Below are 144,179 nucleotides of genomic sequence, written 5' to 3'. Positions count from 1 at the left end.
AAGAGGTCTTTTTACTGGCCCATTATTTCCCTTTAACCTCCATTAGATGAATGTGTCTGGCTTCTAAGGCCACCTTGCAAATGGAAGTAAAGAGCTACAGCAGGAGCTACTTGGCCATGAAAAACTTAATGAGACGTTCCTCGGTAATGAGTTTACAAACCTGTACCAGGCTAGCCAGAAACCACATTACCAGCTACACGCCGTCGTAGCCTTGGATCCACTGAGGCCCCGTTTACACGACAATAGTGCCTGCCGAAAACGGCACATTGCTGCGTTTGGGCCTTTCGTTTACAGGACACGTTTTGGAAGGCTAAAAACTTTTGAAAATGGGTTCCAGAGGAATTATTTGAAAACACCGTCCTTACCGTTTCTGTGTAAATTGGTAAAACGCAATTCTTGTGAAAATGGTGGGAGGAGTGAGGGGAGGAGGTGGGTGATGACATGAAACTGTGACAACAGTCAATGTTCTCTTGCAATTTTGCGCTTTTGTAATTGTGGGTCACTCTTAACAATAACTCCTCCTCGTCCGTCCACACAAAGTTTTTTGCCCGTGTTTTGTTGTTTTGGTTTGTGCATGGCGTGTGGTGTTATTCTGTGGTGTTGAGTTGCAAAGCTACACCGCCACCCATTAGCGTGGCATGCATACTACAGAGTTTCAAATATATATGAATGCAGATTTTTTTGGAAACGCAAGGGAAACTTTTCAGTTTTTGAGAAACCGTCTCTGAACACATAACGAATCAAACCTGTAAGTGGATAGGCTACAGCAGCAGAAGACCAATCATTCAAAACAATAAGACTAATTAAGTGCCCACTGAGTGTTTATGCATGTATGTACATGTGCATGTGCAAGTGTGTATACACATCATTGCTTGACTATTTTATGTGTCTTTGTAATGTGTATTGGCAGAATCATAATAATAATAATAATTAGGAGCTGACACAGCAGTATTATTATGGGCTATCTGATATTTATTAATCTGGTGTAGTCAAACTTCCTCTACCTTTTTAAGACACAGCTGAGAGACATGGCTGTTTATCGGCAAAAAGTAATGGATGCCTGCCAGTGACATACACTCCCGCCCCCCTGCCCTCAACAGCACAGACGCTCACACTGAAAATTGGCCTGGGTGCTGATGTTTCTACTTCTAATCATTCACAGCTTAATGTCACCCCATCTTCCCTTCATATATAATCTGACAGCTGCATACTAATTATATTAGAATTAGCTCTATTTAGCTGAAGTTTCAACTTGAAGGTCTAGACTGTGAGACAATGTTTTTTTGTTTTTCACATTTCTGGCATTGCTGTCATTGGTGTCCTGTCTTTGAAAATCAATTGTTATTGATTTATTCAATCCTCAGGGGGGAAACAATAATTTATTTGTGATTATCCACTGAGCTGTACTTTAAAGAAAGTTTGTCCTTTTTATCCTCAGGGAAGCTTGCGATTCAAGTAGTGACAATAAAATCCTCACATTTTCCAAATGGTAAAATGAAATAGACATGTATACCTTGTTTGGAAATGTTACTGTACATTAATAATAATAAATGTGCTACATGAAGTATTGCTGGGTATGCATTTGGCTTGTAGGAGCAGCCTAATTATATTAAACAATTTATTTAGCCAACCATGATCTTCCAACCACCAAAATTAAATATTTTATTTCAAAGCACCACCCAGGTATTTAGTTATAAAATATTGAAATGCTGCTTGAATTTGTCTGTTGGCAGGGGCTCATAATATTTGTACATTGTAAGATTATAATGCAGTTAATCATGCGCTACATGGGTATGGTATGTGTTTAGCTAGTAGGAGCAGCTTAAATATATTAAACAATTTAGCCAACCATCATCTTCCAGCTACTAAAATGTATTGCATATTAATAAAGAGTGTTGGCAAACATATCAAAACATCAGATAAGATTTGATTCCTACTATTACCATGCATAGCTGGTCACTTAGGAAACCTGAGCTTGAGCAATAATATCACTTCATCTAACTTCAGCTGATTTATACGCTGAGTAGGAGGATGTACAGAATTGATATTAGCTTTACATTTAATTTTGGAGGGCAGTGATATCATGTATGTTATCAGTGGAAAATTGTTGTGGAAATATTATTTTTCACATATAATGTACATATGAGGCGGCACGGATGGTGCAGTGGTTAGCACTGCCGCCTCACAGCAAGGAGGTCCTGGGTTCGAATCCCCGTCGGCCGGGGCCTCTCTGTGCGGAGTTTGCATGTTCTCCCCGTGTCTGCGTGGGTTTCCTCCGGGTACTCCGGTTTCCTCCCACAGTCCAAAGACATGCAGGTTAGGCTGATTGGAGAGTCTAAATTGGCCATAGGTATGCGTGTGTGAGTGAATGGTGTGTGTGCCCTGCGAAGGACTGGCGACCTGTCCAGGGTGTATTCCTGCCTTTCGCCCAATGTATGCTGGGATAGGCTCCAGCCCCCTTGCGACCCTGTTCAGGATAAGCGGGTTAAGATAATGGATGGATGGATGTACATATGGATGGCCTACTGCCAATTACATTTATTCCAGTTTTTACCATTATCTAATATGGCATGCAGCTGTTTAGCTGGTTTCGTATTATTAACGTGTGACTTCATTGACAAAAACATATTTATTGAGTGTTCTGAAACAATCGTGAAAACAGAATACATCAGCACAAAATATTGCATACCAAGTACATTCAGTACTGCTTGTACGGAAAAAAATATCCATTTAACATAATCATTATTGCAATCAAATACAACTGTACTACTGTGCAAGCTAGGCTTTTGTCCTCATGCATTTTTAAATTGGATAAATCTGCACAACAGAACTGGCGTGTCAGATATTTTATTTAAGCTGCTAACTTTAACATCTTCATGCTGCCCACTGTAGTCCTACAAGATATGAACCAAACATGAACAACACCTAGTGTAGCGGTTCAAATTATGCATTCCAAATGGCATATCTTTTTTACTTAACCCCTTAAGTATCATCCCTTTTCTTAACACAAGCTTAAAAATCACACACCTAAAATAAAATGGTTACTATTCTCAAACCCTTTTGACTACAGGCATAGGTGTTGTCTTCTGAAAGGTAACCATTACTAAAACAAAGAAGCTTGTTTGGATGGAGCCACAGCCAAAACACTGGACAAATCCCTTTTCAATTTGATAAAATATCATTAAAAAATTGTATTCTGCTATGTCTAGGCAGTTTTCCAAAAAGGACATTTGGTAACTCCAAACTGACACAAGGAAACTACATTATAGTATGGGTTTTATGATATGGAAAATACTGTATTTTTCTTACTCAAGTATATGACAGTTTTTATCCTGAAAAATCTTGTAGACCCTCCCCCTGCCTCTCCCTCTCCTTATGCTCTCCTCAAGGAAAATATTGTGAGATTGTAAAATATAAAAATAACAATAATCATAATCATAATAATAATAATCACAATAATAACACTGTTATATACTAATATATTCATTGAGGTCCAAAATAAAGTTTTTGTCAAATACCCAACCCCCATCAACAAGTCAAACACAATCCACAATTTCACATGCTATTTATTATTCAAAAGCAGGCTTGCTCCTTATTTATAAGCCTACTGAATAATAATAAAATATTTTGAGAATGTATTTAGATGCTCACTGATATAAAATGGGGTCACGTCAAAGAAAATGCCCTCTATTGTGGAGCCAACGGTGTTTTCACTGTCTTCCTCAGAAATATTCACTTGAGAATACTTGGCTAGAGAGACAAAATATTCCTTGGAAGTTCTCCAAAGGAAGTCTTCTATTTAGACGTAAGCATTGCAAAATACATTTTACTGTTTTAGACACTTAACTTCTGTAAACTGTTTTGAGCACTGTTTTGTAATTGTATGAAATTCACAATTCCAGTAATCTGGTTGAAATATAATTATATAGTTGAATATTACATTACATTAATGGCATTTGGCTGACACTCTTATCCAGAGCGACGTACAGTTGATTAAACTAAGCAGGAGATAATCCTCCCCTGGAGCAATGCAGGGCCTTGCTCAAGAGCCCGGTGGCTGTCCGGATCTTATTGTGGCTACACCGGGATTAGAACCACCGACCTTGCGGGGTCCCAGTCATGTACCTTAACCACTACGCTACAGGCCACCCATGAATACTTATTAGCCAATTGCAGTGTTTTAGCTGCTTTTTGTATAATTCATTCACTTTCATTATGTTTGTAATAAACTGATCTACATTTACAGTACATTACATTTCATTCTGGTTTCATCATTGCATTTTTTGTATTCCGTACATACTGTACTATAGATTCAGCTCATGGACCATAGTGGCTGGTTTTTGCACAGAAAATTAATGTGTGCTGTGGTTCTGAGAACTGCAATATTTTCAATGTGTAAGAACCTAATTTTTACTTCCTTATTATTATTATTATTATTATTATTATTATTATTATTTCTTTTTTTCTGTGAGAGGTCTGACACAAAGGGCTGTACCTTTGTGTCAAGGACACTCGGAGGTGGTAATTACGATGAGGAAGTCATTACACCATCGATGCAGAAGCAGAAAATTTATCTCATTAATAAGCTCTGCTTTGTAGATGTGTAATTATCCATTAATGCCTTGTCCACCTCACTATTCCTGTGAGGAAGTTGAGGGAGTGACCTATTACATCATCGACAAGCCTATCCCCCGATCGATAATTTATTCCCAAACACTTTCGGCTAAAGCCATTACTATATTTTACGTTGTGAAGGAGAACCGCAACTGTGCATTCTTTCTTGGCCTGTCAGCTTTGTCTGTCACTAGGACCTTAAGGGTCTGTTAAAAATTTAATGAACATCGCTTACACTGTAAATAACTGCAGGGAATCCACTGTGGGTTGTTTGGAATGTAAAACCTACTGTCATTATTTGATTATCTATGTATCTGCCTTAAGCACTGATCGTGGGGCTGTGCAAACTGGGAGCTCTCTTATTAAGTATCTCCTAAGGCACCGCATTGGGCAGGTCCCATGTGAGACTGAGGAGTTACTGTATTTCCATGCGAGTCAGTGGCATGTTATGAAATTTTTATGTAGTAATTACTTGGCTGATATACACTGCAGATACTACAGATTGTCCACTGTTGATGTCTTGAGGCCTACCCTCAAATTAGTTTTAGGTTGAGAAGGGTCCTACCAAAATCACAAGGCAAAACCTACCTCAATATTTCCTACAGAGCAAACTTAATACAGTTTCCATGTCCTGCTGGATGCTAAAAAGAACCCAGATCAGAGGCTGCAGGGTTGCCCTTTCCGCTAACACACTGGGTTTCTGCTTTGTGACACACTTCATGATTTGCTATCAAAAACCTGACTGTGCCACTGCGGACTATACCTCAGCAGTGCAGTAATGATGCCTCACCACCTGGGGTGTCATATGGTCAGGTTTTTTCCCCCATTGTCCAAGAGGAGATGCTTTGAAATTTTGAGTGGTGTACATTCCGAGTCGTGCACTAATTGTGCATGAGGTTTACTGGTCCAACTTAGTTCAATCCGTTATATGGATATTTACCCAGTCATGCACTTTGATACACCCAGGACAGGGGATCGAACCGGCAACCCTCCCACTGCCAGAAAACCACTCTTACTACCTGAGCTAATGGCACCCCCCGGCAATTGGCCAGTGATATGCTTGGCTGACTACACAGGGTTTTCATCATAAAAAGTATATGGCTGTGTCAAAAGCAGTGATCCCCTCAGTATTAATTTCTGGAGGTGACATGTTATTTTTCCTCACTGTAAAGCAACGCTATGCTCCCTGGAACCCTTTTGTGGAGCTCAGAAGCTAAACAAAATGGCACTGCCATTGTCATATCAATCACTGAGTCATTCTCAATTAGCCATGCTCTGTATACAGTATATCCTCAAACATGCTCAACCTCATGTCTTTGTAATTGTGTATCTTGGTGCGGATATCAGGCCCCAGTTCTTTATTTCTGTGGTGAATAATTGATTCTGGTAAATTAGGATGTGCTGCCCTGTTCTGTCTCTTCCAGGTCTTACTTCCCAGTGGCTGCTATTCTATTTTTGCTCCATATCAATTTTTCATCCAAATCCATTTGTCCTTTGGGGATGTTGTCTTTCGAAGGCTGGGTCACAAGCCCTCACTTCGAGTCCTCGTGTCCCCAACCCTTCCAGCCCCCTCATGTCTCTCTCTCTTTTCCCCCCACCTGAGATTACCTTTTGCCGGATGCCAGTAGAACCTTGCTCCCCTCTGAATCTCTCCCATAGAATTAATTCCTTTTGGTTCTTATCCTCTCTCTGTCCCTGGATGAAGCTAAAGTCGAGGCATCTGCTCATTTATATTGGCACATATTTCTTTTCACTGCATTGTGGCTAGTCATGGGTCAGGGGAGATTTTATCAGGCACATATTCATGAATGTTGTGTTTACCTCTTCTCCGGTGTGAATAAAATGTCACATTTTATTTCTTCTCTTTCACTGGGATAGAGAGACTGTGGCGCAGACTGTATAAACGCTGGTGAACAGAGGGTCATGATTGCTATGCTGTGGTTGTAGGATACAACTTAAGATGAACAAAGTGAAGGATGAATTGCCTTCCAGAATTCCTTATGCTAAATGCGTAAAGGGATACACTACTGCAGCCTATTATTAGTAAGACAACATATTTAGCAATATTAGTAATGTCCTTATTTTGCACCCTTCCACCCCAACCTTTTTTATAATGAGTACAAAGTTTGCAATGATATGTATAGTTTATTATTTCAATACTATTCCACCTACGTCTGGCCTTGGAAATGATGATTAAAGTCCAGAAATTACAAGGACCGAGCTGTTGAGTGATCAGTTAAACCGCACCGAGCATATGACACAATGTTTGCAGCAAAGGGAAAATTGCTGTATATAACAAACATGCTTAATTTCTAGAACATGTTTCTACACATACAGCGGGAAATAATTGCTTGTATCTTCTTTTTATCTCTGTTCCTCTGGGAAATAGTTTTCATTCGCTTGGAAACAGGAGGTTCCATCCTGTATTCACAATTAGATCAGAGACGTTTTCATGTTGATATGAAACTGTACCACTTCACTGTTGGGACCATTTGGGCCTTGTATTTGTTCAACATTGAGCCATCGCCAATGAAAATTAAATATTGAGTTATTTTTACATACAAGAGCAGGTCTGATTTTTTTTTTCATTTCAGTATTCAATCTTGAGATTTATGGCTTTTGAAGACATATTTATGCACATTCACAAGCAAGATTGCTTTCCTCTATTAAATATTCAGTGTCCTTACATATACGGTGCATTTTAGAGCCTCTATCCAACAATAGCAAGAGAAAATGCTTAGTTAGTGTCAGCAGCATGTGCAATTTATTTAAAAGTTTGTCTGCTAACAGTTTTCTTTCTGGTGGTGTGGTGCAAGTCCGGACGTTAAATTTTCTCTCACGCTGAGACTGCAGCTTGATTTTTTTTCCAGTTATCCTTTTTGAAATGTCCTCAAGAGATTGGTGGGGTTGTCATGACTGCACTTTACGAGCAATTAATTAGCTTTGGAGATTTAATAAAATGTCGGAGAATCATAGAGGGTTGAGGGTTATGAAAAAAACCCCCAAAAAACATGGCAGATAATTCCAAATTCTCAGGGGTGGAGTGAGGTGGGATGTTGAGGAATGAAGAATGAGGGGAACGTACCTGATGTCAGCCCCTGTCAAAGGCCTGATTTTTCTGGAGAAGATGCACATTAGCGGCGGGAGCAGGTTTCTGGTTGCGTGCCCATGACTCATTGTGCGGATCAGTCTGGGGTGCCGGCGTTAATGAGCTCTTGGCTCCACTCCTCTGTCATGTTGGGATTTCTGGCTGTGCGCATCCTTCTTAATCCTCCCACGTTTCATCACAGGATCAAACAAGGGGAAGTGAGCGGCGAGGCCCCCGGAGCGCGAGGCCCGGTCTCCGGCATGCGCTCAGCGCAGCCGTCGACACGGTAACCCGATCGAGCCTTCGGGATACGAATCAAACACGGCGATCAAAACACGAGGGGGGACAGGGGTGAGGCTCATTTACAACATTTCATCTCATTGTGCTGGAATGCTTAGTGAAGGCATGTGGAAGAGTGTTTACAATTAAACGCACCCATCGCAATGTGAGCATGATGCTATCTTCTTCTCTTCTCCCGGAGTCGAATATTTCCTCTAACTGTACACTCCTCGCGTAGACCTAATTATATCAATTTCGCTCAACTTTTTAGCCCTTCATTTTCTTCATTCCTTTTTTTTAACCTAATACATTCCAGTGTGTGCTGGTATCATATAGAATCATTTTATGCTAATGCCGCTGTTTAACGATGTCCTCATGAATATTTCATGAGCGCCATTTTTTGTGAATGTGGAATGTAGCATGTGGAAATAGTACAAGGTGGTTCAAATGAAAGAATGTTTTTCACGTTTTACATTGCAAAGGAGGGAGTTTTCTTCTCGTTCTCGTTCTCTTTCTCCGGCTGTCTCGGGGCATAACCAAAACCCCCAGCTCATCTGTGGTCAGGCCAGGATCACTGCAGCTCATTAACTATACACCTTTAAGCCAACTCTATCACCTTTAATTACTTCCAGCCAAATCTCCTTTTCAGGCTCCATTAGCTGCACTAGCATATAAAAAGGCCCTAATGGAGCTGAAAGTGCAGTTGCATGCTGAAAAGTGTTATTTTCTCCCTCAGCTCAGTATAGCTATAATGGAGCTTGCACTTAGCATAGCGCCCTCCCCTTCAGCGATCTTTCTGCTGGCACCCAACAGAGAGCTACTTTTTAAAATCCTGCACTTCATGAAATTGATGGATCATTTTCTACTTCCATTTATTTATTTGTTTAAAAAAATCATTAAAAATGAAATGGATTGTCCCCTAAGTTTGCGTGTCTATTTGTCACTTAAAGCCATTCCTGTCGTTGTGGCCACGTCTGTAAATTTGGGAGGTTGCACATGCAGCCAACCAACACTTTCTTTCACTCGGCAATCTATCAGCTGAAGACCGCAGTCACCGAGATGTACTCTGCAGTATATCTCAAGATCCTTTCCTTGCTGGATTACAGGAGGGCGTGAGGAATTTGATATCTTAATTATACATCCACCAATAATAACATCTCATTTGGCTGACGCTTTTATCCAAAGCGACTTAGTCAGAGGACAAACCCCCTAGGAGTAAAGTGGGGTTAAGGGCCTTTCTCAAGGGCAACAACTGTGCATATTTTGTCATGGCGAACACCGGGGCTCGAACCATGTACCTTCCGGGCCTCAGTCACGTGCCTTAGCCATGAGGCTACCCAGAATTTGGAGTGTGGTCTTAAGTTAGAGTATGTGGTTCCTGGAAGGCCTCTGCGACTGAGAGGTGAAATCCACTGCACAGATCAGCAGGATAACAATACCCCTGGAACCGGTGACAGATTGGTGCTGTGCCAGTTTTCAGCACATGACCACAGCGGTTCCACTCTACACGCTTGAGCCATTTCAAACACACTAAGATTTTTAGCCTAAACGAGACCACCGCAATCTAATGCGAGTGGATCTTTTAGTACACCGCAAATATCTCCTGTCTCTCAAAGTCAATAAGGTGGATAAGGTTCTGTGTTTGTGGACAAAGGACTGAATCGAGCCATTCTGCAGCAGGTGGAAATGTCAGCGAGAGGCGGAGACAAATGAACGGGGAGGGTGGGAGAAACAAGGTTACACGGTCTTTACCAGGTCAGGAGGGAAAACCTAGGGTCAAGCTCCGCAGTTTAATTCCACTCAAAAGAATCTTGTCTCCCTAAAGAGGGAATTAAAAAAAAGGGGGGGTGGAGGGGAGTCAAGCCAGAAAAGCCGGAGTAGCCTCAACAGTTGTATCTTTCAATAGCCCCCTTTGTGGAAAATATATACTGCTCCTGCAAATTAAGATGGATGCTTCAAATTGCGGCATTATTTCTGATTTATGCGTACGCGTGTCTGCGGGACGGTGTCAGTTTCGCAGGTAAATTGAGTTCCAGGTGGCGACATGGCGGACAGGAAGGCGTGGGTGTGGAGCTGTAAGTGCAGGAGCAGCTTGTGTGAACACCGTCCGCATGGTCTTTATCTGCCTGGAACCTGCTCCCGCAGTCCCCCCGTGACGCAATTTATCGGGGCACCTCATAAATTCCACCACCAGTCCGAGATGTCACTTATTAGAGTCGGGTCAGGCTCTGATTGAAAGGTCTGGGTATAAAAAGCATCTTGCTGATTTGTCTCTCTCCTCTGTGGTGTGAGATTGTAAAATCCCCATTAATCATCATTCTCAGCCACAGGGAACAGAGCTTCTATGCACACGCTCTCTTCCAGGTTCTTTTTTCTCTTGGTCGGTGTGCATGTGAAATGCTGCCAGGTCTGTGGCGAGTTATTCCAATCCAGGCATTACAAGCCACCCCAGACTGTAAATACTATCACTGAAATAAAAGCCAAGTCTTATTTCAAATCACACTTAAAATAAAGGGTCAATTATATACGGCATATATACAGCACATGTATTTAACACATAGAAGGCTTTGAAGTGCCTTCGAGTGCATTTAAAAAAGTGAAATGTGAGCATAACGGATTTCATTATTATTTCAATATAATATAATAATATTTCATTATTATATTCAAATTATTTGGCAATGCATTTGCACAAATAATGTGGGATTTATCAAAGTTTCCAGATGTCAGTTTTTTTGTAGGATCCAAACGGACTTCATGAGTGGTCTCAGCTGTTCGTATTGTGTGCGGAAATGAAAACGCACAGTTGTGTTTTTATTATTCCATTCATCCATATTTTATTTAGCAAAATTATTTGAATAAGCAAATTGAAACTTATAATGATTCACATCATATAAAAATGTATATCTTACACAGTTGCTATGGCTGACCTCTCTTTACATTACATTTATATGTATTGCTTTATTACATGATTTGGTGCATGGCATAGCCTCACGAGTCATTCCGACCATAGACTGTATAAAAATGGTTTGTGAACACACTGGAGCCGGACCTCCTAAAATCTCCATGCTGTTCCTGTCCAGTTCTGTGCTTTCTGTCCTAAGCTTCTTGGGGACTGGGACAGGACAGTGAAAACATATTTCTGTCACGCTCCTGGATAATTCCAAACAGCAGTGTTTCTCCTATACACTCACTGAGCACTTTATTAGGAATATGCAATTATCTAATCAACCAATTGCAGCAGTACAATGCATAAAATCATGTAGATACGGGTCAGGAGCTTCAGCTAATTTTCACATCAACCATCAGAATGGGGGAAAAAATGAGATCTCAGTGATTTCAATTGTAGCATGATTGGTTTGGGCTGGTTTGAGTATTTCTGTAACTGCTGATCTCCTGAGATTTTCACGCACAGCAATCTCTAGAGTTTTCTCAGAGTAACATCCAGTGCGTGGCATTTCTGCAGATAGAAACACCTTGTTGATGAGAGATGTCAACGGAGAATGGCCAAACTGACTACTTATTTTTGAAGAGAATATATAATTTCATAAGATCCATGGATCCAGTTCAAATATTCTCTCATTGATCAACCAATATCAGTTAAATAAAAGTATTGGCATATTATGCCCATTTACCACAACTTTCATTTAAATTCATATTTACATTTTGGAGCTGCATTTGGGACTGTTCTGACTTTGGGGGAAAAAACATTTGTTAAGCGGCTTGCTTTTCCTCAGGGCTCTCAGCTGTCAGGTTCCTATGGCTGATTAAGGTCACCCTGTGGCACAGACCAACCGCGAGATCGGTAGGCAAGGTTCCGCAGGGTGGGCTCCACCAGGTGCAGCGAGTTCTGAACCTCCGTTCAGATGTGACAAGGCTCCACGGCGTGATGGCGGGAGACAGAAAGGTCATTTTTGTCCGGCAAACGAGCCGGTGATTGTCCTCTCTGAGAGGCAAAACAATAATTAGCCAACTGTCAGCTCTTCTCTCCCAGTGTGACAGTGGGGACTAAGGCAGGCAGGACCCGGAGGGGTGTCTGACAGCAATGCCTGTTCCCAAGAGAACACTTTGAACACAATGGCCTAATGTCTAATAAGTGATTGTCTGTACACTATCAGATATTCATGAATCCAGTAAAGCTAAACGATTAAGTAGCAATCATTCATTAAGAGAACAGGGGGATATGACTTACTGGATGAAAATTATACCGGATTAGTCACATCTCAATGAATACCCAATCAATGCAGTTGTTGTATAGTAAATTAAAAATAAGATGATGTTTAATTGTGACAGGAATAGTAATTAAATATTAAATAACATTTTTATATCTGTCACCTAAAAATGTGACTGCAGCGATAGCACAGTTAATGCTATTTTAGTTTTGGGATCAGTGCCAGTCTATTTATTTTGAATGCCAGCTTGACTTACTATTGTCACATATTTTTGTTAACCTGTGTTCTGATTTTGAAATGGCGACATACAATGTAAACCCGATGCCACACCCTTGTCAACCATATTTCTTCAATCACATTGCACAGCAAAAATAGCTCATTCTCTGGTTGGCTAATGCCATGTTTTCAAAATTAAGAATCAATTAATTTATCGGGGTGAGCTTTAAGCTGCTTGGCAGTGGCACTGAATGTAACATATGGAGTTCCCAAAACCATGTTATTTTGCAATAACCCATTCTCATTAAAACCTAATGTGTGGTGAGAGTAAAGGATGGAACAAATCAGAAACTCTCACTGAAAATTTAACAAAGTGACAATTGCTTATTTGATGTATTGCTTTTTTGAAGACAGAAGACAATATTGTCAGACTGAATGTTCTATACAGAAACAAACACAACTTCTGCCACTCCTCCAAAATGACATAAGTTCAAAGTGCCATCCTCCCTATTTTTTGATTATGGTGACATCCTGTACAGATATCCAAACATTACATCATCTCTCACTCCAATCAGATTTGTCTTAGGAGTTCCATTACACATACACGCACAGACACACACGTACACGCACACACACCATTGCAAACTTTATGCTAGGTCAGGTCTGCACTCCTTTCATAATAGACAACATGCTAGGACACATTAATTTACAAAACCAAACTAGGTCTCACCCCACCCTACTTGACAGATCTACACTAATCAGCCCCCCAGTATTATCTCAGATCCCCCACCACCCTCAGATTAATACCCAACAAAGCACTCACAAAGGCTTTTCTTCATTCAAATACAGTACACCTACAGACTGGGCTAGATTACAAGATCAGTTACATTTGGATGATCTCCATATCTACCTTTGAAGAGTCTGTAAAGTCCATTTTAACAGAAGTCTGCAAATGATAACAATCAGTATGTTACCCTGCACTTTATCTGCTAAATAATCCTGTACCAAATGTCTCATACACTGTATTTCGTCACCAAAATATACATATAAATCATTTGATGTGATCATTGTAAATAAGAAATTGTTATCAACCTGCCATTGTGGTTAAATAATGGTCGAATATGTAAAGTACATTGTTTCATTCTAGATGGGTTTATGATTTGAGTTATAACTTAAATAGTGCCAGGTGGGAATACCATTTTTTTTTAAAAAAGGTTTTTAATAATACAAATGTAGAGAATAATTTTTAACCTCTACACCATTGTAACACAAAAAATGAAAACATTCTATTACTGGGGAAGCAGAGGCTAGACCAGAAACAGGCAGAAGAAGGAACAAAGTCAGACAAACTAGCAAAGAAGAGAGCAAACAGACAGGTATAAATATACTGACAAATGAACTAAAGGATGAACAGGTGTGAGTGTTAGGATAATGAGACACAGGTGAGGCGAATGACATGAAGGAGTGGAAGGCAGAGACACGTAATAGGGAGAGAGGGAAAACAAGGACCAGAGTGAGAACACAGAAAAAAAAACACAGCACAGCACACAGCGAACAAGGAAAAAAGGGCACGGACCTGCCATGCTCAGGAGCCAAATAAAAGGGAAATAAAATTAAATAGCACTTTTTTTTGTTTGTTTTTCTCAAAATGTCACTTTCAATATCGGTAGACATTAATCTGCCTTTTGATTGTGTTGCGTGACAGGGGAATCTTTGTTTCACATTTGCCTACTGTATGTCCTATTACACTGAGCCTCACCCCCACCCAACATTATACCTGTATTTGAGTTTCATCTCCCAAACAAATTAAATTATTTGACGCCTATTTCTTGTGCATTCAACATGTAAAGTGGAAGGAGATGCATTCTTTGAAGCAGCTTGCTTCAATATTTCAAATCAATTTGCCCCTTGTTTCACCACAGAAGCCTTCCATTGGGAGAGCCAGAAGAATGTGCTCTAATCAAAATGGTCAAATAGAAACAAAATATGAGCAGTTATACAATACAAAACTGTGTATATCGGGGGAACATTCAACTTTATGGTGACAACATGTGTAAATGCTCAGAAACCTCTTGATTTCACAAGTGCTTTAATTCAATATTTTTCAGAATTAGTCCACTCTGTGTTATGAGGATATACTGTATATACAGGAGTCCTGTTGCTCATTCATACATGTAATGTTCTTAGTCTTCTAAATATATGCGTGTTTACAGAAATAGAACATGAGTGACACCCAAAATTCAAGTGTGAACGGGGCCTGATACTCTGATATTCATATCAAGTGTCCTTTCATAACCACAGCAACAATTACACTAACTACATAATGAGTAGAATATAAACACATTAAGAAATATACTAAAATTAACAACAATTGGGAGCAAGCTGCCTACAAATAGTGCAGACCATATAATAATGATGAAATAGCTAAGGTTAAATATGCAGATTGTTTTTAACCTGATACCTGTCGCTACATGTCCTATTACCTGAAATAGCATCACAAGTCATCACAGGGCTCAATATTTTCCATTCATTGCATTTTAATTTTCATTGCCCATTCTCTATGGAATGTTTTTTTCCAAAAAACGTTTTTGAAATTTATACAAGCACACTGCTCTGAGCAAAGCTGAATTTTACAAGAAAGGCATGTCTTCCTTAAAAGCTGTAGGAACAGAAGCGTGCAGAAGTAGTTAAGTAGAAAGAACATAAGAATAAAGTTTGCAAGAGAACAGATAGTGGGTTGCTGAAGCAGCCACACTAATTAATTGGTCCAAGCTATTTGTATGCAGTACATAGTGAACAGCAAGTTCACTTGTGTAGCAAGGAAATTGTAAGCGCGCACATTGAAAATATGTTTTGAAGGCATACAGACATGCAATTTTACAGATGGTAATGGAAGAATAAAAGATGGGCAATGTCTCATTCTGAATGTCAGTATTAGAAAATATATTCTTGGTTTTGAATATCCATCCTTAGTGAAGTACAGAAGACTTGGGCTTTGAAGCGCAATGTTGTGCCTTGCTTTAGTGTTTTCAATTACACTCCGTTAAAGCAAACATGAATATGCAGATGACAAATTACGCGTCATTTGTCTTTCATCTCTCATTTTTCATTCACAGTCAATTAGCTGGGTTGACTGTTACTGAGTCTTTCATAATTAAACCATCTTAACTCAAAAAGGAGGTCACAAGGAAAAGTCACTTACTCATCTTGGAATCCTTCATGTTCTAAAGATGTAAGCTTCCAAATCTCACTTAAGTTCAAGCTTATTGAGAGTAAACCTTGCCAGTAGTTTTGGAAACAAGGAAAGACTTTTAAGTAAACACCATACATGCCTGTCGACTCCTGTATCTCAGGACAGGAGAGACCTGCTCCTTCAAGCCAATCTCCAGTCATCGCATACTTTTTATTTTATTGCTGTTATCAGAATTCTTGAAGGTGTATAGCTCTTGAAACCATTCACCTGTTCGTTATGATGCTTCCCATTGCATTCAGTTTTTTTCCCCCTGTGTAAACGTGCTCTGACAATTCTATCCCCTTAAAATGTCAAATGTGTTATGTTTATCAATATGATTTTAAGCTAACGATATGTCTCCATTAAACCTATAGACTAAGTGATTTAATAAGTGATTCAAAATAGCATTTTGGGGCCGGGTGGGACCTGCCTCTCGGTCCGGCGTTGTCTGGAACGGTTGTCCAAACGAATGCCGGCACGGACGAGTGGGTCGAACTGAGTGATGGGTTCGAGACTTGTCAACTCATCCTGGCGTGCCTCACTCAGGCTGGCCAGGAACAGTTTTCCTGCCTTGGTGAAGGGCGATCAGGCCCTGGGATGGCTCTTGGTCGCTGGATGCGTGCTGGAAAACTTTACGGATCTCTTCGGCGAAGGTCGGGTACCGGGGAGGGAATGAACCCCCGGACCACACAGCTGTAGCCCAGTCCAAAGCTTTCCCCTTGAGTAGCCTCATCACGTAGCCGATCCGGCGGTCGTCGCTGTTGTAGGTCTGTGGTTGCACACTGGAGCAGGAACGCCTTGCATCTCTCTGGTTCTCCACTGAACCTGCTCCAGTGGGTGTGGCTGAACCGCGATGGCGAGTCTCCTCATCTCATCTCGGCACACAACTCTCGAATCTCCTGACAAAGTTCAGAGAGTTCCTTGAGAGTGTTGCTGCACAATGGCACCTTGTTCCTGGAGGGCGTAGAACATGGCCGTTGAGTCAGCAGGGTCCATCGTGGCAAAATTGTTCCGAGATGGGTGCGTTGGGGGTTGGACCCAAAATGCACGTCTCAGAAACAGGGGTGTAATAAAGTCCCATCAGGGCTTTATTCAGGGAATGTCCAGTGAACGTAGTCAAAAAACTACCGTTACATGTTCAAACACGCAAAATCCAGCCAAAACCAAAGTACAGTACCGAGGGAGAAGGCAGTCTCGTAATCGGTACACCATGCAAAAAAAGTCCAGTAGCCAGGAAAGCTGTCAGCGGGGCAGAAGTACAGGCGGACGGTAGGCAGGCTCAGGGTCGATGGCGGCCCAAGTGTCAAGACCGAAGTCTGCTCCACGGGGCAAGAGCACAAAGACAGCAAGCAAAGTCATGGTACAGGCAGGCAATGGTCAACAAAACAGAAGTCAATAATCTTTGGACAATAAACAGGCTTGATCGTAACAGGTAGACAATGGCTTGACAAAACACTCAAAAGTGCACTGACAAACAGGGGGGCAACAATTTTGCAAAGACATGACGTGAAACTGAGCTTTATATGCAGATGTAGACAGGTGTAGACAATTAGCTTGAGAGCAGCATGAGAATGGAAATCAGGTGTGGAGGATTGACAAGTTAACGAGGTAATTAGTAGTCGTTAGTAATAAACCTATCCTCCCCTAGTGTTAGTAAATTAGGTAACATGAACACATGGTTAGAATGTTAGTATTACCCAATCCTGATCTAAAGTTAGTAGATTAGTAAGAAGACAGGGGAAATTGAAACAATTAGGGTGTGAGTGACAGAAAGGGAGAGAGAGAAAGCGGGAATGCAAGGTTTGCAGAAAGACACAAAAAAGTGTATGCGAAACAATGAACAGAACCACATAACATAAAACAAACATAAATCATGACATAACAAGTTTGCAACTGTGCATTAATAAACTACATAATGTGACATGACAAGACTAACAATAAAAGTGTAACAACAACTAAACATGAAACATAACATGACATGAAAATTAAATGTAACAAGAAATAAAGCATAACAACATGGCGAGACTAGACTAACATAATACGTGACATGACAATAACGTAACTAAGACAATGACTAAACATGAAACATGACGTGACAAACATAAAGTGACAATAGTAAGATTTAGCTCTTTAAATGTTTGGTCTGTCAAAATATGTTTTATGTTCATCAATATGATTTAAGCTAATGATAAGTCTTCACTTAATCTATAGACTGACTTTAGAATCCAATTTAAGGGACAATGCAGCTGGTAATAACCAAACATGAACAATAGAGATGCATCCTGATGTAGAATGATACATCGGCATCAGATATTGTTTTATTTAACTGCTCATAACATTTAAATTTCTTAAAATTGGTCTCGGTCAATGTGAACAACAGTCATCATCCCCCACAATAATGAATATTCTGAAAACAAACAGATTTGACTGTTCTGTATTGTCCTTCTGTTTTTGCTAAATACAATTTAGGACTACTACTTCAATTACATATTTTGTATTTGCTTAATTTTGCAACCTCTTAAAATATCCAGGTTGTGAAAATGTGTTTATCACATCTAACCAGCTTTAACAGCTTCCACAATCACCAGCTGTGATCTGCTTTTAGTTTTTTTCCTCAAATACCAGCCTAAATATGCTCAGGTCCTGGCCCCCACAGCTTGTGTTCTTTCTGAATGAAACTATGGAGCAGTTCTATTTCAAGCATTTCAAAATTGGTGGCATGGTGCAGAGACTTTTTTTTTTACTCATTGAGGTGATCTTTTCATGTATTTGTCTCACTCAGAAAAGTAATATTTTGTCTGTCTCTGTTGGCCTTGTTCAGTGCAGCTGCCTGTCTTTGTGAGTGACTCATATTATGTGTGAGAGAGAGGACCACAGCTTACTCCGCAGTCAGCAGACTGATCCCTCTGACACCACAAGGTGCAAATAATCTTCAGCAATGCGATGTAAGAGGCTTTCGCAGATTTCTGCATTGGGCCAGTGGTGGCCCAAGAGAAGACAGGTTCTGAACAACACAGGTGCTTTCACTTTTTTTTTTGTAGTTGGGGGAATTATTATTTTCTTGCTTTTCTTTTACATCAGTGCTCTAGGCGTGGTTTACTTCATGGAATTTCATGGAAGCATTTTGTAGTACACCAAAACAATTCACATGAGTTACATAGATATCTTTAGATATCTTAGAAGATCCAAATAATAAATGCCTAAATTAATCAATAAATAAAGCCAGTTCAGTTAAAGCCCCCTTGATGTGTGACCTTGATCTGTGAGAAAGCAATCTATTGTAAATGGGGGTTAATCGGTGGTGACATGGCAAAGAATTCTCAAGAGAGCTATCCAGGCTGGCAACAAGCAACAAAGGTTATTAGCTACCTAACTGGTAGTTGTCCTGCATGAGTTAATATTATTGTGGATCTAAAATTGTTCCTGGAAGAATGGGTAGTGCTGATCATGGCATACAGTTCAGGAACAATTTTGGGAAGAAAACAAAAACGTACAAGAAAACAAATTATTGCAGTCTTCAGTTAAAGGTTAAAACTCAAAAGGCCTCAGTGAAAACATGGACAAATACTGGGTGATGGCAGGATAAAGAACATCTTCCAATATTACAGCTGCCAGTATTGTTTTATTTACAGTTTTCACTGTTGCAGCCTTTCAAGAACACAAGCTTCGTAGTCACACTCAAACATATAGCGAACATGGACATGTCTTATACAAATAAAACATGGTGAGGCTGGATTTTCTTAGTGTGAAACCAAACCATCAAAGGGGGGGATCCAAACTAATCAGAATGGCCACAAAACACACTAGTAATGAAAATGGATAGGAAATGGGCTGATTCCATAAAAGTGTTTTGCGACTGTATATTGCCTACATTTCTGTGATCTGCAATAACTGAATTGCATGCAGTGATAATGCAGTGATGGTTATGATGACTGTGGATGAGCTGAAAGCTATGATAAACACTCTGGTGGTCTTCTAGGCTATGAGAGCCCCATCATCATGATGGTTGGTGTCAAGGCATCACTATCAGCTCCCTTTCTGTTGCCTGTGGTTATGAATATGCATTTCCTACTGTGCCACTAGTTGTGCTGAACAGTTCTTCGACTCTTACAAGTGAAACTGCTTGCACATGTCTTGACCTGAAACATATCTCAACAAAAAGCAATTACATCTTGACTAAACTAAATTATGCTTGTGTGTCAATGATGAAGATTTTTATTGCCATATGAATCTCGTGCAGCGGGATGCTTGCTCCCTACTTACACTCATTTATGAACATAAATAAATAAATACAAATTGCATACAGTATATATATATATATATATATATATATATATATATATATATATATATATATATATATATATAAATAATACACTCACCAAGTACTTTATTAGGAACATTTTTACTTTATTACACCTACTTATTCATGCGATTATCTAAGCCAATTGTGAAGCAGTGCAATGCATACAATCATGTAGATATGGGTCAGGAGCTTCAGGTAATGTTCACATTAACCATCTGAATGGGAAACAATTTGATCTAAGTGACTTTGACTGTGGAATTATTGTTGTTGGTGGTTTGAGTATCTCAGAGACTGCTGATCTCCTGGGATTTTCATGCACAATACTCTCTCGAGTTTGCAAAGAATGGTGCAAAAAAACATAGAAAAATCCAGTGAGCAGCAGTTCTGCAGACAGAAACGCCTTGTTGATGAGAGACATCAGAGGAGAATGGCCAGTCTGGTCAAAGCTGACAGGAAGGTGACAGTAATGCAAATAACCACGCATTGCAACAAGCAGTAATAGAGGAAATCAGGAAGGCAAATACTTTTTCAAGGCACTGTACAAAAACAAATAAAAAAGTAGTTTTAAGTATGGTAAATAAATCAAAGTACAGGTGACCAGTATTATGAAGTGTAAGTGAAAGTGCAGTGTGCAATGTACTGTACAAGTAAGTTATAAATTATATATAAGTTATGAGTTCAGTTTGAGGTGCAGGAGTCCTGTGCACGCACAGTCCAGTGATAAAAAGTGTTGTTTTGCGCTCACTGCCCATGTGCTATTACAGTTCCTGGATAAGGTGGAGAATATGACTGGTATGAGAGGGCAGTGCAGTTAACCATTCAGCAGGCACATTGCCTATGGGTGGAAACTATTCTTGAACCTGCTTTAGGTTGGGGGCAGGGGAGTCAGGGGGAGATGTGAGGGGTGAATAGGTCATCGCCAGGGTGACTAGGGTCTGGATGATGGAGTGGGCCTTGTTCCAACACCTGCTCTGGAAGGTCTTCTCAATGGACAAAAGTGCATCATCTCTGCCATTTTGACTGCAGTGCTGTTGCCTTATGACACAGTGCCACCACTCATCGTGATGCTCTCTGTGGTGCTGCGGTAAAAGGTCACAACCCACTGTGTGCTTCTGTCACATTTCCCCAGGCACTGTAGAGGGTACAGGCACTGCTGTGCCTTCTTCAGCATAGCCTCAGTGAAGTGGTTCCAAGCTAGATCACTGGAGATCTGCAGTGCCAAGAATCGGCAGCTGAGGAGATGACTTCCACCAGTGTCCCTTTGATGTTCATGGGCTTATGGTCCCCCCAGTGGCTTCTGAAGTCCATGATGAGCCCCTCGGTCTTGCTGATGTTCAGCGCAAGGTTGTTAGTCCAGCACACAAAATGGTGCAATGATATCTCATCTCTGTATTCCAGCTTGTCTTTGTTGTTTATCAGGGTGATAACCGTGGTATCGTCAGAGAATGTGTCACCTGGGGCTACATAGCTCAGGGAGTAAGAGCAGTCGTCTGGCAGTTGGAGGGTTGCCGGTTCAATCCCCCGCCCGGGCTGTGTCAAAGTGTGCCTGAGCAAGACACCTAACCCCCAAATGCTCCTGACAAGCTGGTCGGTGCCTTGCATGGCAGCCAATCGCCGTCGGTGTGTGAGTGTGTGTATGAATGGGTGAATGAGAAGCATCAATTGTATAGTGCTTTGGATAAAGCCACAATATAAATGCCAACCATTTACCTGTATACTGCTGTGTTTGGCTCCTAGCCCAACAGAGAGTGCTGCTAAGGCAGCATCTTTGTAGTGCTCTGGTGTTGAGGGCCAAAGTGGATTAGGTGTGGTTTCTCATTTTCACCACTTGAAGCTTGCCTGGCAGGACACCCAGAAGGCAATTACACATGGGGGCGCCCAGGCCTAGGTCCCTGTTTCAAGACCAGCTGGGAGGGAAGAATAGCATTGAATGCAGAGCTGAAGTGAATGAACAACAGTCTGACGTGGGTGTCCCATCTGTCTAGATGTTTGGGAACAGTCTGCAGAGTTAACAAGATGGCACTTTCCACATACCAGCTGAACCATTTTGACTGCTGTATGTGTGCTCTATTCGTAAATAAGAAGTGGGAGCATGGAGGCATAGTCTGACAGCCTGACCGGGCAACGGTGTTAAGATCTAAGGTTTTTCTGTTTCTCATCAGACAGGAGATATGTTGAAAGTATTTAGCCTTATTTTCTTTAAGTTTCACTGGTTGAAGTCACCCGCGATGATGGGAACTGTCTCAGGATAATGGTTCAGCAGTTTGCTAAACTCACTGTAAAGTTCATATAGTGCAGTGTCAGCTCTTGGCTGGATGTAAACTGCTGCCATGGGAATAGCATGGATTTCCCAAACACAGTGAAATAAAGTAAAACGATGTAATTGACTACACAACAACATTCATGCAAGAGAGACTAAGATTCACTACAAATTGCACTAGGTTGCAGAGCATTCTTTAGCATTTGAACCTCAAAAGGCTAAAATACCATAGTGCTGGTCCAGCCCCTGCCACACTGCTGGATTTCTTGTGTTCTTTTGTTGGTGGAAAGATGGACAGTTGAAGAGGAAAGGAACTGCCAAGAAGTAAGTTGATTTTAATTTCCTCCTTTTGTTCATTAATGAAAGGCCAGCAGTTATGTCATCAAACAATGCTTATTTCCCTTGATTCTCAAAGACCACATGAATAATTTTAATTTTCCGTGATTAAGGAGCGCAGTCATATGGATCAACTGTGTATCCTTCTTTAATGACTTTTCCTCAGCTCGCCGTGTCTCTTTAAGCCAAGTTTTATTTAGGTGACAAAGCGCTGGGGAGATCTATTTTATTTGGAGTATGAACACTGTAAAATGCTGCATGTACTGTGGCACTGTTCCACGCACTAGAAAATGTCATGTGTTAGTCTGTTATCTTCACACTTTTCTGTTTAATCACCAAGGTTTGACCATTTCTTTCTTCCTAATCAGTCTTACCAAATCTGCATATTTGTAAAGATATGGCAATATTATTTTAAAAAATGTTCAACATCTCCGCACAAAACACTGTTTTGCATAAGTCTGTTAGGGATGCAAGAATAGCAATGAATAGCAGAACCACAAGTTATTGGGTGTATTGAAGTCTCTGACTAAATACTTTGTGTACAATATGATTATTAGCACATTTCCTATAGGTCAAAGAAAAAGCATTCAAAAGTTGTGCATGGCTCGAGGGTGGCCACTCATACCATCATGCACCCAGCTCCTGCCAGCTGGCCAAAGCTAAGCAGGGTTGGGCATGGTTAGCCCTTAGATGGGGGACCTCCTTGGAAAACAACATTTCTGCCAGATGAGGTGTTGGTGGGCCAGTGGGAGGTGGCTCTCCCTATAAGGACAGACCCAGCATGGGTAGCCAAATAAAGTGTCTTGAACAATCTGTCCTCGTCTAAGTTGTTCAGTATCAGGAAGTTCATTGTGTAACACTTCATGTCCCTCTGGATTCTGTGGTAATTACATGTAATGAATATCTTAATTATGTAAACGCTTCTGATAATTTCACATTTGTCCTCGGTGTAGTTTATATTCCTGCATCTCAAGAGCAGTCTCTACAGATATTGAAACCAAGACCTACCCTTGCCACATCCTTTCTATTTTGGTCACTGGATCTCACAGGGGAGCCTTGGCTGTTGATATATACACAGCGGGCACAAGTGAAATCTTCGAGAGGACATCTCTACTTGTATGCATCTGGAATTACTGTTCATTAGTTTACTTGTTTCTTTTTTTAATTGCATCGTAGTGGTAAGGGCTTTAGTTAAATTCACCACCACTTGATGTCTGGGGTGTTTGTCTCTAGAGGGACAAAGATAACTTTGAGGGCTTTCCTTGCTACCTGGGAAGACAGCAACTCAAAGATCCACAGTAACCACTGTCTGCTTTATCATCACTCATCAATTTCTTCCGGTACATTAGAAAAGGTCAAAATCACTCCATAAATCCCACCTGAAGTTTTCTAAAGTCTAAAGAAAATGACCTATAATTATACTTGCCTGAATATAGATTAGTACATGTGTGTTCGTGTGTATGTCCTTATGTGAGTGCCTGCATGCTTGAGTGAGTGTGTGCTTGCCTGACATGCGTGTGTGTTTGCGTCAAGTGCAAGATTAAATTTCAGTGCTTGTGTGTCTTGAAAGACAAAAGGTTACCTGTGTTTGTTGAAAAGAGGTTTTGGGTACTTGTCGGTGAGAGATGAGCTGTGTTTGCTGATGAGTTTTGAATATGTTTGTAAAGAGAAAGAGGGGGGGTTCAAATTATATATAAATTATATATAAATTATTAAAAATGGACAGTTCGCACAAAACTGTGTGAAAAATTATAAACACATTTTCTAGATTTCGTGACTTTTTGAATGCAGTTCACCTTGATGGAATGGACCTCTATGGACCACTCCTTTTCTGGTAATCTTGGACAATTTACATTAAAAAAACTCAACAGCAATGTTTCATTCCAAATATAATGCCACAGTTACTCAAAAATCCACATTTTAATCAATAACTATTTATTTTATTGCCAGGCCTCACCATCTGTGTCGACGCAAGCAGAAGTTTCCGCTGAAGCACACCAGTACAACTGCTAGCTAAAGGAGCTCTATTGATGTCTGTGAGTAATTGTGGCATTATATTTGGAAAGAGATGGAGTGGTCCATAGAGGTTCATTATATCATGGTGAACTACATTTAAAAGAATGTGAAACACATCTCAATGAAACTAACTGGATGAGTTGTACACTGGGTAGTACATTGGGTACACTGGGTAGGTTGAATCATACAATACTCTAATATTGTTGGGTGAATGGCCCCTTTAAATAGTGTCAGTGAATAATTCCATTAATGTATTTGTTTCAATTATGTGCATACAGTATGTCATTTTTAGCATGCATAGTAAAAAATACAATAACAAGTAAAGCAGGTCTGCAAACATAATGTTGTGTTGATATTGCATTGCATAGTGTACAAGTTGCTTTTACTGTTGTCATGACAGGGCATGGTATATGGAGAATACCATTGGACTGTACCAAGGTTAACTTGTGGCCCCGCTATTCTCTCTTTGACACAAATGGACAGGAACCCTTGGATGTAGGATGTAAAATAATATGAATCACATTTATTTGCTGACATCAGCTGCATTATGTACCAGTCTATCATATAGAAGTTCACATACTACCTGCTAATACCATGCCACCATCCTCTCTTTTCAAACTCAAAGTCTTTTTGTGCATAAGCACAGGCCCCAAAAGGTCAATCTGACAAAAGTGGGCTTTTCAAGTGAATATAGTATGCTGTACCTTATTTTGTCAAATCCAGTAATGATAGAACAGGTGCTGTGTACTGCTTGAAATTGCACTTTCAACTGCTTCCAAGAAACCTATTTGTAGACAGAAAAAAGGTACTGTCTCCCTTTTCATGTTTCTCTATTCCCCTACTTCAATAAACACATTTCACCAATATACAAAACAGCAGCTTTGCTTCTATGTTAATGAAACCTGAATAATATTAGATTTGTTTTTATCAGATGACTGCTTACAAATCACAAAATCTGATACAAATTGCGGTGCATTACCTTGCTCTTCAGACTTCCTTTAACAAGCTTCTAATTGACATCTATAAAGTTGTTGTTCCTGGAATCCTGAAGGTAAAGTTTTTTTTTTTCTCAAGCCTGAAAATATTCTAACAATTTAACAAGAAGAAAATGAAAGAAATTCCTTGGGCTTGTTATCGTTGTGGTTGTCAAGCCTGTTTTTACCAGTCATTTGCTTTGTTCCTTGCCAGAACATATTGCATTGAAACACAGCCATGCTCACAGAACAGGTGCTCTCTATTTGTTCATGTATTATTTATTTTCTTTTTTTGGGGGCACATTCAGAACAAGATAACTGGATCAGTACACATTCATGACTCCACACCTGCTGATGGCAATACAGACTTTTTAGTGGGACTAAACTGCATATGAGCACCATTTGCAGAATAATAGATGAGTGTTGTTACAAATATGTATCTTAGTAGGACTGATTACATGATTACAAATATATATATATATATATATATATATTATTATATATATATATATATCTATATATATATATATATATATATATATATATATATATATATATATATACATATACATATATATATGGCCAATATTTGCCACTGATTTGGCTTCATGATTTCCTTTCATTAAAATCAAGATGGCATTCCAGGTTGGGGGTATTAAGATACAAACCTGAACTGTTATATTTGAGCACTTGATAAGAAATGGATAATGTTAGCTCAGTACTTTTATTTCATTTCATCATGTTTGCTGATGAAACAGCAGCCATAGCACTTTGTACCTTCCTGCTGAATGGTTTAAGCTGCGCAGGTCTGGGCTTTGATAGTACTTCGATGGGAGGCCTCTTGGGAAAACAATTGGTGGCGACAAGAATGGTGTTGGTGGGCCAGTAGGGGGTGATCTTCCCGGGTTAAATCCCTAGTGCAGTCTTGGGGACATTGTGCTGTAGGAGATGATGTCCTTCAGATGAGACTTTAAAGTTAGGTCCTGACTCACTGTGGTCATTAAAGATCCCCTGACACTCATGGCATAGAGTAAAGGGTTCCCCTGTGTCTTGGCTAAATTCCCTACCTAGCTCTTTCATCCTGCCATCTACTGTATTCATCCCCTGATTTAATTGGCAAAAAAAATTCCCTTTCCACCTCAGCTGACATATGGTGAGCGTTAAGTCGCAAACATGGCTGCATATCACCCAGTGAGTGCTACACATTGGTGGCAGTTGAGGTGAGTTCACACCACATCACTGCAAGGTCCTTTGAGTCACTGGTTGGAAAGAAAAGCACTATATAAATGCAAGGAATTATTATTATGCACATTTCAAACAAGCCTAATGGATGAATTTACTGGAAAAACGATGTAAGTGGTCCCTTATTACTGAAATGTACAAAACGTCCTTAATGATCACCCAAAGGCATTTCAGGGAGAGCAGACGGTGACCTTAGCATACTTGCTCGTCAAAGGAATGAAAGCAGATATTGTTAAATCCTCTATACTCCTGACCTGTTAAATCATGTCACACATTGTGGCTTTCTCAATATTCTGTACATATTACATTTTTTGACTGAGTCAAAAAGAAACCGAGTCCTTTGTTTCCACATGCAATAATTAAACTGCCTTTGAATAGGAATTATTCCAGCTGACAGATTTGCATCACTAGTTGCAGGTTATTCTTATCCTTCAATATGATTCAACTCAACAGAGAGGGTTTTTCTTTTTACTTTCATCAACCAAGCCTGAATTGATTGACTTTCTTGTGCGAGAGAACTATTTTATTCCTCAGACAGAATAAACAGATTTTCACCTCTAGTTTGAGGGTATTTACATTCCTATATTGATCCATATAGGAATAACATTATTCCCCCCCCACCCCCCAGTCAGGAGTTATTGTTGTTTGTCAATATGAGGCCCAGAGTTGTGCCAATGAAAGTCAAGGAAGCCATTATGAGGCTGAGAAATAAAAAATAAAAAAACAGACATCCCGTAGGCCAAATGATAGGCTTACCAAAACTTGTGTGGAACATTATTAAGAGGAAAGAGAGCACTGGTGTATGTTTGGGACCATTGCCTTGCTGTGGGATGAAGCACAGTTCAATGACTTCAATGAGGGATTTCATTGAATTTGAGCAGATAAGTTGCTTCTGTACACAACAGAATTCATACTCCTGCTGCCATCATCAAGTGAGCCTGCACCTGTGGCAGCCATACATGCCCAAACTATGACACCCCGACATACAGCTTTGGTTTGGTCCTTTTAGCCTCCACACTTTGCTCTTGGCATCACTCTGAAGTCAATCTTGGTCTCATCTGTCTTCAAGACCTTTTTTCCAGAACTCTGCAGGCTCATTTAGACACTACTTAGCAAACTGTACTTAGCAAACCTGGCCATGCTGTTTCTGCAGCTAACTAGTGGTTTGCATCTTGCGGTGTAGCCTCTTTAGATCAGTTTTTGAAGTCTGTAGAGAGTAGTCACTTATATATCCATGCCTGAGAATTCTTCAGTCATCAACTGTACCGGTTCTTGCTTGGCTTACCAGCCATAGTCATAGTTACTGATACACTCTCATCTCTGTCTGTGGATTTTAGAAGGTGATTTTAAGGCTCTTGTATTGGCCCATAATGGATCAGAACGTGTGTGCATATTGTAACAGACATGTGTATTAACTAGTCTGAGTGCAATCTTTGGTCAGTCAGTGCTAGCTTGTGTTGCGTTCCATTGGAACACATGACACATGAATATGAAGCTAGCATGTAAACAAACAAAAGAGTATGACTGGTTTTTATTTTTGTTCTTAATCCGTTTTTCTGTTTACTTCAATGTATCTGGTCTTATTTTAGTATTTTACAAATTACACTTGAATGGTCTGCATCTTTAAATGGCAGTGAATTCAGTCAGTACAATACATCATGTTTCTGTAAGAAAGCAGATATAAAACTCATATAGTAGATTTTTAGATTGGTACTTTAGAAATAAATGTTCTTCTATTAGCCTGCAATTGCATAATTGTTGATGCAGGATATTTGAGGTCATTAGGAGCTGAACTATAATGGCAGGTTTGAAAGGGGAATCCTGCCTAGTGTGCTATATTATGCAAAATAAAAATAAAACTGCAAAAATAAATAAGGAGTCATAAAATTATCATGGTATGAAAATACAGCTTAATAACAACATTATGCCAAATATTTTTTGTTAATCTTTGTTTCTTCCGAGTTAAGACTTTCTTAAATATCTTAGACTTTCTTAAAAAATACATTGCGTAACTCAACAGAGCTTACTCCTGAGACATAGCATGCATGGAAGTGCAGAGAAAAACAAGGTATTGAGCTTGTACGTTATATTGCTTGCTTTAAAATTAGTCTAAATTATTAACTTGAAAAAGAACTGGAAACTGACATGGTGTTGCACTTAGTCCACAAAAATTGTGCTTCGTCCACAAGAATTACTGGACTATAAAGAACAATGATAATGTTGGGATTTTTTTTACACATTATCGCCGTATGGCAAGACATCTGTTTAAATTGCTGGCACGTTATAAAGATCCCAGCATGTGCGCCTCATTAATGGCACTACTGGGATCGTATTCGCATCAAACATGCAAAAAAAAAGGCATAGCTCGCTTTAATGCTCACGACGTTCCAATAATTTTATGTGACGCTGGATCACATAATGCATGCAATTTATGTGACGCATCTCTGACCTTTAGTTGTTGTTTTTTTTTACAGATTCAGCCAAAATACAAATCTATTTCTGTCGCTTTTCACTTTTAATAAAGATTTCATGTGGGACGGGGGAGGGGTCTACAGCATTGCTTCCCCTCAACCAACAGCTAGACGTGCGCGCAGAACAAACCTTTCCGTTCGGACAGCAAGCTGCCTACGATTCTGCTATTGGAGCAACGCACCTGCTACGGATCTCTGTCTGCAAGCACCTCGCAACCAAAGTGCGTCTCCCCTGTTTTATGGAACTGACATTTGTCCACTAATTTAAGGTAAGGTTCTGCGGGATCCATTTATAATTCGTCTATCTTATAGCTGCCGTTAGTACCATACCTCGTGAGTTTAAGTAAAAATAATAATTCCTCTATCACTCATGCTGTTGCACCACCTTTGTCAGCTTTGCATGAGTGAATAGGTCCATATGTGAGAATTCTTTATTTTAAAATAAAATCAGAGACAATACTGTCCAAAAATATTTGAGATGCATTGAGAATTCGCTGTAGCAAGTGGGTACATCCTTTATGTAGGCTATTTTAACGGAATATCAGCGTGTGCGTACTGTAGGTTGCAATGCCGCGCCGAGATTCCTTAAAATTAAGAATGTTAACGAATGTTTGCGTGCCATTGTACCTTGTTGAATTAGGTCTCATAAAACACCATCGCATGTTCGAAGTAAATTAGTATGTGTTGTACTTTAAGGTTAATGGTTGAGTTTGCTTTACTTTGGTATCATGTAGCAGACTTTAACATTTTTGCCTGCTGACGAAGGCAAAGTGTGGGAGCTGAGAGAGTGATAATCCGTTCTCACACCTGGTTTGATCCTTCGTGTAAGAGATTCCGTCTTTTTATTGCAAACGGGTCCTTCATAAAATATTAAGAACACTGAGATTATCTGTGAATACTATACATTATACAGATGCATTATTGGACCTATTATTATTATTATTATTATTATTATTATTATTATTATTATTATTATTGTTATTATTATCATTATAAAATAACGCAAAACATCTACATGGGTCTTTATATTTAGATTTGAAACAGATATATGGGGGAAATATGAGTATTTTTATAATTTAATATAATTTTCATTCTTTGTAATATGGACCCATGATGTTTGACAGTCAGTCTGTCATTTGATAAGGAGCTTGCACATCCAAGTGATTGGATCCTGTGGTGCTTAGAGGACACTTCAATCAAGGCAGACCTAAGATAAGGTGAACGGAACATGCATTTATTAATGCATAATCTCATTTAGATAGACTTAGATGTGAACCACATTTCTGAGATTTTTATTTATTTATGTTCGCTGATCTGTGTCTGATACAGCTGCAGTGTGAATCCTTGTACAGTTCATTCAGCCTACACTAGGGTTCTCTCTGTGAACACTGGGTTGAACATGCTAGGTCATAATTCTGGGTTGTTTATGTTCTTACATGGGGTAATTTCATGTTGATTTCCCCCAAAATTCCCCTTACTCAGCTGCTGGATCATTCTTGCTCCGGCCTCTGTCATTCCAGTGCCTCGAACAGACTTATAGGCTTTTAAAGTTTTTTTATTTTAACAATAAGTTATTATTTATGTTATTTATAATGTATTATTTCAATGTGTGTCATTGACATGACTGGATATTTTTGATCTGGCTATAGAGTCTATAGCCCTTTTTCCATTACATTTTGTAGCAAATTAGTGCGTGTACCACAATAACTTTGTTGCGATGATAGATTCCTATGAATGGTTTTACATTAATAAAATATGTTTGTAGTGCATTGACATGATGTAATAATGCCCTACTGAAATCATTACGTTTGCCAATGAAGAACATTATGAAGCTGTGCTATTCACTCATAGAATTATACCAAATGATTTCAAGCTAAACCACTAACGGTGTATGCACTGTGCTCTGCATGGAGGTAGGCTATACACTTTTTCACTGACAAATTAAATCAGAAGCAGCGCCTCCATAAGTATCCTATTACTCCAAGTTTGAGGCATATTTATCTTGGGTCTTTGAAGCCATCTAAAGTTGTCAGGCTACCTGCTTCACGAAAATAGCGAAACTCCGATCAGCTTGTTTCAATTGTGACATTCACCATTATATTGCTTCAAGCGTTTTCTATTGAATCAAATCAAATTAGATGTACTACAATATAAAGCGATATAATTATTGAATGGAAAAAGGGCTTATGTGTTGATGTTTAGCAAGCACTCATATCACTTGAATTCTTTCCGAAAAATAAATATCAAGTTTAGTAACTATACTGAGAGATAGGAAATGTCAGGCGTATACTAGCTCAGTTCAGCCTAGCTCCGATGGTATTGTAAGCGTTATCGGGGGTATCTGCCCCCTAGCTAGTAATGACTGTCCTGTATCAGAGTGGCAACAGTTGAATTCAAGCACTGTTAGCTTTGGGGATCCTGATGTGAAATTGATAGCTAAAAGTTGCAATTTCATATGGAAGCCAATTATTATATACTCATTAGCTAATGTATTGATATTTTAACCCAATAAATGCTGCCCCCTTGTGGTTGAGTCATTGACGTGTCATATTATTGTTGCGTTCATATTTCTATAATAATATAAACTGTGCCATAATAAAACTGCAGAATGGCGATACCAGGTTGTTTAAATGAATATCCGCTAGAGTAGTTTAGATGCTTATCAGCCTCTTTTCTTGCAAAACAGGGCACTAAAGCTCCAGATTTTTCCTCGCCATGCTTATGGTTTACAATCCTCACTTCGCCAGGATACAATTTCTCTTCATCAAAAGTCATGTTCAGGCTCATGCTCAGGAGGTAAGAGCAGTCATCTGGCAGTCAGAGGGTTGCCGGTTCGATCCCGCCCTGTGCCGTATGTGTCAAAGTATCCCTGAGCAAGACACCTAACCTCAATTGTTCCTGATGACATTGGTGTGTCAGTGTGTGGGTGAATGAGAAGCATCAATTGCACAACGCTTTGGATAAAGGTGCTATATACATGCAGACCGTTTACCATTTGGTTAAAACCTTGTAACCCAGCTGCTGTGAAATCACCCCAAGTGTTATGTGTTCTGTCCCATCGTGACCCAGACGTATGGTTTTTTAACCTAGTAGTGTTAATACGGTTATGTTTTGCACATTAGTACTGTTCCTTAGGTTTAACAACCCATAACATTTTTAAAATGTAATCTTAATACATGCTATTCGCATAAAATATTCATTCATACTTCTCATGGCCCTTAGGCCTTAGAACAATTATCTGTATTTCAGTGTATTTGTGGCTGCTCATAATGGGTTCAGCACATGGTGATTGGATTATTTATTCCTTATATTTACTATTTATTTATGCATTTATTTCTTGAGTGAATTAATGCTATGAATATTAATGTCTGTAAAAATGATTACTATTTTCGAAATGACACCAAAATAACACGCTCAGCTGATAAACATTGAGTGAAATCCCCCTCAAAGAAGATGCAGGGTGTTCTGAGCTGCTTTCTTACAGATGCGATGCCCAGAGATCGATTCTGTGATAGCACTTTTCTGTCGCTTAGTCAGGCAAAATGATGATTCATTTGCCACTTTGAGGCTTAATTTCTAAATCAGTGACTTTATAAGCCCTCGGTGTCCCTGCAGCCTATCTGATTAGTCTCAGAGGTGCGATCCAGTGAATACATATGGGCCTCTCGCCTCCCGATGCCTCAGACACATAGACGTAGAGCAGGCCGAGCTCATCGCCTCCACTTCAAGAAGCACAACTGACATGAAATTACATTTCATTTTCAGCCATTCACAGTGATCCATCCAATTCTTTCTTTTGTAACTTCTTTCTTTTTTCAGTGGTATATTCTAACACTGAGGAGTAACAGTATTGGCTCACAATGCATCATATTTAGATATTTTGGCATTCAGCTGTCTTAAACATTGAATATACAAAAAGACATGGTGAAAATGTCTTTATGGCACTGCAAGTTGTAAGGACCTTTTTTTTTAAACTCTGTTTTGGCAAAGCAAATCAGTGAATGAAACGGGGAATATACCCTCACTGAGCACTTTATTAAAAACTCATTAAAAATGTGTTTCTGCCCACAGAACTGCTGCTCACTGGATGTTTTTTGTTTTTCTAGAGACTGTTGTGCCTGAGATACTCAAACCACCCTGTCTGGCACCAACAATCATTCCACAGACAAAGTCACTTGGATCACATTTCTTCCCCATTCAGAAATTTGTCCTGAAAAATGGCTGAACCTCTTGACCACATCTGCAAGCTTGTATGCATTTAGTTGCTGACACATGATTGGCTGATGAAATATTTGCATTAACAGCCTGGTATACAGGTCTACAGTAGCTAAAATTATGCTATTGTCTATTTTGTTTAGCTACTTTTTTATTAAAACCTCTGCAGTATATTGAAAATAGACTATGAAATCAATAACCAACACTATTGATTATTTTTAAAAAGAATCAATTACACTGTCAAATGTAAAGTAAGAGGTATTGTAAGCCATCATTCTCAGGGATGGGAGTGATTTGGACATGAACTGATTTAGGTACCCAGCCCAATCAGCGAGTTCTCTGCATGATAAACATGCACTGATTATCGTTATCTGTCAGGATGACAGTGCGCTAAACTGATAAACGGCATAACTGCATGGTATAGCTAACGAGCATGGTGATGGAGCTGTCAGTAGTTGACACAGAGGATAGACCCGGACGAGCTACAGGCAAGTCTAATTAGCTAAAGCCAGTGGGAATGTTGCCTGACCAAACACCTGCTACTCTCCCCCTCCATTGCAACTGCTTCACTGAAACAGCCCACTGATCGCCTCCTATCTTATTATCAAATTGGCACATTTTGTTGTTCCACACAAACCAGAGCTCCACATCTTCAGGCTGACAAAACTCATTTTTACTTTTACAAAAACACTAACTTCAGTGGTATTAGTGACTAATATTAGTATTGGTAGCTAATACCACTACTGATAAGCAACACTAAGAACCTTCAGAGGTATGACATGCCAACGGGCATTTGTAATTATTTAAACAGTGAAAATTAGGGGTGCACCGATATTACTCATTGGTATCCGTACTCGGCCGATATAGCATGGTATCGGTACCATAATTACAGTGTTCTGAGTATGAGTTCTGTACATAGATAGTCCTGTTGTGCGTACAGTAGGTACAGCATATGTGTACATTGCAATCATGTTGGTAGTGTGGCAGCTTTTTAAAATGGGTCAAGATGTCAAAACAAGCGTTTTCTATCGCCACAACAGATTTGATCCCATCGAAGCCGTCTCTGAGATGGATGTAAAGAAAATCACATAGTAATATATGCAGTTTGTTCCATTTTAACACACTAATCCCCCTGCGAGCCAATAGCACACAGCTACTGGTACCCAGATGTGCATGTGTCACTCTCCTCCTACATGCTGTTCAGCAACTGCATGACCAATTCTTTGATGCAAATTGTTCAATCAAGAGCTATAAAAACATTTTTTTGCCCATATGTACAATCAAACAATACCATTTCATTTCAATTATTTGATGAAGATGATAAAAAGTATAAACACTGTACACAAGGATTAATAATTGTGGGTCTTGTGGTTAGAGAAATGGTGAGTTCAGCCTCTCTGCAGAGATAATACCTCCAACATATTTTCATTTTCCACTGAGCCAGAATGTAAACATACTATGAATAAACTACATGATTGTCACACATAAAAACAACTGTTTGAAATGCAACTGATTTATGTGCGGCCCCTGCTCACACAAAATAAAATCAGATTTTTTCAACTTATCAATGTAGATGTGCCAGAGCGAATGAGCTCATTTTCTAAAAAATTCATTGATGAGTAACAGGCGAGAGAGCGTGTCATAGCGGGAGTACTGGAAGGGAGAAGCATGCTGATTTCTATTTTAAAATATTGCACCGTCTATTTATTTAGCTACTTTTTCCATTTTGTGTTTTGTCTCGTTTTGCAAATGTTCCGTTTTTCTCAGTGTGCCAGTAATAGCCAATGCCTTGACTCACTTTTTTGTTAGCCTAAACAGAACCACTATAATTCAGAAATACAAATATTAAAATCGATTCAGTTGAGTCCTTCATTTCAAGAAAAAACTTTTTGGAAAACATTTGCTTCCATAATCTTTATGAAATTAGGTTGCAAAAAATCTATGCCGTATCATTGTGCTATTTCTTATTCAGCAATTACCAAATGGAACCTGTTCAATTCAAAACAAAGATGAAATATCAAGTGCTATTATGTATTCATAATTGGTATAATTTGTTGGGCTGAATATTTTCCAGGTATGAAGTGGGCTGAGAGCACATACTGTAGTTTAGTGTTTTCCTGTCTGTCCCTGACCGCTAATGCTCTGGCCTGATGCAGTGAGCTTGGGGCAGGTACAGTAGCTCAGGTCTAATCTCCACTGCGGTGATGAACATAAGAGTGATGAATGGAGTCGGTGGTGTGGTTTAACATCGTGAGCTCGGTGTTGTCTGGTGGGGTCAGCCCTCTGATAGGAGAGAGCAGGTCCAGCCAGCTCCGCTCTTGGGCTCCACTCTCTGGAGCTGGCATGGCTAGCAGCAGCAGGTGCACTGCACTGGCTCAGTATTCATAGTCATTGGTTTTTCCCACAGATGTGTTGATGAACACCGTACAGGTATTGCCGCTGAGGCGTCTTGACAGCTCCTAGCACACTTGAAGGGAAATCCGTCCCTGGCACCAGTCCAGCCCGGAGGATGTCATTGCGGCGTGTACATCCTGCTCTTCTGGTGTGATCTGTTGGGGATCACAGCAGAAGACAATTTGGGAAGATAGGACAAATAAAATAAAACAAATAATACGACAAGAGAACCCAGGGTCATTACCCCAGTATTATTCATACTATTGTATGAATGATACCACTCAGTACTGTGAAATGAGCGATGTTTGCATAAAGTCAACACACTACATTTATAATGCACACACATAGCTTTTTTTTTTTTTACATCCAGTGAATTTTCACAGGTTTATGAGCATTCTCAAGGGTGCGTCATCAGCTCCCCAGCTAGGAACCAAGCCAACAACCTTTGACCTTTCAGCCTAGTTCCCTAACCATTGTATTATACTGCCACCTCTGCGGACAGACCTTCAAATTATTGTAGTTTTGTCCGGTTATCTACACAAATTATGCACACTGTTATTTGCTATGAAGTTACATCATGGAGGGCAGATGTGAAGTCTAGGAAATTAAACATAAAAGCATACTCCATGTGTGCATTTGTGCATAATTTAAAAGAGGATGCATCCTCTTAGCTAGTAATGTATTATTTATTCATGTAGCTAGCCAAATAGCATGGTTAATTTGGGGGCAACAGGTATCTTTAAATGTTTGCAGGGACTCACTAAGGGAAGAGACACAACTATTCTCAACAGAATTGAAAAAATGAAAAGGTGAAGAACTATTGTTGAGCATGAGAATACTGATGTCCAAATTCTCCAAAGACTGATCTATCCATCATTCGACAAATTGTTTATTGTGCACTGTAAAATTCTGCAGTTCCAAGCCTTTGCTCACCAGCTGACAAGGTCAGTCAAGGCTAATTTGAAAGCTAGGCTTTGTGAAACATGAACAGATTTTATATGATCTGTTGTTCATGGGTTTGCTAAATTTTCTGAGCAAAATAAAGGCTTGCTCACCACAGCCATCATAAACTATGTTTTGCAGTATGTATAATTCATTATTTTTTGTTTGTGTTTTGTTTCTTTATTTAACCCTTTGATGCACAGCATATACAAATCCTTTAAAATGCACAACATGCGTAATAATACTAGTATATGCCCAATAAAGATGATACTCAGCCCAGGTGATGTCTATGGGTCACACATGCAAAAAATGTTATGTAATTTATACCTGGTAAAACCACAGTATGTAAAATGCCCTTAAATAGAAACTGAGAATGTCACCTTAAATCACATCTGAATTGTTAATTATAAATGTAACATTTCAGAGTACAAAGCCAAATCAACCCAAATATTATGGAGCTCACTGTATGTTCTGGATGTTCTTCTGGAAACTTTTGTGACTTCCTGGAGTTGTCATTGTTCCTTAGAGAAATTTTGGCAGACATTTATATTTTTTTTCATGGGAAGATTCACCACTGTTCCAAATGTTCTCCATTTGGAGATAATGGCTCTGACTGTGGTTCAGTGGAGTCCTAGAGCCATATAAATGGCTTTGTAACTTTATAAATATGGAGATTAATATATAATGATGCCTAATAACAGCATTTTCAATTCAAATTGCCTCCTTCATTACCTGGATAGTGAATAATTGTACACCATAAATAATCATTAATCTATGAAAATAAGAAATGTAAGAAATCAGATGGTAACTTGAGACTACTAAGCATACTGTATGTAGAAATCCATACTGCCCTATGCTAACACTATGTTCATTCATGCGCATCAGGTTATTGATCTGTGAGATGACTCATTGACCCATAAGGGTATGCTACAGTCATGTACATGTAACTACAATAATTGGAAAACGAAACACGATCACCAATATTTTATTATTAACAATACGCACATATTTTGGAAGCACTCATTTCTCTGACTAAGGGGTGCGGTTCTGAGGGGCCAGGCTGCCTGGTTTTTGTTCCCAGTAATTTATTTCCAAACCCCAGCTTTAGTTTTCGAAGAGCTCTATACACTGTGTCGGTTCACTCCAGTACTTGAGCACCAAATTTAAAATCTCTTAAGATACACTTTTACATTATTACGTTATTACAAGCTCTTATCCAGAGTGACGTACAGTTGATTAGACTAAGCCGGAGACAATCCTCCCCTGGAGCAATGCAGGGTTAAGGGCCTTGCTCAAGGGCCCAACGGCTGTGCGGATCTTATTTTGGCTACACCGGGGATCGAACCAGGGACCATGCAGGTCCCAGTCATGTACCTTAACCACTACGCCTGCAGCTGTAGCTGATTCTTGTACAAAGGTTAGATCAAGGTATGCTGAATAATTAAGAGCAGAAGTTGGCTCATAATCCTAAAATGGATCTACCCTTGTTGTGCACCCATGCTGTAACAGTTGTACGTGCTTTTGCTTTTCTGTAATAAGGCAGCACATGCACCTTTTTGATAGACTGTTGAAATGGGATTATGCATGATGATGGCATTCATTAAATTATTTTTGTCCATATCTACAAATAACTCTCTTTGTGTTATTAAGTCTACTGCATAGCAAGTTTCCAGATCACAGCTGTCACACCTAGCTGAAGCATCGAGTACTACCTCATGCAAGGCATTTCAGAACTGTTGTTTAAAAATGTTGGTGTGTTCACACTTCATAAATATTTGTTTTGTTAAAGCGTTTATAAATATGTATAATAACTCAGAAATCCAAGCATGAACAGAGCCAATAGGTTAATTGCAGTGCAAATGAAGTGTTATTTACAGTACAAACAGTTAGCCTGAAAACTGTGTTCATTAAGTTGAATCAGCTTTGTTTGTAAGCTGACAGCCCACCATATCGGTAAGCATTATTTATAGCAACTCAACATGTGATAGGCCCTTTGTTTTGAGATGGGGCAGCCAGTTTCAGTCCTGTGGGGCCGACATGTATTCAGGTTTTTGTTTTCACCAATTACTCTGGCTGAATGAGTTAATTGGTTGTATACACCTACGCTGATTCACTCAGATTGGATCACGGTAAAATGTCTCATAATGGGAGGCTGAATTCAGCTGTATACCAAGCACTTATTAAGAAATGTAGCTGAAATTTCAGATGCCATAAATGTTAGGGCTAATTAAGTAACTGAAGGCAAGAAGTTGGCATGGAAACCAGAAACAGCCCACTTCTGGTATACAGCATACAAAAGACACACTACTACCCATACTCAGACATTATCCAGAAAATAAAAATCCTCAACAGAAAACTTTCCTTTATGGGATCAAGTATACTTTCTCGCAGAAATATATATACACACAAAATCTTATTGCATAACATTAACAGTGGAAACAGTCAGAGGTAACACCTAAGTGTATGCCTATTGCAATTGTTATTTCAGATTGATTCTCTATTTTTTTCCCCACTAATGTGCAATGAAATGTTACAGGCTCTGAATCTCATTAAAATTTCTTAATACCTTATCCTTGCACCGCAATCCTTTTATAATACTGCAGCTAAACACTTCCCTGAGATTTATTAACTCTCCCATTCCCCGTATTACCATCAATAAACAAAATCCTGCAGTTGTATTAAATTGAAAATGTGGCACATCGCCTTCAGACTCCTTCCTTCATAAGAGATCTTGCACAATCCCCAGCTAGGTACGTGTTCTTGTTCACTCAGTATCTTCTCCAGATGACCTGTGTGGCTTCTGCTTCATAAATATTTTGTGAAGGTAAACCCTGTATGGAGTGACTTCCCTGATGTTGGTTCTCTGACTCCCCCCCCCCCCCCCCCCCCCCTTGTGTGTCTGGGTAAAATAAAGAGTGTTGGCTTTTTTTGTGAAACAGCACTTAATGAAAGTACAGCCCTCCTGCTTTCAGTGGACAAACTATAATTTCTCTCAAAACATTTACATCACAAGGGAGATCAGGCTCTTGGCGTAGGCATCCAGGCAGAAGACTTATCTGTTTTTGTCATTTTTTGGCCGTGTATGTAATTAACAACAACAAAAACAACAATAGTACAGGGCTTTCGTACATAGCTGTTATGTTTCATATTAACTCCTGCATACCACTAATGGTTTACATTGCATAAAGCCACATTTCCATCAAGTGCAAATCAGAAGTCAGTAAGGCCAAAGTATAATTTTAGATGAGGGTATGAAGGCCAAAAAGCACTTTTCATTCATTCATTAATTTCTGGGGGCGAATGGTAGCCAATAGGCAGTCTCCCAGTTATCTTTATGAACCTGCAAATGGATAGATAATTAGTTTAAACTGGGAGAGACATTGTTTTAGTTGCGGCCATTTCGTTTGCGGTCATATGTATTTGGGTATTTGACAGCCTGGAATGCTATGTCTCACACCAAAACCCTGATCGGCACTACATTGCATTACAAGTCATTCAGCTGTCGCAACTTTTTTTATCCTAAGTGACTTGCAGTTGCTTAACCATTACACTACAGGCTGCCCCTGTCAATTGACTGCCATCAGCGATGATAAGCAATCTGAGTGGATGCCTAGAGTGTACATTTTCACCATTGGTACATGCTGCTTAAACTTTGACGAATACATGGCATGATTAACAATCTAGCTGCAACTGGTTCCACCCATTTGAATCGCAGCAAGAGATTTCTTATTACATTTCTGCTATATCCACCCTACCTCTACACCTTGCTGGATGTGGAGGTAGGAGGATGGGCTCCCCCGTTTTTTTCGCCACTGGCTAAGGGTTCTCCTCCCCACTGGGGAGTTTTTACTTCACATGCTTGGTATTTCTGGGTTTAGGCCTGCCATTTACCCTCTTCTGTTTCTCTGTAAAGAATTTTTGTGGCAGTCTTCTGTAAAAGAAATAGCACTATGCAAGTAAAATTGAATTAACATGGAACCTGAAATGTCAATCTGAAACTGCTGACCTAGTCAGTATATTACACTATAACTCTACATAAGGCAACATACTAAATATTTGAAGTAAAATGGGTATTTTCTCAATCTCAATATTTACAGATATTTGGAAATGTCTGGGTGCCCTTACTAGCTCAAGCTTAGCAACAGGAAAATGTATCACTGAAGTTTTAATTCTCTGAGTATACGGTTATTAAAAATAACGATGTACATGCAGCTAGCTAATTAAAGACATTGAAAACTATCATTTCACAATAGGAAATTGTCAAACTTTCTGCACCTCAAGGATTTTTTTCACAGAGGCCCTTCCGTTAGGTTGGTGTCGCCGTACACAGCGGGGATGCGCTTGATGTGAATGTTCGAAAACGAGAATTAGAAGTGCCGGGACACAAGACCGATCCCAGCAGCGCGATGCTTGCATCCCGGTAATGGAAATACCACAAGAGAACGCTCCCCAACTGTGCCACTTGTGCAGATAGAAAAGAAAAAAGAAAACGCTCCTAATCATTTTTCTGCACGCAGGGATAGGACAGTTTTGGGGGGGTTTTTTCGTCCTCCAGAGGGCTCTATGGTCATATACATTTCAAGACGATGCGCAAATCGCCATGCCTGCGCTTCTATTTAAAAGGGCATTGAGGCCAAAATGTAGGACATCCCTGTCCGTGAATGTGTGTCTGCTGTGTAAGTTGAGTTGTGGTGGGTCAGTGGCTAGGGAACTGGGTTGCTGTAACTGTAACTCGGTTGCCGGTTGAATTCCCAGCTGTGGCTCTACCCTTGATCAAGGTACTATACTGAACCTGAGTCGCTTCAGTACAATTCCCAATTGCGTAAATGCATTTTAAGTTTAAAAAATATCACCTCTGTAAGTCATTATGGGTAAAAATGTCTGCTAGGTGCCTCAGTGTAGATTTGTAGTTTTGCTATTTCTAGCTGCGGTTGTAGTAGTATGGAATTTACTGCAGATTTTGTTGATTGAATATTCGTACAGAGACCACGTTAATAGTGACCGACGCAGAGATCTGCTCTGAAGAACATTTTTAGACCTGCTGTCAGCAAGCTGGGGCATGTACCACTGAGCATTGTGGGCATAGAGTTTACATGCACGTGATGGAGCGTTTCACCCATGGAACAGGGACATCTGGATGTTGTCAAGAAAGTCTCGTTTTTAATAATCTTTCAAAGGATAAATGTGACGTTCCTCAGCTTTTTACAGCCAGCCCCTTGTGAAGTCGGAGCAGGTGCTGACCTTAGATTACTGATGGCAAGACGGGTGAAATGGGTGACTGGCTTTCATTGCAGGGTTTTTTTTTTCTCTCTTTCTTTCGTGCCTCAAGCCCAGGGGAAAAAAAAACAGGCCTCAGCATTTCACGCAAGGTTATTAGAGTTTACTAAACAACCCTTCACATGATGAAAGGGCTCGATATGCAAGTCTTTGTGTGAAACACCCCTTATCTGAAACGGAACAAAGATCGCTGTTTTCCCAAGTGACACTCAAAGTGATGCATAAGCAGAGGAGTGGCTTTAATTGGCTGTGTAGCAGCAAACGGTTATTTCTGTTAAATCAAGGCGAAGGGCTGGAAAAGTATTGTCCGTGCCCAAGTTTGATCTGTTTTGGTTTGTAAATGGCTTTTCTCAGCAGAATTCCGGTCTTCAGTCCCCTGCTTTAATTTAATGCTTCGTGGCAGTAGCAATCCAGTTTATGAATAAATCAGACTTCGCACAGTCAAGAGTTTTGAGGGAGAGAAGTAATGGAATTATCATGTACAATTTTAAACCATAAAGACCCCCCCCCCCCCCGACCCTCCCCTTCGCTCCTCTCCCCCCACTCCCAGTTCAATGTTCTGTCCCCTTAACACACTGTACATGCATTCCATCACAGAAGTGCGGTTAATGATAAATATACTGATAATTGCTGCCCTCTGGTCACATTTGCCTCAGTCATAATTGAGCTCAGAATCAATTATTCATTCAAACCTGGCTCTGGCTGTGAACTGTGAAAAGATTGTCATAGGTACAGTGTGCTGCTCGTGTTCCCTCATTGTCTACCCTTTCAGGAGTGTGGCTACCCCACTTCTACTCGGCGATTTCACTAATCCTCTTATTGCCAATGTCTATTCATGTAACTAACCCCTGCAGATATTATTCCTTTAGATAATTTGACAAAACGGAGATACATTATGAAGTCATGTTGCACATTTGAATACATAATGTTTGCGAACGGAATTAAACTTTAATTACAACGATTATTTAAATACAAAACTCAAATTGGAATTTCTGCCCGCGTCTCGCCCCTTTTAAGTCAGGAGCTTCAAAAATGTGTCAGTAATGCAGACGCCGATGGAATTTTTTGTATTTATTTATTTATTTTTCGAGGATCAGTCCCACACTGTCAGCCTACGGCAGACTCAGAAATGCTTGGAAGTGGAAAAAGGCCATACTGCAGATATAAGTAAATCCCATCCAGTGCTGTATATACCCCACGCCAGTAGCAGTGGAAAAGCCAGAGAACCAACAAAATGGCTTAGAGCTGACAAAGCGAAGATGCCTGAGGACAACATCCTAAAAGAGCCTTCCTTCAGAGCAAAGTGGGAGAAACGTGACAGGCAAGCAACTCTCTAGAGCTGAGGCAAAATGGAGGGCTTGACATTCACCCCGTGCACCGCTCGCTATGCTGAAAGATGCGTGATATGGAAAGCGGCTGCATGGTGGATGGTCTTGGCACATCGACAGAATCGGTGAATGAAAAAAGTTAAGATGTCGGGACAGGTGACATGGTTCACTCGAATATGTGAATGGGTGACATGTTGGAGTAAGCCATTTTTCACACATTCCTTTTAAGGCTTAAATGTGTATATTTGACTTTATTGACATTAGGCTGTTGCATTGTCTTATCAACTATACTGTATATTAATGCAGCGCTGTATGATTTGAAAACTATGAATAGCGAATGAAGCTAATAGCTGTGAAGCTAATATTCACACTAAAGCTAATGACACACTATGCAATAGTCATATTCTTAAATAATACCTTGCCATACCTTGTGCATATGTATGTTTGTGTGAATGTGTGGCTCTTATGGCAGTGGAATGGTATACCTGCCACCCCCAAACTATATATGAAATAATGTATATGCACACATATGTTCATACCTCATTCTGACATTGCACAGGTTCATTAATGGCTGAAGCCTCCAGCCTTTTTTTTTTGTTTAAAAACTCAAAACAGAATGTTTCAAACTACTTACTTCCAGATGCACTGGTGACAGCTTTTATAACGTTTATTTTAACAGTGTATTATTCAAATGTTCATGTTAAAAAAACATGAATAAACTTTTTTTGTTCCCATGCCATCAAAATGCCAAGCTTTGTCATATGTGTGGGTTATATAACGCTTTGTATTCATGCTTATTGAAGATCATTTAAGTTGGCTTTCCAAACTCTGAGCCAGATTGTAATGATCAAAACAACAGTGAAATCAAAGGTTCCACCCACACACTGATGACTTTTAATGTTGCTCATTATCATAATCCTGCTGTTAATTAAGCCTATATTTCTACAATTTGATAACTTAAATACAGGGATCAATATTACAAATAATATTTAGATTAAAATGCATGGATAACCAAGCAGTACAGGACTTTGTCAATCTAAGTTGGCTGGCATATGCTTGTATTCAATTTTCATAAAAAAACTGATACCATCACTCAATATGTCAAATGTGTTAGATCTGAATGATGTTGTTCGAGACAGAAGGGTAGCTTTCATTAAGGGCTGTTACCCCTGTAGGAATTGAATGTCTTGCAGTCCTTCTTGAAAATCCGATGGAAATATGGACAGAAAGATAACAGAGCAGAAACTGGTCTACATTTCTTCATTGCTTCAGAATCATAGATCATGTTTTAGAAGAGAGATGTAGAGCTTGCTGTCATAAAGAACTCTGCATATCCGGAACAGAAGCAGCAGTTGCTATATGGTTGCTTACTGTCCAAGCAATCATGTAACAGTACGGTTACAGCTGAAATGTTGCTCACATTCTTGTAAGTGTGCTGACAAGGGTAGACATCAGAAGTATCTATTGCTATGGTTTTCTCCACTGCATCCATATAGTACATGCCAGCACAACACTATAAACTCATAAATGTTTCAGTGAACTATGCCGGGCCCTCTGACTCCAGTTTCTAGTTGATGGGACAATGTGGATTTCCTCTACTATGTGGTTATTGTGGAACAGTTGACTTCCACTGAACTTTGATGCAATTTACTCTTGCTGGCATTCGAAAAACCTACAGTGTAGCATTTTTCTAACCCCTTTAATTTCCCAACCTGCCTATATATTACCATACCTGAATAACAGCTGTGATTTCCTGAGATCGTGGTATTACTTTAGAATAGATGCAGTTTAATCTCAGTCAGAACCCGATTCATTTGAAGCCAGTTTTTGCTTCCTGCAGCGTTTCCTGCAAAATTAGCATTCTGTACACAGTTCTCATGTACAGTCCCATTTCTGTGTGTTCCCGGATTACTAGCTAACTGAAGGACTGAGCAATTATCTGTGGCTCCAGTAAGGTAGAAGCAAGAGCCAATCGCGTGAGGAACAATGGAAGCACAGCAAAATTTAGCCTTGCATACCGCTTGCACACTGTAACACCAATCACTCAGGCTTCTAAAGCTGCAGCTTTGATCTCTGCAAAATGTGGGAAAAATGAATACTGCAGAAATATCTACTGCAGCTTTTCTGTCAAGTGTAGGGATCAAGATAGAGTCAAAAGTACATGGAAATATGTGCTACTGGCTTAGTAATATCCCAGCTCTATAGCAAACGCATACTTGTACGGGAAAAAGATAGCTTGCGTTACAAGAACATGTCATACCGCTCTCCCTGCCACTGTGAATGGTTATGAAGAAGATTGTAATTATGACTGTGTCAAAGTGCATATTACGTTCTCTTAATTCAGGATATCTTAACATTTAGAAATTATAATCAGTTAATTTTGATGCATGACTTGATATATTATTATACATGGAATTATATATTATGCGTACGAATACATGATTAAAGCTTTGAAACCCATGTGAAAAAGAAAATCATTTGAGTACAATTTTCCTTGAAATGTAAGGAAGATATGTATAGCATGTACATACAGTATTTAAGCATTTATAAGGAATCACATTCTACATATGTGTGAATGCATTCCGCTTGCTGTTTCAAGGGGAAACAATGAATCAAAAAGCAATTCACTAACCCGGATGGACAGGGATGGTAATGTGCCTGGATGTTATTTTTATGTCTGGGTTAATTCACCTAACCCTGATGTAATGAAAACATCTTCCATGGATGTATTAACATCACATTAACTCTCAGTGTTATGTCAAAGATATGCTCTGCACAGCTCTGCATGGACGTAATTGAGAAAGCTCCCACAGGAACGTGTAGTAGAATTGCTTGTCTTGTTTTAATTTCTGCCCCGTTTCATAAATGGCTGAGAATTTCAATGTTAAATATCACTGACTCATACTTGTCGTGACGTTAGAATGTCTTTGCCTGTATTTTATCTTTGCTTTGTAATAAACAAAGAGAGGCATTTATTCCACTTCAATTTATTTCTGAAGAGACAAAGACCTCTAGTCATCCAAGCACAATGCACTTTGGCTTTAACTTTGAGTGAGTACTTTTAAGCAATGTTTTTACAAATACAATGTTTTTTTTATTTTTTTCTCATTGTAATTAGCTCTTGCAAATTCTGAACTCGTTTTGCTGCATACATATTGAAACATAATTTAATACTTTCTTAAAAATTGTGCTCAATATTAAAGTAAAAACATAGAAGTGAATTTAGATGTTCGCCCCAAGCTATCATGCATAGTAATAATGATTTGTCCATTTCTGGATTTTCAGGGGGAATAACAAAAAACACAGACTGGTTTTTGTTTTTCATTGGAACCATTACCTTTGGTTAGCACTGAGCATAAACAGGCTTTTCAGCTTTGGTACTATACAACACTGACAGTTTTGTAGGTTCTGTGAACATGCATGATATAGTGGATATGACAGTATGCAAGCTCGGCTTCTACTCTGCTTGGGAAACACTTACTGATCTTCTTTATAAATGCAGAACAGGAGAAATCTCTCAGCAGCCAGCCGTGTGATGAATGGGCAGTACTGTAAATGGTTTTGCAGTAAACTGACCGCCAGATGAGTTGCTTACACTTGCATTGAACCTTTTACGGGAGGTTCTTCCACCCAGCATTTGCATACAGACCAAATGCTTGTGTAAGTATTGATGTTTTGGGAATAAGTTAGCACAAGATGGTGGGAGAGATGGTGTGCATCATTGCCATTTCTGGCCTGCTGTAGCATGGGTCACGACACACGGCAGAGGCAACATAAACAGCATTTTGGTTTTCAATAACCAGGCCAGTGTCCGTCTGTCTGTGCTTTGGGTATGTCCGACTAGGGGTTTTAAGTGCAACGGGGGTGGCTCTTTCAATGCAGATAATAGCAGGGTGAGCTCAGTTTGCAGAACGAGGGGGCATAAATGGAAATTCGCAAAGGATAAATTCCGCACAGACATTTTTATTTTAGTCGTTTTTTCGCACAGAGAGTGGCCACTGTGGAATAAGTCATGTAGTGGAGGCAGAAAGGGTTTTCAAGACCAGGCCTGACAAGGTGCTAGATACTATTTTGCTTTTAGGTAAACAAAGCAGTAGGTACACTTTAGTGGTTTGTGGTAGGAAAAGGTGAGCATTGCTGGGCTGAATGGCCTGCTCTCGTTGTTATGTTATGTTATTTTATGTTCTAGCAGCAGTCTACCCGTACACACGTCCACTCTGCCTTTACTCTGTGACACAGTGTGAATGGGCAGGTGTTGCTACCACGTCTGTCTGGCATGGAGATTCACGAGGACCTCAGGACCCCCTGCCGTTACTCCATTCTCTATATTCAGAACAACTTTTGTCCCCTTGGGGTAAAAAAATACTTCCTGGCGTCTGTGATTATTCTAAACCTTTAAACTGTCTTTTCCCATTATGCTGCCTAGGCTGTGATATATTTAGCTTTATCTTCATGGTCACAGTGTGCTTCTTCCTTTTTCTCCTTTCCTCCGTATTGTTTATGTTTGTGTCTGGCTGCAACGGCCTTCCTTTGGAGGGATTCATCTGTAACATCTTTCCCGACACAGAGAAGCTGAGGAAACGACTTTGGCCCGATTCAGTGGCTCTCAGCTCTTATAGACCAAGCCGACCTTCATCCGTTAGTCCAGGGACCATCGCAGCGTCTTTCCCGAAAACCCTTTCGACATGCCATGCCAAAATCAAAGTGACGTTAAATTGAAGTGGGCATATTGCGACTTTGCCTGACTAACAGGAAATATAGCCTTAAAGACACACAATAGCAGGCAATGCTGTGACGCTATGCATCAACTGAATGAGCGCGGGTTGGAACCTCGGATTATTCCGGAGCAGGGAGCGCCCTACGACTCACATAAAATAAAACAAAGACACACAGCCGGATTATGAAATAGGTGATGTTTATTTGTGTTGAGCTTTGGAATTTGCAATATCATAGCACCAGGTGTGGGAAGCAGCAGGACATGATTGCATTTAGATCCAGTTACATCCACTGATTCATTTTACAGGGAACTAGACATAAGTGTACAAATTGATTTTATCACTTTTCTCACCAGGTTTAATTTATTCTATAAAATGAAATTCGCAGTCATGACTGTAGGTCTAGTCCAATTGCCTGTACATCCTCCATCTTACAGTTTGTATATGACACACACTATCATGGATGGCCTCCAAAATACAGTGGGTTCAAGAATTATTGGCACCCTTGATGAATATGCACTTATTTACATACGCTTTATTTTCCAACATGCGTGAAGTAGTGTGCTTTCTTAACGATTCAGTGGAATCAACAAAGGTCTTAAATTAAAAAATAATAAAAGAAATTCCCCAATTGTGAAATACAGATTCCACAATTATTGGCACCCCTGGTTTAATACTTTGGTACACAGGTTTTTCAACTGGAGACTGTGATGGCCAATGCACAACATGGATGTTGTTTTACATAACCATTCATTTTTGGATTTTGATGTATGCTTGGAGTCATTGTCCTGCTGGACAATGGACCTATGGCCCAAGTCTCAGCTTTCAAGCAGAGGCAACCAAATTTCCTGTCACGATTTCTGAAAATGTTGCTGAATTCATTGTGCAATTGATCTTAAATAGTGTCAATAAGCCATCATGTGGCAGCAACTGAATGCATGAAAGCATGCAGACATGCAGTGATTCGGCTCTGTCAGAATGGCAAATAAATATGATCTAAGTGAGAGAGGTCAGAGAAGAAGGGCCAGACTGGTTGAAGCTGACAGGAAGGTGACGGTAACACAAATAACCACGCATTACAACAGTGGTATGCAGAAGAGCATCTCTGAACACACAACGTGTCAAACCTCTAGGTGGATAGGCTTCAGCAGCCGAAGACCAATAAGTGTAAAAAAAAAAATAATAATAATAAATACCTAATAAGGTGCTCACTGAGTGTATTTTTAAATTGTGCCCCTGAAGTGAATCTCCTGAGTGATTACAGTGAATAACCTGGACTAGCTGATTTCTGATTGGATGAAAATCATGCATGTTAGCCTGTGCGTCTTCTCTCTGGTCAACTGAAAGATTCATGGCACTGCGATGGGCTCAGAGATCTCGACATTGATCAATACATAATCTTTTTTATTATTATTTTTTTATGAGCTGGATGACAACAGTATACTGTATACTTCTCATTAAATTTGTTTTTATGTACATTTTGTTCTTGCCAACCGTAAATCTAGCAATATAAATATTATCAGGAAGACGTGTAGCACTGAATACACAAAAGACATTCAAAAACATTTTGGAAACACTAAGTCAAAAAAAGTTGCACCATATCGCCTACATTCAAGGTCAACATTTTACACGCAATCTTTCATAACTGAGGCTCCATCCACTGAAAGTCAAGCAGAGTAAACTCTGTTGTGAAATCAATATTTCTGGCCTACAATTCAAGTTGAACCTTCTTGGGGTTTTTTGAAGATAAACAAGCATAGCTCTTTCAAACCATACTGGTTTTCCACTTCATTCTATTTACACTCAGTGAGCACTTTGGGTATTAGGTGTTTACTATACTTTCATTTTTTATTTTTTATAGTTTTTTTTATTTATTTGTTGCTTATCCACTCAGAGGTTTGACACGTTGTGTGTTCAGAGATGCTCTTCTGCATAGCACTGTTGTAATGCGTGGTTATTTGCATTACTGTCACCTTCCTGTCAGCTTTGACCAGTCAGGCCCAAGAGATCTGTAGTTTCTGAGATACTCCCTGTCTGACACTAACAATCATTCCACAGTTTTATGCATTCAGTTGCTGCCACATGATTGGCTGATATAAATATTTGCATTAACAAGCTGGTGTACAGGTCTACCTAATAATCACTGTGTGTATTTTCATGGTATTAATTCTGTTTGAAAGTGCATTATGTTCGTTATGTAAGGGATAATTACAGAGGGGCTGGGCCGTATGCCGTTTCAATGATTAATGCGGCAGTTGTATATTCCCCTGCCCCGAGGTCATTATCCCACTTATCCAACAGCCTACTGGGAAAAATAATGAAATTAAAAAATATAATTCTATTCCAATGGAAACTTTACCAGTATTGCAGTAAATATTCCAAACATTATAACACTGTCTTTCTATTCCCTCTCTCAACCAGGTTAGAAAACAAGTTTGCTTGCTGTCGCTCATATTACCAAGTGTTAAAATTTACTCTTGAAAATAGTCTCATAGCATGTTGGTTATCATGGATAGATACCTGAACGATATTCGGAATGGAGGCCAAACTATAAATGTCAAGCTACTGTATAACGAGACTAGTTATTCTCTGCAGTCATATGGACGTCAAACTGACTATTGAGTTATGTGAGATGTGATTTGCAGATCATGAACGCTGTTGAAAGCATGATTTTGTAACAGTTGGCTTGCTAGCAGTTCATGACAAAACATATCATCATTGCCCATGTTTGTGTTATTGAGTCAGACCGTTGATGCACATTAATTTAATGGTGATTAAACTTTTGCTGGTGCTACTTCATAGCCCAGGGTTGCACACGTCTCTTTTGTTTACAAACATGAAATGGGTCTATAACAGGCTTTAAAAATAGTCTGTTTTCTAGCGTAGTATAATTACAGTTACAAATCTATGGTAAGAAGCTTGATTTGATTAGTCATTACATAAGCTTTTTTTGTCTGGCATTGTTGAATATTGTCTTGTGTCACATGCAAATTGTAAAACTCTGTCAACATAGCACAGTAACATTATATTATGAATTTATGAATAGTTAATTTACATTTCCATTGGAGTGCAATGTTGTTTATATCCACATGGATTCCTTGCACTCCCACTGTCAGAGTGCATAATGGGTGAGGGAAAGGACAGAGAAATTCAGAGGGCTTTGTTTCTCTGGGGGAAGAGGGAGGACGTAATGAGAGACATGTCCTCTCAAGGCTTCTGTCTTGTAGCAGTTGGGCCCCGTGATGAAATGTACACAGTTAAAACAGGAAATATATTGGGGATGCTTGGCAGGTCACTTGTCTACGGTGGTCTTAAGTAAGGATTTTATGCATGTAATTGGCACAATTAATCTAGAAGCAACTGGCCAACCGCAGAAGACACATCCAGCTAAAGTACACCCAGGACAGGACACTTTCTGCTGGTGGCTGGCCTTAACATACCCCAGATGCCCCAAAATACCCTTCAGTCTAGAATCAAAGGCCCGTGGCTCTGTGGCTAGGAGTACTGTTGTGTGAAAGGTTTGGTTGTGGCATAATCCAGAAAGCCAGAGTCTGATTTGGCCGAGCTCCCTGAGTCCCATCAGGCGAGGGTGACTCCTCTGGTCGATCGAGTACCTGTGACCCGGCCGCCAGCTGCTTAGGAAGCGCGTTCTTCCAGAAAAATCTCTTCGCCATTCATCTGCTGGACGGCAGTGCCAGAAGACGTTGGGGCTGACCGAGTGCACTTCAGAGGAAGTAGCAAAATTCCAGTTTTGATTTCAGAAATGACACAATAAACATTCGCTCAGAAACAAAAAGTACCAGCATGGGTGATGCATTACTTTATTCGTTCTGCGTTCCCCAAGCGTTTGATAACCAGAGGCGGCCCAAAACTTCCTTTACTTTGTTTCTTGGTGTCAAAAAACGAAATGAAAATATATGTTATTTTTTATTGTTGACTGGGCAGCCGCCAAAGCTTGTTACATTTCATTAAATGCAGTGGTGCAAATGTCTCAATGACATGTGCTAAATACTGTTGGGAACTTGTTTCTTACAATATATTCACTCTTCACATGACTCAACAACATCTTTAACAGTAAGCTGTCTAGCTGGCTTGAGGAAATCTGCTGAATGTGTACACTGTTATTTAGCATTTTTAATGTTTTTGTTTCAATCTTTTGTACAAAATACTAATTTATATAGATTGTCTCATTGATTGGAAACTTAGTGTAAGAGAAGCAAACCATAGTAAATAATTAAGTTACAGTTAACATGTGAATTTTATGAGAGTATGCAATTATTATTTTTATTTATTTTTGAAATTCTGGAAGACACAATACAAAAATAAACTATTTGGCAATATAAATAAATAAACCTTTGAGGTATGATACGAAGCACTGTGCCTGTAGTCTGCGTGAAGCTCATTCATAAAAGAATCCTGGGTGCTTTTTCAATCTTCTTCATTTTGAAGCAGGAGTTCCCTCAACTTGCCTATGATACAACCACAACAGCTGTGGCTGCAAACTTTGAAGACTTCACTTATCATTTTTATTTACTCTTTTTACGTTTATTTATTTCCGTTTCTCGAGTAGTGCTTCTGCGTGTTGATGCTTGCGACGAGGCTGTGCATTTAAATGGGAACGCGATGTGACCTTGTTGGTCTCAAGCAGCCAGATGGTTAAGTGAAGCGAACACATGCCGGGTCAATGCACAGAGAGACCTCAACCGCATGGCACTGCAGACAAAAGAAGGCCGCAACGAGTCGACAAAAGGAAGCAATTGCCTACTTTTTATTTAATGACTTTGAGGACTAGCTCTTCTCCAGGGCTGTGTGCATTCCTTAGTGAGTTTTCACATATACAGTTGGTACCTTTTATTGACACTTTTCATAGTTGAATAAGTTTGTAATTGACAGTATGTCTGGATAATGAGGCTGGCTCTTATAAGCCAATTGCAAGTTTTCCGGGCTAAACCGTCAGATCAATGTGAACTGCAGATCGAGCATTTCCAGGAGAAGATGCTCTGGATTTCAGGGGATGACAGTGATGCTATTCGGTAGTACAACTTTGTAGTTCAGCCTCTTAGCTGAAGAGATGCCGGCGCAATTCTCGGCTGGATCACTGCTAGCGCACCTACAAGACCTTTGATCATAGTTATTTGCCTAAATTGCTGTAGGAATGAAAAAAATATTACATATTTACTGCCCTAGATATCATCTGCAAGGCAAAAAGCAAGGTGATTTAAGTCAGCCAATGTAACACTGTAAATATTTAGAGGAACCCTCAGGATAACAAGGTGTTGCATTCACATTATAACTTTTGTTGAACCTTTTCTTCACAGGATTTGAAGCTGAGAAAATAAAAGTGTTGCTTGATGCCATGTTTTCACAGACACCCCTTAATTTTAGGGTTTTTGTCACTTGATTGATAGGATGAACGCTTTGTTTCTCCTCAGATGAAATGTGCGAGCCTGATATACTTTTCTTTCCCACTGTGTCAAAACAGCGCAGTCTACTTTTTTTCTGAAGGACGGGGGACTTTCATAGCGTCTGAATGTTTGGCGAAGCCGGGTGGAATGCTTTGAGTCAGGTGACACCCACTGAGGTGACATGGATGGGGCCCCGACGAAGCCGGCTGATATCCCGTTGTGGAAGTGACGTGGATGTATGGGCGAGGGCTTGTGTCACTGCGCTGGCCCCGGTCTCTGTGTGTTAGGTACGCTCCCCTGGGTGGACCTGCTGTCTTGTTCTCACCGAGTGTTGGATGTTCTCACATCACAGAACTGCCCCGTTTGAGCGTCCCCCCTCTTTGTACAGAGCTGTTGCCGGTGACATGTTGATGACAAACAGGCACACCGTAGCGCACTGCGAGATGGAAAGCCGGGATCTCCTACAGTGTTCCTTTGATAGAAGCAGCAGTGCTTTGGGCCTGAAATTGTTGCATTATGCTGCATATGCAAATCAGTGGCTGCACAAGCTGGGTGGAATTTTTTTGCAACAGGCCATCCATAAATCACGTTTGATTCTGCCTAATACCGACTGCTTTGGCTATGCTCTCCTGTATTCAATCATCCTTACCTTAACGTGGGCCAAAATTGGAGGGCCGTCTGTAAATTTCAGACCATGGAAATCACAATGCATCATTCATACTGTAGCACAGTCATAATTTATACTGGCATCATTTTGTCCCAACGCCATATACTATCAGTGTGTTGACTAACAAGCCGTAAAATGTGGTTAAGAACAATTGCTTTGGCATGACACAGAGATCTGTGGAGGAGAGTGTAATTTGACATTTGCCCATGAGAGGTATTTTGGCAGGAAACGCTTCTGCTGTTCCTGCTTGTGGCTGGGAAGGATGAGCAACTCTTTGCAGCGTTTTTTAAAATAATGACAAAAAGTAGCTGAACTTTTACATCTTTCATCTACTGTAGTAGATACATTTGTATTACGCGTTGAACTTTAGCATATCGTGTAAAATATATATTTTCCAGACATTATAATTCTGGCTGGAATACTGTACATGTGTGCAGTTGGTCGTGTTTGTTACAAGTTACAGGAAGCCAGCCTCCCACCCATAACTACATTGTGCAGTACAAAGAAGCTTGTTTGTTTTCATTCAGAAATAACAGAATTCTTAACAAACCTATGTAATCAATTTTCTCCTATGAATCATCATCTCCAATCTGGAGCTACAACATACGTGTTTATATATGATTTATGAAAGGGAATTGCCCTTGTTTTGTTTTTAAGGTTCCCATCACCATTTTCTTTCTTTTTCACCCATTATTGGCAAAGTTCTGTGAATGCGCCCCCTCCCTCTCTCGTGTCTTAGACACAAAACACATCACTTTAGTTGTCAGCCATTTCTCATAATTGGACAAAGATTAAAACATGTTAGTCTTTATCTCAAACAACCAGCTTCTAGGACCTACTCATGCATTTCTCACAGAACACTACTTGGAGTAGCATATGTTTGTTTCAATAAGCATTTTACTATTTCATCATAAGACCATTCCTATTGTGAAAGTGTCTTTGTCAGAGCATTATACATGTTTTTTGGATACTGTCCATTCCATACAAAACTTACAATTAGGCATGATATATTTTAACAGGTTAAAAAGAAAAAGAATGTCAAATTAAACTGGACATTGTTTCAACTAATTCAGATTGGCAGTGGAATAAATTAATAGTCATTATGTACAAATTAATTTGTCACTGTCATATGCCTGTAAAAGTGTTAAATATTTCAATGATTTTCACTCATAAAGAAAAGTTTGTTTTCCATAACGGTCTGAACAAAGCGACATGGGTTTTGTTTTACACTTAAAATGCATTTGAGGAATTGTTCTATTCCTCAAAAATATATATAAAAAAGAAAGGTTAATGAAGCAATTTGAAAGTCAGATTGGCAAATTAGAACTTAAACGTAAGTTCACGTTCTATGTAAAATAAATTGGACAATATTTGTACAGCTTCCTTCTCTTTTAGCTGCATTATCTCATGTGTGTATCTTATTTAAAGTTGCAGTGAACAAGTCCTGGCCCCCTTTTATTCATTCAGACTGGCACACGTACACTTCAAAAATGACAAAAAATCCAAATGACTGGTGTTCTATACATCCTATACCCTACAACACTGGGCTAACCAAGTTTGCAAGAGACACTCAAGTGATTCACCATCTAAAACAATGGATGAATAATACATCCGACACCCTCATTTGTGGGTAGTAGACACTGATATGAATTTTAAGAGGTGGCTTGAATCTTGAGCAACGTTGCCTTGAATTCCAAGAAGTGAGTGAACCGAGTGTGCGTTACAAACGAGAGGGACAGGGTCTGCACGGGGCACGGTCAGGAGAATGTCCTCACAGAGACGGTGCCTTTTCTCTGCTGAATGAGTGTGATTGCACGCCTCTGCTGAAAGCTCACAGTAACGGGGAGCCTTTGGGGTGCCGTCCTCACAGAGACGGTGCCTTTTCTCTGCTGAATGAGTGTGATTGCAGGCCTCTGCTGAAAGCTCACAGTAACGGGGAGCCTATGGGGTGGTGGCATTTATAGTCAGTCGCAGATTGTCGAATGATTGGAAATACTGAAGAAGTGAGTAAGAAAGCTTTCATAACAGCGTGGCACGGGAATCAGAGCGGGCCCGCAACAGCGAGTGACCGTACCAAAGATATAGGGGCTTTCCTCCCGCGGGGCACAACTTTATGTGAAGTCAAACATGGGTCAGGAATTCACACAGAAGACGTTATCTCAGCTGCAAGGCAAATTGGCGACGGCTTTCAAGGGACTCGGTCATGAAAGTGTAAAGAATGAAGTCTTTCCTCTGTATTCCAACAATATATATTCTTTGTCACGTGTTCATTGGTGTTGGCTTGCTTCACGCGGAGATGTATATTTTGGATGGCTTCACTTCAATGTAATCTTTCATCAATATTTAATGTCTTTCATCTGGCATAAACAGTGCACATATGAAAATGAATTTTAGAACACAGGAATAAAGGAAACACACATGTGCTGTATATATAGTATTTATAGATTATGTAGGTTGAATTATTTACATTTTTGTTGCCTATAATGTACATTCCAGTGCTATATAATAGCTGCTGTTCATTTTGAAAGTAGGTCTACAAGGTTTGTCCAGAGTTGTGGAACGACAACTGTATAACATCTTAATATTATACATTATAAGTTATGGTAATCATGTTAAGTATCTATCTTCCTGTTTTCACCCTGTCACATCAGCATCTCATGACAGTATGCAGTAGGTCTGCTGGTTTAATGAAAACAGCCGCTATCGAAAACTATAAATGTCTCTCTCCCGTCATCTCCTGTTGGGTGTAGGATTGACTTTTAAAATCCAGATTTTCCTGGACCACACTGATAGTGGACCCCAGCTGGTTATCTGCCCAGAATTCCATCATTGTGGACTTGAAGCTACCCTCTCCGGATCATCCGAGACCAATCGCCCCCCGTCTCTACGTTCTGCCTGTTTATTTGCGTCATCCGTCACAGCGTGTGGTTTAAGGACTGTTAAAGTTAACATATCTCCAGTTTAAATAGACTTGCTTAGCCCCCAAAGGTCAGAAATGGGGGTTCCTTATAGCACAACGGGAAAGCCCACTGGACAATTTAAGACCTTCATAGACTTTAAAAGTCATTTACAGGAGCGGGCAGACAGCCAGACATATTCAGTCTTGTTTTCAAATCCTTGTCTGCCATTTTGCTCCTGTATTGTGTTGCTAGGGTTATAATTCAAAAATAATGAAATAAACACATGAATGAATGGAAAGCCCTTGAAATAAGGACTGTTACGGGGAGCGGTGAGATGAAGACTCATGTGCGATGTCAGACTGTGTGATATACCGTAAGTGCGTCTCCGTGAGTGCAGAATGCATTGTTGTCTCCAGTCTTCCTCTGCTGTCCTGGTTCAAATCGTCTTCCGCTCAACTCCCACTTCAACATGAGGCTGACTCACAGTGGAACATATTTTCTTTCAAATGAGACCTTATTCCCTTGCAATGATTTCCCCTCAGACCAAATGTCTCACAGCTTGATACGTTATTAAGCAAATGATGTGCATCAGATATAGATGGGATTTGTGGACTCAGCATTTGATGTGAATGCCATATGATCTCATATACAGTACAAGCTGGGAAATATTCTCCATCTGGAGTGGGGACTAATACTCAAGTTGAGGAGAGTCTTCTTTTTACACGGTGCACTGATGTAAAATGAATGGGTCAATAGTCTCTGCGTACATGGCGATACGTGTGCAGACACTCCTGGGAAATTACCCCCTCAGAATGAGGAATAAAAAAGAAAACATTCAGGTGTTTTTATTTTGATGAACAATTACACCTGAAGGACAAATATTAGTTGGCTCTCTGTAATGCTTTTTTCATTTTCTCTCTCAAGGATAAAGACAAACGAATAAATACATCAGTATGTATTTGCACCAAAACAAAAATCTTAAAAAGGAGTTGAAACCTTTGTTACCATTGTTTGCACTTGGGGAAAAAAAAACAGGAAATTGAGCTCAGAGTACTTAGAGCATCCAAGCAGCTTACACTGAGCAAAAAACATGGAAATAAATGACACTGCGTGTGACATTGTGTTATACATTTTATTGTTTTAATTATACGAAATGCTGTGCTTCTTCTTTGAGATGCCAACACATGTTGCCCAAGTTGTTCTGACAGCAGTGTAGCAATTTGTTCTAAGGCCTGTATTGAGTCCAAATTGTTCCGTATAATCAATGATCAGATATTGTTGGCGCGTGGCTCTGGCTGAAACATCTCCCAGGGAGGGAGGGTTTCTATTAGCAGTTATCATTGCTTCCTCTGTGATTAACCTGGCTGACTGGGTATATGCCACCTGCCTTCATAAGCGGCGTCCTTTTGTCAGTCCTTCGGTGAGGTAGCTTCTGCGGCTTAGCTAGCAGATTAGAGAGGTAGTTGGACAAAAGAAGCAATTGGTTGACTTCTCGGGATTCGTGAAAAGTCATAGAAAATGAACAACAGTTAGCATGAAGTGAATTAGCTAGCTCATTGGCATGTGTCATTTCCCCACGACAGGAGTTGTTCAGCACCTAACAGATTTTCCAAGCTATGGATTGTTAACAAATTTGTTAATTTATGATTTTAATTGCATTTTCACATCTTAGTGGATATTTTGAAATACGTTTTTAAATAAATAAATATTATTAAATCCAACCTGCTAGGGGGGCTGATTATGACATGTTTTTGGTAGAACAATTTCCAGTCAATAAAAATATGTATATATTTATCAAGCTATGAGCATTAATTTACTAAGTTGTACTGTGTTATTCTGGATAGACATTTATATATACATTTATGGTGTTACTTTTATATTGGTGGTTTGGCCTAACATTTCAAAAGTAACTGTTGATTTGATACCCTAATAATGCTTATATGATATAGTGCCATTAAAGAAGGATGTGTTGTAAAAATATTATGCAGAGGCATGATATATTAAATAGATTAGAAAACACCATGTATTAGCATACATCGTGATAATGCAGTGCAGTTCCTTATGGAGTCTTAAGTGCAGTGATATGATGTCTGTGAATATGATATTCCTTGTTTCATTAAAGCTGTACTGTATATAGACACACTTAATAGAGTGCATGACTTGTGTCCTACCGCTGCTGAGGGGAAGGTGATGGTCTTAATTGCCATGCAAGGCAAAATCCAAATAGGATTAGCACTCCCCAGTAGCTCCACTACTGAAGACGGATCATGTTCCGCTTCTTTTCAGGCAGTGCAGGACACGCGTTTGATTGGCATTCCTTTAACTAGAAACGGTTTGGCCCTTGTTCTGCATTTCAGCTGTTCCGTTCCAATGAACCCTGACTTCAAACTAATTGGCCCTCCGTGAAGTCTCGAATTGTTCAGCAGTATTTGTCAGGCAAGGGGAAGTGCTGATAACACTTGCAGTTGCTCTCTGTTTGAATTATATTTCAGGCCTGCTTGTATTTTGTCATTTATTTTAATGAAGGCAAACATTGTATGACTGTAAGTTGTGAATCGCTGAGGATTCTGTCTCTCTTTTGTTCATCTGTCTGTAGGTACACAACGGTTGGCTTGTTTTTGAAGCCAGAAGTAGAGATGCATCATATTAGCTATGTGGTTACTGCCTGTTGCTGTTCCCCATCCCAGGGAGAGGAGTAACCACACCTGTTTTAAAACAATAACACATTAAGCCAAATATACCTTTCACTTACTGCAACTATATTGTACATTAGTTACCTCCCTCGCTCAGTGAGTAGACAGAAGCTGCATGACTGATACATTGCAGTTGCTGGAACATGACAAGGGTGGTTGACATTGTGCTAAAGCAATGCCCTGCAAATGACGCAGTGCTACACTAAGTCATTGCTGTCCTACTGTTCCTGGGAAATCAGAAAGCCGAGATGCATGCCTTGGCGCCGCTGGTGATCCAAGCTCTCATAACCCTGTACAACAGGAGACCCATCAAGGAGTAGATTCGGTCCAAGTGGGGAAACAAAATGGCAATATCAAAACAGAGCATTGCTCTGTGCTTCAGTGATAATGTGCATGTCACTGCCTAGTAATTTATCAATCACCGTTTCAGATGGCCCATCGAGAGCAATGGCAACTGCCGATTCGAGCCGGTAGTAGAAATGGTGTTGAAACACCTCCTTACCATTAATTGGAAGTAGAATGAATTGAATAAGGACGGAGCCCAGGCAGATATTTTCAGACAGTAGTTATGTCAATAGTTGAGATTATACCATTTAACTATGCTGACTGTTTACAGAAATCAGTGCACTTTTCTCATGCTACGTTCAATTTTGTCTTTGTTATTTTTTGTTATTTTTTCTGCAGTACCATCCATTTGAAATCATCCCCCCACCCCCTTTTTGTTTTCTAGAAATGGTACATTAACATGACATTATATTTTCAGATCATATTGGACTCCTAGCTCATGCTATTGATCATTTTGGCCAAATAAGAGGGAAAATGCCCAGCTTTACATAACGTAATTGGATTGAGAAAGATTGTTATGGTCACAAGGGCCTGTATCATTCCCAGCCTGTTAGAATGAATGAGGTAAATCTTATTGTCATTTCTATTATCTTTTATTGAAGGCATAAATCAAACCTGTGGTCTAGATGCCAAGCAGTCTTTTAATATACTATGTTTGTAACCAATCTACAGGATTCTAGAGATTATAATCAGAAAACAGCAAAGCGGACCATAAATACATGCACTGTGCAGGCAAACAAGACAAGCCCGCGTTTATTTCATATTCAATGCACCATCCAGAGGTGGAAAGTGCTTATTTATCTTGATGTTCATTTGCTTTCTGTGGGGGATGATTTGCTTTAGTAAATTCCCAGTTCGATTTGGAACCCAGTGCAACCTGTTTGAGGATCATCCTTATTTATTTATTTTTTAAGAAGCCTCTTGAGTTTATGAATTAATAAACAGGATTGCATTATGCATTTATCATCATATTATATCCTTTCATGTACAGTTGCTTTTCCTTACTTAAGAACATCTGCATTTCAGAACTCTGTACTGGGGAAATGTAGCTGTGAATATGAATTCAGACTTGTTTTTAAGTGTCTCCTTACCGCACACCTTTGTCTCACAATTCTGTACTGCGGCTGGAATTGTGGTGTGCTTAAATCAAATATGACACCAATATCTTTGACCTTTTAAGAATTTAAGATATACAGTTATCTCTCGAGGAGGGTTTCAAAACAGAAGAGATTCCATTAAGATATATAGCCTATATTTTTGTATCACCATCTTCTTCTTCTTCAAATCTTTGGCATCAAAATGTCTTTTTTGTTTAAGTAAAATGTGCAACAGTGTGTGAAAAATACAGCACTTAATCTTATCACAGAGATTATGAATGCTAAGGAACCACTTCTTACATTAATTACAACGCCACCCATAAATAATTAATTGAATTAAATTGCTTTTTAATTTATTCATCTTTATGAAGTGTAATAGTTTATATTACATTTTCATAAATGTATCTGTCTAGTTAGCGTATGTGCTATACTTGTCTTAATTGTTTAATCATTGTAACTATTGCCAAAAGCCTACATGGCGTTTCAGATTATTCTAGTGTGATCAGCTCTGGTGTGGGTTTCAGCAGGGTTGATAGGATACTGTTGGGTTCATTGTAGTTGATGTCACTGCAGGCTCCATGTTCAACGTCCTCTCTTAACACTGTGCATACTAATGTCAAACTGGTTGGTCTCCAGGCAACAGTGGCGAGGTGGAGTCAAATTCAGAGGCACATGGATCTGCTGTTCTGGCTTCCCAGAGCTATTTTGTAACCCAAGTATATTGTATTTAATGTTACCATGGGTTTATGGCGTATGTATTAACATTTCTAAATTAAATAAAGGCAATTAGACTAATTGGGGATTCTGGATTAAGGAGACAACCTTTAATGATGTATTCCCTATAACACAATGACACAGTTTCCAAATGTGAGATATATTGTCAAATGGAATATTACTATTTTAATAATTATTCTAGTAATAATACTAATAATACTACTACTAATAATAACAATAATAATAATAATAATTATTATTATTATTATTATTATTAGTAGTAGTAGTAGTAGTAGTAGTATTATAGTATTATTATTATTATTGTTATTGGGTAATAATTTGTTTATCCTATAGCTGGCTTTGGTCTTGAGGAACTAGGAGGAACTAAGGAAATTAGACTTGGGGTTATTTGATTTAAGTATCTAAATGATAAACGAAGCAAGACCGTTTTTACGAGGAAGACATCTGGCATTGGATTTTTTTCAGTATTGTTAATGATCGCTGCTGGCCATTCAGAACTTGCTTTAAAAGTGGAACTTTTTCAGGAAATTGCAACTTCCAATGGAAGGCTTTGGGCAGCAGTGACAGAGAGCTGCGAGAAGTGCAAATGAGGTCTGCGGACTGCTGACTGCAGGAGCCTTCCTCTGCGTGCACCAGGCAGCGCCATTAAATAAGAAACGTACGGAGCCCCCCTGGTCACCTTAGGCAAAAAAAAATACATAAACATGGAAATACTCTCGGTTTTACAATCTGTGCTTTCAGTTTGCCAATCCGTACCCTCAGTTTAGTAAACCGTGTGCTCGCTCTGCCAATCCGTACCCTCAGTTTAGTAAACCGTGCCCTCGGTCTGCCAATCCGTACCCTCAGTTTAGTAAACAGTGTCCTCGGTCTGCCAATCCATACTCTCAGTTTAGTAAACAGTGCCCTCGGTCTGCCAATCCGTACCCTCAGTTTAGTAAACAGTGCCCTCGGTCTGCCAATCCGTACCCTCAGTTTAGTAAACAGTGCCCTCGGTCTGCCAATCCATACTCTCAGTTTAGTAAACAGTGCCCTCGGTCTGCCAATCCGTACCCTCAGTTTAACAAACAGAAAGCACGGATTGTAAAACTGAGGCTACGGTTTCCAAAACTGGTGGTACCAAGGGTGACTAGGGGGGGCTCCACAGGAACGTGAGTGTCGCCAGAGAGGGCATTGGTGGTCCGGTTGGAGGAGAGCTCCCCACAGGAGGCTCCTACAAGGCCTAAGTCAGAGTAAACCTCTTCTTAACTGATGGCAATGAGATCAAAGTTAGTGAGACTTCAGTGGGGATAAGGACAAAGCAGTGACAATGCAGCACAGTGTGCTCAGAGCAGCTGAGACAATCCCCTCTGGATTCACATCACTTAGAGATGTGACATTGCACTTTTGAAGCTCTATTCTGCCCCAGAAAGACTTTTTATGAAAAATATTCACTTTTCTTCTTTGTTAGTTTCATATTTTGGGTGACGCTGTTTCTGACGATCAAATAAGCAGTCACAGAGCAGTCCGTAAGTATTTGGACAGTGGTACAATTTCTGTTCTTTTGGCTCTGTACATTGGATTTGAAATGAAGGAATTAATGATTTGGAATGAATACGATGTTAAAGTGCGCAGAGCCACCTTTAATTTGAAGGTATTAGCAGCCATATCAGGTGATTCGTGTAGGCATTACATCAATTTTTATTCATAGTTTTAGGGGACCAAAAGTATTTTGGACAGTTGGCTTCTCAGCTGTTTCTGAATAGTCAAATGTATTGAATCGCTTCCATAATGCAGGACAACTTTCCATATCTAGTCTTGATTCTAGGCTTTTGATTGCCTTTGGTGTTTGTCAACATGAGGACAAGATGTGTGCCAATGACAGTCAACGAAGCCATTAGTGTGACAAAAAAAAAGAGACGCCAAACAATATGCTTACCAAAATAAATTGTTTGGAACAATCTATCAGTACAGAGTCAAAAGAACAGAAATTGTACCGTTGTCCAAATTCTTACGGACTGCACTGTTTGTATCATTACATTACATTAATGGCATTTGGCAGACGCTCTTATCCAGAGCGACATACAACAAAGTGCATACCCATAACCAGGGATAAGTGCGCTGAAAGACCCTAGAGGGAAGTACAATTTCAACTGCTACCTGTACAACAAAGATAAGGACCAGGGCCTATTTGATTTTTTTTTTTTTTTTTCAAACAAATAAGCAAACAACAAAGCAAAAGTGACCAAACTTAACTAGCCAAACACTGCTTACCTAGCCAAACTAAACATACTGATACACAAAAAAGTAAATCATTGTTGATTTAAGAAAGCGCTTGAAAATCTTGAATCAATGGGTATTTCCATTTCCAATGAATTCGAGCCAATTTACCATAACATGAACATCTCTCGAAAGCTGTGTCAGCTAGCATGTGCATTGTAGTCTGTGAGTGGCCCTTTGACAGTGGTGATTTATTGCCGTTTAATTAAATGGCGCTCATATGTAGAAGCCACTCATTGAAAGCCTGTTGTACAGTGCCAGCTATTCGGTTAAAATTGATTAGGCCCTGTTAGGGCACACAAATCAGCACTATTTTCCTCACAGTAATCGCAAACAAAATGGAGTTAAAAGCAGAGGAGCAGACCCATGTAAGCAGTCGGCCTCCCCTTGGGGTTGGCATTCCTTGGTGTTTCAGGCTAAGCCTCAGTGAACCTCCCACTAATTGAGACAAGAGAGATTGGGGTCCTGCGGGGACCAGGGCCGCTACTGGGGCAATGAATGTGCTGCATTCATTCACTGTATTTAGATTCACTCAAGTTAGTATGCACAGTGAGTAAGCCCTGTATTATTTCCTAAAATGTGCATTTTGGAAATAGTACATGTTCTGTGCTTGTTGACTTTCATTTTTCAGCAATAGACCAGAAATCATGTTGAGAGCTCTGTTGTCTCATTTGAGTGAGCTTCAGTACGCTTGTCAGCCTTGTGTTTTTGACTCTTGACCTTTTTGACCTGTCATTTTTCCTCCCTTTTCCGTTTTGTTTTGAATCCCTCTAGTTCTAATCATGTCACTCTTGACCTTGCAAAATTGTAACAAGAGCCCTTCACTTCTAGCTTGGAATAATGCAATCATTCACCTCTGATCTTCTGACGTGCCTCCCATAGAATAACCATCCCAAATGTATCCCCCAATGCTGCCGCTAGCAGATAACCTATGCTGTATTCTTTTGCGAGACGTTGTTCAACAGAATGACAATTTAGCAGGACAAAAAGAACCACTCCCAGTACCCAGATATAGAACACTATCATAATGAATTTTGAAGCATTGTTATTCCAACGAAAACTCGGACAGTTTTTCTCAACAGTGTGAAATCCATTTAAAAAAGAAAATGATAAAAAAAAGTTACTGCATGGTAGATGTAAAATAAGTTTAGCCGCTGGGCCAGCTGCCAAAACCATGCTCTCATTTTCTTTTCTTTACATTTTCTTCACTGATTTTATTCTAGCTGCCAATTGATTTATCAGTTTAGTAGCATTTGTAGCTGTTTTAGCTGTTTGACCTAGTACTATCAAAGGACCCATTTTGTCTAATGGGTAATGTAAAAAAAAATAGCTGGATCAAAATCACATGTATTTATTTGTCTGGCATTCAACCTTGAAACGGGTAGATGTGAGCTTTATTTATACAGTGTTTTGCCCAGATCTCGAGGATAAAGGTGTTCTTTCAGTCCAGCAGACACTCAAATGAAAGGCAGTGTCCATCCTTACCTTTTTCTCCCCCCTGGGGGGAACAGGCAGGAACAAAAACAAAACAACATAAACAGGATCTACTCTGTGAACACCAAAAACAATTACATACAGTGGGATATTTGGGAACCCCTGGTTTAAATGTCTTTTACAATGAATCGGTATGTGATGGTAATCAAATGGCACAGAATTAAACATGAGACTTTTCTGCAAATTTCAAAGAAAGTTTGCTTTTTATTTTAATTCTTTACTGTTTATGAATTACTTCTTTTTTTAAAGGAAAATGACCCTGTGCAAAGGTTTGTGAACCCTTTTGGATTATTACTTTTTAAAGATTACTAAGGTCCTTACCCTGGTGATTTACTCATTAGGGCTTCAATGAGTCAGGTGAGTATCATTCCCGGGCTGAACTTTTTATTCTGAAGTAAGTCTATGTCTGGTGTTAACAACTATGGATTCCTCTAAACAGTTATCCAAGGATTTCAGAATGAAGATGGTTCATTTCCACCAAGAAGGATAAGGCTACAAAAACTCTCAATGTGTCAACTACTCTCAACTACTTATTTCCACTGTGAGAACCATTATTAGAAAATGGAAGATAAATGGAACAGTTGAAGTCAAGGCAAGGTCTGGGAGTCTAAGAAATACAAAAGAGTAGCAAAAAAGAGTAGCAAACACTGTTCATTGGACAACAATACAACATACTTGAAACAACAAAGACCTACATGGAAAAGTAACACTAAATTAAGTGTATGAAGTATATAAAGGAAAAAATTGAGAAGCCTTTGGATTGACAAAACCAAAATGTAACTTTTTGGCCACCACCGAAGAAGGTATGTTTGGAGAAAAAAGGGTGAAGCCTTTGTAGAGAAGATTACCTTGCCAATTGTGAAGCATGGAGGTGGATCCATTATGCTTTGGGGTTCTGTGGAAGCTGGGGGCGCAGGAAATATTGTGCAAGCAGATGGAAGAATGGATTCCACCAAATATCAAGAAATTCTCAAGGCTAATGTAAGGTGGAAATGATTAAAATCTGGCATTGTCACTCAGTGCGCTGGTCAGCTTGCTGGCTTCCTCTGATACGGTGGCAATATGTGGCTGTAAAGTAATTTAACCCCAGGAGCATACACCGTTAGCCCCCATCGTCTCAGCACCCATACGGGCAGGAGCCTGTGGGGGAAAACCTCAAAACAGCTGTCTTCCTGAACCCCCTGTAAATCCCCCTCCTATCAGGGGGCAACATCCTTTACTGCACAGGAAGGTTTCAGGAAGCACGGCCTGTTGGGCCCAGACATTATTCTCTTCGACCCCCCTTCCTTATTCCCTCCCTCTGACATCTCCCTCATTCCTCAGTTTCCCTGAAAGTATGCATAAAGCATTGGATATTTCATGACAAATTCAGTTCAAATAATATTCATGTTTGGTATTATTCTGATTGTTTCAGTGCGAATGGTGCAATGGTTTCATTTCTGCAACAGCAAACCTTGGACATCATAACCAACCAGGAACCAAGGAGAAACTGTGTGGAGCTCTGCCCCAGTGAAAGCCATGTGCCTTAACCCCCCTGATCAAATCTCGTTTCCTGGGGAGGCCTGGCTCCAAATTCCAAATGGTTATAAAATGCCAGATGGTTCATTGGTTCATTGCGGACCCATTTGAGTGGTCAACATCAAAGGCCTGATTTTGGATTTAAGGAGACCAAACCAAGCAATCGGGGAGGATGCAATCAGACTCCTGTGCACACCGTGCACGTAACTTCTATGTACATGGTGTCTGTAGCCAGACTGCCGTATGTAGCTTTTATTACTAGGTATGACTTCTAAGACTCCGAAATTTGGTTTCCTTTGTAATACTTTTATGTATATTTTATTTGGAACTAGAGTATAATTATGTATGTAACCTGCCTGGTAAAATAAATTGTTAAAACTTGATCTGTGTGGTTTCACTTACTGAGACTCAATGTTGCACAAGGAATGCTTGGTTACCCACTCGAGTTGGTCTAGGGAGGATGTAAATTTACACTTAATGTATCACGGTGTATAGCACCCGTAGACCTCTGATGGTAAATCACTCGCCTCCGTGTGGTAGTTCATTCATGTCGAGAACAGCCGTAGGTAATGTTGGCCTTCTTGGGTCCCTAGGCTGTATCAGATATACCCAAAAGTAGCTATTCCTGCGACCTCTGAAATGACTGCGGATATCTAGTCAGCTTGTGAGACGTGCACATAACGGCCAATGTGACATGCAGCGGAACCAGCAGAGGACTGTTCAGAAGAGTAAATCTCAGTACAGGATTCCTATAGCGATCAAGTCAAAATGATAAATAAGACATCTACCAAAGGTAGATAACTAATCTAAATTATTATTCTAAATGGAGTCAGATATAACGAAGGTGAATGTATTGGCCCTATTGTGGAGATTCTTGGTCAGCCCGGACCAGTAAAGAGCGGAAGGCAGAGTGGTACTAATGTCTTTGTACCGTGGTTTATTTATTGGCCGATCTAGACTCTCCGCATAGGGGCCACTAATATTTAACCCTACTAATATTCTTTCAACAACACCAGAAGGACAAGCATGCTGATACCTTCGGCTCTCGCTAAATTCCGTCGTTTTTTTCCGGGGTTTTATGCTAATGTTCAAAGGTCAGTCCAGACATTGAAGTTGAAGAGAGTTTAGGTATTCCAGCTAGTCAATAATCCAAAGCATACCTCGAAATCAACCATATAGTATGAAGGTTTTGAAATGGCCACCACAGTCCCCAGACTAGAATATTATTCCAAATCTGTGGAGAGATCTCAAACATGCTATACATGCAAGGAGACCAAAGACTATTTCTGAGCTAGAGGTGTTCTGCCAGGAAGAATGGGGAAAAATTCCAAAAGCGAGAATTGAAAGACTTAGCTTTTACAAGCTGTTATAGTTGCCTGAAGAGGAGTTACAAAGTACTAACTGGCAGGGTTCCCAAACTTTTGCACAGGGCCTTTTTCCTTTTTAATTATTTTTAAACTGTAAAAAATTTAAATTAAAAGTATTCTTGATTTAAAATTTGAAGAAATGTGTTATGTTTAACATTTTACCATTTAGAGGTTAGGTATGCTTCTGTTCACTTCAATATTAATTCTAAAGGGCTTTTTTAACCAGGGTTGGCCAAATTTTTTGCACCGTATTGTAAAAGACATATGTTATCAAATGAGATGGCAAACCATGCTAAAACACATTTACTACGCAACATTATAATATGAATTTAGATCCACAATATCAGCAGTTTTCTAACTTTAATATAATTACAAATGTTACGATTTATTTAAACTTTTTTGGTGGGGGGGTAAGGAAAGTGACATATACAGTTAAATACAAATGTATGGGGCAGGGAAGGAACTTCTCATGATCCAAAAGCACCCCCTCTCAGTTGGTGGAGTTGGTGTTATAGCTTGGGCATGTATTGCTGCCACTGAACAGAACTGGCTCGCTTGTCTTCATTGATGATGTAACCGCTGACATCAGCAGCAGGATGAATTCTGAAGCTTACAGAAATATCTTGTCTGCTCAAATCCAACCAAATTCCTCAAAACTCATGACAGCATTAACAGCACTTTGCCTTGCAGCAGGACAATGACCCCAAACATACTGTTAAAGCAACCAAGTGCCAAAAAGTGGAATGTTCGACACCTACCTTGAACAAGCTCGGCTTAATGCCAAGAATTGCTTCAAGTTTACAGGGACTAAATGGGTTGCATTAGTGACCCCGGCACCCCATACTGTATTTCCTTAGCACCACTCATATGATACTCTGAGAAACATGCCTTCTCCAAATCCACAAAGCACATGTAGACTCGGTATGAAAATACCCATACCCCCTCAAATATCTGAGAGAGGGTGAAAAGCTGGTCTGATGTTTTGTGGCCTGGACGAAACCTGCATTGTCCTTCCTCTAGTGCAACTAACAGTTGGAGCTTCCTCTTCAGTATCTTGGCATAGGCTTCCCCTGGAGTGTGATTCCCTGTTTTTTGGAACATACCCTCTGGCGCCCTTTCTTAAAGAAGGGGACCACCACTCTGGTGTGCCATTCCAAAGGCACTGCTCCCGACATTGAAGATTTGTGTCAACCACAGCACTCTTAACAATATGGAAAGCCTTCAGAATTTCTGGACAGATCTCATCCACACCTGCTGCTGTGCCGCTGATGATCTCTCCAACTACCCCAGTGACTCCTGCTACATACTGTTCTAGTTCTGCCTCCTGAATGGAAAGTGTGTCCATTCCTCAAAATGTTCCTTCCCCCTTCCAACAATATCCCCAGTCAAGCTCAGAGTTTTACCTCCCTTGCTAAGAACAGTTTGGATTATCTATCTCTTTCCTCAGCCAAATTATTTTTGAGAACTACTTTGGGCTTTTGGTTCAGTAGCTGCATCCTCTTTTGCCTGCTGGTACTTGTCGGCTGCATCTGAAGTCCACGCCAAGTAGGCCTGAAAAGAGCCTCTATATTCAGCTTGCCAACCTTCCTCATCCACAGAGTCCATCAATGGCATGTCACCAAGACACGCACCACAGACCAAAGCAGCCACTTCCACAATGGAAGTTTTGAACTGGGTCCATTCAGACTCCATATCCCCAGACTCCCCAACTCTCTCAGGAGTGAGAGTTGAAATAATTCTGGACAGATGCCTATGCCAGCCTTTCCCAGAAAACCCTCACTACACATTTCAGTCTGCCTGGTCTCTCTGACAGCCTCCGCCACTATCTGACCCAACTCACCACCAGACAGTGATCAGTTGAAAGCTCAGCTTCTCTCTCCAACTGAGTGTCCAGAACATACAACCTCAGGCCAGAATAAAGAACTACAAAATCGATCATTGACCTTAGGCCCAAGGTGCACTTAGGAACATCCTTGTGGTTGAACATGGCGTTTGTTATGGACAAACCCTGACCAGCACAGGGTTCCAATTGGAGAGGCAGCTCCTCCCAATCATAACCCTCAAGGCTCACAGTCATAGCCAATGTGAGGGTAGAAGTCACTCAGTAGGACTATGGAGTCAGTAGGTGGTGCCTTTTCAAGCACCCCTCTCATCTTCTCCAAGATGGACGAATACTCTGAACTGTTTATTAGATACATAAGTCTCAAAATATACAGTATATAAATACATTTTCACACCTGGGTGGGGTGCTGATATATTTTACACTTTGTCTCAGTTGCTCACGGTTACTCTGTCTTTGTCTGACATTTATCCATCATTTTGTCAGATAGAATGGTTTTGTCTACTACTCATACTCTACTTGATTGATCTACTCATACACTTGATTGATTTTTGCATTTATTGTGACCTTTTCCTAGATGGTTTCATCATCTGATCAGTTTGGATTGCACCATCGGCTTTGCGGATGTTTCTTCATCTGCTGTGGGGCAGGGAAGAATCCCCTGCAGTCTGCCGTACATGTGCATTCTGTTCCATTAGTTCTTTACTACTATATAACTGCCACAGGCAACTAAGTCAAGGACACACCGCCTCATTGTAGAACATGGATGCTGGGAAGATGCTGCTACCATTGAGCTATTCTTAGCCCCTTCGGAGGATATCCGTCCAGGGAACGGTAGAAGATATAATGGGGTTTCCTGTGGTTGAGCTTTGCAAATCGTTATGATAGCAGTGCATGTGCCTAAATATAGTTTGGCTTGGAAGAAAAGGAAGCCAGAAATTGATGTGCATAATTATGTAATGCATTTATTTACGTATTAATTTAATTGGTTGTATGTTCCACTCCTTACACTCATGTTACACTTTTCAGTTAATTGTAGTCTACTTCCAAGATTTTAAGCCATACAGTACTTTTCTCAATGAGTGTACCAGGGGTTATTTGTTAACAGGGGTGTTTTTTATTTTAGTTTTTTATTTTTGAGAATTTTGTCTAAAAAATGTATTTTGTCAAAGCACTGGTCATAGTTCACACCTAACCTTTAACTGAATTGGTCACTGGATCGCATACCACAGATGATGGACTCCCTCCCCTTTCTTTGAAATGTCACCACTGTCTCACGCGTCATTAAGGAGATTGACGGCAGTGGTTCTCTGGTGCAAGATAGCAACCAGGTCACAGACTCTGAGCTGTGCTGATATTGCTGTGATGATGATGATGATGATGATGATGATGATGATCCTTCTACATAAGTTATCTGATGCTTATTTGACTAAATACATTGAAAATGATTTACAGAATATGAACATATTAATTAATATCAATTGATAAAAGGAACTCCTTAAAGGCTACAGTATATAATAGCGGTTGGTCTTTCTATTTAGCCAAAGCCGGTATTGTATCTTAGCTCATACAGAAAATTCTTTCCTAACAGGCAAGTGAATGGTGGTGCTGTTCTCCCAGAAGTGAATACATTAGCTTTATAAGATGTGATCAATTGGAGAGGGAAGGCCTGATACAACACAGTTGAATATTTCTTGGACTGAAATTTGATTCAATGAATTATTCATGGGTGGTGCTGTAATGAATGTAAAAAGCAGTTCCCTATCATTCATAATCTCCGGGGTAGTGGTAATACAACTCCTAACTTTGGGCACTTAGTGGAAACTCCAATAGGCACAAGGATGCCTGCCCACAAAAATTGGAAAGAAATGTATCCTTTTCTTAGAGAGTGCTGAGTGTAAATCATACACTTTGGACAGGATACAGTTATTTATTTATTTTTTTAGAAAGGAAAGATAAAGCATTTGGCACTGATGCAAAAGGCACTAACATAAGTTAGAGACCAGAGGGATCTAAAAGTTGCAAACATGGAGTGATATTTAATATAGAAAATATTGACCATGAATGGACTGCATTGACCCTGGATGGACTGCATTCACTTTTTCAAAACGCTTTACAATTAATGCCTCTCATTCACCCATTATCACACACGCCAATGGTGAAAGGCTGCCATGCCAGGCACGGAGCAATTGGGGGTTTTGTGTCTTGCTCAGGGACGCTCCGCAATGGATCGAATTGGCAACCTTCCGGATGCCAGATGACTGCTCTTACCTAATGTCACCCCTAATGTGTCTTAGTTTTAAGATTTGTATTAGGGCTGTTGGGTAGGTCACTCAGTCAATGCACACCTTGCTCAAGGGCCCAACATGCATGGATGCTTGTTGTGGCTACACTGGGACTAGAACCACCAACCTTCCAGGTCCCAGCCTCACGCCTTAGCTACTAGGCTATCAGCTGCCCCAGCATATATGGAAGAGATTCAGTCAGCAAGGATAGCAGTGTTCATTGCTTGAGCGACCCTTGTTGGCCATCCAGGGCTGCTCTCTGTGCATGCATATGATTGAGTCTCCTCCACCCCCTCCGCTTATGGCTGTGGTGTGAAAAGAAGCAACTGGCCAGCCCCAAATATTTTGGAGGAGGCATGTTTTTGAAGTTGGCTTCACCCTGTATATGCACATAGTTTGTAAATTGCACATTGGAAATGTGGGTGGGATTGGAGATACCAATTTAAAAAAGATTAAAATTATTCTTAACCCACCATATCCCTTTATTGCACAATGCTGCCCTTGGTCAACATGATATTGTTACACATGTCTGCAATCAATCCAGTGAAGTGATCAAGTGGGTATGATTATACAATTGGGGCAGGGACTTTCCTTTGGCAAGCATCACAGCAGTGAAATGGTGGGTATGTAGCCGGTTTAAATTGAAATGATTTTACACTACAAATATATGCATGTACATGAAATGCATAGTGGATAATTATTTTTTCAGATTTTTGTTTTGCTTAATTTTGGAAAAAACTTTTTTGTTGCCTCAGGGCGACGGTGATGCCTTTCAGAGCAATGCCATGCTCCATGCAGGATGTGTAATTTTATGTAAAATGATAGCCTCAGTCAGTGTCTTTTACTCTGCTCTTATGCACAGGAAATGGACACAATTTCTTTCTTTGTAAGAACAGAGCCCAATACGTTTAAGACCATTCTCTCAGACAGTGAACCTGAGGGCAATGTCTTCACTGTTTTCACACACACACACACACACACACACATGCGGATAAAGTACCGATTCTCAGCTTTTATTAACGTGTATTTATACGTATACATTTTGGTTTCACCATGTAGAAATTGCAGGACTTTTTATATATAGTCCCCCCATTTCAGGGCACCATAATATTTGGGACAAATGGCTTCACAGGGGTTTCTAATCATTCGGGTGTTCAATCACTTTCTGCCTTAGTCTTCATTGAAAATGTAACTGCTGATAACAGCAGTATAGTGAATATGTAAGTGCAACCAGAAGGTACTGTAGATTATACTGTATTAATAAACTATGCTGCATGTTCATTTGTTATAGAAATCCATCCTCTAATACCATTCTTCATTAGTGACCGAGTAGAGCTGTGCTTTCCAGGAAATCTGATCTTGAATCAATGCTGTGGATAGGCACAGTACCAGAGATGTCATTCATTGCTAAACATATTATGACCCAAAGGCTGAGAGGTAATGTGAAGACTCAAGACAGATGTATTAAATACATTATTTACTTTTAGTGTTCTCTTAAAAAAGACACTTATTGGCATGCGTTTCCTTTCATTAGGTATTATGATTATTATTTCCTTATGTACTGCGCCGATTGCTCAGACCTGTTGTCACACATAGTGCGACTCCCCTGGGATGGAGGGAAAATCAGGACACTGAGAGATACATTTCTCTTTTCCAAAGATAAATAGTTTAAACGAGCAAACAATATAAATAAACCTCATTTCACTCTCATGGGATCCAGGTACAATAAGAAATGAAAATAACAAAGTAAAAATAAACCACAAGAAAAGTGTTTCTTTGTTTTGAGACTCTTACCCGGTCTCTCCCTCACTCAGCAGGGGAATACTAGGACTCTCTCCCATTGCTAATCCTTTCCTTGCATCCTTTCCTCTCTCCGAGCTCCACCCATTGGAGAAGCCAGGGAAAGAAAGCGAGGAAAGTATGCAAGGACGAGGGAATCAAGGAAATGTTCATTATGTCCTTGTTGGGTATTTATATTAGATTATCATGCATTCTGAAAAAAATGGTTCTTCAAATAATGTGCTCGTGTTTCAGTCCAGAATACTTCTTTGGGAGCCACCTTGTTCTTTCAAGGGGTGCCTCCCAATGCTCGAAAATGCATCCACCTTTTCTCCACTTGTCTCCTTCCCCCATACTTCCAGACAGGAGAAGGTGGAGGAAAGGAGGATATATTTTTTTGAGTATTGGGAAACCCCAAAGGAGCATTTAACGGCTTGGGATGTCCTTAAAAATGGCGTATTCAATTGATTTCTTGGTCTGTCGAGGATGGAGGAGACAAATAACGATAAATTGTAGATAAAAATAAATGATTGGAATGAGCCCCTTCTTTCAGCCATCTACCATCAAAAGAAGGACACTTTTGGGCTGACTAGCTAACATAAGCCTGGTGCGACTGCCCACTTAACCAGTAGGCATGGTCTGAAATGGCCTCTCCCAGACTGAGCCCTGCTACATCTGTATACAATGGAGTTTACCGCTGAGGCTGAGCTTAATGGTTAATTACAGAAGTAGACTTGTATGAGAATTTTAGTGCAGGAAAAAAATCCTTGAAAAGCCCTACCAGTCCTGAATTCTTATCAGAAGGCTTTGTCTGCATATTCAAAGCCCTTGAATTATTAACATGAATGCCATGTTGTGAGCGAATTACCAGCTGCCATTACCAGAAACCAAGGATCCATGAGAAACTTCTTCATCCATATTATCTTTCTTGCATTGAAAAAATAAAACCTATGTCTTCCTTCTGACTCATTTAGAAGCAGAGTGTGAATGTGGCTTTAGGGCACAATTATACATTTTCAGCTACAGTAATCAACAAATGCTAGGTGGCTTGCTAATCCCAAAACAACCTAGCTTGCTCTGCGGGACAATCACAGACAGTCATAGCATGCTCCTAATAAGCAATCACAAAAGCCCCTTTTGATGACCTCAATATTTCTTTATTCTTTTTTTTTTTAAATGTCCATATTTTTATTGGATTGTGATATTCAGGTCTGCTGAATAAACATGACACCTGGTGCTTCACCAAAATGCACGCCTTCTGATTGCTACTCTCCCAGGTCAAGCTTACTGTATGCTACCTACACTGGCGAGGTGTTTAATAGGCAGGTCTGAAAGACTTGCTGTGAAATTGCGAGCTGTCTGGTTCCCTCCGCGCCTGAATTACACTCTCTGATTGTGCACAATAGGGTGTACGCACGGCATTTTGAATGAAGGGCTCTGAGCGCCGGTCTCTATCCACCTAGAAGGAACGATCATAGCTTGGTTTTTTTCGTAGCTCCACAGGAGCGTCTCATGCTGGAAACCGAATTACATGAGCAAACTGCCGCGGAGGTGTTCACTTAGGAATTCCAGTTGTTTTGGCTTTCTTTCTCTTTTCTGCATTGTGTAAACAATACATTTGGGTACTCTTTACGACCTTTTGTGCAGCATAACAGTGGCAGCGTTTTCTAAATTATTAAATCACTTTTTCTAGCAGTTACACCAGGGTAATTGCCCGTTGTGCTTCACTTTTCTTCACATCTTGATGATCCGAAGGGGCTCAAAGGCTGCTTGAGGACGCGCGCATTTTTCCTGCGGTAAACTGGTCACGAATACGGGCGTGTCCTGGGAATACATTATGTAAAATGTGAGAGAAGGATGATATGGAGGTCATTTATTTCCATTTTCAGAACAGTTACACTGCTAAATTCGGTTGTGCTGTGGATTTCTATGGCGCATCTTAAGCCTTACCACAAAAAACAAAAATATATAGTAAGTAACTCACCATTTAGTTGTCTTGGGAAAATGCCATTCAGATTGCTTCATGACAGAACAGGTGTTCATTGGACGCACTTTGCTTAACCAGTCATTCAAAAATAGAGTCTTGTCAACAAACAGTGGTTGAAATGTGTGAAATGTTATTACTTGATTTGGTACACTCCGACCCATCTTCTGTAGAGCTATGTGTTTCCAGAGTGGCTCATTTTCTGCAAAGGTAGTGATTTTTGAAAAATCCTCGATACATAAAGAAGATCTACAGAACAGCACGGTGGTGAGCAGTGGATGTGAAATAAGGTCTGGGGAGTTGAAGGGAGGGTATGATGTGAGGGGGGGGGTAAGTATTTAGGGAGGTGTGACGCTCAGGTCAAAGACGTTTTATCAGTACGTTTCCCTATGTCCTGAGCACTAGCACTGTGCTGGAGAAAGGTTTGCAACTGCACTAATGTTTCTTTTATTTTTTTCAATTTCATTTAGTGGGAGTGCTTTGGCTTACTTACAGTGGATTAGGTCTGTCAATAAGTCTTTTGAGGTTAGGCTAGCTGTGTAGTAACATTGTTGCTTTTTTCCCCCCTCACTTTGTTTATTTGCTTTGTATGTCTTTCATATTTTCTTCCCTTAAGCTTCTTAACACAATGCAGGTTTGCTTTGTTATCATTTGCAATGTCTTGAAATCATTATTATCTACCAAATGTGTAGTTTTAATTGTCAGGTGTCCACACTTTGGCTAATTAGAAGCCTATTGATTCACTTCACTCTTTTCAAAATGACATTTCTGACTGTGTCACATTTCATATCATATGTACGACAGCACAGCAACTGAGTTCAGAACTGCCTGAGTGGATCTAATGAGCCTGCACCTCCCAAATATAGCAAAAGGTCAGAGCCACCATAGCATACTGTATATTTCAGCATTTTTAAGATTCCCTGGTTATATAAAGATATAGTTAGTGTTTTTCGGTTGCTAAAATGACATATGGAAATGAAATGCACGGATGCGTTAGCATATTTACCTGGCAAATACATTTTAGTATGTGCCCAAATCCAAAAGATTACCTTACCAAACAAGTTTTGTGAAGACATACAGTAACATACCGTATTTTTTGAAAACATTCCTGACTAACAGTGAAGGCCAAAATGCTTAGGACAGGGAAAGCTTCCAATGATGAAGTCTGTAGAGGCCTCATGCACTTGGCTGATAGTGTAGTACCAGCGCCATTCTGGTTGAGGAAAACATTTAAATACCTCCCGGCTTTAACTTCTCTCACAAGGACCTGATCAGATGATCTGAGCCCCGGCAGACCCTTTGTGTGGTTTAATATTTTCATAGCAGCAGATGGAGGGGGCTCACTTCACTTACTTTGTGAGTACTCAATTGGTGAGAGCCACATCTAAACTGGAAATGAGTATAAGTGCTGATAGGGCTGCTTAGAAACGACTCTGTACCATCTTTACGCGCTTGCTTGAATACGTAATTTCAGTTTCAGGCTTAGGTAAGTAGTTTAATTTATTTCCTATAGTCTGATGTAGTGTGTGTATGTGTGTATGTGTGTGCACTATCTAACTAGGTGTGTCAATTATGCATCTTCATGGGTATCTTGTGGAAGTAGGTGTGTACTGTATTTTGGGGTGTCCTGTAAGAGTAATGTAATAATGGCCACTGGATAAACTGGATAAACTTATGCAGTAAGTTATTTCACTGTATATATACGACTTAACTTTCTATGTACCCAAAGAACGGTAACACCTTTTCTTAAGGCTCTCAAAAAAGAGTATAACTCCTTCATAAGCACTACATAGCGCATTCATAAACACTACATAAGCATGAGTCAATAACCGACATAAGGATCTTGTGTCAGTTCACTTGATATGTCATGTCACTTGCCGCATCAATTCTGATATATCACACCTTATGCCTATTTGCTTATTGAATAGCGCTTACGAATGATTATGTAGTGCTTATGAATGTGCACTGTAGGGCTTATGAAGGAGTCATACAGCTGTTATGTAGGAGCCTTCAAATCAAGTGTGACCCTAAAAAATATATACTGTGAATGTTTAGCATTTTTACAGACTTCAAGTGATATTGCTCAACAAAGTACGGTAAACGGTTATTATGTGAGCATTTAATACAAACCCTGACATACCACACATCAGAATGAATGAATAAATTGACCAAAGGCAAAAGTTAGACATTTTAATATTCAATATTAGACTGATTAAATTTATTAAAAGTAAAACTGGTATTCTAAGGGACTCTAAGGGAACTTTTGAAAGCATTTATGGAAATATTTTAAAGGACTGCATGTTCACATAATACATGTATTAGAATTATAATATCATTATTCATTCATTTGTGAAATAAGTAAGAAAGATGCCTTATTATTGGGTTGAATGTACATCTGCACAGTAGACAAACAATTCTCATTTGAGGCTGTGTTGAAGCAGCTTTTTATTTATAACGCCTTCATGAAAATGATTCTTAGTGCAAGAATACAACAGCCTGGGTTTCTTATGTTAATGGGAAATAATGTTAATAAGATGTTTCTTATTGTATGAGAACATAGTATGTATACCGTATGTGTGCGTGTTTGTGTGTGTGCGTGTGCGTGTGTTTGTTTTTGTTTGGTCTCCTGGATCTCTCTACCAAAAGCAACATTTACGTATTCAGAAATTAATCATGTTCAACATGGTACCAAAATTGGTATTTCTTTCTAGATTCGACTATCTTTGTCTATGGTTTTATTATTCTTTTTAAGTCTTGGCATAATTTCAACCCAAATGGAATAAGACTGAAATGACTGGAGTACAAATGTTTGACTATCAAAGAACCCTTTCAATAATTCAATTAGTGCCTTGAACAAAATCAAACTATAGACTCTGAGCTTGTCATGAAGTAGCACATTGTTTATGTACTGAGTGAGGGTGCTCTTATTGAGTCCCTCATTGTGAAAGATGGCCGAACAGCACCGTCCTAAACATCCTTAAGCTTAATGTCCGAATTATAATTGACAAAAGACTGTTTATATGGACGGAGAAAGGGGAAATTGTGGAATATTAAACCCAACAGAATACCAATGTCACTGCAATGGATGATACGCCAGAACGTTTTATCGTTAAAATGAATCATAATTAGAGATGTCGTCTGAAGCCAACAAAACAATTTGGGTTTAACTTAGCGCAGCACAAAAAGACGCACATCCCCATGATATTTTATGGTGCTGTGTTAATCTCATGCAATATACAGTTTCGCACTCAGACTTAATGGTGGCCTTTTAAGAGCTGCTTTTCAAGCTGTCGAAGAGGGCCCTCCATTAGCTTGAATATGTGTTGTGGTGAAGTTAAAAAAAGTTCCCTTCACAAATATAACTGTTTTGGCTTTGAACACAAGATAGCTGTCATCTGCCTTTGATTCTACCCCAGATTTGTTTTGTTTGATATCTATTCATGTTCAACACACACACATTATGTGTGTCTTTTTTCTGCTTATTTACATATTGTTGCTTGGCTCGTTTGTTATGATCCAGGCTGTAAGCCTTGAATATGGAGTAAACAGTCAACAATTAATATCGCTGGTTGGGGAAAACCATCTCTCATATTTCATTTTGGAGCGTGATATCCATTGAGAGCTTTCTGCACTCATATTAGTGTTCAATACAGGTTCGAAAAAGGCCCGCATTCCCAAAGGCAGAAAAAGGAATTACTGATTTAGATCATTGTTTCTCCTCATATTGGGGAAAATGTGATTGCATTACACAACATAATTGTTGCAGAAAGGAAAATACCCAACGCGGTACAAGCCAGCTAAAAACAGAGGCTCGAATCGATGCTTGACAACCAGGACAAATAAACCATATGAGACTCCCATATTTTTGAATGAGGAAGGCGTTGTTGACGTTGAAACGTCATTTTACCGTTCTACCTTGTCCATTTTACAGAGTGCATTTCTGTGTGTGCTCCACCAGCTCTCATTTCTGGCAAGTCCATGAGAAGCTGTCTTTGTAAGGAGTCTCATGTAGACTTCATTGAATTGTCCTTATCCGGGGTAACTTAAGAGAACTAACATTATCAGTTGGATACATTTAAGGTTTAAGACCTGACTGGGAATCAGTCATAAAAATCTGCCGTTCAGCTATTGGTATACTATGGTCATCCTGCACAGCAAAGCTCACATGCCACTGAGCCACTGAATATGCAGAAAGAGTTGTGCATTTCTATAACACTCAGGTGTAAATTATGAACCAAGGTCTGTATTTTATTTAAATTTTTTGTTCATTTGTTTGTTGGTTTGTCCTGTTTTCTCTGTATTGTAACACAAATGTAGACACCCCTGACAAAGGAGTGCAGCTCAGCTAGTTTTCCATTTATGTACGGCATCTACCTTAGCTAATGTAGCTAGCTATATCTAAAATCACAATCTTAAGTCTAATTAGCTGAGTTTTGGGCAGTGGCCACTACCCTGACAGCAGAAGGCAGTTGGTTCAGTCCCTAGTTCATACCAAGACCACAGAACCTATTTTTTTCCTGATTGATCCACAGTGTGACTAGTGTGTGGTAATTAAAGACAGATAGGTTTAATTATCTCTCACAAATCCTGCTCCTGACTTTAATTTCTCCACCTAAGTAACTCAGAGCTCAAGAAGTAATGAAGTGGAACAGTGGTCACAAGAGTGCATTTTTTTTTATTTATTTTTTTTATATTTATTTATATATATTATTTTATTATTTAATTATTCTCAACAAAGTCATTCTGCTCTTGGATACTAATTAAGCCGAGTGATTTATTTATTTATTGTCCTGATTTGTCCTCTCCTATCTCTGCATCTCTGGCCGACCCTTAAGCCGTACATTATCTGTGCTACAGCATTATTAGGGATTATCCCAGACGGATAGTTTCCCTTGCAGGCACCATTAGCTCGGATTCATCCCACTTGGTATTTCCAACACCTGCGCCCACTATCTGCTGGCCACAAGAATTATGGCCGTTGTATTTTTCGCAGGTATATAAATTAATCATAGGCATCATGAGCAACTACTTTAAATTTCTGGACTGTGACCAAGAAAAACATTCTCCCGGTGGATAGCGGAGGACCTATGCATCATTAAAACAGAGCTGTGCTATCTGACAAAGCAATGGCTCTCCCTCGTTGTTTGCCGGATGTTGTGTTCCTGTCTGACAGGCATAATCATAGCTGGGTTGCATTAACAAAGGCAAACAGGAGCACTACTTTAACTTTCAGATTCATGGGGGAGGCGTCGAGATGTGCTACTGCCTTTTGCTGCAGTGAAAATATGTGAGAAATTCGATCCCCCTGAAAATGAAATCTGACAGATAATATAAATTAGCATCGATCAGCAGAAACGTTAATGACTTTAGGCTTATGGAGCTTGTTAGGCAATCGCTGAAAATGGACTGTATGGCTGCTCTGGTCATTCCAGCATCTGCCCCTCTCAAAATATAATCTAATATTACAACATTTTTACAAATATGGGAAGTAGTCATGCTAAATGCTTAAATCTACATCATGTGTTAGGTCATAATACCAGAAATTAACAAATAAATAAATAAATAAATAAATAAATAAAATAATAATAATAATAATAATAATAATAATAATAATAATAATAATAATAATAATAGCAATGTAATTCAGTTGAAAATAAAAGTGACAATATTCACATCACCATCTAGTGATACAATATTGTAATTACAAAAGGGCCCTATTTCCCTTTGAAATGGAAAATGGTGAACAATGTGTAATGAATTGAATACTCCTCAAGACTTGTAACATGACAGACATTGTTCTCTAACTAGATAAAAGGTCAGTAAGTGGGGGCCTTATCACATCCAATGGATATTTTTTTTCCCTTGACTTTACCATTTAATATTTTCTAACATTTTTATTTTAGTTCTAATCTCCATTTTGACCCAGGTTTGCTGAGAGCTGTACTCTAGGTAATGGCAATAGTTCAACTACTACATGGCAAAAATGGATTAAAAACCCGGATCCCTCACAAATATGGAAGATGGACTGAAGTAAAAATAAGTGTTTCAGGCTTTACGCTGTGCAATTATCCTCCTAGGATACGCTATTTGAGAAATCGATTCTCAATGGGCCTGCTTCTTGTGCCCCATGCTTCCACATCCCCTCCCCTTAATTATGGGCCTGAGTGCCATAATTTCTGAATTTATGAATAAACTTTGGTGTGATTGCTTCAGGCAATATTTTAAATATCCTGTATCAGGTTTATGGTTTAGGAGCTCTAGAATGTGCAGTTATCACATTATAAAGGAACTGTAGGACAATTTGTGAGAGTGCAGATGTATTTGTTATGTTTTGTTATGTTTTGGTGCAGTAAGGTAAATAAGGTATTAACAAACACATTTATATTATTAGGAATTTGCCAGTGCTTCTCCCTGGCTTTGTTGGTTGCAACGGTGTTGCTTCTTGCCATTATGATTGGTTTATGTTTTCTGTATCCATCAATTATATCCATTCACCCATATCCATATTCTTCCTCTGGTGAGAAATAATGTATGCTGCTCGAGTGCTGTACCGCTGTAGGCTCATTGTTGCATACACAACCTCTTACGGGAAGAGCTTGATTAACAAAGTGGTTGTTCATTCAGAAGTTCATAACCACCTCTGTGATACCAGTTAAACCCGAATGCAGTTTCACAAAGAAACCCTGGGTATGTTAAAAGTTTCCTTCGCAGTACAGTCCCAAGTCTCTAATTTGGACCCGTATTGGAAAGCAATATATTCTTACAAAAACAGGTGATAGAATGATTGAGTGTGTAATACCATTTTTTATTAAAGAAACCCAATAAAAATTGTTTCTTTGGATTGGATGTGAAGAGTAAGTTTGCTTTTTATTATTCGACGGATACTATTTCAGCATCAATTTCTCTGCTCGACAAGAGATGCATCATCTCTGTAACACTCATAAGGAAAGACATCAACCAAATTTCCTGTTATTGACTTCTTCTCCTATTCTTGATTGAGTCTCATGCTAGAACTGTGAGGGGAATGACAAACAAAAGCAGGAGGTTAAAAAATGGAAACCAAATCAATAGAGATGACGGAGGAAAAGATGCACTGAAGGTCAGAATTCTTGGTCCCTCCAAGTAGATAATAGAGGGACATAATCAATCTCATCTAATTTAATCTCTGCTTCCATCTCAAGCACCATCTACTTCCATTTCTCACATGGTCAGTGCTTCTCACTTTCTTTTTGGTTTTCATCCACTGTCGCATATTATCATCTTTATTTCTCCGGGACATCTGAGTGCATATAATGAAGACCATTAATACATTTTATTACATTATGTCTGCCATGAATGCTTTTCTACCTTTTCCCAAGTTCAGTACTTAAAACCTCAAAAAACCATGCAGGTGCTGGAAGACTGCCTCCACGCCTGGGCCGCTTTGACTTTGTAGAGGTTAACTGTGCCCCTTGGCTTGACCCACAGCATGTACCTTCTGGGAGGGTAATGATAGGGCAGTCATTTGGGAATTTTAATGGATCATCTACTATCTACCCACTTTAACCTTGGTACCATGAGTAAATGCAATGCAATTCCTCAAGCATAATAATACTAATACTAATAATCATCATCCGACGTCATCATCATCGTTCCATTATCACCATTATCATTTATTCCACACCAGCACATCAATCTAAGTGATCATAAGAAGCATTTGGTCATTTAAAGGCATACTATCTAGGAATTTCACCTTGAAGATATTGTAAAATAAACATGCTCAGTCATTATCTTGATACACTGGCAACATCTGCCTGTGTTCACTTCCTCCCAAATCATTGTTTGTCTACCTGTATTTTTTATTCTAAAATTTCCCTTCTGTCCTGTAATTAAAAAGCATGTCTTCAATAGGAAGAAGGAGGAGGAGGGCAAGAGGAAGTGTGTGTGAATTGGTTAGTACAGTGGTGTGTTAGCTGGGATTGCGAGAGATGGCCTTGGTGGGAAACCGTAAAGCAAGTGGCTGGCCAGCGTTCGGTAACATTAGGTAGCTGCTGTTATTAGCTACCTAAATTCAGCTTTGTACGTCAGCTGGCTGGCCATGATAGCTGGGTCCCCCTGAATAGTGCTACTGCTTACTTTTTGGGAGGTTCCACCGGCGTATTTCCTCTTCTGGGCATTCCAGTTCATGTTGAAATCCAAAAGACTCCCGGATGTTCCAGAAGACTTGAGATGTCTGATGAATATAAAACATGTATGCCAGCTTACGTTACAGAATTGTGAATTCCAGGCGGACTAGAGCAGACTGAAAATTCCTGGTGTTGCACTAACATTTAGCTAAAGCTATTGGGGCACCCTATAGTATATATAGTTGCTTTACTGGGACCTAGAGGGTTGGTGGTTCAAACTGCAGTCTAACCACAATATGATCCCTGCAATGGTGGCTCATCGAGAAAGGCCTTTAACCCTACATTGCTCCAGGGGGGATTGGCCCCTGGTTTGTCAAATCAACTTTTAGTGTAAAAGTGTCAGCTAAATAACTGTAATGTAAAGTTATCTACCTTGTAACTTTGCTGCATATGACTTTTGCTATCGCATATGTTAGTCGAGCATATCAGAGGCATCAGAGACATGATTCCAGCAGTCTGCAATGCAGTGTTGCAAACCAGCCTGACAAAGCTAGCCAGACCAAAATATCTGTTGCAAATCCACTAAGCTCAAACTGGCTACCCTGTAACTTTGCTGCATATAGCAGCAAAGTGGGAGTTTGTGCTATCGGAAATGTCAGTTCAGCATTTCGGTGTACCTGCTGGTGACTGATTGGCTGATATGAATGAGCTACTGTTGTACTTTTGTATCACAGTTATCACTTGCTAATCTGCAATACAATTTTTTCAAAGCTTCCAAGAGCTTTCCAGAATAAGATAGAGTTGTTTTATAGGTGGGTGAGTTTTTTCAACTTGGGGGTGTAGGTCAGGTTGACATCTTTCATTGTAAAAGCAGATGGGAAGCAAAGAAATCTTGCATAGTATGCCTTCAGAGAATGCCTTCAAACAAGACTCCCATCACTTTTGACTGTCCATTTCTTTCCAACATACACAAGTTTTCAGAAATGAACTGTTCTTGTAAACAAAATGTGCTGACCACTTCACTTGGCATCCTTTCTGCTCTACTTGGATGACATGAAATCCATTTATGTATATATGTAAATACATGCTTTTATATATTTTTGCATTTATTTATGAATATATTTAAACTTTTTACACTATTGCTGTAAAGGCAGTATGTCTTACTATACATACTGTTTGGCTACTGCATTCATTTGCATAATCAGCATGTACACCAGGGGTTCCCAATTAATTTTCTGTCCGGTCCACTTTCTAGGACTCTAATGACTTGGCCGCCTAACCCCGACCCCCTAACCCCTCCCTTATTCAAAATGCTGACATAGGCTAAGTGAGAAGTGTTTATTTTAAACATCGTCAATATTTTGCAGTTACATGAAATGCATTCCTTCCAAGTACAAATGTCATATTCAATAACCATTATAGTTTTTTTTTATGGAGGAACATCGGATTTGTGTAATTACAATCACTGAGCACTTTATTAGCAACAATTTTACTTTATTACACCTACTTATTGGGCGGCCTGTAGCGTAGTGGTTAAGGTAAATGACTGGGACACGCAAGGTCGGTGGTTCTAATCCCGGTGTAGCCACAATAATATCCGCATATTGAGCAAGGCCCTTAACCCTGCATTGTTCCAGGGGAGGATTGTCTCCTGCTTAGTCTAATCAACTGTACGTCGCTCTGGGTAAGAGCGTCTGCCAAATGCCAATAATGTAATGCGATTATCTAATCAGCCAATGTACTTTAACATCAATTAAGTTTCATTTTAAAAAAGTGTTATGTGTACGTATGTGTAAGAGAGAAAGAGAAGAGAGAGAGAGAGAGAGAGAGAGAGAGAGAGAGAGAGAGAGAGAGAGAGAGAGAGAGAGAGAGAGAGAGAGAGAGAGATTTTTTTCTCTTATAGAACTCAGCCACAGTAAAGTCATCAATCAAGTTTAAGGCTATAACTCAAGGCAAAACAAACAAAATGACAAAAAAGAGATGTGTGTTCAGGGCGCTGTCTGCTGTGATGTGAATCTGCTCTTGATCCTCCAGGACCTGTCCCTGAGGTAGAGCCAGATGATATTTTATTTTTATTTTTTATTTTTATTATAGTAATGTGGTTCAATGTGTGTTACCTATTTGCCAGTTGCTGGAAGCAGATAACTTCCCATATAAACAATTGAAAAATATCTGAACATAAAACTATTTCAGAATACTTTCACTGAGCACTTTATTAGGAACATCTGTACGCCTACTTATTCATGCGATTATGTAATCAGCCAATCAGGTGGCAGCAGGCAAATGCACATGCAAATCTCTGCCAATTCTTACAACAGAAATCCCAAAGTGTTCTAATATAGTGCAGAAGGATTCTCTCATCTTCATCAACAGCCGGTCTTCTTCTGCCCAGTAGCTTTCGCCATGCCGTTTTGAGGCGAGAGATAAAAAGAGGATGTGTCTTTGATATAATTGTATATATTCATTACATTCATGTCTGAAGGACTGTGAAAGCGAACAGAGGATTTCATATAGAAATTTCTGCCTTTGAAGATCCATAACAGTGGTCGTTTCCCCTCGTAATTCAGAGGGGATATCTTGCCTGGCAGATCTACATTGAAGCACATTCAGTGTCTCTGTAGCAGATAGATTGCACTCTCCATTCCTCTTAAAAGAGGGCAGGTTAATTTAATATGTTTCACGAGACTGTCATATTCCCTACACTATCAAAGCACTGCATTCTTTTTAGCTCATCTCAGTCCTTTTTAGGTGATATTCTATATGGTGACCTTCATGTAAATGTGTGTACAACTCGCTGCCGAAGCTGTTTAGATTTCTATAAAAATATAGCTTTATCACATTTACAATGAGAAGAGGTATGATATTCACGGCTGTTAACAACTGATCCTTTATGTAAATTCTACCGTGTTTGGTAGTTACTGTGACCTTTGGCATTCACTTTTTGTATGCCTGCTTAATAAATGTAATGTAATGCAATGATAGCCATTCAAGCCCAAACTATAACATTACCTCCACTGTGTCACATATGCAGTGGTTTGCTTTGGACCAGTTCCTTTCTTTCTCTACACTATTTCTCCACGTATTGCTGTGAGCCCTTTGACTTTATTCAGGTGCAGTCTTTACAGTAGTCTTTCATACTTCTATGCTTACTTCCTGGAAAGTGTTTTTGATCAGCAGGTCAAAAGGGGTTTTTCTTCATAATAGAAAATACCATTTGGTAGTGCTTTATCTAAAAAAGGGCTGTAGTTCCCACACGGATCAGCATCAGCCAATATGGATGTAAATCCCTTCAAATCGAAGCTGACAGTCTGCGCCTTAACCTCATATTCACTGTTTTATTTCAAATCCAGTGTGCTGGAGTACAGAAAACAACAAATATTGTGTCACTCTACAAATGTACACTGTATTGTGAGACTTCTCACCATTTGGCCTGTTCTGAGGCCTGTGAAACTGCCATTCTTTTTAGGTGTGTGTGTATGTATGTGTATGAAGCTCTTAATTATAATCTGGTTCTGTTAATCTGTCCGGTAAAGGTTCATCGAACAGGTTGCTCTGCCTATCAATGAATTTGGTGTTTTAATTGATTGTTGATATATTTGATAATAATTTTAAAATTAAATCAAATAAATCGATTTTACATGTTAGATAAGAGAGGTGTTTTGAACTGTTGAAACAGCTTGTGTTCTGCATTCAGAGTGAGTAACATTAACATTGGTTAAAACCGATGGATTCAGAAACTGACCAGCTGCATGCTTTTATTCATAGAGTTGCTGCCACATGATTGACTGATTATAAATTTGCATTAAAAAGCTGGTGTAGTGGTCTATCCAACAAAGTAATAGGCACATACACATGCACACACGCACACACACACATTTCATGGCACGGGTCCCACAATATACACACACATTTATCTTTATATGTATCCCATTGTAAATGTGTTAAAGCTATAATTTTATAGGAATCTGAACATTGCCGTTGGCAGCGAGTTGTACTGGTCTTTTGCTGCTGTAAGCCTTTGAATCTTCTCTCTGCTCACTCCTGGGAGATAATGTAGCTGCAGAGTGTGTACACTAAATATCAACTCCTGTGGATCAGCTGCAGGCTTGGGACCCCCGACTCCTGTTATTTGGATGCATAAATTATTAATGACCCACTGATTTGACTGGACCTCCAGCTCCATTTTAAAAGGGCTGTGTGCAGCTGGAAAATAAAAATAATAAAAAGCCTTGCCGTAATATTCATTTCTTTTTAATTTCCTTCAGATTGAAGACAAGTTTCACGGGAAGCATTCTGCTTTCTGCCAATTGGATGGGAATAAAAAAATCTTTGACCTTGGAAACTGAAGATGATGTTGCCATGGGAACTGTTAATCCTCCTGTCACTCAAGGACTGCCTCGCAGGTAAGATGTCCCACAAGTCATCTTTGATGCAGCATCTGATCTGCATACTTTTCAGAGAGAGATCGCATCTTTTTTAATGAAATGGCTTTCTGTTGTATAATTCTCATATTTCTTCAAATCGCTGCTGGTAAGTTGCAGGAATGTAGCGAACTCTGTGAACAGCCGATTGATAAAATGTTCAAATAAACTATTAATCCAAGACATAATCACCATTTTTCCAGAGACCCTTAAGATTTTGTAGCACCCGACAGACATTTTTCCTTCCAATGGTAAGGGCTGTCCAGGGGCCATAGCTGGCTTCCTCCCATCACCGGGATCAATAATGTTTGATCAAATGTCAAGCCTCAAGTTATAAGCTTGTGCAGGACTGATTCTTTCACCCAAATCCCATTGGTTCTGCAGTGTTTCGACTACCCTCAGCTGACCTCCAATACCAACTGCTGTCAGTAACTGTATTTTTAATGTATTTTATTGATCATATAACCACATTTTATTGAGTGTGTATTACTCTCGCTGGACTAATCACTTTGCTAGTTAAACTGATACATAGTTGGTGTGGTTGATATGGATACGAGGTCGTTCACATAACTGAGCTATGTGTCTTGTCACGAAAGTTGTAGTATATACTGTAAATAATCATACATCCTGGATCAAGGTGCTGGACCGTGAAACTGTAAGTCATAGATCATAATCAAGAAAGCTAGATCATTTGAAACTACAACGAACCTTTACTGGTCATATGCACAAATGAAAGATTGACCTTTCTAGTTTATTTATTTATTTTTTGTTATGAGGTCACTGAAGTTGCTTAGGAAAGAAGCAATATTGACAACGGTGGCATTTCTCATCATACAGTAGTCATTTGATTGTTTGATGCATGGTTTATATGATTAATATTTGCATGTCTTAAAATATAATTGCCTTTAATGCAAAGTTGACCTCTCAATAATGAATCTATAATGGGAGATAGAGTACTGCTGTCAATGTAAATCAATAGTGCAATTACAAATATCTTTTATAAAATATTTACAGAGCTTTCTAATGTAATCCTCTCTTTTCACTTTACAAGTGCTTGTAAAAGTGCATGTAACCAAGATTTTATCAGTATTTTGTGGGTATGTATTGTAACAAAAAAAACAATACAGCTGTATTTGAACAGTCTTAATAGCCCAGGACTAAAGAGCACTTCATATTCTGATGAAAAAAAAAAAAAGAATGATGTATTGAATATGTCAGAGAATATGACAAATGACAGAATGCTTTCAATTCTTGGGTGTCAGTGGTGCGTTGTGTTTTTGCTTGAACGCCCGGGAACATTCAGAATGCATCTCATAAATTTGAACAGGTCGGATAATACAGCATAATATACTACTCTCTGTGCTGCACCAGTACAGGAAAATCATTATGTGCTTTTAAAGGGATGTAGATTGCCTTCTATTTGGCCAGGACACTAGAACACTGACACATTGAGCAACTTCTTCCCCACTGCTTTCATTGCTAGCACTTTTAAAATGGCTAAATTAATTGGAACATGTATCATTTAATCTGTGTTTGCCACTTATGCAACTGCATTTTCATCCTTAAAAGAGGGCCCTGGATGCGTGTCAGATTAGCAATAAATTAACTACAGTATGTCACTAAACAAGCAAATAATCACTCATAGCACCCTCATTAGCAATAACTCGTCACAAGTATAGGTATTTGTTGACTGTAGCCAACATTACAGCTGAAATAATATGCATGTGTTGCATTAATTTGTCAGAACGGAAAGCAAGTTAGATCAGATAATTATTTAACATAAACATGACTTGTGTATCTCCTTTGTGGTCTGAATAAAGTTCAGTAATTCAGTGAGTTATCGATCAATGTAATGATGAGTGTAAAACCAATAGACAAGGTGTGGGGGGGGGGGGGGGGGACTTTTTAATTCATAATTCATTGTTGTTATTTCTTTTCAAATTTGTCAGTCTCTTGATTTGATGATATTTTATGTTACGGTCTTGATTCATTATGGATTTAACTAAAGGGTAACAGCTGCGAGATCTTGCCTGTTTTTTATTAGCAAAACACATTTCACTGCTGTTGAATCACGCTTGTCCCAAGGATTGTTGGGGTCATTGGAAATGTACCCCCAATTTCCATTAAAGCCAGCTGATGAGTGAAGTCTGACTGATGTAATCACAGGGGGACATGTAGATGCTAAAGCAGAATGATTGATTATTGTGCAAGTGGGCTGTTTCTAGAGGTGACTTGACATATTTTGACCAGCTGCTCATTCTCACTGCAGTGTAAATTAGCATCGCACCTGAAGCAATTGCATTGGGTCCCCAGGGGTCTGCTGGCTGCTGCTCTAAGAGCCTATCATAAACACAATCTTGTTTTTTATCATATTGTCACATTATCATACACATTATTTTAATTGTGAATTCTCTGTTCAACCTTGTGTTTTTTCTGCCTCCACGTCGGTGACAGTCGTGGCTGGAGGCATTTTGTTTTTGGGTTGTCCAGCCGTCCTTCTGTCCGTTGTCTATCCATTGTCCATCTGTTGTCCGTCCATCTGTCCCATTCTTATGGACGCAATATCTCAGGAACGCCTTGAGGAAATGTCTCCAAATTTGGCACAAATTGATTCGAATCTGATGGTCAAAGGTCAAGGTCGCTGTCACCTCAAAAAATACATTTTTGGCCATAACTCAATAATTCATATGCTAATTATGACGAAATTAGTGATGACATTTTATATCCAAAAGGTCAACTTCACTGTGACATCATAATGTTTTGCTTACCAATGTAGCTGCAAAAATAATCTTGGGTTATTTCGTTTGTTGATTTGTGATGTAATCATTAGTTGATATTTTATAGTTAGTATCAAACACTTTTTGTTAGAATATTCTTCAATTGTTGTTGGTTTGACAGAAAAAAATGATGGTGCAAATCAAAAAAATTCAAGTAATGTTGTTTTAACATGCCCAATTTTCAACAAAATTTTAATAATCAAATATGTTTCTTGGTCTTATCATTCCACTACTCTATTTAACTAAATAGTCAGATTGTAATGAGAAATTATTTTAATTCAAAATTTAATGTTGTTTACATTATAGGTTACACAAATGACAAAGAAACGGCATAAATTATTTAATGAAATAAAAAATAAATTAAAAACACATTAATCTCTACATCGATTCATTAAGTTTAGAAGTTAGTTATTGCTGGACAGACAAGGATATAAACTGTAACTTGACTGGTTGGCGGAGGCATACAACTGCAAGGTGGTTATTTCGCTCTAGATTTTTATTATCAAGAAAAAATCCTGCAACCCCTCTCAATAAATACTGTGGCTGATGACTATGTGGATTTATGTAATATACTGTAGAGGTACATTCATTGATTATGATTAATGACATTGTTATGCAAGTATACGCTCAGTGAGCACTTTATTAGGTAGACCTGTGCACCAGCTTGTTAATGCAAATATTTATTCAGCCAATCATGTGGCAGCAACTAAATGCATCAAAACATCCAAACATGTTCAAGTGATTAAACTGTTTTTCAGACCAAATGTCAGAATGGGGAATAAAGAGGTGATTATTAGACTTATTGGTCTTCTGCCGTTGTAACCTATCCACATAGAGGTTTGAAGTGTTGTGTGTTCAGAGATGCGCTTTAGTTTATTACTTGCAATTTAGATTTTTTAGGAAAACTGGAATGTTTTATTTATAGACTGGTTTTTGTAACGGTGGTATTTCAGAATATATACAGTATTTTCATGCTTGAGATTACAGAATAAGTATAAACTGGGATTTGGATATTGTCATTCTGGCAGAGTTGTCTGGGAGGACCCCAGAGTATCTCAGGGAGGCGGTTGTAGTGTGAGATGAGGTGCATCCTGGTCTGGTTATTGTACACTGAGGATTATTGTATCCTTCAGACATTCTGGATCGAACCTGAGTCAATATGAGCCATGCTTACAAGTAATAGGTTGTTTTTCCATACCTTTAGTGTGCAGGCTGCTTGTTATGCTGAAAACAGAGTGCCTTTCTGTATTCTCTCCCTCTGGGACTCTAAATCCAGGCTACTCAACCACACTGGCTGGGCATCCACACTGCCAGCCTGCTTGACTGTAAAATGTGAAAATATATTGGGGCAGGTATTTATAACTTGGGGGGGGGGGGGGGGGGGACTTCTGTTCATTGACTGTGTGTGCACAAAATTAGCACAGTATTTTGTTTTTGGGCTTTTCATTTATGCACCCACCCCTATTTACTGATGGTCTTTATCTAACCAGCAGCCATGTGCACAGATAAGACACCAACATATATGCGGTATGGTGAAGCATATGTCCCCTACAGTAAAAGTGCCCTTTTGACAGCAGCGATCCCTGCTGACAAAAACAGCTGAAGCTAGGTTTTGAAACAGCTGGTAGCTGATTGACCAGTTAGACCTGCTCTATACTCAACATGGTTTGACCAGCTCAAGCTATGTTTTGATCAGCTGGTAGCTGGTATTGTAAGCTGGTCATAGCTGGATTTCACACCAGGGATTTTTGAAGGTTTTTTTTTTTTTTTTTAAGCACGGGTGCCCCTTGAAATAGCTTTTTTGTTGTCTTGGTGTCCTACTACATTTTGCGGGTTGCGCCCTGCTTTAAAAGGATAATTAATTTATTACATTTAAAGGACGTATATGGAGAGAGTGCTGATGGCTCTCCCCTGGGGTGTTACACTGAAAGCCTCTCACTGCAGGCTAAGCGCTGCCCTCTTCTTAGACTGATTATGACTCAGAACACATTTCACTTTTCAAGGACCTCGAAAAACTGTTATTTTTTTCAGTGATGATTTTTGATTTTGTGAAGGGTTCAGCAGAATTCATTGAACGGTTCACTACAAAAGTGAGGCAGATTTGTTTGTAGAAATGGTAAGTTTCAAAGTGGTAATTAATTGAGTTTGTATTTTCGAAAAGGTCAACAGAGAGACTGAGGTGTGAGCCATCATCCTTGCCCTGCACACACCAGGCGGTAGGGGAAATAGGGTATTTAATATCACTCAAGGAAAAGTAAAATCTGCTGGCTTAGTTCCTATATGTTATGTGGTAATTAGTGGTCTTCTGTACCGCTGAGTAGTTTATTATATACCATGAAACTTGTTTGTGTATAATGGGAATTTTTACATAACTTGTACTTTTCTTTTGGAGGTTTATTTTTGGTTGTTGCGATTTCCTTGAAAAGCAGTATTTGGTACTGATTCTTAAACTGTGTTTTTCCTCCGCCCTCAGACAAAATAGTTCTGCATGGGCCTGTTTTCACTCAGGAACCAAGTGACAACATCTTTCCTTTGAACTCTGACGACAACAAAGTTTTCATCAACTGCAAAGCAAAGGGGAACCCAGCACCAAATTACAGGTGGCTTTTTTCTCCCTTATCAGATGGCAGAATATTTGTATATTTTGTATATGTTCATGTATGTATTCCTTTGTACTGCTATTTCACTGAATTGAGCTTATGTCAGAACTCTCCTGAGAATTGCCACTGCTATCTCCTTAACTCAATGCCTGCCATAGCAAACTTGGTTATGGTGTTAATGTGCGATCACCAGAGAGCATTTCCACCTGTTATAGTAACTTAATTACGTTACAAAATGGCAAAATTAACAAAAATTCTAATGTGGAAGTTGACATCACTTTCATTGCCTAAGTTCTCTCACCAGTTGCCTCTTTTCCTCCCTTTCTCTGTACGGAAGTGCATTCGTACACAAACACAAAGCTATCATTGTTCAAATAGTCACAGTTCTTCCTTTTCTCTCTCCTCCAGGTGGAAATTTAACGGAAGAGGCATTGACACAAGCATGGATTTGAACTACAACCTCATGGAAGGCAACTTGATGATCAATAGCCCCGAGGCTGCACAACATGGGGGGGTTTACCAGTGCATAGCCGCCAATTCCATCGGGACCGTCGTCAGCAGAGAGGCCAAAGTGCAGTTTGCATGTGAGTAAATACGCCCTGCAGTCTGTCATCAAGTAGATTACCCAGGAATCTCCTCAAGTCCCTCCTGAGTGGATGCATGCACCGTACAAATGAGCATCTCTCTTGGGAACGAGCTTTCGGCATGAGTTGCTGTGGCACAGATTTCTTCCCTCTCCAATAGATGTGGATTTACTTTGATATTATGTTGAAAGCATATTTACAGCAATACGCCCAATAACCTCATACATCCATGAATGAACACAGTGCTGTTATATAGGTATACGGATTAAGGAAAGAGATTATTTTGTTTATTTTGTTCTTTCAAGGAATTCTTTCAAGGAATTCTTTCAAGGAATTCATTATATTCAAGATTCAAGTATCATGTTTTGTAAGTTTTGTTTTGAACATAGAGTAAGGTTTGAAGATGAAATGTGCTAAATATATAACTGTGCTTATTAAATTTAAAAAAAATAGTAAATTCTCAAGGATAATGGCAAAGGATTAGTTGGCATCTGGGACCCCATTATCATTAGTATTTCTCTGACTATTTTAATGTCACACATCTGATTGAATCACATTATGCAAAGGATTCCATCTTCAGATTAACCCACAGGAACAATTATTGTTTTGAAAATAAATGTGCATTGAATTAGCCTGTCATTCAGCATGAAGAATTAACTTCCAATCTCCACTGTATCACAAAGAGGCATGAATATTAGCCCATTGGCTACACTCTACAGCAGGGATCATCAACTCTAGCCCTCTAAATCCAGCCCTGGTATTCTTTTCTGCCAGGTAATTAGTGATTCCCAGTTAAAGGGAGGGTGGAAAACCAGCAGTTGCTCATCCCTGCGCTACAGAACAATTAAGCTGGTGACACTTAATATTTCCTTATAGTATATTTCAGTTTGTGGAGTAATTTTGTGGAGCTTAGCCCATTTTCTTTCCATGGAGTGAACACTAGCAACACCCGTTTTCCCTGCTGGCCGTAAACTGCATTGCCATACTTCCAATTTGTCTGGCTCCCAATTCACTCCCATTCATTTTTGAGACTTTGATGAAACACAATGACTATGGGGGATAATAGAGAGTACTAATGTCAAATGTTCAGTGTTTAGGTTAGTTCTAATTATAGATCTATAGTGAGTATAAAAATATTTTATCTTCAAATTGGCAATTGCGTAGACATACAGCAAGCCATGGTTTGATTTTAATGCGCATATCCATGTGAACATATCCCTTAGTTAATATAATAGAACTTTATCCAGATATTCAGATACTTTTTCTTTTTTAAGGGGAGGTACCATGGTTGAATATGATGAAATTCCTTTCCTCCAGTCAACATGATATTTTGTACTTTGAATGTGGATACAAATATAAAGTTTTTTTATTATGACTTTTACTTATTTTTTAGGAACATATGCAAATTTGCTCATGAATAATAAAAGGAAATAGCATATTTCAGTTTTTTCCTCAGTGAATTAAGTCAAAGTTATTTTTTCAGTTCCAGTGTGATGAATGACTCTAGCTGGTTATTTACTGTGGGGTTGTTCAGAATTTAGTTTTCTTGATAAATTATTTTTAAAAACCTTATATATAGTATACTGTATACTAAAATATTCAGATTTTCTGCTATTTTTCCACATAGAATAGCGATGACAAATTCTATCAAACAAAGCTTCTGTGAATTCCCAGCTGTTTCTGTTTACCTAATGTTCTCCTTTTAAAAATTATGTATTCCGAATATTACTTGAATATTTCATGAATCTTCAATCAAAACTACCATTTTGACCTCCCTCTTTGGCTCATTTAAAAGTGTGTTAATTTTGTTACCGTTGGATCACCGAGTGTAACATTTGGGATGATAAAAGCAGGGCAGAGAGTTCATAAATACTCCTCTCTTTAATGAGGGATGTAGCATGTATAATCCATCATTTTATGTCCTCAGGGGAAAGCCAGTACCTAACAAAAAACCCACAGGAACCACTCACTCTCGCACGCTGAAAATAGGGGGAAAATATCATCCACAAAGTCAAAAAGAAGGATCGTGTGATCATATTCTCAAGTGGTTGACACAGAGAACCACATTTTTACACTACAAACAAGTGAAACACTTGAATGCTGGTGTGTGTATGTACATACACAAACAAATACTTATATGCTTGTTTGTGAATGCATATGGTCTGGATAATTATGTATTCACCCTTCTACAACTGAATTGTTTTGTATTTGATTGTAGCTAATTGTGTAGAATTCTAATTGCAAGAAAGAGACTGGAGGTCAATCAACTTTTTACTCATGTTCTGTGTTGTAATCAAAATGTAATGTTAAGTGTGCTAAGGCTACAAAAGTAAAATGATTAAATTACATGCGGTTAAGTTAAAATGAACTGCCAGCTTGTGACATAGTCTTATGTAAATTGACTAGCCTGATTACCAAACAAAACTATCAAGAGGAGATTTAGGACACTTTACATTTAAAAATACCTTTTTTAGAGTTCCCATAATTGGTTTCTGTCTCTGTTTTATGCATATGAGAAGGTTATCAGCTATACGTTTGCTTTTTCTGGGTTTCCAGCACTTAACAAAATAACTGCAATGGAAGAAAGGTGTAAGTTTATTCACCACACAAACTTTTCTTTAAACTGTTGAGGGATGGTTTGAAATAGTTGTAGCATGATGAAAAGTGTTGTACTGTTGTTTCATTGTCACTGGTGCATACAGTATTAAATGATTTAGGGAAATGCCTTCTCATCCTCAAATTGGATATAAACTTGTATCTGTATCAAGTGCCTTGCCAAATGTGTTGCTTATCTGTTATTGTGTCCTTGTGCTGTGTGTTAAGTGGGCAGAAAAACTAGTGCATTAAAAACTAGGATCACGGTGCACAAGAGGCCATTTACTGTATCAACCAGGATCAGCGATCTGGCCAGACTCCTTCATCTGATTGGCCGTGTTTCTGGGTATTGAGGTTTTCCAATTTCCAAAGAGGAGTGGAAATAAGGAAAAATTACTCTTGCAAAGGGAGGTGAAATGGATGTACAATCTTGGAACTGAAGCCCCAAAGGGATTACATGAGGAATTAAATTTGGGATGTTTTCTTAATCCTGTGATTCTAGTTTAATTTAGCACTGCTGTGTTCACTGTAGCAGCTTACAAACCAATGCAAGCTTTTTCTACCAAGGTGGGCATGTTAAATCGGTGAGTGTGTAAAGGATCTTGTCCAATGGGTGAACTGTATATTAATGTATTTATTTTTTTACGTTTTCTTTTGTTGGCCATGTACAATGTAAGAGGGTGTTGTTTTCAATGAGGCATATTGTTGTGAACACAGTCTTAGATCCCAGTTAGGGGTATACTTGTTTAAGATTAACGTGAGTGTATGCACAGTAGGTTACTATTCTTTGTGTGGGTATCTGGAAATGCCCCAACTGTTTTAACTGACACATGTTTTCGTTCTGGATGTTACATTACATTACATTACAAGGCATTTAGCAGACGCTCTTATCCAGAGCGACGTACAACGAAGTGCAGTTCAAACAGTATGTAAATGTTTTTTTATTATTTTGCTCTATGTAATAGCCCAAGCCTGCAGGCAGTTTTGCTTCAGATAGACAAACAGGTGTGTCACCCTGACATGGTATGAGCTTTTGCTGTACCCAAGGCACAAACCAAGTTTATAGAATACTGCAGTATAAATTAAATAAATTGTCAAATTTGTGCTGGCCATATTTTAAAAAATATAATATGAAATACTTGTTTGCATTAATAATGATGTATTTTGCACCCCCACTAGCCATCTGTTTGTTTCTCCCCTCTCTAGTATGACTCTAAAGGCCAAATCACTTTCATCTCTGATCTCTCTACCCTTCAGTGCTACACTCCAGACATTGCCAGGAAGGCACCTAACTACCTAAGTTCCATCACCCTGTGAAGCTGCTCCTCTTTAGAGTTCCCTAAAATTGGACCTGTCCTGAAATCTCACTGCTTGTATTCAGCACAACACAATTGGTTCTTGCTGAACTTTTTGGTTTATTCATTGTGAGTTATAGTGTCATTTCTGGGGCTTGAACTTAGCAGCTTGAAGTTTACAAAGGCTTTTGTGAAATGTCCCTCTAGCATGGGCCATGACTTTGGGAGGGGCAGAGGCTCAAGCAGGAAACGGGGGACTCCCTCTGAATGCAATACTGTCTCTTTTCACCATCACCCTCCTACATGTGTACACTAACACAACTTTAACTCAGACAGCCTACTTTTCGATATACTACATTTATTCACCTTTATGGTAAATGGTAAATGGTTGGCATTCATATAGCGCCTTTATCCAAAGCCCTGTACAATTGATGCTTCTCATTCACCCATTCATACACATCTCACACACCGACGGCGATGGGCTGCCATGCAAGGCGCCAACCAGCTCGTCAGGAGCATTTGGGGGTTAGGTGTCTTGCTCAGGGACACTTCAACACAGCCCGGGCAGGGGATCGAACCGGCAACCCTCCGACTGCCAGACGACTGCTCTTACTGCCTGAGCCATGTCGCCCCCATGTTTATTCAAGAACGAGCATGAAATAAACATTATCAACATTATTAACATTACACGTGCTCTTCATTCTCTACACTCACACACAGGGAATATTCTTGGCAAGGATGATCAATGTGTAGATTTTGTAACTCAAATGACCTTGAAGTGCAGGTTTTGTGAGATAGTATTTATCACAGGTTGTGCTGAAAGCCAGTGCGGCAGTTAACAGAGTGGTGTATCTTTTTTCATTAAGTGTACTTGGTGATTAAAACTGAATATATATTCACTAGGAAACCAGACCCTTAAAAAAAATGTTTTATCTTAAAATACCATTAATCTTCTCATTAATAATGAAGGCATTAAGGTGTTTTTCTGGATGGATCTTTTTTAATAGCCCATAAAGGGATCTTGGTTTCCTTTTACGGGGTACTTGATTTTAGGGGGTTGGTGTGGTTTCAGTGGTAAATTAATGTATAATTAATAATAATAATAATAATAATAATAATAATAATAATAATAATAATAATAATGTATAATTGTCCCTTAATGCCATGTTAAGGGATTTGTATTTCACAGTGATTACGATTGTGATTTCAATTTAATTTATCATTTAATCTCCCAAACATGATGTGACAAAGCTGTTTGTTTACCTGTCAATTGATAATCCAGATCATTGGCACAGATCATTTTGTTAATTCAGTAAAATGAATGAAAACTGGTTGAGACCAATGTTCGGTTTCGAGGGAATGTTTCCACCCCATCTCAACTGGCCTAGCTGAGCTGTATTCACTGTTTTAAGTCACAACCTTCCTACCTCCCTGTCCATGACCTGTCCTGTTCAATATTATTAGGACAACATTGATTTAATCTAGTGCTCCGACAACCCATTCACGCAGTAGAGGCCTAGGCTACAAAAGTGAACTGATAATGTTTAGCTAGCTGGCCTAGGGATAACTAACTTATAAACAAACGATTCCTGCTTATGCATTTGTTTAGATAAAATAATATTGTGGATGTTGATTTTAGTAGTAGTCTGTTCTGAGGTGCCATTCTGAAAGCATTTAGGGAAGGGGTGCCCTTAACAATAAAAAAAACAAACAGCTAACACTCTTTTGTGGACAGACGATTGCCCTCGGATGAAGATAAAAAAAGTTCCTCATGTTAAGTAGCAGCATCTAAAAATGCTGTGGTCCATGTCCCTCTTCTAGAAAGATTTGCCAATAATAATTTTAAAAATAGTATATGAAGGCATCACTGATGGTTATTTTGTTCACTAAACTAAAATTAATGAATACATGAATTCAGTCACTCTATAAAGATTCTTGCTGCACCCACCCTAATGCGAGTTGAAAAATTCTTATTCTTCACGGATAATTAAGTGCTAGACAGTAGCCCTGACCCTTAAACCCCTCTGCTTGCTTTTAAGAGAAAAATGCTTTGGTTATCCATTATCAATGGCCCTGTGGCGAATATATGTAATTATTTTTAAGCCTACCTGATAGGCACACACATTTCTTTTGATTTCACATTTCTGTATTGATCAAATTCCAAAAGTAATAAAAGCTATTCTATAGGCAAAGCGATGATGGATGCCTTCACAATCGATTGCGCTGCAAAGCCAGCTAAGTTCTTAAGGGATTGGAGCCTTTGCTGATAATTTAATTGGCTCTAAAAAGTGAAAATGGGTTCATCTATCCACATAATCCAGGGCAGGCAAGAGCATCGCTACCTCCCACCGGAATGATCATTCTACAGTCTCGGTCCAGTTCTCCAGTTTTGTGCGGTGTTTTTATTCCTTTTTTAAATAAATTACATATTCAGATTGAGCCTTAAATATGTTAAAATATGTCCAGAGTTGAAATGTGACTAAAGGATGGCTTTGTTTGGAAATAGCATTCACTAAATTTCAGTTTGCAGAGTTGCAGAAAGTCCAGGGGTCAGAAATGAGAAGTCCTGCTGTGTGTTTCTTCCACCAGTGAACTCAGCCATCTTATTTACCTAATTAGTTCTGCCTCCTGGCTGGGAAATAGTGCTAATTAGCAAATCCAGTTGATTGGAACAACATTTCCGGGGGAGGACTTCCATTTTCTGATCCTGGATTCCACGCCTCTGCCATTATACAGGTGGCGTCTCCATGGACAGTACGTCTACAGAGCAGGCATCTGCGGTCATAGCATTTTTATTGTCGCTTCTAGTACTGTATGCTTTTGCAGGTAAATCAACAGAATTTGAGTGGAATTGTAGCATCCACTACTATAAATAATCACTTAAGTTGAATAAGCTATTAGTAAACAAGACTGATCAAAGTAAGAGTTTTTAAACATAATTGGTATTAATGGTCGCTATTTGAATTAACTTGTTATGTACTATGCCTCTAATCCCATCCTCAAATAAAGTGCAGTTAATGAAAACTCAATATGGTTTTTAGATCTTGAGAGAATAGTGCCCTGAGACAGTATGTAGTGTAAGTATGTGGAGAGAAAATAAAATGGTTCAGAGAATGCCCTTGGAAGAATCACTTACAGAGATGAAGGCTGTTGCAACATGAGAAGTGGAAGTAAGAGACTTTTTTTTTCTCCTCTCTCAGATCTGGAGAATTTCAGTAGCAAGGCGAGGAGCGTTGTGTCTGTCCGAGAGGGCCAGGCTGTGGTTCTCCTGTGTGGACCCCCTCCTCACTCCGGAGGTACAGTACCCGTCTGCTTTTCTTACAGTTTAAAATGCCCTGTCACCATTCATCACCCAGTAGATAGAATTATGCGCCGATATGCGCTGAAGGGCCTGTTGTCATCATCTAATTCTTACATTGTCAGTCCAGTCTCCATATCCTTAAGTGATGCTTTCAGTTCCTCCTGTTTTCTCTCAAACATCTTTCTGTCACTTTTGACATAATTCCCAAACAGGCACTGTCATGTTCACATTCACATCGCCCAATGTGATCAGAATAATACTCCAGTACTCACTGCTTACTGGACAGAATGACTTTATGTATTTTAGCTCTAGCGTGTTCAGAGAATATTTTTTGTGCCGTTTTTTAGACTGTTTACTCATTTTAGGAAATAAACCATGTACTTACTCTCTGATCTGATCTTTTGTTTTAGTTGTCTTTTTTTGAATGCCGCTCAGGGATTTTCTCTTCATTATCTCCTCAATAATAGGCCTAGCTAGCAGAAAATGTTACAGCCTTTGCTGCTATATGTTCAACATGATATCATTCACTTTCATCGTTTTACTTCACTGCCAGATTCAACGGTAGCTTGGTAGACGCGTAGAGAGGCCCAAAATGACGTGGGGTTTCAGATTCTCAGGATGGTTGGAGGTGTGGTCTATTTGCTTGTAGCCAATAGAGGCCCCTAACTTGTCTTATCAACTATCAATGTTACAGTCAAACCTCCCCGTATTCAATCACATTAATTCATTCAAACATTCAGCAAACATTGTACACTGGCGACCTGTCCTGGGTGTATTTCTGCCTAATACACCCTGGACAGGTCGCCAGTCCATCGCAGGGCATACCCACCATTCACTCACACACTCATACCTACGGACAATTTAGACTCTCCAATCAGCCCTGCTTGTCTTTGGACTGTGGGAGGAAACCAGAGTACCCGGAGGAAACCCATGCAAACATGGGGAGAACATGCAAACTCCACACAGAGAGGCCCTGGCCGACGGGGATTTGAACCCAGGACCTCTCTGCTGTGAGGCGGCAGTGCTACCCACTGCACCATCCGTGCCGCTCAGTCACATCATGTTTTTAAAAAAGAATCAGACTAGGCACAGGCCCCCACACCGCGGGGGCTGTGGTGGTGTGCGTTACACCAGTACCGGTTCCTGTACAGCCATCTAGCATTTTCACAGAAGTGTTTGAATAAACGTGGTTAGCCAGCCATCTAATAAGCTTTGATTGGGAATTGAACCTTGTGGTCCTAGTTTAAACCCAGTCATCCACCATCTCTTCAGCAGCCATACCATCATGCACCCTGCTCCCACCAAATGGCTGAAGCTACTGTAAGTGGCTGTGGGCTTAGTTAGGACTTGGATGGGAGACCTCCTGGGAAAAATAAGTTGCTGCTGGAAGTGGTGTTGGTGGGCCAGTAGGGGGCGATCTTCCCCCTGGGAAAATTTCCCCCCAATGCCCCAGCGCAGTGATTGGGGACACTGTGATGTAAGAGATGTGATCTTTTGAATGAGACGTTAAACCAAGATCCTGACTCACTGTGGTCATTAAAGATGAGCAGAGAGTAGGAGCTTCCCCAGTGTCCTGGCTAAATGGTGCTAAACAGCAACCGTGATCACCCAGGTGGGTGCTACACATTGGTGGTGATTGAGGCGAGTTTCCCCCTCATCACTGTAAAGCCCTTTGAGTGTCTAGAAGAGTGTTATGCTGTATAAATGCAGTGATCTATCTGTCTATTTATCTTTTCCTCTAGTTCTAATGTGTACAAACACAGAAGGTGTTACGTGACTGAACATATTGAGCAATGACACCAGCATCAAAGCTGTTCACAGAAAAGCCATCTTTCAAATGAAAAGCATCTGTGTGTCATTCAAAGTGCCAACTGCAGGGGTCTAACCCTTCACGCCACACAGGGTGCATTAAGCTAGTATAGAACAGAGCACAACTCACTAATATACATATATATTGATTGACAAATCCAGAGGATTTATTTTATTGTATTTGATATTTATTGTATTTTATTATTTTTCATTCATAAGTCATATTATTTTTAGCTGTTACTTGTGTTGCCAGTTACTTCACTGACCTTCAGCGTGTGCCACTTAGCTTTATGTTAATGCTAATTAGGCTATTAATCTCATATTAACACCTGTTGCACACAACTGTTGCACTCTCTCTCTGACACACACACACACACACACACACACACACAGACATGTACACACTCTCTCACTTGGAGCCACACTCTTCAGCGTTAAAACGAGTCAGCAAGGGAGTTTGTGCAGAAACTAATTTTCTACTTTATCGGTGAATTGCGGCGAGCCAGCAGGGGGGCAACTTAATATTTGAGGAGAGCAGTAGGTAATAAAGGCATCAGTCGCGCTAAAGAAGAGTCCACGGTGTGGCTCCGAGGCAGCGTTTATCCCGCCACACAGCTGTGCGACCGCTCATCTGTGGGCCGCTGATTAACAAACCCTCAAAGTCCCCGTACTCCTGTCGGGGAGCTAGCATCCTGCGCCACCAGCACAATTTCACGCCGGCTCGACGCCATTTTCAGACTCAACGTTTCCAACCGAATCAATGGCCAGGAGCGATCCAGACGGCGCAATTTCACAGTTAACCCCGTCGTATTTTACACACGCCTTCATCTTTTTATGTCTCGTTCTTTAAGCCTCTTAAATGCTTCTTGCTTGTGTGTTTGGCGGGATTTCCTCATATCGTACAGCTGTTTCAAGGTTTAGAGCAAATACGCCATTATCTTGAAGGCTGTGAATAAACCTTTTTTCGAGTTACCTTTAGTAATAAATCTGTGTCCTAAAGTAGCAGTTCAAACGCTTAATACTTCAAAGGTTCGGTAACATTATTTTGGCAGGAGCATGGAATATGACACATTAGTGGCAAGCTTCGAACTGGTAAATGACTGCTGTTTATGTGTACGCATGCTTGCGTGTGTGTGTGCTCGTGCGCGTGTGTGTGTCTCGTTATTAACGGGATAATATGGATAAAAATGTGGTTTAGAGTGTCATTGTGAGATTGTAATGGAAAGCCATATCATTCCATCAGTTGTAGGTACAGTTAAATCCCCAGTGTGCATTGCATGATTCTGACAGAGGATTGAAGATTACACACCTCCAGGCCCTCCAGTTGCAGTGAGACCAGAGCCCTTTAGCAGAACACACCGTGATAGTCTCTAATCATGAGGGGTCTGTCACTCTCCTTCCATTCCACATTAATGGTTTTAATTCACTTTTTCCCTGAAGAAAGTGAGTGGAAGTGAACCCCAAACTGTCCAAGCAATGGAAAGGTAGCTGTAGGACATAATATATTTTGGCACACTGAAAAGCTCTCTCATGCTCTCTCTCTCTCTCTCTCTCTCTCTCTCCTTTGCTCACTTGCTCTCTCTCTCTCATGCTCTCTTCCTCATTCTCTTGCTCTCTTTCTCTCTCATTCTCTCTCCCTAACTCTCTTGCTCTCTCACTCCCTCCCTCTCTTTCTCTCTCTCATACACACACACACACACACACATTAAAGTTTATAATTTGGTGATGGTGTCCCTGAATGTTGAAGCTCTCTGTCCTTTTCACTCTTCTTAAGTGGAGCTTCTTTGTAAAGCCTGTCAGATCAAATGGTGGCACAACGTATATCACAATGACATGTTTGAAGCTTCAAATTACTCCTCAGTCTGTGTGATTGGAGGATGTCGGTCAAAGTGACCTTGCTGCTGTCAAGTAGGCTCAACTGAACACAAGAAGAAATGAATTAAGTATCAATCTCGCCATTTGATTAAAGAACACAATGCAATGTATAATACATCTTTCAAAGGTACGTAAAACCTTTGTCTGTCATTCATGGAACATAATTATAGAGATTTGAAGTTGCCTCGACCCTGCTTTTGGAGAGCCTTAAAAGCAGTACCCAAATGAGACCCAATTAACCAGGTGATGTAAGTTAACTGTGTAATCACCTGCTCAAATTGATTAATTAAGTCCATTATAATCCCAAAAAGCAGCAGACCTTGTCGCCCTCCAGGGTCTGTGGTTAGAGACTACTGGTTTAGAACATGCCCTAATAGCCAAAACAACAGTCAGCAGCAAAAGGCCATTGACCATATCCTGATATATTATTCTTTTTCAGGGGTACTGTACCTTCATAAAGATTACCATGCCAAATGGAAGTTGCCTTGACAGATTCTGCATTCCCCACTGACTACAAAATACAACACTGGCTGCAAGATATTACAAAAGTCCTTACATGCTTTTATTGCCTATTTGTTTCCTTTCAGAGATAAAATACTCCTGGGTTTTCAACGGACGCGCAGACTTCCTCCAGCAAGACACCCGTCGCTTCGTTTCGCAGAAGACGGGAAACCTGTACATCGCCAAGGTGGAGCCCTCGGACGTGGGCAACTACACCTGCGTGGTGAGGAGCGCGATGACCAACGCCACGGCCTACAGCTCGCCGACGCCCGTGGTGCTGCGTCGTGACGGTGAGGGTCGTCCGGCCGGCCCGTGGTCCTCGCAGCGGGGAAACCGAGGCCGTAAATCAGCCGTCTGCGCTGTGACGCGCATCGTCTTTCCTCACCCGCGGTGTCGAAGGTTTATTCACGGCCTGTCAGCACCGTACCCAGACACGTGCTCTAAGGAGCGGGGGGGGTGGGGGGGGCGAGGACAATAAACACCGCCGCCTGATGCCCCAGGAGAGAAGGGAGGCGCCTCCGATGTGCGCGCGTGCACGCGCGCTAAGTAGAGTTCTGACGCACACATGGAAATGCGGATACGCATGACTGGACTCATTCTCGAAGTACACGTGGGTTCACCTCGCCCTGACTTCTGATCGCGTGTATGTAATAAGCCCATTCTTTCAATCCGTGTCCTTCAAACACCCAAGTCCTTCAAACACCAAAGCTATCAACTTCTCATCTCAGCAGAGGTGTTAAATCCAGGTTCAGAAAATAAAAGTCCTCCCGAGCATTTTGTTCCAACTACCTGGATTTGTTCATTAGCACAGTTCTTCATCCAGCAGGTAGAACTAATGAGTGACATCAGCTGAGTAGAAACACCCGGTAGTTTAACTTTCTGACCCCCGGATTTTACACCTCTGCATCCCAGGCTATAAAAGCCTACGATAGTGCCGATGATGGAACTTCAGCAAGGCGAGTTTAATGTTTGTCTCTATGTCCTTTTATTTGTTTATTCCTCAACGCTTGCAGCTGTCATGGGGGAGTATGAGCCGAAGATAGAGGTCCAGTTTGCTGAGACCAATCACGTCGCCAAAGGATCGTCAGTAAAATTGGAGTGCTTCGCCTTAGGAAAGTAAGTCTCGTCTGTCAGCATCACGTGAGCTCAAGCCTGTTAGGAGAGACAAGACCAGCGCTACACAGCTCCACGTCCTGCGGGCCGCAGTGTCTGTAGGTATCTGCTCCTACCGTGCGCTGCACTACCTGATTTCACTAATTAGCTTATTATCTGAACCAAGCAGGTGAACTTATTTGAAATCAGCTTGTGTAGCGCACAGTTGAAGCAAATACCAGCAGACACCGTGGCTTGCAGGACTTGTAGTTCAGTAAAATGGTAAATGGTTGGCATTTATATAGCGCCTTTATCCAAAGCGCTGTACAATTGATGCTTCTCATTCACCCATTCATACACACATTCACACACCAACGGTGATTGGCTGCCGTGCAAGGCACCAACCAGCTCATCAGGAGTCTTAGGTGTCTTGCTCAGGGACACTTCGACACAGCCCGGGCAGGGGATCGCCCTGAGCCATGTCGCCCCAGTAACGCTGGACTAGAGAGAGTCATTGCGAATGTTAGCTTTGTCAGTGAATGCATATGCATAATAATCAATTTTTACTGGATTCAGCTAAAATTAAGTCTGCAATACTTGCATGTGTGCAGTTGGGAATTTGTGGATAACTGTCATGGTGAATACACTCTAAAATGCAATGAAAGTATTGAAATTATAGGCTCGGTCTTTGTTTATGAATTACATTTCTATATGGCACTCTTAAAAACTCTTTCAAAGGCCCTGCAGATGTCATGTTTTCTGTAGCTCAGAAGGCTAATCTTGCACAATATGAATGGCTCTGGTAAACAATCCAGGTGCGGATCCAGTGTCTCCTGTTTAGCAGTGATACTGTATCTGTCTGAAAGACGCATTGTCTGGATACGCAGAACTATGCAGCGTATGGCTGATATGACATTTGTGCTTGACCTGATCTAGCCCCGTACCAGTCATCACGTGGAGAAGAGCAGATGGAAATCCTTTTCCTGGCAAGATTAAAATCAACAACTCCAACGGCGTCCTAGAAATCCCATATTTCCGACCAGAGGATGCGGGTTTATACGAATGCATTGCACAGAACTCCCGAGGACGAAATGTTGCCAAGGGTCAACTGATTTTCTACGGTACAGCCAACCTGCAATTACTCATCATGTCCCTTGACCTTCAGTAAATAATAATTATTTGCGTATGCACACAGTAAAAACAAACATAAATCCCTAACTAATGTATATATTTGCAATGTATACTATTTTTGATGCCGTTTGTGTCATTTTCTTTTTTTTTTTTCTTTTTTTTTATGATCGCATTTCTGTTGCATGTAAATAAATGGCATTCAGATTAAATGCCTGATAATTAAATATTCCTAATGGCTGCCTAGCTGGAGTTGCAGTTGTTTTTATTGTCAAAGTTCAGCAAAGCAAGTCTAATTAAATGGCACTTCAGCTAATTATAAAGTCTGAGTTTAATAACAATTTTCTCGCTCTGTGAGTGGGTATTATGGAGACAGGATAATCTGGAATTAATTTGTACCAATTAACCTTTCTGTTTTGTGGTTTTTGAGGATGCTAAGCTCTTGCTTGCCAACATGAATGTTGCTGTTAGCCAGTTGAGCATAAAAAAAAAATAGAATAACACTTGCAGCTTGCGGCAATATCTGCCAGCCCATTCACTTTACTGCAATGCTGGGCTATGGTTTGTGACATTCAAGTTATGAGAGTTTTGGTCCTGGGAATCAGTCGAGCCATCTGACCACAATGTGCTTTGTACCTAGCTTTGTGTAACAAATATACTGCTTAAAGACAAAAGCCCAAAAGGTGCATTGTAAGCTTGAATAGAGGTCCTTTATGAGATTTTTCTCTGTAAGGTTTTCCTTTATGACAGGTCAGCAAAAGCTAGCGGGAATAATTTATCAGTGTTTCTGTTTTCAGATGTGGAAAATCTGCATTGGGCTCAGACTCTGAGAGATACCTATATGTCTATTGAAGCGGACCTTCTGTGGGAGTGCCGGGCAAGCGGGAAGCCTAAGCCATCATACAGGTGGCTGAGGAACGGGAAACCTCTGGACCTTGATGTAAGAGAGAATCGTTGATCCATCTGTTCAACAAAGCATTTGCTTTAATGTTATTCCCATTCATATATGTGATGACCCTTCCATGTCTCCCTTACCTGCTGAAGCTGATGTCCAGTCCACTGATTACTGTATGATATATCAGCACATTTACTGTAGGTGATGTCGCTGTTTACAATTTATCCTGTTTAATAGCATTTAAAATCATGCTTAATACTGCGCTTAGAAGTAGGGAAGGGCCCTGACTGCATACTGATACAAGATTATGTCAGTCACGTGAGATGACTGAATGTAAAAACAGGCAAAAATAACTTTTTACTGTAGCCATACTCAGTGTATTAATGTACTCTTTTTTTCAATTATCACCAGGACAGGATACAGGTAGAAGGTGGCAGATTAACCATTGCTAAACTAACCCTGATGGACTCTGGCATGTATCAGTGTTTGGCTGAGAATGACCACGGAGTGATTTACGCCAGTGCTGAACTCAAGGTTGTTGGTAAGAGTGAAGCATTAATTCTAGTGATTCTCCTTGAACAGACAGGGTGACAGGGACAGATTTAGCATGCACGCACACACCCATATACTCACACACACGCACACACCCATACATTCACACACACACACACACACACACAATCTATCATACACACACATGCACTCTCTCATACTCACACACTCACTCTTGTCTACACTCGCATGCGCACACACACGTACTCACACACTCATACATTCGCTCTCACACACACTCACACTCACACACACTCATACACGCATGCATGTGCATACATAAACACACACACGTGCATGTGCACACACTAACACTCACGCACACACACACACACCATCATCATCATCATCCACAGTCATTCTCACAGAGTTATTTCTCTGTAGATATTGCACTGCCCATTTGAGCTGCATGTTGTCTCCTTAGTCTGTGGCCTAGATACTCAAATCTGGGCCTGGAGGCCATTGGCTTGCTTCCCCTTTCTGCCTTATTATTAATTGACTGATTAATGCCACTGACTGGCCGGAGACGCGTCTCACCTCGGGTCCGGGGTCTAAATCAGTCTGGTTAGAGTGGGAGAGCGAAAAGCAGCGGGCCTACTGGCCCAGAGGGGTGGGTTTGAGTGCCCCTGGTTTATGGGCTCAAATGTGTTTTTCTGTCTCAGCCTCTCCGCCAGATTTCTCCAAGAGGCCGGTGAAGAAGTCCACGCTGGTCCAGAGAGGTGGAGAGGTAGTGATGGAGTGCCGTCCGCACGCCTCTCCCAGAGCCTCCTATTCCTGGAGGAAGGGTGGAGACTTCCTGAGAAACAGCACGAGGTACAGTACGTAGAGCAGTGCTGATCAGGCTACACGTATCACAGCCCGATGTGACTTTCCATTAGATCGGGCTTGGCTATTGCCACATACTGTACTGAGGAAACATGTAGTACGGCTGCTCTCTAATTAGGTGATGCCCTCTGTTTATAAGGGGACCTTGTCATGAATAAGAAACCGTACCCTTCTTTCTGTGGAAATAGGTTTTGTTTTGCTTGACCTCACTTGGATGTGAGCTTGATTTGTCTCGTTGGCGGACTTCTGCTGGACTGGCAAATGAGAGCTACAGAGAACTTCCACAGGGGAAATATCTGATATTTGCAACATTGGCTCATGGCTGACTAGTTTTATCCCGCACAGACCAGCCATGTCACACTTTTGAGTGTGACTAACTACAGTGTGGATTTTCAAGGTCATAAGGCCATTTACTGCCTTGGTCTTTGCCCTGACCTCTACCCGGGGCAACTTCACGCTGCTGGTGACAGGTACTAACCTCAGGCAAAGTGCTAGACCCCCACCCCACCCCCCCCCCTGAAAAGGCAACACACTACAAAGTGAGTGCATTCTGAGTAGAGCAGGAGGTTGAATGAAGTACGGTAAGAGGCTCTTTGTGGCGATCCACCAGGGCCTGCAAGGTCACAGAGCAGGTTATGATTTCATCTCTTTTCCCCTCAGAGGTCTCCAACATCGACTCAGAGAGGGAGAGGGGAGAAGGGAGAGAGAGGCAGTGAGAGAGGGGAGATGCAGGAGGGGGGGAGGGGGGGAGAGAGAACAAGTGAAAGAGGGTGAGAAAGAGGGGGAGAGAGGGAGGAGATAGAGTGAGGGAGAGAGAGCAAGTGAAAGAGGGTGAGAGAGTGAAGAAAGAGGGGAGAGAGGGGGAGAGGGGGGAAGGGAAGGAGAGGGGGAGTGTGAGAGGGCAAAAGAGAGAGAGGGAGTGAGAGAGGGGGAGTGTGAGAGGGGGGGAAAGAGAGAGGGAGTGAGAAAGGGGGGAGGGGGAGGGGGAGAGAGAGGGAATGAGAGAGAGGGGAAGAGGGAGGGGGAGAGCGGGGGAAGAGAGACGAGGGGGAGTGTGTGAGAGAGGGAGAGAGAGGGAAAGAGGGAGTGAGAGAGGGAGGAGGGGGGAGAGAGAGGGAACATGAGAGAGAGGGGGAAAGAGAGAGAGGATGAACTGAGATAGCTTATTTTCTCCTCCCTGCTGTTTAATGCATCACGCTGCTCTCCCCAGCATATGCCGTGGCTTGCGAAGCGTGCTCCTCTTAGATGAAGTGCAAACAGCAGGCCTCATCCTCTCTGTTCTCCTCTGTCTGCTCGTCTTTCCCAGCCCCGGTGCAGTCAATACGCATCGCCACATTTCTCCACTTGTTTCCTAAATCACTGGACCAGCCCCAACATGCAAAGAAAAAGCATTGATTGGTTCCCACAGTCCACTGAGGTGGTCACAGAGAGAAGCTGAACACAGCGATTATGCAGTCATTGCTTCTGGCCCAGAATATAGATGCATCCCTGTGGTTAGAAAATGCCTTGGAAAAAACAAATATTTTCTTTACATTTATTTGTTTTACAACTCATTACCCTTCAGGTCCTGGCCTCGGTGTGCATTCATAACTCAATGTTTGATGTTTTCATCCATAAATCTGAGTAAAGCACTCATTGATTTCTGGGATTTGGCTTCGGCATAATAAAATGAATACATAAATAAATACATATTTATTTGTTTAAGTGCTGTGGTGTGTTGTGAAATCGTTTGATTTTTGAGCTCATGGCCTTGAAGCGTTTGGATTATAGAGATGGTGGTGCTTATGTACGGTAGCTTGTCTTCAACGCTTGTTTAAGAACTCAAGTTACTGATGTGGAAATGTGCTAGCATGGGGCAAATCGAGGGGGTGGCCAGGGGTGACCAGTGCTTGGGCTATTTGCAAAAATATAATTCCCTCATGTAGAAGATGAGCGTTAATTGTTAATTGTTAAAGTTTTATGATATTAGCTTCCAAACTATGTTGCAAAGTTAGGTCAGTTAGTGTGAAGGAAAAGAAAAACATAGGATATCGAACATTATCAGAGAGGACAGTTCCCTGTTCTGTATTTTACTGCGTGCCACCCTCTAAAAAGCCCTTGCCCTTCTACGGCCGTCCCATTCAGAGTTCCGTGCTGGCGCCCCTGCGCTAATGGTTCGGGTTTTACTCTAACAATGGTACGTATTCGATCCCCACAAAGAGCGTAGTCTCGCTGTCTTCAGTGATTTAGATATAAGGTTTTCTCCTGCTATCCCTTACATCTTGGGGATTTCAGTCAGACCAGACAGCACTCTTGCGAGTGAGACGGCTCTATGTTCGTATCTCATTTCATTACCTTTCAGAAATGGCTTTTAGCGGGCCGATAGCATCGCACACATGTTGTATGATGATAAGGCAGCAGGTGAAGATTCATTTCATTTTGAATCATCTCCTCATAATGCACCCTACCCCTCCCTCCCCGGCCTCAGTGTCCCACCACGCTATTAATATACACACATTTAATCTTTTCTGCTGTCAATACTGCCGCAGCCCCACCGCAAATCTCTTCTGCTTTAAACAAGAAAATTGCTCTGTGCGAGAATTTTTTCCCTCATTTTTTTCTCTCAAATGTGAAAGCCTGCTCCCACTGACTGCGGCTTGACGGACAGGTGGCGTTTTTCATTCGCTGACGGGAAATGTGTCTGAAAACCAGAGGGGCTAATTTCAGATTGGCTCTTTCATTTGCATACGCCTTCTTTCTCTGAAGGTTTAAGTGGTTTTTAAATGTCGGGTCGTTCACGCGTACAAAAAAAAGGGTGCGTTTAAGAGAAATTAAAGGTATTTGAACTCCCGACTCCCCTTCCCCCAAACGTCCTCCTCGAGTTTACAAATCCTCTCTCCCCCCCGTATGAGCTTTGGTTAATGTTTCGGCGTCTTTTCTGCCTCTGATAGTTTTTCTGCATGTTTTCTCTGTAATCAGGCAGACTCTCCTGGAGGACGGGAGTCTCCGGATCACCAACGTGAGCAAATCGGACGGAGGCCGGTACACTTGCGTGGCCAGGAATCCTTTTGGAACATCTAGCAGCACAGGGAGCGTGGTGGTAAAAGGTACGTTTTTTTGGCAGAACTCACTGGCTTTTAAGCAGATGGTTTAAAACCAGCAAGAAAAAAAATCTAATAACCCAAGCATGAAATTGATAATGAAATATATAGTTGTTTTATGTTCCTGCTGGCCTGACAGAGGCATAACTCATCCCGGGTCTTGGCAGCTGTGAGTTATTGGTCACACAGCAAAATGGAGAAAATCTCTGCCATCTTTTGTGGAAAATAGTCTGCCGTTCCTTCCTCTAGCCCTCAAACTTTGCAGTTTTAATTAAGAAAAGTGCAGCTGTAGCTATTTCACAATTTAGTTGCCTTAATAACTGAGGGTTACACATACTTTTTATATCATTTGATTGACTGAGTGCAAATAGTCTCTTTTTTTCAGCTTCAAGGTCTCGGTAAAATTCAATACCGTTTTTATGTGCTACTATTTGAAATTGAGACATTTCAATACACAAGGTTGTGACATTTCAGAACAGACCCTGGTAGCTCCGCGGTAGGGCAAACCAGAGGCCTCATTACTAGAAATCAGGCCTTGTTTTAACGAGGATTTCTTTTTTAATTAGGCATCAATCGCTTGCTCTTTATGATTCATACACGCTATGCCACAGTCAGACAAAATAAATGCATTTACGTAAGCTTCGAAAGGTCACTTTAATCCATCCCGCGTACCTCATGAATTTTTAAAGGGACATCTGTTTCTCCGTTGGGACCCTGACAAGTTTCAGCGTCGCACACATGATAGCTCTACAAGCCTTTGTTTCCTCCCTCCTCCCCGTCATTAGAACCCTGCTCATGCCAAGGGAAAAAAAACATTTTCAAAAAATACAGCACGCGCTCACAAAATATGTGTTCAGAAAGCGCTCTCAGGCACTTCTGTGTGGGACATCCTTTAGTTGTCTTTGTACCTTTGCCCATTCGCACACTCGGGAATTTTTCTTGCAGCCGGAAGGATGCCCACTAATACCCCAGGCAGGGAATTGCTTTTTTAACCGTTGAACGCATCGCTTCGACTACGTTCTGTCACCGTATAAACGTGTAACATTTAAAATCTAAGCGCTTTTTCGTCCGCCCCTACCCAACCCCCCGGCTAATGACATCCGCTACAGGTATAAATCACGTAATATTACGGTGTGCTTGGTGTTCATCATCTGTGTCCAGGAGAATAGACTTAATAGCCTTGTGAGAAAACTTCAGTGAAGTTTGTTTGATTAATCATTCCCAGGGGGACCTGAGCGGCTCCTGTTTGTTCCAGGTGGTGTTTTCTAATGCCGATTACTTCATTAATGTGTGTCCTGCGGTGTTCTTAGCTAGTGGTGTAAATGTCATCAGTGATGTATATAACCAGCCATCTGCACCGCTAATGTACCAGGTAGTGTCTCGGTCACCACTGTGAGGTAGATTCATTTTCATTTTTAAGGCTCACTTCTCATTGTGCGTGTCTCTAGGCAGCCTTTTACCTGTTCCAACAATACACGTGTACGCGTTTGTGCCGTTATCGTACTGGAACACACATGAGGTGTGCTGAATGCCACGGTTTATTAGAAGAAACAAAACATGCATATATAAATAAGCTTAAATTAAATAAACTAGCTTGCACTGCAGGCACACCCTGCTGAAATAAAAACAGTTCAAGCTAGGTTTTGAAACAGCTGGCAGCTGCTTGACCTGTTTAGACAAGATTCCCAGCTCGACATGGTTCAGCTGATTGACCAGTTCAGACCAGTTCCCAGCTTGACATGGTTTGACCAGCTCAAGCTATGTTTTGAAACAGACAAGCTACCAGCACTAGCTGGTGGACCAGCTCATACCCAGTTAGGCCAGCTTCATGCCCAGGCATGCTGTACTGTAGCTGGATTTTACAGCAGGGCATGACTGCACTGTTGTTGTTTTTTTGCAGAACCCACGAAGATCATAGTTCCTCCCCTGAACATGGACGCCACCGTGGGGGAGAGCATCGTTCTACCATGTGAAGTGTCCAAAGACCCCTCCCTGGACCCCACGTTCAAGTGGTTCTTCAACGGGAAATTAATTGATTTCCACAGACAGGATCACTTTGAAATGATCGGAGGAGTACGTATTGGAAAAGGCGCTCAAACAGATTGAGCACACACACACAACGCTCCACTCAACAAGTGCAAACAGTTTTGTTGATTAAACAATAGACACAGGCGCAGCGCAGCGTCTGAGGGAGATGGACCGTCATTAAGTCTCACGCGATAGATCGCGGTCTCGTGAACGGAGAAGCACACACTTGCTTGATTGCCGGATTTATTTCCTTATCTGTTGAACACACAATGGCCTACCGTAACTATCTACACGGGACTGGCGATGTCAGCCCTCTGCATCATCATAGGAGCGGTTAAAATTCAGGGAACGGTTGAGCTGAAGAGAATCGTTATTGCCGTTCCACTGCTGCTCTCTGCACCACTGGTGCGGGTAGGCCTGGGATGTTCTTACTGGGGGCGAAATGAGAATCTGCTTCTGGGCCGGCGCCGATAAGAACGAGCCCAACACCCAGTTCAGCACCTCCGTGTGATTGGCTAGCCTGCCGCACCGAGGGAGAGGGCAGGCAACAGAAAGGAACAGTTCCAGCTTATGGTTTTAAGTCTAAATAGAATTGACATGATCCTGACCCAACCTGAAAGATGTGCTTTTCTGTCCTTATTCTTGCCTTTTTATTAGTTAATATTTAAGTGGTCACATAAATAAATTAATGACCCCGCTGAAAACAACAGCTCAAGCTGCCAGCTCGACGTGGTTTAGCTGGTTGACCAATCCCAACCAGCTCCCAGCTTGACGTGGTTTAGCTGGTTGACCAATCCCAACCAGCTCCCAGCTTGACGTGGTTTAGCTGGTTGACCAGTCCCAACCAGCTCCCAGCTCGACGTGGTTTAGCTGGTTGACCAGTTCCAACCTGCTCCCAGCTTGACATGGTTATGAAACAGCCGGTAGCTGATTGACCAGCTACCAGCTCAGACATGCTACCAGCACTAGCTTGTTGACCAGCTCATACCAACTTCATGGCCAGCTTGGCCAAACTGATCTGACCAGCTCATACCCAGCTGGACCAGCTTGACCAGCTCAATTTTCGAGCTGATCAAGCTGGTATAACTGCATTTTATAGCAGGAGAGTCATCTCTTTAACAGTATTATTCACAGCGACATTGACAAAAAACCATTGTCGTTTGCTGGCAGGGTGCTGCTGGTGATCTGATGGTCAGGAACATCCAGCTGAAGCATGCTGGGAAGTACGTCTGCATGGTCCACACCATGGTGGACAGTGTCTCTGCCGGAGCAGACCTGATCGTAAGAGGTACGCTTTTGCCGCAGTGGGAACTCCTTTTTGCCTTTTCCCAAGCTTTATTGCCACATTAATAGAGTCAGAAATTAGAAAGCCACACCATTTTTCTGCTTTCATTGCTTTATCTGGAAATAGCAGCCGCTCCACGGTGTGAAATAATGACCGCGCGAGTATCTGAAATCAATGCATTAATCCTGCTCTTCTTGTTCCTTGGAATTTATTGTATTTCCATCATCCGTTGAAGGGTCTCATGTTCCCCTTTTGAATATTAAGTGCGCCTCCCCTTTGTTGGCTGGAAACGTCTACTTTGCCGCGACGCGTCTCTAACCTTGTTGTGCCCTAACGGCTGCCGCTGCGGTGCTCTTGAAAGTCGCCTCCCCTCTGCGCTCTCCCCTCCAGGGCCTCCGGGAGCTCCTGAAGGCCTGGTGGTGGAGGAAATTACACACGCCACCGCGCGTGTTTCCTGGGGCGCTGGGAGTGACAATCGCAGCCCGGTCACCGCGTACACCCTGCAGGCCAGGACCCCGTTCTCCATCGGCTGGCAGGCGGTCAGAACAGGTAGCGAGCCCTCGGAGCCGCCCCAATCCTACACTACCGGGATGCACTGCTACTTTACACACCAGTGAAAGAAGCATCGGATTCCACAGTATTCTGAACGGCGTTACTCTTTTCAGTGTGTGTGAAAAGCTGGAAAAAAATGTTTTCCTCAATTTAGCCGATTCTTAATAACGTATAAATAATAAAGTATATTTTCCCAAAAAATTAAAAAAATTGTAATACTAGTGTATTACTTGCATCCGCTTCCTGGAGATTTAACATCATTGTGTACCAGCGGGCATGTATTTAGATCAAATGTCTGTCCATTTTCAGTTCCCCTTCAATCGATACCCTTTCACGCAGCGGTGCATATCCCTCCCCCAAGAGCCTTAGGCTACATATCTGCTTCCCCCTCCTCATTTAACCCCAGTCAAATGAACTCCCCGTCCTCCAAAGATTCCCCCCTAAAGATGCGTTTCACTCCCGTACACGTCATATCACAGAAACTAGTGCTGCTCTAACTTCCGCTTCTGCTTGTTTTTAAACTCCGGTAAAAGAAACATTAAGCTGCACAGTATTCTGAACACATTTACTCTTTTGAGTATACTGTATTTATTTTGTTTAAAATTTGTACGGTTCTGCCGGAGCTTTTTTTCCCTCTTTCCCCAAATTTAACTTTGAAGTGTAAAAGCATTTTAAATACATATTTCACCCAAGTGTACAATATGCCATTGTTTAAATGAGACTAGTGTGATTGCTAGTGTGATTGCATTTCAGAATTGTGCACGTACTGTATGTTTTATCTCTCAACAGTTCAAAAACCACTATAGGCTGCAGTACATTAGTGGTCGGGGGAATAGAAAATAATTCACTTTCCCTCTGCGACTTCCACTCTAATCTTTACTGCCCTCTGATAAGACATGCCATATGGAGATACATTCATTGAAAAAGAAGTAATCTAAGGTTTTCAGAAGTAATCTAAGAAGCAGGCTGTCGTGTTCCTGTATCTAATGTGTTGTCGGTGGTTCTGAGAACGGGTCTGTATTTCAACAATCAAATTCTTTAATCCTAGTTCCCGATTCTGTACCTGGACAGATGTTGCATGCAACTGTGGTGGACTTGAACCCCTGGGTGGATTATGAATTCAGAGTGGTTGCTATAAACGGCGTGGGTTTAGGCGAGCCCAGCCAGCCCTCTAAGCAGCTACGAACAAAAGCAGCAGGTACGTCTCTTTCTCTTCCCTCTCCCTCCGGAGAAACACATCTGTCTCCCAGATTAAATCTGATTTGATCTCTGCTCCACTTGATGAATCTGCTTGGTGAGCCTCTCACATTTATTGACTGTTTTGCTACCTCTATTCTCTCTCGTGTGCCCTACAAAATGAGTGGGCAGGGCACTCCAAGGCAAAACGGGGGTAGCAAAATAGTTAATTTAGTTAACAATCAATGTCAACAGCTGCGGCTCGTATCTGCAACAAGGATGCAATTATTTAATAAGGAAACAAAGGCAGACAGTAGTTCAAGCCATTAATCCTCTGATTTTTATGCTTTCAGTATGAATGGAAATTTAATGATGCTCATTTTTCCCCTGGTAATGAATATGTATAAACCGAGAGCAGCGCAGTCTGTAGGGGTAGAGATGCTGTTTGTCAGGAGTGTAGAAATTCCGACATGATTAATTCATGCTTACATCAACAGGAACCCTCTAAAAGACCCACACAGGCCATAAGGATGTGATTTGAAAGTGTCTATTTTAAGCCAGTTTACTGTGCGTTTGGCCTGATCTGTGAGTCCCTGAGGAGTGGGGCATCAGTGGTGCCTTTCACATTGAGACTGCACTGCAGCGCCTCCGAGGCAGCCTGCTACACTCTGCGACCGCTTTGTAAGGTAGACCTGCACACCAGCTCCTGAATGCAAATATCGAGCCAACCGATCGTGTGACGGCAGCTCAGTGCATAAAAGCATGCAGAAATGGTCACGGGGTTCAGTTGTTGTTCAGACCAAACATCAGAATAGGGAATGAAAGTTACTTTGTCCGTGGAATGAATGTTGGTGCCAGACAAGGGTGGTTTGAGTATGTTAGAAACTGCTGATCTCCTGGGATTTTCTCTACAGTTTACAGAGCATGGTGTGAAAAACTCCAGTGAGCAAAAATTATGTGGGTGAAAACATCTTGTTAATGATAGAGGTCAAGCACGAATGACCAGGTTGCTTCAAGCTGACAGAAATGTGACAGTAACTCAAACAACTACGTGTCACAACACTGGTATGTGGAAGAGCATCTCTAAACACACCACACATTGAACCTGGAAGTGGATGGGCTACAGCAGCAGAAGGCCAATAAGTAAAAAAAACAAGTCTAATAAATAAATACCTAAAAAAATAGTCACTGAGTGTACAGTATATCAGCTCCTCTCCTGCCCCAAAATCAGCTACCACACCTACCTACCACACATGTAATAAGGCCCTGTACAAAACCTCTACAGACTGCCCTGTTGCACTAGTTTAAGAACTGGGTTTACCAGTACCCTTGGAAAATGCTCATGGTGTGGGCCCACCAACACAGCAATGGCAGGCATTTTTGTGACTTCTAGGACTTCTAAGTAGCAGGGTGGTACAGATCCACCCCGTTCAGGTCTACTGCGCTTGACATTCTCATCTGCAGAGCTTTCTCTTCTTTAAACAGTGCCTGAAGTTGCCCCAGTCAATGTAAGTGGAGGTGGAGGAAGCCGGTGTGAACTCGTCATTATATGGGAGGTAAGAGGATCATGGACTTATAACGACGGCCTGTTTTCAGAGCCACACCAGCGGAATTCTGATGTTATTCTCGGCGGTGACACGTTTTGAATGAGACGGCGGTAATTAAACGAAGGCTTTCTGCCTTTGCCGCTCGCCTCCTGAAAGAAAAGCAGCTCCGTCCCCCCGGCATGCGATATGAAACGGCTAACGCAGAAAAGGAACGGCAAAAACACAACGTGCACAAATGCTGCATATCTGCCTTTGTTCAGTATAGGAGCGGAGCATGTAATATAGCTGTCTTTCAGTGCTTTGTTCCTAAAATCTATTGATGGACATGCCAGAATTATGCAACTATACTCAGGAAGCAGTGACGTACCGTGAGATATTGTCACTGCTGTGATGTGTTCGCAGGTATGAGGCCTGAGGCTAGTCTCAACTTTGAGTGTATTGGTGCAATTATACACTTTTACCAACACGTTTATAAATAATAAAAAAGAAATGTTAACGAACGATGCAGTAACTCAGATTAAAACTTTTTATTATGCCATTTTAATGACAGTTTGAAGTGTTGCTAGGTTACCAGTTAATGATTTCTCTGATACAGTGAATCGCCAGAACATAAACATAACGGTTTGGTTTTGCTAAGTTAAGGAGATACTTATTGTGTGCTAATGTGACTCCATAGAGTTTTCTCAGCCAATCGCAATGTAAGGTTTTGAAGTCGGAACTAACTGTTGTAAAATATCCAATATCTTGACATAAGGTCTTTAAAGGTGTATACTCATCTCTCTCTCTCTCTCTCTCTGTCTCTCTCTATCTCTCTCTCTCGATCTCTATCTCTCTCTCTCTCTCTCTATCTCTCTCTATCTCTCTCTCTCTCCCTCCCTCCCTGCCTCCCTCCTGCTCAAAGCCTGTCCCAGAGGAATTGCAGAATGGGGAGGGGTTTGGATATGTTGTAGCTTTTCGTCCCATTGGCACAAAAACATGGATTCAGACTGTGGTGGCTTCAGCTGATGTGTCAACATACGTCTTTAAGAACGAAAGCATCCCACCTCTTTCCCCCTTTGAGGTGAAAGTGGGTGTTTTCAACAATATGGGAGAAGGCCCTTTCAGTCACGTGACCACGGTCTACTCAGCCGAAGAAGGTCAGTGTATTTCTTCTCAAATATGTTTAATATGTTTTTGTTTAACTTCTTCCCCACTTTGCAATACCAGACATAACTAAAGGCCTGTCCTTGCATTACAATTGTGTCTATCATTTTGGGAGCTACATACTAGCGCATGCATAATCCAAAAAACATTACTCTGCAATCCACCAGCTGAGCCGCAAGATGTTATTATATTGGGATACTGTAACTGGTCTACAAGCAGATTGTCAGCACACACAATCAGTCAAAAGTTGTTGTATAACGATATGGGTACAATTTCGAGCAATTGCCCTGTAGGTCATAATCCGTGTCACAATTGCCACTGACACTGTCAGGATTTTGCCTATAGCATAGTGTGCATTACTGCACTCAGCCCAGGTACCTTAAATGGATACTATGGATTTTCTGCAGTCCAATATCTTCACCCGGATACTATCGATGCTTGATTCATAATTAATATTGTTTGGAGTTTTGATTGCATTGCAATTAGATTTGGTAACTGTACCAAACAATCTCAGATCTCGGAATAAGTGAATGTGGAATTACAGTCATTTAATTAGCCGAGGACTGTGTAAACGCTTTAAATAGACATAGGATGACTTTTTCTTCTTCACATTTTCTATTATATCTAAAGTTTTATGCACAAAACTTAATTGTTGGAATCGGTGAATATGGAATTAAAGTCATTTAATCAACCGAGGACTGTGTAAACCTTTTCATAGGATGGCTTTTACAGCGGGTAAAATAAGTATTGAACACGTCACCATTTTTCTCAGTAAATATATTTCTAAAGGTGCTACTGACATGGAATTTTCACCAGATGTCGGTAACAACCCATGCAACCCACAAAGAAATCAAACCTTAGATGTCCATGAATTAAGTTATGTGTAATAAAATGGAATGACACAGGGAAAAAGTATTGAACACACTTAGTTAAATTTATTTAATACTTCGTACAAAAGCCTTTGTTGGTAATAACAGCTTCAAGACGCCTCCTGTATGAAGAAACTAGTTGCATGCATTGCTCAGGTGTGATTTTGGCCCATTCTTCCACACAAACAGTCTTCAAATCTTGAAGGTTCCGTGGGCCTCTTCTATGAACTCTAATCTTTAGTTCTTTCCATAGATTTTCTATTGGATTCAAGTCAGGTGATTGGCTGGGCCATTCTAGCAGCTTTATTTTCTTTCTCTGAAACCAAGTGAGAGTTTCCTTGGCTGTGTGTTTGGGATCATTGTCTTGCTGACATGTCCACCCTCATTTCATCTTCATCATCCTGGTAGATGGCAGCAGATTTTTTTCAAGAATGTCTCGGTACATTTTTCCATTCATCCTTCCTTCAATTACATGAAGTTTGCCAGTGCCGTATGCTGAAAAATAGCCCCACACCATGATGTTCCCACCTCCAAACTTCACTGTTGGTATGGTGTTTTTGGGGTGATGTGCTGTGCCATTTGACCTCCAAACATGGTGTGTATTATGGCATCCAAAGAGTTCAATTTTGGTCTCATCTGACCAGACTATATTTTCCCAGTATTTCACAGGCTTGTCTAAATGTTGTGCAGCAAACTTTAAACGAGCTTCAACATGTTTTTTCTTCAGCAATGGAGTCTTGCGTGGTGAGCATGCAAACAGGCCATGGCTGTTGAGTGCGTTACTTATTGTTTTCTTTGAAACAATTGTACCTGCTAATTCCAGGTCTTTCTGAAGCTCTCCACAAGTGGTCATTGGCTCTTGGACAACTCTTCTGATAATTCTTTTGACTCTTGCGAGGAGCACCTGCTCGTGGCCGGTTTATGGTGAAATGATGTTGTTTCCACTTCCGGATTATGGCCCCAACAGTGCTCACTGGAACATTCAGAAGTTTAGATATCCTTCTGTAACCAATGCCATTAGTATGTTTTGCAACAATAAGGTTGCGAAGGTCTTGAGAGAGTTCTTTGCTTTTACCCATCATGAGATGTTTCTTGTGTGACACCTTGGCAATGAGACACCTTTTTATAAGTCATCAGTTGGGACCGAACCAGCTGATATTAATTTGCACTGACAAGGGGCAGGATTGCTTTCTGATTACTGATAGATTTCAGCTGTTGTCTTGGCTTTTGGTGCCTTTTTGCACCTCTATTTCTTCATGTGTTCAATACTTTTTCCCATGAAAATTTCATGTCAGTAGCACCTTTAGAAATATATTTACTGAGAAAAATGGTGACGTGTTCAATACTTATTATTTTACCTGCTGTATAGTGCAATTGCTTATTTTTCTTTCTTTAAGCCTGAATTTTCTGGACATCTCTGCTCTCTCATTCCTCTGTAGAGCCGTCCGTAGCCCCTTCCTTGATATGGGCACGGACCCTGTCTGCCTCTGAAATTGGTGTGTACTGGGAGCCTGTCTCCTTGAAGTCCAGCAGTGGTAGAGTGCTTGGTTACGAGGTAAGGCAACGAGCGACAAGTACATTGCAACTCACAAACCAGCAACGCACTGTTACTATAATAGGCCGTCTAAAGGACAGTATGCGCTTTTTGTAGAACCACAGCATGAAAAGCTACGCTATCATGGGCAAATTTTCACAAAGCAACGGGAGAGCTTCAAAGGGAGGCCGTGTTCACAGCTTAATATTGCTCAGAGATTCTTTGACCCAGTGAGTTCTTACAAGACAGTCATCTTTCAAACGCTGACACGCAAGCTTCGCAGTGGCCTGACCCCCCGCCCCAGCCCTCAGGGCCTTATCCCTTCTTTCATTAGCTCGGGATAATTTATAGCGTTTCCTGCTTCTGCAATTTTTATCGACACAAACCGCACGCTCGTACACAAGCCCCGGATGACTAATGGACTAATCAATGTAATTGACTCCCGGAATGAAATAAAAAAAGCGTGTGTTTTCATACAGTAAGGGAGGGCGGGAGCCAGACCGGGAGATGAATGTCTGCGTTGGGTCTGGTCCTCTCTCTCTCAGGTGCTGTACTGGGAGGAGGGGGAGCCGGAGAGCGAGGCGGAGAGGCTGCGGGTGGCGGAGACGGCGGCCAACATCACGGGTCTGAAGGGCAGCACGTCGTACTTCGTGGCGGTGAAGGCGCACAACAGCGCCGGCACCGGCCCGCCCAGCGCGCCCGTCAACGTCACCACCAAGAAGCCGCGTGAGTCCGCTCTCGGGGGCGACGGCGGGGTCGTGTCGCCGGCTATTTTTACGCGCGTTATTCTCGCGACTCGCGCAGGCGGGCGGGGTCTGGGGCTGAAGGACTCCTGACTCCTGACTTCCTCACTCTCAGCTGCTCTCCTCGCCGCAGTCAGAGTGTAGCACTTTACAGATTAATTTACCCGCGGGAGGCGTAGTCAGATGGTGAGATTTAGATTGCTGGCGGTATTTTAATAACAAGGTTTCAGCCTGAAGTTTGGTAATTATCTGATACCCAGGAATGTGATTCTGAACAAAGTGGAGCGTTTAAGACACAGTGGCTGATAAGATAAATCTCTCCATCTCAGCGGAGTGTTTGTGAACTAATTTCAGCTAATAGACTGAACAGGCAATTAAAGTTGTTCCAAAATGAATAGTCAGCAATTAAGACCGATTCTTAAGCCGAAGGTTGTAATAGATTTATAGATTTGCCTTTTCTGAAGCATTGACATTGTGAGATGGGATTCTTCCTTCTGTGGCTGTTGCTTTTGAATGAGGTGGATTGCATAGACAGGTGTGGGTGTGTGTGTGTGTGTGTGTGTGTGTGTGTGTTTGTGTGTGTAAGTGTGAGTGTGGTTTCACTGTTTCTGTGTGTATAATGTGTGCTCCTAAATGTATGCCCTCTCATTTAACACATGCCCCCCTACTTTAAGAGATAACACTGAGAGAATTTAAGAGTATGTTTGAGTATACTGGAAATCATATATAAAATGTGTTCATGAGCCAACTAAATGAAAACAATTTAGAATTCAATGCTTCACCACTTCTGAAGCATTTAGAAATTGTAACCCTAGAAGAGTCAATTTAAACATTGCTTATGGAGATACTAGAAGAAGAAAAGTAATTCAGGTAGATTGAAAGTATCGATGCCATGTATTAACGCATGCATCTGTGTGATTGGGTGTTTTTCAGCACCAAGTCAACCTCCAGGGAACATTGAGTGGAACCTGACAAACTCCAAGATCTTTTTGAATTGGGAGCATGTGAAGGCAATGGATAATGAGTCGGAAGTGATTGGATACAAGGTGAGACTTTAATTTGAGTTTTAATGGGCAAAGTTTCAATGGGTAAAAAAGTATCTTTAAAAAATATATATTTTTTTAAGTACCTTTATTTATCACTGTGCAGGGCATGATGTGCTAAGACAATTATCTGTTATGCTGGTTTAGTTCAGAGGCCATTTTGGCTGAGTCATTGGTCAGCAAATGGAGATGATGTCTATCCTCCCAGGATGCCTTTCCCCTGTTTGAGTGTCAGAATGTTAATTAGTGTTTCCTGCCCAGTCTCCCTGTCTCCAAAAGCTTGAAGATCCTTTCTGACAGTAGCTGCCCTCAGCCCGTAGACCTTTTAGATGGAGCATAAATTCAGTAATGCCAAACCAGCGAATGTAGATCTTTTTTTTCCCCTTCAGAACAGACCTTGTGATCAGAAATGAGGTTTCTTTACCTGACAAGGCCACGCAGTGTTAATAGTCTGTAAGACGATGCGCTGCCCTTTTCTTGCCATCCTGCGCAAGTGTGTAGCACAGTCAGTAGGGAGCGGATAGAGTAGGGGCTGAGGAAAAAAATAGATCCTGCTTTTCTTGTAAAGAATTAATTTGCTGCCAGTCTTTTTTGGGTAAGTTGAGGCAGCCCTTTCAGATGTATGCCCAGCGGTGACACGGAAGCAGCTGGAAGCTTCAGGGGCTATTCTCTCACTGAAGTTCTGCGCCATTCCCATCCGCCACTCTGGACCACCACAGAGGCTGCGCTAGCACCTCTGATGATGATTTGCAATTCATATTATCTTTTCTTCAGCCCCTACAGAAAAAATGGATCAATATCTGAAGATTACAACCCCACAATAATAGGCAGAATGCTCTATTTTCACAGATTGCTGCATCTGTTACATCCTAAATGCATCTCATTTTGACATAAGCATTCAGAAATGAACTATTTTGTTCATATTGTGAAGGCATTTTACAGGGTGGAAAAATAGAACCCCCCCCCCTCCAAATGCAGTTGACATGCAGTTTTTTTGCATGCAGTTTTGGTTGTATACTGTTGGTTACTTAAGGCCTGCGCTAGTAGAATCAAGAAAAGCAAGCAATAAAGTGAATTGTTCAATGAGATGGGGTGAGAAAACGAGGCAGGGAAGTGCAAATGGCTTGTTTATCTCGCTATTTTTATATGGGGAGAGGGTACTGTATGTCTAAGTGTAATGTTTTATACATGTAATACATATTGTTTCATCACAGCTACTAAACATATGTATGCTGTATCTTAATCCTTTTTCTGTTGTGATGTTTACAAAAAATTGTCTGGCAAAAATTTGAGCTGGCTGGACTGGCCGGTAAAATTTGGGCATTTTCCCACCATTGTGGCTAAAATTTAATCTCCCAGGCACCCTGGAATTATATTGCCTTTTAAGGTCCCAGACTTTTGAAAATGATAGAGATGGAAGTTTGCTGAAGTTAAATCCGTCTTTGAAGCATACATGGACTGAAAGTTTGTATTGTTGAAGTGGGGGAATGTTGCTGTAACTTTATGCACTGTGTGTTACAGTAGGTCAATGCGCATGGACTTCCACTGCAAGGAAATTTCCAGGCTAGAGCAATTACAACATTAGTAAAGCTGTAGCAGTGATATGCAGTTCATTCCAGGTTTATTATCTGATGTGTAATATATTTAACTTCATCACTACTCACAATGTTTCACTTGCCACCCTCTCAGGCTTCTTCTGGACCTGCTCCAGCTCTTTCCTTTCCTACATTACCCAGGACTACTTTTGGCAGCCGCCTTCTTCAGTGGCTAAATCGACACAGCTAGCTAGCTTGACATTGGCATGTCAATACCACCTAGCTAGCTAATAGTTCTTATCTAAAAGGCTAAAGGCCATGTCCCCAGTTACCCATGAAGCCGTGCAGTTACATTATTATCTATTGAAGCAAAACTTAATATGTTCTCTTGATAAGTAATTATTTTCTCATAGTATTAATATTACAGTTGAGTTGAAGCCTATGTTAAACTGCCTGCTGTGGCAACATCACTATGCTATGTTACGTCCTCTGTGAACTCTTGTCTAGCTGCAGAAAAGTGAAATACTAGAAGACATGAAAATAGGATCTGGAATGTGTTTTTATATCACCAAAATGCTAATTTTAATAAAGTGCCAAAGTGTTTTAGCTTGGAAATTTTCTTTTAACACCATTTTCACTAAACCTGTTGTTAAAGGCCATGCACACAAATATAACACAAACACACCCACAAACAAACACACACACACACACACACTCACAGCTTCTAGGATGAACGTCTAATCAACACCGTTTCTCTCCAGGTGGACGGGGCAAAGATCAGTGTTTATACACCATGTCGGACATTTCCTAATTTAGCGCTTTTCTTCTTTTCTCCTTTCTGGAGAGGTTAGACTAACAGAAAAAAAAGAACATGCATAATTCTGTTAATTCTGTGATTCTTCACCGCTGCGTTCTTAATTGAAACTGTCAGCGGTTCCAGAGCCGACCGTGATTAATGACGCCGAAGAAGCACCCAGTGAGGCCAGGCGACTGTGCCCGTGGCCCCTCTCAGGACTCCTCTCCTTCCCCCAGGTGGTGTACCGTGAGAACTGGCACAGGAGGACCAGCGTGGTAGAGACCAACAGGACCTCAGTGGAGCTGGAGCTTCCCCCGGGGGAGGACTACCTCATCGAGATCAAGACCCTGAGCGACGGAGGGGACGGCAGCAGCAGCGGGCCCATCCGGATCCCCAAAATGTCCAGTAAGAGCCTCCCGTCACCTTCTCCACCCAAAACACCTGCTTCTGTAACGTTAATTCATCCGAGCGCACGTTCCTGGGCAAGGCGCACGTTTACATGAATTTAAATTAGGTTTATTTTAAGATGGGTGTTTATCACCTGCCACAAATATCATGTTACAAACTGCACAAATATCATGTACAAAAACCTTTCTTGTTGCAGATTCCATCAGTGTTAGCATTCTATAGCAAACAAAGAAAGTAATCATTCATTAAAGCTTTATTAAATCATCATTCAGTACACAGTACACATGGATTCATTTAGGCGCTTAACTTATCCAGGTTCCCGATAGAGGCTTCATAAATGTTACAGGAACGTGCGACTCCCTTGTAACAGAATTGTAAACATCTGACCTTTCTGTATTGCTAACACATTTGAAATGTAATAGCTTGTTGCTATGGCCCAGACAGAAGCCTGCCATGATGTTTGGAGTGACCTGTATGTAAATGTACTGATTGCACTTTTATGATATGTTTCAGTGCTAATTGTTTCCTCTTGGTGTTTTGTTTTATAGGTCTTAATTCAAATGGGTGTTGCAGTTGCGATGTCTGCAAATTACCTGCAGTTTGTGCTTTTATGTTTTTTATAACAACAAGATGGGTTTTGTAGAATATAAACTTCAATTGATTGGTGATTATGCTGAAGAAAAGGTACACATTCCTAAACAGTCATAAACATTAAGAGAAGTACCTTTACTTAACTGTGTATCTGCTACATAATTTTCTGAATAACAAATGAACTGCATCACTTTTTGTTTTTTTGCCATTCTGTATCTCTGCCAATCCATTGACTTTTTATAATTACCAGTTATACAAAGACAGGTTATATTTATTCAGAATCTAAAGACATAATCTAACATTTTATAGATTATGAAGTAGAAGGTAGGCTGAATTCAGATATTCGGAATCAACGGATATAGATATGTCCATGAAGAAAAAAGAAAAGAAAATGAACCAGTAATTTATATAGTTTTAGCTATGCATATGAGGAGAACTGAGGTCAATATGTATAAATGTCGCACAAATTGCTACAGAGCATAAAATGCAGCTTATACTTGACAGTTTAAATTATGTATGGAGGTGGTTCATTTTACTCATTACATCTCCTATCTTTAATGATGTCTGCTGATTGACTTGAAAATGTGAACATCTGTCAATAGTATAATCCAGATGAGCCAGTGTAATTACCTGAAAAATAGATAGTTTAGTCTAATTGACATTTCTGGAACATAATTTGTATTATTGATCCCCACGGTGGAATTTCTTTATCATTTCATCGTTCAGTCAGGTCTGATGTACATTAATTTAATTGTGTGAAATCTCCAGTATGTTGTTCGATTAACTGTTGTTTTCAAAAATAAATTAGTAGGAAAACACTGGCCAACTGAGTCTAATTGAGAAAACATTAATTGCTGTGAATAGTTTTGATTGACTCAGTCTTACTTTTTGGTATCATATATACCTCATAAGTTTTGTCCCGAACAAGTTCAAGCCAAGTGAACAATTTCTTGAACAAAGTAAATTCCCAATGTTAAGTTTAAAAGGTTCTACAGAATACGGTATGTTTGCATAACAACAACATCAATACAGTAGTGGCTGGTTTCCAATACATGGATTAATCCTAATCCTAAAATAATCCATGTCTAGGAAACAAACCCTAGATGTCTGGTATTATACTATTCATGGATGTGAACCTGTAGTACCAGCAGTGATATGCCCAGAACATCATTCATGCAGTGATTATCCTCAGATCAGAATCAACCTTTCTTTTGGTGATACATTATTTGAAATTATCTGATTTTGTACTTCCATCCATAATGTTTTGTAAAACTAAGATTCAAATGACTTATTTTGATGCTTATTCTAAAAAAGAAGAAACCAATAAACAACAAAAAATGTATGAATAATGATAAACGTGTTTTATTTTGCTTTAATGATTTAATACTGTTGTATTAACATTTAGAGAGGTCTCTGTGAGATACTGAATATAAAATAAAATTTCATGTTGAAAGTATTCTGTGTCTTTTTATTGCATTGTTTGATATTTTGCAATGTATTTTTAGCTTGCTATTTAACTGGAATATTGTTATCTGCTGTTTACTAACAACAGATTCTGCTTCTATTTGTTCAACTCTGAAGCTACATTTAGAAATTTGTGGGAAAAAATGTATTTTAAAATGGAATATTGTGATGTTAACCACCTTTTGCAGTATATATTGCTTTAAAATAATTAAAGTATTATTTGACTCTTTGGCTGTCTGTATTTTTAAAGGTATTCACAGCTGTTGGTGGACACATGGCTGAAGCTAAAATGTGTGTTTTAAAATATTATTCAGAAGGTTCCCATAGTGAGTGGCACTCATGAAGTGTCAACTTGTCAAAAGGTTCAGCAACAGAGGTGTCAATCTATATGTTTGGGACTGATTTTAATAGTATACCTGCTTCTTGTGGCAGGCTATTGGAACGTCCTCCTTGCAATGTAAGAAATATAGGGAAAGGCATAGTTCCCAAAACAGTGCAACTAGTATTAGAGAAGTAAAGTCTTCCATTTTGAAAGGGAATGCAGACCATTTTGCATTTATGATAGTTATGCTGCAGTGAGAGTCTGTCTATTTACACAGAGAATCAGTTTTTGAACTATATTGTTGCTTGGATACCATGTGTTCAAATAGGAGTGCATGTCAATTGTTAATTACAGCACACGTACCAGCTCTTACACTGAATAGAGTAATGTGCTTTAAAAGATTCCTTCACTCAGAGAAAAAAATGTAATTGCTTGTGAGCTGCTATGTGAGTTGCAATTTACACATTTTTAATTCCTCTCTTACTTTCCCACCTTACGCAGTGTTGTGTGATTTGCCTAATTATTAATGCAAATCAACCAATTGTGTGGCAACAGTGCAATGCATACAATCATACAGATATGAGCTTCAGTTAATATTCACACAAACCATCAGAATGGTGAAAAAATTTTATCTCAGTGATTTCGACCATGGCATGATTGCTGGTTTGAGTATATCAGAAAGTGCTGATCTTTTGCGATTTTCACGCACAGCAGTCTCTAGAGTTTGCAGAGAATTGTCTGAAAAATAAAGAAACGGCAGAGCCAGTGAGCGGCAGTTCTGTGGGCAAAAATGCTTTTAATGAGAGAGGTCAGAGAAGAAGGGTCAGACTGGTCAAAGCTGACAGGAATGTAACAGTAATAACCTCACATTACAACAGTGGTATGCAGAAGAGCATCTCTGAACACACGATGCGTCAAACATCTAAGTGGCGAAAACCAATAAGTCTACAAAATAAGTCTAATAGTCTTGTATATTCAAGATAAAGCTAAAAAATATTCATCAAGTTGGTATTTAAATTGTGAGATTTTCTGAATGACACATCAGACTCAATAGAGCTAATTTATGCTAATGAATTTAATACTGCGCTGCAGTATAACAGTTTGTATATGTATACAGTATATTAAAGTTAAATATTACCAAATGATTATGTCCATCTGACTCAACACAATCATATGTTATGCTCTCAAGTATTTTATAACTGAAGGTGTCCTGCAGTTACCTGTCGATGCTGTGGGACTCTGGTCCTTCTTTCTGGGCTACTCTCCAGCAAAATGCCCGCTGATTTTATTTTATTTTTTCACTGAAAGCAACATTTTGACCTCAGGCTTATTTGGAATCGTCCGTTGCAAGTATTTGAGTGAAATGAGTTTCATCTTGCTTGCTAGAACTAGTCCCAGCACACTTGACAACACCTCCTATGATGCAAGGAGGGCAAGGCCTTTCCCGGGCCTTGTAATATGTTCTGATTAGGAGCACGGGAGAGGCAAGAAGCAGACTTGAATGCTACTAACATTAAATGCCGGGGCTTAGGTCCACCTTGCCAATCCGGGCAGCCTGGCTCAGTGTAACAGGGAGTCAAACCCCCATTAAAAACCACTGGTTACTTTTGAATCTCTCTGAAACGTTTGTGGTTCCCCTCATACTGATTTGGGGATTGGTTGCCCTTATTTCATTAGAAGAAATGATGTTTGATATAGTATTTAGGAGGATTCTAAACTAAATTACTCTGTTCTGTGGATGAGAAGGTGAGACGGACCTTTTCTTTGGAGGAAGGACATAAAATATTGTACAATTGTAAAATATTGTACAATAAGTACAACGAATGTCCAAATATAAGTTTTCTTTTAAATTATACCTACAAAATTGGCCCATTATATTTAAATTCCAAGGGGTTGCTGCAATTTTCATTTCAAATTTTATTTGAAAAATGATGGCTTTCAGGAAGCTGGGGTGATGTCGTATATGTACATATGTGCTTTCAACTGCCCAGCGTAACATTTTAAAACGTGTTTTTTCTCACCTTGTTTGTGCGAGGCGAAGGTATAAATACATAGACCTTTATTTTGAGTTGATATCTGAACAGGAGCCGTCATAACTTTTAAATATCTTTCCAAGTGTAGCTGTAAAATATGAAACTGGGCTAAGGCATGAAATGAGGACTGAGTCAAGGCCTCGGTGCTGAGGAATGACTACGGCCCAGCCTTGTGGAGGAATAATCTCGTCAGGCTTGTTGACAGGTAAGTGTCTGCACATCAGCATTAATCTCTGGAGAACCACTCTAAGTCTCAGGTATACCCAGGGATTTAACTGTAAATACCAGTCCGGTTTAAAAATGGAGCAGGTGGTGGTAAGGAAAAGCTCTATTTAATGTGTGTACAGACTGTGTGTGCTCCAGTGCTGTGGTGAGGTCCAAACACAAACACGCTGTTAGCAATGGGAGGCATTCCACAAAGGAGATTCTTCACTCGTTTGGCCTGCATTGAATTATCCCCCCTGTCACTGCTTGACATAGTGATGAAGATCAATGTTTGAGCCTCACACCCTGCGATCAATTGACTACTAATGACACATAAAATGATACACACTATTGTAATTGTCTCAGATAAGCACCGTGACTACTTGTTTATCATCATGAAGTGGGGATCATTAAACAACCGCTTTTGGCTCATCCTCTTGTATTCAATAAGTCGTACGTACAATGCTGTACAATGTTAGCTTGTAAGTCACCTTGCTCTCTCAATTGAACATTTGAAGGGCATCCCTTGGACTGGACTGCCAGGAGTGTTTCTCCTTGCCTCAGAAAAACTGAGTGAGTGTTTACTTGTTTATTTAGTTTTCTTTTTTCATGAGAAATATCAAAATGTTATATGACTTTGTGTTAGGGGGTTAGGGTTGTGTGGTTTATCATTACTGTTCATGGATCGGCCTATATTGAAAAGGTGTTCTGTGTGCACTAAAGGCCATGTAACACTTGTTTTTTCATTTTCATGCGACTTAACTTTACATTATTGGCTTGCTCCATTAACCGAGCTAATGCAAGCTTGCAGTTGTTAAATAATGCCATAGTTTCCGGAAATGTTATAATTTTGTAAAATAGTCACCATTTTTGTTGATGTAAAACTACCTAGCTTGACATACTCATAACTTGTAAAATAAGGAAATTGGTTTTCTGGTTGTTTGTTGTTTGTTTGTTTGTTTGATGTCTGGTTGTGACCATTTTGTGTTTGTAAAACATTTGGAAACCATTGCAAATACAAATAAAAAGGCTTCTGGTATCACAATATTTAAAGGTTACAGGATGTATATTTTGGCATTTGCAAAGCATGTATGAATGAAGCTCAGATGTACAGTCTGTAAGCATATCTTAAAAGGGGAAAGAAAGTTTTTTAAGACTGATTTATCAACAGTAAACAGGTCTGTGGCTGTTGTCCACAATAAAAAACATAACAATTCCCATAAGGGCAATACTTTACCCATCAAATTGAAAGTCACCCCCCATCTTTCATTGTAACTTTTGCTGCCTCCAATTCAACCTGGAAACCCTGAATCATCCTGATTCGAGATTGATTAAATGGATTCCTGGTGGTTTCTGATTCCTCTGCAAGTGATCAATTTATTCATTATTTATAGTAGATTGCGATATATAAATGCTTACCAATTAAACTGTATGGAATTTAACACTAGCAGAAACATTTGAATAAGCAGAAATAACCATTTAAAGACATTTGGGGGTTAAGGCCGCACTGAAGAGCACACTAACACAGTCCACAGTATCAAGCAGGGCATTGGCTGGGCATAACTGCCACCCACAGACCGCTAATCCTGTTTGTCAGGGTCCCCTGGTGCAGCCACTCTCCCTGCAATCAATGTCAGGGTTAATTTATACACCGGCCTCCTTCCTGGTGGCTCTTAAAAAAGCTGCGAGATAGCGATCTGTTAATTCAAGTATAAAGTATTAAATATTCTATCCTCGGGCCAAGTAATGGGTCAAGTGTGAGTGAGAGTGATAGCCGGAGCGGACTCGGATTTCTCAGAGAGAGACTCAGAGCCCAGATTTAGTACGGATAGAGTACGGCGGAACAACTCCCTCTGATACGTCTGAGGGAAAAAGAAGCGATGACTCCAAGCAGCCGAGATGTGTCTTTGTAATGGAATATGGTTGTTGAAGTTTAATTTTTAGTGGAAAATATGACACAGAAGAAGCTGGAGAGAAAATGTAAATGGCTGAGGGTGTGCCACGTATTCGGCCAGTTTCACCGACACAGATTAAGTTTAGTCCTGAACTAAATTGAGTTTTGTATGGAGAATCTTTGTGTGGTTTAATATGTGTCTGTGAAACCGGCCCATTGAGTCTCGTAACTCATACATAAAATGTGAAGGTTTTGCGGCCTTATAATTCATCTTAAGTGTTTAATCACTGAAGTGACAGGAGCCTTTGCTGGAACCGTCCTGCTTTCCTTATGCTGTGAGAGAATTCCACAAGACTCCACTGTACCTGTCAGAATTATGATTGGATCCTCCAGCGCCACTGGGTACTTTATGAAAGTAGGCCAAATCAAAGTGCAGTCTGAAAGGCTCATCAGATACACAATATGCTTGACTCGCTTGAATTGTCTGTTCCGCTTGCAGGTGAAATATATCACATAAGATACTTTGCACCAGAATTGAATGCTTAGTGTTGGTACTGTATGTCATTTCAGACCTCTCTGTCAAAAAAAAATACATACATATACTTTATACTTTTTATTTATTTATTTGTATAGCGGTTTTCACAGAAGACTGTCACAAAGATGCTTTATACACAGACACTTTATTTTATTGTTCTGTTGAATGGTATGACCATTTTTGAGGACATCGCTGTTTGCCAAAATATCACTCAACAGAACTACTTTTTCTAGCATTTCGTTCTGAAATACAGAAGTGAACTCTCAGTCCTGAAACTGCAAAATTAGTTTTTATCCCATTTCAGCAAACAACATACCCACAGAAAACCGTGAAATGTAGCACATTGCTTTCAAACGATGTGAGATATCAGTCGAGCAAATTTTAGCCAAACCTTAAATAGTACTTGCAAAAGAGTGTAATGCACATGATATGAATGTGTGATTCATATCATCCCACAAGGCATAAGGGAAAAAAGTCACAAGGTCTCACTGGGCACGGCGATGTCAGCGGTCATGGTCCACTGAATCATTTGGCATCGGTTGACAGCATTGTATCAGCTGTGGTGACACTTGCACATCCATACAGGATCAACTCAACAGAGCTGTCACAAATTATTACCCCTGGGCAAGACCAGTATCTGATTGAGCCAACTCTAGGTTTGACATCTGTCTGTATCAAAATACCTCAGATGCACCTGGATGGCACTGTGCTAAAACTCCATAGTAATTCCATATATCCTAGATGGAGGCATCTGAGCCAACTTGTTTTGTCATGAAAATCCAGCAAACCCTGTTGGAATAAAACAGCTCAAGCTAGGTTTTGAAACAGCTAGCAGCTGGTTGACCATTCAGACCAGCTCCACACTCAACATTTTTTAACCAACTCAAGCTATGTTTTGAAACAGCTCGTAGCTGGTGATTTCAAGCTGGTCATAGCTGGATATTACACCAGGGAAGGGCAAATGGTCATACCTGGGCATAGGGACATTATAACAAAAACTGGCCAAACGCAATTCACTGATGAGACAATCTGTTCTGAAGTCCATAGGTGGAAAGTAGTAGTTGTAAGGGATTTGTTTGTCAGTTTACCTGCTGTAAGCACATAGATTTTACAATTACTCAATTACTACTCAAAGTACTGATGAAGGTCCTTTGACCAAAACGTTTTCTGTTTTTGTGATGAACCTTGCACTGCTCCACAATGCTTTTTGCAACTGACTGCTCCCAAATTTTTTGTGGTATGTGAGACGACCACATAAACCATTATAGACATTCTATGACTTGAGCCACAACACCTGGCCATATTTTCCAGTGATAACATCTCAACCATTCTTTATGGTTATGTTATATGTCATCTTATATAGAATATTGATTATTGACATCAACCATTGACAGAAAATATCCATTTGTGTATAGAGAGCAGACATGTCAGTGCCTAGGGTTTCTATGCACTTTGGTCTTCCCTGGTTGGCATTACATTACATTGAAGTTATTTCACTGAAGCTTTATCCGAAGCGACTTACAGTTGATTAGACTATGCAGGAGACAATCCACCCGGGAGCAATGTGGGGTTAAGGGCCTTTCTCAAGGGCCCACTGCTGTACTGAACTTATTGTGGTTACACAACCTTCTAGGTCCCAGTCAAGCAACATAGCCACTAGGTTATAGGCTGCCCAATATCACAGCAGTGTTGACAATATCACATTAGCAGTCACAGTAACATGGAAAGAAATACAAGTTTTCTGTTAGCAGAATGACAACTCATCAGGATTTATGATGCCAATACTGGGTCACAGATATACAGACAGAAGCAGCACTCCACTTTAATGAAGGGGAAAAAAATAGCACCAGTGAAGTGGGTTAGTGGACAAAGTAATCAGAGGACTGGAAATGACAAAGAAAATGTTTTAAAGAGGCAGTTGGCACCCCAGGAGTTTTGAAATCCAGGTTAAAACATTTGTACTCTGAAAAGTGCTACCTTAAGCCATGTGGCCTCCAAAATGACACAAACAGCTGGAGCTCAGTTTCACAAAGCTGTTTCCTTTACTCAATACAGCGGCAGGAACACAGTCCTGAGTGTAGTAAATGTGATTGTAAGTCAGTAAAAGAAACCGTCATCTAGCTGGTAGCTCAATTGAATTGTGTACCTGCATTGCTTTACATCAGTCACATCCCAGCTGACCAGTTGGGATTCTAAGCTTTTTTTTTTGCAATGTGTGGCTAGTAAAGAGGTCCATAGCTCTACAAATCTGGTAGAGTAAGCGGGTGGTAAACTGGCAGACTAGGTGGCTCTATAGGTGAACAACTGGTTGAACCAGCTGGAATTGAATTTAAGACGGAATTTTCAGCAGGGTTGCAACAGACTAAATGGTAAATGGTTGCAATTTATATAGCGCCTTTATGGTGGGGTGTGTCCTGGGTACTTGATATTTAGTGGGGGAGATGTATAGTCTTCCCTGTTTGATAGGTTAGTGCACAGCAGTAACTAAAGCAGTTCCATTCAGCACCAAACCAAGATAATTACATTGTTTATTCATTAATATATTTAATCTAAATGTAATCTACATATGTGAGTTGTCCTGACTGAACTATATATATGGGGCAGCCTGTAGCGTAGTGGTTAAGGTAAATGACTGGGACACGCAAGGTCGGTGGTTCTAATCCCGGGGGAGCCACAATAAGATCCGCACAGTCGTTGGGCCTTAACCCAGCATTGCTCCAGGGGAGGATTGTCTCCTGCTTAGTCTAATCAACTGTACGTCGCTCTGGATAAGAGCATCTGCCAAATGCCAATAATGTAATGTAATGTAATGTAATGTAATGTAGTATATGCTCCGTTTATGCAGTATGCATGTACAGCTGACACGTTCCTGTGCATTCATTCAAACATTGGTTTGTAACTTGTTTAGTAATGTACTGAGGGATGAATTTGCAAGGAATACACTGCAGCATTTATGTAATAAATCCTAGATAATGGATCCAATGGCCACAATTAGCACAAAGAAGACTTACCCTTACTTACTATCGTATGATTCTGTGCTAAATGGCCGTGCCTTGGGGACAGACATCCAGCGCAGAATTGCAGGAGACGAGGATGCCAAAAGAAGAGGAGGCACATGAAGTGCAATGTCCATATCATGTGAGATCATCACAGACAGACCGTAGCTTGAACAGCAGACACAGACAGAGTAGCAGGGCATCGGTGGCTGCTGGCAGTGGAGGTAATGTGGCTGGTATAACAAAGGATAAGCCCAGTGTGAAATTACTGTGAGAAATAGCCTCCTGCGATTTGTTGATTATATGTCTCGCGGCAATGAGTGCCCAAGTACTCAAAGCCTTAACTCTTACAGTAACTTCTTACAGTATAATGGAGACAAGATGTTCCCAATGTGGGGTGTGTAGGGTGTTAGGAGGGCTTCAGGGGCCGTGACAGGGGTAGGAAGGGTTAGGTATTGCCTATCTTAACCTCCGTCTTGCCCACCCAATCAGAGATTGAACATTTGGAACAGTGGACACTGGCCAAAAAAATTATTATTACCGTGCATGGATTCTCCCCAACCAAACGCATATAGAGCAAGACCTAGTAAAGTATTTGTATAATTTTGCCACTGTAAAGTTATAGTTTTATAATTTGGAATCAACGGCTTAATAATACCTTTAGTAAACACTGAAAAAAATAATAAAAGGAACATACAGATGATTGTGGATGGATTGTGGACAGTGAGTCTAGATGAGTCTGTGTGTTGAGTACAGTTTTATCTCTGATGGCAGGGTACATTGTCAGAACTTGATTAGGCTAACTGATATGGTGTATTTGGCTGTAGCAAGGTGGCTAGTGAAATGTGTACATTAATAACATAAGTTATCCTGTAAATTGTATTCAAAGCCTGCACTACTAGCCCAGAGTTACTGTCTGAGCCACAACTGTGCCAAACAATGCCCCTTTTCTGGGCTTTTTGATCTGATGTGTTGTTTGGTCTTGGCAAGCCTATGGGCCAAGCTCTTTGGGTTGTTGTTTGTTTTGGTGATCATGTGTCCACATCATTTTACCTTGACATATGTTCACAGTGTCTACTGTGGTAAATAATGGTCACTTAATGTTTCGGTGCAATATTTAGGTGTATGTTTCTCAGTGTTAAAGTTACAGCCACTTATAATGGTCTGTCAGTTTGGTTTGTTGTGTTGTCTGCTGAAATGGAAATCAATGTGTTAAATGTACTCATAGACTTGGCTGTTCTATGCGATAACTTTTAGTGTTCAGGGGCTATGTTGGCACAAAGAACCATTAATTTTTAATTTGCATTTCTTTGAGACAAATTTAACAGCTTGTGTATTCACCATGAGAATCATGCTCTATTCTTAGAATATTAAATCATTTTAAATCCTTGCAGACAAAATGAGGTCATGTTTGGATATTTATTGCATTATTGCATATTATACTACAGACAGGAGATGAGAAAAGGCATATAGGAGTTGGGTTGCATGGAATTTGTTCCAATACAGAGTGATACAGTGCCTGTCTATTCAGGTGCATTAGGTAAAATAATCTCTTTCACAGTAAATAGGTCATACTTTCTGATCTGTCAGTGCATATTGATAGGATGAAAACGAAGCCTTGGCGCAAATAATATTTGGGGATTTTCTCCTGATTACTTCATCGTACAAGGTGACTTTACATGCAGTCTGGTCCTCTTTCTCAGCTCTCCCATCTTTTTATATGAATTCAGATCACAGTTTTTACCACGGAGCTTTTGCTTTTTTATTCCCAACTGTGACCAGTGCTTTTCCTCCCAAATGATAGAGCAGACAAACTCTACTCTTGTTATGCTGAATGTCTGGTATCTTTCTGCATGCAAAAATAAAACAAATATATAAAATCTGTTTAAATCAAGCATGCATCATATTGATTCAGCAATTCAGTTTCGTATAGAACAAAATCCATAATGATGTATGGCTCTTTAGGTGTTTAAGTGTCTGTGGAAAATTGATTAATAATGAGGCTTCCAAGTGTATCCCCTCCCAATCCGTGGCTGCAGAGGGAAAAATAAAAAAAGCTTCTTTTGTCCAGATCGGATAGAACAGTGAGTGGAGAAGGCGGAGAATAAACTGAATTAAACTCAAATTACTTTTTTTTCCAGTTCCTAATCTATCTATCCTTTTTTTGATCTCAATGGATTTCCTCATTTCAAGCCATGTTTCATTCCACAGTAATGTTCCCCAGGGGTGACAGTTTGTTCATTTAATGAAATATCGAGGGCCTACTTTCACTGGATCAGGAAAAAAAAAAAGAAAAAAGAAAAATAAAGGTAAACGACAATAAATTTACTAATTGTGTCAACACAAAGAGACAATACCATATGTAGTCAGACAGAAGTCCTTGCTTGTGGAATTGATCTCTACACACAGGCTTCCTTCCCTGTTTACTCACCAACCAATCCCAGTATATCAGTATATCTGTACCATGAGATGTTATATTGTAAGCATTTTCATTTTGTCCATAATTCATAACAAATGAATGTGTACCTTTACTAAACGTTAAGGGCTTGCTTCTGCTGCTGGCTGAAGGTGTGTGGCAAGACATCAGGCTGGTGAAGTGGCATTTTTGCCATGAATTTTGATGTGCCCGGCGTGTGCCCTTGCGATTTGAGGACTTGCTGTGCACCAAATTGGGAGTAAAGGGGCTGTTGCGGTGTACCAGTAGTATCAAGGAGCGGGAGCACGCTGCAATTTCGGGCAGTGCATTGTAATTTTGCTGTTAGTGTACATGTAATCTGCGATTCATGCTTGCGCTACCCACGTGCTCAGACCAGGTCGATAAGGTCATGCCGAGCCAATTTCCGGGCTTTTTCATGCAATGCATGCATGATGATAACCTGTTCAAAAGCCTATTATGTTAATGTTCATTATGTGACTGTACTGTAGTTAATGACAGCTGCATGCATTATCTGCATTAATTGAATAGCCTTCCTGAAAAAAATAATGATTTAACGACATCATCTGCTCTTGACGGTCAGCTTGAGGTGCCATAGATGCTTCCACAAAGACTTTGCACTAGCACTGTCATTTTTCGTTTGATAACTTCTCTGGAAAATTCATGCTGTTGACAAGATAAATAAGGAGTCCACTTGCATTCTGAGCTCATCCGTGTTGGTAGCACTCAATGTCAAAGGGACCAATAAACAGAATGTCATGCTATTGTCTGTGTACCCCAATAGGTAGCCTAAACATAAAGTTGACATGTGGCTCATGCTGTCCAGGCAGCCTGTGGGCTACGCATTCCAAATAGAAAACTACTCTGCTGCACCTTACCATTTGAAAATAACAAAATAATAGGAGGAGAACGTCGCCTGCAACACATGCAAGCCATAACTTCCCTACTAATCCTCCAGAGGCTGACACTTTTTCCCTCCAAAGAAGATTGGTCAGTGCAGTTTAGCTTATGTAAGCCATGCCATTGTTGTGAATTAGTGATGATCTGATCCTGTATTTTTTTGGAGAGAAATGTTTTAAAAGTCATTCCTCCTTCGGCAGTGTCGTTCTCTTTCTGAACTTTATTGATATTGTTTAACTCTTTTATTTTTTCCATAACTTCATATAATTTATCATTTCCCTTTGACAGACCCAGTGTTTTTGCCTGAGAAGAATGATGTTGCGGATAGTTACAGATACAACATGTCCGATGGCCTGCTGACTTTATGATGGCTAGTTCTGGGGCAGGTTTGTGGTTTAAAGCAAAGAAATATCTGAGGCAGCTTTTGGAGTGATGTTATCAAATATTTCATAAAGCTGAAATAATAAAGAACGACTGCATTAAGACTGATGCCATTCTGTCTGATAAATGTGGCATAAAGTGCTTTTGGTGTAGGGATGAAGCTGAATTGGAAGATAAGCCAGGCATGATTGATGCTGTGAAGGCTGAGAAATAATAACTTTAAAGATGCCTTTTGATGATCCAACCTGAGGTTTCATAAATGTCCTAAAATAGGTTCTGTACTTGCATGTAGGTGCAGTCAATGGCATGTTTGGCACTATCATCAAATAATCATCATCAGACATTATCAGTGAGACTGGTTGCTTCTTCTGTAATACTGTGTATGATACATTATATCTGTTTCACAGACAGGCCATTTCAGTGCTTTGTGTGCAGAAGTATTTGGCAAAGACTTGAGAAGCACAAGTGGCAATTCCAAAAAAGAGAGAGAGAGAAAATATTACAAAAAACATGAGTACAAGTAATGCATTTTCTGCCTACCACTTAATTAAATATTGTCATGGTTCATCTATCACATAAGAAAGATTGCAGAAAGAGGAAAAAGCTGCCAAAAAAGAGGCAATATAACAGATTAATGGAAACAAAATGGTCACAGTCATATATTCAGTCAAAAGGTCTGAGACAAGGTCAACTCACATGTTGGCCGAGTGGAATTCGATGACAAATTGTTACCATCAGTTTTGAACACAATGCCAGCACAGCTATTCGATATTAGTTCTGGACAAATATTGATTTTGAAACAGAAAAGTAATAACGATGCCCACAATGCTATATGATAAAAAGACAGTGGCATGGTGATCCTGCGGGTTTGTGCAAGGAAGAATCAAGTCTAAGTGACACAGTCACAATTTGAAGCCGCAAATTCAATGAAACAATATATGTATATGCTTACGTCCTTTCACTTGAATTATTTTAATGATATTTCCATCATGCACATTCAGATCCCAATATCCTAACACTCCCATGTAAAAAAGGTTTGTGCATTTTGTGTGTGTGTGTACAGGTATCTACACCCACCAAGCATTTTATTAGGAACATTTTTACTTTATTACACCTACTTATTCATCCAATTATCTAATCAGCCAATTGTGTGGCAGCAATGCAATGCATACAATCATGTAGATACGGGTTAGGAGCTTCAGTTAAGGTTCACATCAACCATCAGAATTGGGAAGAAATGTGATCTAAGTGACTTTGACCATGGAATAATTGCTGGTGGCAGACAGGGTGGTTTGAGTATCTCAGAAACTGCCGATCTCCAGGGATTTTCATGCACACTAGTCTCTGGTGAGCAGCAGTTCTGTAGACAGAAACTCCTGTCTGGCCAGATTGATCAAAGCTGACAGGAAGGTGACGGTAACGCAAATAACCACATATTAATAAATACCTAATAATGTGCTCGGTGAGTGTACACTGATTCTAACCATGATACGTATGATATCATATCATCAGCATTTTTAGGGTCTTGCACAGGTTTATTACTATAGTGTGGCAACATAAGGGTTCAGTATGATGGTTTGGACAAGCCTTGAATTTTTTCGATCCCTGGTGTAGCCACAATAAGATCCGCACAGCCGATGGGCTCTTGAGCAAGGTCCTTAACCCTGCATTGCTCCAGGGGAGGATTGTCTCCTGCTTAGTCTAATCAACTGTACGTCGCTCTGAGTAAGAGTGCCTGCCAAATGCCATCAATGTAATTTAATGTAATGCATACCACCAGTGAACAGATTCTGCCAAAACTTGGATATGACTGCTTGGCTGATTACGGTTCTCTGAAGGCCTTTTTTTTGCTAGACGGTAAGCAGAGACAGCTATAGCGCTGGTAGTAAACA

The 144,179-nt window shown here is 40.3% G+C and overlaps 1 protein-coding gene across 1 annotated transcript; it reads left to right on the top strand.

Moving 5' to 3' along the window:
* The first annotated feature begins 29,346 nt into the window (after nt 1-29,346).
* LOC133109767 (contactin-4) lies at nt 29,347-130,580 on the top strand. The gene is made up of 23 exons (XM_061219340.1): nt 29,347-29,472; nt 88,810-88,947; nt 94,216-94,342; nt 94,751-94,926; nt 102,017-102,112; nt 106,389-106,592; nt 107,316-107,418; nt 108,331-108,515; nt 109,320-109,462; nt 109,829-109,958; nt 110,632-110,782; nt 113,753-113,880; nt 115,775-115,947; nt 117,073-117,190; nt 117,578-117,736; nt 118,788-118,937; nt 120,401-120,471; nt 121,364-121,598; nt 123,914-124,029; nt 124,554-124,734; nt 125,685-125,797; nt 128,362-128,530; nt 129,082-130,580. The coding sequence occupies exons 2-23, from the start codon at nt 88,893-88,895 to the stop codon at nt 129,174-129,176; spliced, it is 3,078 nt and encodes a 1,025-aa protein (XP_061075324.1). The 5' UTR covers nt 29,347-29,472; nt 88,810-88,892; the 3' UTR covers nt 129,177-130,580.
* Nucleotides 130,581-144,179: the final 13,599 nt, after the last annotated feature.

The sequence above is a fragment of the Conger conger genome, chromosome 14, assembly GCF_963514075.1.
Source record: "Conger conger chromosome 14, fConCon1.1, whole genome shotgun sequence".
Lineage (NCBI taxonomy): Eukaryota > Metazoa > Chordata > Actinopteri > Anguilliformes > Congridae > Conger > Conger conger.
The sequence above is the reverse complement of the archived record's forward strand: the minus strand, read 5'-3'. Positions and strand labels throughout refer to the sequence as shown.

Excerpts from the sequence above, each read along its gene's own strand:
- LOC133109767 (XM_061219340.1), top strand. The coding sequence starts at position 88,893 with ATGATGTTGCCATGGGAACTGTTAATCCTCCTGTCACTCAAGGACTGC. Across the intron at positions 109,959-110,631 it reads TGCTGAACTCAAGGTTGTTG|CCTCTCCGCCAGATTTCTCC; the intron begins GTAAGAGTGAAG and ends TTTCTGTCTCAG. Across the intron at positions 124,030-124,553 it reads GTAGAGTGCTTGGTTACGAG|GTGCTGTACTGGGAGGAGGG; the intron begins GTAAGGCAACGA and ends TCTCTCTCTCAG.